Source organism: Oryzias latipes, chromosome 10 (genome assembly GCF_002234675.1).
Source record: "Oryzias latipes chromosome 10, ASM223467v1".
Classification (NCBI taxonomy): Eukaryota; Metazoa; Chordata; class Actinopteri; order Beloniformes; family Adrianichthyidae; genus Oryzias; species Oryzias latipes.
The window spans coordinates 20,293,320-20,407,610 of NC_019868.2; the positions used below are offsets into that span (position 1 = coordinate 20,293,320).

The 114,291-nt window shown below is 38.3% G+C and overlaps 7 protein-coding genes and 1 long non-coding RNA gene across 15 annotated transcripts; 5 read left to right on the forward strand and 3 right to left on the reverse strand.

The window, feature by feature from the left end:
• Nucleotides 1–3,995: 3,995 nt before the first annotated feature.
• Nucleotides 3,996–15,867, forward strand: LOC110015769. Of its 2 annotated transcripts, XR_002291027.2 has the most exons (4): nucleotides 3,996–8,563; nucleotides 9,446–9,537; nucleotides 12,179–12,337; nucleotides 15,137–15,867. It is a non-coding gene; the product is annotated as an uncharacterized LOC110015769 (long non-coding RNA). The 2 variants fall into 2 exon arrangements; XR_002291026.2 differs by having other exon boundaries at nucleotides 3,996–9,537.
• A 9,059-nt stretch (nucleotides 15,868–24,926) lies between these two features.
• LOC101158777 (beta-synuclein) lies at nucleotides 24,927–37,432 on the forward strand. Of its 2 annotated transcripts, none has more exons than XM_004073396.3 (6): nucleotides 24,927–25,086; nucleotides 25,969–26,102; nucleotides 29,628–29,657; nucleotides 29,751–29,836; nucleotides 33,980–34,066; nucleotides 36,598–37,432. In XM_004073396.3, exons 2-6 carry the CDS (start codon nucleotides 25,982–25,984, stop codon nucleotides 36,625–36,627), a joined length of 354 nt encoding a protein of 117 aa, XP_004073444.1. In that variant the 5' UTR covers nucleotides 24,927–25,086; nucleotides 25,969–25,981; the 3' UTR covers nucleotides 36,628–37,432. The 2 variants fall into 2 exon arrangements, with proteins under 2 accessions (XP_004073444.1, XP_011478656.1); XM_011480354.2 differs by having other exon boundaries at nucleotides 24,940–25,086; nucleotides 25,972–26,102; nucleotides 36,598–36,770.
• A 116-nt stretch (nucleotides 37,433–37,548) lies between these two features.
• On the forward strand, nucleotides 37,549–43,859 carry gprin1 (G protein regulated inducer of neurite outgrowth 1). Of its 2 annotated transcripts, none has more exons than XM_020706700.2 (4): nucleotides 37,549–37,851; nucleotides 38,024–38,086; nucleotides 38,628–40,256; nucleotides 40,627–43,859. In XM_020706700.2, exon 4 carries the CDS (start codon nucleotides 40,658–40,660, stop codon nucleotides 42,686–42,688), a length of 2,031 nt encoding a protein of 676 aa, XP_020562359.1. In that variant the 5' UTR covers nucleotides 37,549–37,851; nucleotides 38,024–38,086; nucleotides 38,628–40,256; nucleotides 40,627–40,657; the 3' UTR covers nucleotides 42,689–43,859. The 2 variants fall into 2 exon arrangements, with proteins under 2 accessions (XP_020562359.1, XP_020562360.1); XM_020706701.2 differs by having other exon boundaries at nucleotides 37,550–37,851; nucleotides 40,630–43,859.
• cdhr2 (cadherin related family member 2) lies at nucleotides 43,406–54,945 on the reverse strand. The gene is made up of 31 exons (XM_004073521.3): nucleotides 54,615–54,945; nucleotides 53,559–53,615; nucleotides 53,417–53,476; nucleotides 53,183–53,322; nucleotides 53,055–53,105; nucleotides 52,882–52,971; nucleotides 52,711–52,800; nucleotides 52,516–52,638; nucleotides 51,604–51,750; nucleotides 51,430–51,505; nucleotides 51,229–51,338; nucleotides 50,854–51,060; nucleotides 50,598–50,747; nucleotides 50,329–50,490; nucleotides 50,193–50,254; nucleotides 49,857–50,100; nucleotides 48,405–48,644; nucleotides 48,249–48,318; nucleotides 47,587–48,171; nucleotides 47,386–47,457; nucleotides 46,639–46,688; nucleotides 46,396–46,547; nucleotides 46,199–46,295; nucleotides 46,025–46,113; nucleotides 45,854–45,925; nucleotides 45,237–45,372; nucleotides 45,004–45,125; nucleotides 44,811–44,918; nucleotides 44,636–44,719; nucleotides 44,425–44,467; nucleotides 43,406–44,331 (listed from the first exon to the last, which is right to left on the reverse strand). The coding sequence occupies exons 1-31, from the start codon at nucleotides 54,622–54,624 to the stop codon at nucleotides 44,185–44,187; spliced, it is 3,846 nt and encodes a 1,281-aa protein (XP_004073569.1). The 5' UTR covers nucleotides 54,625–54,945; the 3' UTR covers nucleotides 43,406–44,184.
• Nucleotides 54,946–57,776: 2,831 nt separating this feature from the next.
• rnf44 (ring finger protein 44) lies at nucleotides 57,777–69,610 on the forward strand. Of its 5 annotated transcripts, none has more exons than XM_011480356.3 (11): nucleotides 57,777–58,094; nucleotides 60,810–60,999; nucleotides 61,164–61,386; nucleotides 61,515–61,682; nucleotides 62,037–62,210; nucleotides 62,284–62,445; nucleotides 63,748–63,863; nucleotides 64,805–64,892; nucleotides 65,260–65,381; nucleotides 65,459–65,558; nucleotides 65,638–69,610. In XM_011480356.3, the coding sequence occupies exons 2-11, from the start codon at nucleotides 60,893–60,895 to the stop codon at nucleotides 65,698–65,700; spliced, it is 1,323 nt and encodes a 440-aa protein (XP_011478658.1). In that variant the 5' UTR covers nucleotides 57,777–58,094; nucleotides 60,810–60,892; the 3' UTR covers nucleotides 65,701–69,610. The 5 variants fall into 5 exon arrangements, with proteins under 5 accessions (XP_011478658.1, XP_011478661.1, XP_011478660.1 ...); XM_011480359.3 differs by having other exon boundaries at nucleotides 57,778–58,094; nucleotides 61,515–61,634; XM_011480358.3 differs by lacking the exon at nucleotides 57,777–58,094 and adding an exon at nucleotides 59,308–59,388.
• Nucleotides 69,611–69,688: 78 nt separating this feature from the next.
• Nucleotides 69,689–76,854, reverse strand: faf2 (Fas associated factor family member 2). Its single transcript, XM_004073400.4, has 11 exons — nucleotides 76,729–76,854; nucleotides 75,618–75,686; nucleotides 75,122–75,256; nucleotides 74,840–74,916; nucleotides 74,611–74,749; nucleotides 74,418–74,503; nucleotides 72,999–73,090; nucleotides 72,378–72,555; nucleotides 71,249–71,420; nucleotides 71,022–71,165; nucleotides 69,689–70,787 (listed from the first exon to the last, which is right to left on the reverse strand). Exons 1-11 carry the CDS (start codon nucleotides 76,789–76,791, stop codon nucleotides 70,605–70,607), a joined length of 1,338 nt encoding a protein of 445 aa, XP_004073448.1. The 5' UTR covers nucleotides 76,792–76,854; the 3' UTR covers nucleotides 69,689–70,604.
• A 700-nt stretch (nucleotides 76,855–77,554) lies between these two features.
• pin4 (peptidylprolyl cis/trans isomerase, NIMA-interacting 4) lies at nucleotides 77,555–83,468 on the reverse strand. Its single transcript, XM_004073401.4, has 4 exons — nucleotides 83,324–83,468; nucleotides 83,047–83,114; nucleotides 79,000–79,119; nucleotides 77,555–77,917 (listed from the first exon to the last, which is right to left on the reverse strand). The coding sequence occupies exons 1-4, from the start codon at nucleotides 83,358–83,360 to the stop codon at nucleotides 77,759–77,761; spliced, it is 384 nt and encodes a 127-aa protein (XP_004073449.1). The 5' UTR covers nucleotides 83,361–83,468; the 3' UTR covers nucleotides 77,555–77,758.
• A 19,510-nt stretch (nucleotides 83,469–102,978) lies between these two features.
• Nucleotides 102,979–107,943, forward strand: LOC101169046 (D(1) dopamine receptor). The gene is made up of 2 exons (XM_011480361.3): nucleotides 102,979–103,473; nucleotides 103,857–107,943. The coding sequence occupies exon 2, from the start codon at nucleotides 103,942–103,944 to the stop codon at nucleotides 105,058–105,060; it is 1,119 nt and encodes a 372-aa protein (XP_011478663.1). The 5' UTR covers nucleotides 102,979–103,473; nucleotides 103,857–103,941; the 3' UTR covers nucleotides 105,061–107,943.
• The last annotated feature ends 6,348 nt before the right edge of the window (nucleotides 107,944–114,291 follow it).

Consider the following 114,291-nt stretch of genomic DNA (forward strand, 5'->3'; position numbering starts at 1 on the left):
CACACACATCAACATTTGCTGCTTTCAAAAGCTCCAGCTCTAAGCCCGTTGAGGAAAAGAATCTTCTTGATCTGCTTCCATGCAGCTGAACTTTGTCTTTGGGGAAAAAGTCTGTACACATATTTGGCATCAGCTGTCACACATCCTAGAATTATGAGCCAACCAGCAGCAGCATGGTGTCTGTGTGATTGGTGCATGAGAGTGTTGTTAAGTGTTTTAATCTGGAATTTGGATTTTTGAAGAGGTAGATTCATCCTTTAAAATAAAGTATTTTGGAAATTTGAGTTCAACATGCAGCGACATAAAAAAAAATCTGTTTATTTCTGTTTAATCTTACTTAAAGCCAAAGAAAAATGGAAAAACTACAACATCCATGGCAACCCTGTTCACTGTTAGACAGTTGGCAGGCAGGGTGCATCATGGGAGTTTATGTTGATTGTTTTAACCATTTTATTTTAGTCATTTCGTGGTGAGTTTTCTTGTGTTTTGTTTTGATGTGCTGTTGTCATTGGCTGCGCTGTGCTGTATTGGTCAGCACTCTCGCCTCACTTTGAGAAGATCCTGGTTTGAAACCCGGCTGGGACCTTTCTGTGTGGAGTTTGCATGTTCTCCTTGTGCATTCGTGCATTTCCTCCCACAGTCCAAAGACCTTTTTTTTGTAGATTTATTGATGATTCCGAATTGTCCCAATGTGTGAATTTAAATGCGTGTAATTGTTTGGTTCCGCAACTGGCACCCTGTCCCCATATTTTCAACAGTAGCTTTGACAGGCTCCAGCATCCCATATCCGGGATTACCTCGGGTCTTAGAAGGATGATGATGCACAAATTTGGCTGCAACCACACCGCATGGATTTATGAGCTTACCACGAGACTTGATGAAGCACCCCATCCCCACTTTATTTAAAATGCCCTGCAAATACTGTAAAATGTTCAATCATTGACATTATGTCAATGATTGACTCCTCCCCCTTTGCATTCCAAACAGGAATTACCCACTGGTCCCAAAAAGCCAAATTCTCATAGATTTCTATAGAGAAATAAACAGCTATTACTCAGTCATTCTATTTGTCAGAATAACCACTCCTGCTCTGATACCTTTTTTAACATGTTCTTGCTAAACTTTTTTTTCTATTCTACAAGCCATTCAAGTTATGAATTGGCCAATCAGAGGGCTCAATAAAAGTTGGAGGTTTCATGTTGAATGTTAGAAATATTTGATTCACAGATTCTTGCAAGCTTACTTTTAAGTGTTTAGGGATTTGGCCTTCCAAAAAGCTCACTCCTGGTTGGGGACAGTGGTTGCCATAGAAAGGTTTACTCAGGCTGACTCAAACCAATCACCTGACTTATGATTTCTTGTTGCAACATGGTGACGTTATTATTGCAAAGAAATGGCGACTGAATGGATTTCATGTCACTGAAGCTGTAAGGAGGCCACTTTCTATTGGAGACGTCAAACTCACTCGGTCCAAATGATAACAGTGCTGTTCATGTGCCTGAGCTCAAATCCAAATGATTGCACTGGCCAAACAAAATGGACTGTGGAGGTCAAACATGTGGAATGCATTTATCCAGTGAGGGAAGAACCAACATTTCATTAGGTTGCTCCATGAGCATCCTCCAGTTCTCTACCAGACGTCATTAATACAAGCTGGATAACAAATAACCAGCAAAATATTAGACCAAATGTTACTTAGTAAATTTCTCAAATGAAAATATAGAAGACGACTTCTTTAAGGCCCAAAAATGTTTCAGAAATGTGTCTTAGAGCTCCTAATGAATGTGTCCTGGTTGTTTCTGGCATTCCCTGCAATGCATCCACACATTATAAATTTTGCAAGAGCCCATTTGAAATTGGACGTTCTTGCTCTCTCCAAAGGTCTTCAAAGGATTTGGAGTAAGAGCTCATTGCTAGTCATCCTAAAGCAACTGATACCGTACTCAGACTTCATCATTTCTTCATTACAAGCTTTTATTACAAGACGCTTCGAAGCAGACCAACAGAATGGCAGGATTTTTACCTGCGTTGACATTTTACTCTGATTCCAGATTTTCTTTTTTGCTTCTGCAACTTCATTTATTGAGATTTTTTCTTTAATTACTTTTAGTGTGGTTTCTTCATTCCATCATCCCAAATTGTGTCCTAGTAATTTAATCTTTCAAAAGCACACACCATATCTTGTGTCACTGCACAGCACAGAAAACCAACAAGCCCACAATTCTCCAGATGACCTGGGACCTTTATTTGTACTTAAATGTTTTTACCCCAAACACGATCAGTTCTGTGTTTTTTTTGTTTTTGTTTTTTAATTGAAAACAGATTTTTTTGATTGTGTAAATGGATACTTTGACTCAAAAGCGCTTCTTTTCAATCTCAGCCACTTAGTGTTATTTAACAAATCCTGGAGACAATCAGCCAAATTACAGGCAGTAAAATCATTATTTACGGATTAATTCAGATGAAGTGAAAATGGAAAGTTAACTACCCTTGAGCCTAAACTGCTTTTGTCTGAAGAGCAAATTAAATTTCTTAATATCTTTGTCCAGAATATTTTATCATCACATTTTTCATTTCATTATTTGAAAGCGTTTTTGTGGGTTCTTTTGTTCTTGCAAACCATTTTTTTTTTAGAAATCTTTCCAGGTAAACTGAAAGATCCATCTGCAGTGGAAAGGCTCCTAATAGGGATCTGAGGACAGCAGCACAGTTGAGCTACGGTGCTAATGCGATTCAAATTGTTAAATCGTCTCATTCCTCAGTGCTTCACTCTCTGTCATGAGTATCGTTTGTAAAGAGCTCCTCTGATATATAAAGTGAAGTAGGAAATGATTGAAGGCTGCTGAGCTCTGGTCTTGGATTGACAAGAGCAAGCCTGTTTCTTATTCAGATTCATTCTGTCTCTTTTCCCCTGGGTAACAGCTTACCATTCTGGCAATGTGAATCTAAAATGTATTTTAATAATATTACAATTTACCCCTCTCAGATGGTACAAATTTAGTTTTTACTTCATTGTTTCTTGTAAAAATTATCCAAAAGACAGAGTACTTTCCAGTAGTTTTTCTATTTTCCTACAAAAACGTTGTCATTTAGGCTTAAAAAAAGTAAAACATAATAAATGAAAAAACGTTTTTGTGTGTGTGAGTACATGCATATTTTATGAAATGTAATGACATCCAAATAGTGTCCCCCTATAATTAAACATACTTAAGCTCCTGCCAAGTTTGCGGCTGAGGAGGTGATTAAAGTAGATTTTAGAAGGCTGATACAACTAAAGTGAAATGTAATTATAAATTGTCAGCAGTTTGAAAGAAATGACATAAAAAAGCATTGTTATCTGTTACTCATTTATTTTTGCACAATGCCGTCGTCCTCCTTGAATAAGCTCTTGTTTTATTGCTAATAACTGCCAATAAAAAAAAAAAAGTACAAATCACTGCACTGAAGCAGAGAAGTATTGGAAGCTTTATTAGACTTATACATAAAATAATATTTCAGAGCTTGGTTACTTCAAAGAAACTTCTCAATTTTATTCTCTACTCTCTTAATATTTCAGATCTCTAAATGTGTTAGAAATGCTTGGTCTCGTTCTCACAGTAATTCACATCCTGCCAGTCGTTACAAAGTAAGCAATCTTCAGCTTGAGGAAGTAAGTCTCCAGAGATGAAGGACAATAACAGGGTTTAGAAGAGGGCTGGATTTTAGATCATATCGATTTGATATGTATTGACCGAACCCAGGAAGATGAGGCTGCACTGTCATACCTGTTAAAGAAAACTTTGACAAATTAGCTTAGGTTGTTGTTGCAAAGGTTTTACACAAAGCCTTAGGACAGAAATATGAAAGTTAACATAAAAGTCTAAATATTTCATTGTCAGATACTAAATATTCCTTCCCTCAGTTATACTCAAAAATTATTAAAAATTGTATTGGTCGATTACATTCATTTAAATGTATTTATGAGTACGCCATATTCATTAACATTTGTGTCCCACAAATGTTTAGCTTCTGATGAGTCTGAGATTAAAGAACCATTTATAGCGTTCTTCAGTCACAGTTCTTTGTCCATCCAAAACTTTCAAATGTACTATTTCTTTCATTTTTTTATTTTGCACTTGATCCTGTCCTTGAGAATAAGGAGAATTTAAAATCAGGTTTTCTTTAAGCTTTGCAGTATGTGTCAAAAAGACTGTGGGTCATCGTTTCATTTAGTTGCCTTCTTTGGTTTGAATCACTCAAAGGTCAATGTAAAGGAGTTAGAAAAGCACACAAAAAAAGAAGAGATATGCTTCTGAAATTGTCATGTAACAGGAGTAGAATAAAGAAAAAACAGGAAAAACTGGAGAGAGGTTGCTCTCAGACCACTTTGAAAGATTACAAGAAGGCCTGACTCATTGTGAGCAAAATGTTGTCTGAATTGCAGGTGCTTTAGTTTCTTGCACACTATTGAATATATGGTTTACAAATGGAAGTAAAATGTTATATTAATCACAATACAGACAAAAAAATATCTAGAGGTGAAAACAGGACACACTCAAATTCAAGTTAGTCCTAAACAAATATGGGTATGGAATTACATACTTTTTAAGCACAGAACAAATGATCTCATTAGCATACTTTTGAAAGAATAATTCTCATTAAATGGCAACTTTGTACACACTTTATGAATGTTAGTGGGATAGTCTGCTTGGTTTAGGTGATGTTCAGCAGCTGGACCGAGTCTCAGATAAACTGAAGGGTCTAGTACTGCTTGAACCTTGATAAAACTGTGCTGACAGTATGTAGTTCCTTTTGTGCTTGTTCCTTTATGTGTTGGTTTAAGAGATAAACTTGTGAAGGGTTATAACTATGAAAATTCACGTTTATCAGATAATGCATTGTCTTGTCAAAATAATTTTTTAAATCAATATTACAAAACATGTTTTGTTCTGGGCCAGTTTCAAATTTAGGATACCGGGATCTGTATTAAATTTTTTGTTAAATTACCCAGCCCTGCTTAATCAGCTTGATTTCCAGAATTCTTCTTAAATTGAAAATAGAGGATATCAAGTAAATGATTATGTGGATAAACAAAAAAATTAAATATGCTGATGGTTTTGATTTGTTTTGCTATGGTAAAAACTGTGCTTGTTGCTTTGGATGTTATGATGCCTTTTAGATAAAAGAAAGAGTCACAACCAGGAAATGCTGGTTCATAAATTTTCCCAAGTTTCCTAAAGTAATACTGATAATCCCAAAACATTCCATGTAGAGTTGCATTAATTTTTTACTCCAAAAAACCATACTCTATCCCAATCGTTACCTACCACTCTGGCTTCTCCCTTTTGCTTCAGTTGTTGGGGCATTTGAAGCTAGGGTAGGTAACAAATTTGGACTTGGCCTAAGTGCTGCCCTAACAAAACAAGAATTTCTAAAAATCATATAACAGGTATTTTAAGAATAAATAGCAGGGTTAAACAGCATTATAATGAGTTACAAAGTTTTTCTGTGGCAGTCAGACAGAAAATGAGAACACTGACATGGCAAAAATGTCAAGAATGATAAAAGGAAAGTTGAAGGTGTAAAAAGAACAGAATTCCTATAAAACACCATAAATGCCAAAGAAATACATGACGAAAGAACACTTTGTCAAAAAAGACCATACATTTTGTAAAACCTTTCAGTCTTTAAGGGGTTCATGGTCAAAAACATATAATTCCAGGACATTCAAGTTCTTGCGTCACCAAGAAATACTTCCAGGTACATCCATACAAAACTCCATTACTGCTAAGAGTAAATTGCTACAACTTGAGTCAACTAATTGTCATTATAAAAGATTATATGAATGACTTTATTTTATCTGTGCCTGTAAGGTAACTGGAAATACAGAACGGACACAAAAATTATGAATCTTACACATAACCTATTAGAGTTATTGAAAATTTGAGGTTTCCTTATTTTTTTTATAAAGGTTATATAATCAAACGCAGTTTGCAGTTTTGTTTAAGGAATGTTGTGTCTCTTTTTTTCTCCACAGGTCAAACCTAAATAAAAAATTCCCCTGCAAAATCTATTCGAACTGGGTTATCATCCTAACTGAGTGTAGATTATGGCTTTCATTTTTCATTTATTGTTTTTAAAGAGCAAAAGAAAAAAAACACACAATGGATGTCCAAATACTTTCCAAAGAAAGTCTGCTGTCCAAATCTCAGGCTACAATTAGAAAAGCCAAATGGCCACTTATGTCTGTGTAACCACATCATTCAATGTCAGCAATCAAGTCTGCATTATGCAAAAAGGGGGTAAACAACAGACTGAGGGACACAAATTGGCTCAACACCAGCTGTCTAATTAGCTTTGTGTTGCTTTTGAAAAGCAAACAGAGAAAGCGGGATGGTCTGAAAGTTGGCCAAGCGGCGGTTCTGAGAGTTCTATTTCCTCCAAATCAGAGCGAGTGTCCAAATCTACTTGTGCTAAAAAAAAGTTTTGGAAATGCCGCTAAGATTTGATCTCAAGTCACATCTCCACTTGCGGATAAAAATGCATTTACATTTTTCCATGAGCCCTTTGGTTGAGATTCTGTGATGTTTGTCACAGCTGTCTATTTTACAGGGAGTGCACACAGCTTAATAAAACACATCCTCATATGGGTCTGAAGATCCAGCACGCCCCATTAATTTAACATACCCCTGCTGACAGGTTACAGCAGAAACAACATTGCAGAAAAAAACTATTTCACCTCAATATAAATTCATCACATCAATCTACCTGCCTGTTTGTGTGCTAATAATTCTTTTTTAAATTAAAAGGTTTAAAAAAAACATAACGAGTGCATAATTAGACGGGTTGAGGTGCTCTGCTTCACTTTTTATTGGTAACATTGACAGGAAAATTAGTGACCAGCGGAGGGGATGCGACGAAACTAGTGAGTCTTACTGATGAATTTCGGGCGGTGAAAAGCAACATGTATCATGTCAGAATTGTCACTTCACTGTCATTTAGCAGGAGCCCGTGTGGGAGTGTGGACAAATCAAGATCCTGCGTCGTTAGCAGTCACTCTGCCATCGGAGGCATTGAGTAATGATAGTCCACGAGTAGTGGTGGCTGCTGTTCGCCACTTCCCGCTGTTGATGACAATTTTGGTGACTAACATCAAGAGGTTTACATCGGCTGTTTTACACTGGGAGAAACACAACCCGCTCGTGCCCAGAACTGGGCCAAAAATATCCGACTCTTGGCAGTGCAAATTCTGCTTTAAAATTGATCAGGTCCTAACTTGTAAATGGCAGGGGCTTCTGGCACATCCAACATTGCAGACACCTTATCTGCAGCACCCGTCTTATCTTCCAGCCCGGGTGGAAACTATTGCCAGGTAGCAGCTTGTCATATGACGCACAGCTCGGTGACAAGTCACAGCTCAGCACAGTTTCCCACACCACTGGCAGGCTTTGTGTGATAATGCACAACACGCAAACAGCACTGTGGGCTTTTAGATAGTGCAGAGTGGGGGAAATGGAAGCCCTGTGATGATGTATATCTACTTCATTAAAGAGCTGACCTTGACCATGGGGAAAACTGTATTAGTCAGGATTTCAGCAAAAACACCAGATGATGTTTATGTGTCGAAAAGGAGCTCCGCCTCCTGTTGATGCTCTCACACTCGTGTTGGGTCTACATGCATGCTGCGCTCATTGTGCTGTTCAACAAAAGGAGGCGCTGATGCAGTGATCTGTGGCCAGGTGCCTCTACCAGGCAACATAAACACGGCAGACAATGACTCTACACTTCCCTTGCTTAAGGAACCAGCACAGATAGTTGGACGGGATACCTGCACATCGGAGCACATCCATATTTGCCCTCAGAAAGAAAAACTTCTTTGAGACTCCTTTCATTCACACGATTGAATCTGGCCAAATGCTGTAAATGTGTTGGTTATTTGTTGGAATTTATTTTTTACTCACAAAGAAGCACCATTTCCTGTGACCTTGTTGCAGGTAACCTGCTTTCAGTTATTTCGAACACCTATAATTGAAAGTGAGCAGTTCTTAAATAGATCACTCATCCGACTGGGGAGGGTTGAAATGGCCTTTCATCCTGGGTTTACCTCTTCCCATTCACTGTTCCCACACAAAACTTGACTGCTCTTTTTTTCCCTTCAGCCTTTCCATCTCCTTCTTTCCTTTCCTCCCTAATTTTCTCATCTGCTGTCTTGCATGCTCCTTTTGCCTCACCGTTAGACGTTATCTCAAAGACCAGATCACCATGGCAACAATTAGTCACATCGTCATCGCCCACACTTGCATTTGATGGCTGTTTTTATTTTTGAGGGTTTCTCGACATGCCCCTACCTCACTGGCAGATTGCCGAGTAACCTCTTCTGCAGTTGAAGGAACAATGTTGCCATCTGTTGGATCCGTGCATTTGCACACAAGCAAGCCACGCTTGGAGAAAACTGCCAGCACCCCTGCAATGACTCATGGCAGACAATCACATGCCAATTAAGACCTTCGACTCTGACCAGTGTCTGCTGGGCTCAATCTCAAATCACAAGTCAGAGAGCCACATCCCCTCCCTCCATGGAAAGGTCAGTGTGCACTGCTGGATATCTTTTCATTAAAAATAATGTTAAAGAAAAACAAAGATTTTCCTATAGACTCCCTCTTGGCGGTTTGTGCTGGTGTCTGATACAAACCAAACAGACTCAAACACATACGCACAAAATGTTGGGGTGATACAAGTCTGGTTTGGATGAAAGAAGAGTAGACTGGTGACAGCTTGGTTAATTAAACATGGAGAGTACTTAGGCTAGGGACCAGAACTCATATTTATTCATCATTCCTGGCATATTGTATATCTTTAAATAAAAAAGAGCAGTGCTCCTCCAGCAGTGTAATAACCAATATGAATGACAATATAAAAGCTAAGATCTTGTTTGAGAGTTACTCTTCAAGTCCTGGACCTACTTTTTTCTCTCTGGAGGCGCTAATTAACCAATTCTTGTTAAGTCTTACAGTTTAATGATGTAACTCCACAGAGTTGAGAATAATTTCTCATCTGGGATGTGTAATTGCTCTAGGTATTTATTTTTTTCACTTCAAAAACGCCCCCAAAAAGGTGTTAAAATGCTCACCTTGATTACTTTTTATTTTTATTTTTTACTGGGGGGAAAAAAAAGTGAACAGACGTGGTTATGTGATAAAATGCAAGGGCCAAGCTAGTTCAAGTTAAGATGATGCAATATGAAAGAAAACAAATTCTGCTGCTGGCACTTTAGCTCTGGCACTTGAGGTGAAGACTCCTGCTGAGACACAAGCTCAAGGCTACATAATAATTCTTGGCAGACCTGTTTAGCAGGAGATATGATTTACCAGCTGCATAGTCAGATTTACAATGGGGCTTGTCCACTAGAGATAAATATCCATGTTATGCTGGACAGTCACTGCTTTACAGCTGTGTTTGCTTGCAGGTCGTCATCAAAAGAAGGCAGCAAGGCTGTACTGCAGCTTTGAAGAACGTGGAACAAAAGGTGGAACGTGTTCTGCATATGCATGGTCACAGGTAAAAAAAAACATGGTTGCCGTAGCTAAATAAACAACTTTGCTATTGTGAGATGCAAAAAAAACTATGCAAACTGTATACATCTTTTTTTACAGTTTTCATCTTGCATTAAAAAAACAACAACATATATTTTCACTTAGCTTAGAACCGAATTCATTGCCACATCTTTAAAGGAGAAACGTCTTGCCAGATGCTTTCTACCTAATTTGCTGTCAAGTGCACCACTTTCTTCCTTTTTTTTTCTTTCTTTTTTTCCTGCTATTTTAGGTTGTGCATTGTAACATCCTGCCGTGAGAAAAAGCTCCCCTCCCCAACCTTGTCTTAAAACTGTGAAATTTCCTGCATTTTGCGCTTTGCAAATTAATGCAGGCACTTCATCTCCTCTCATTATTTATTCATTTGAAGCAAATGTTTTTTCTATGTATTAATGCAGATGCTTCTTTCCTCTTCAAAGTACAGAGCGACAGTGACCCAGGTGCTGTTTATCTTGCTTAAAAAGGGCTGAAGAAACACCTTACTGTCTTTCCATCCAAAACTAACACATTTGATTTATATTAATTTTTGAACATAGATGCAGTCTTTCAATTATCACAGGCTTTGTTGTTGTTGTTGTTGTTCTCTGAAGCAACCTCTATTCTTTTCAAAAGTCTTAGCTTTAAACTCTGGAGCAATAATTGCACAAATACTTTCCAAGCCCTGCCAGCTCCAACTTTTCAGGTACATGCCTTGGATATTTTCAGATTTTCACAAAATTAGTGCAGCATTGTGCAACAAGCTTGGAGGATTTTTTTTCTGCTTTCCCTTGGTTACACTCTCTATATTGCTCCTTTCTTTAAATATACATGCTCAAGTGTCAAGACTTTCAAGAATACATTTTTACTAATGGGTGCAAAAAAAAAATGCTCAGCCCTTTTGATTGCATTTGCATTCTAAAGTACAACTACTTATAGCCTGTTACATTTTGCAGTAAATGACACCAGCTACTAGATTCTGAGGCAGGTAGAGCCTCATCCAAACAGTTTGACTTTTTTTTTTTGTGCTGCATGTCTGTGCGACTGCATTGATCCTCTCCGATGCATTAAAGTATCAGTGCAGGGTACTTTGCATGATGATAAAGCACACGCAAAGCATCCACAATCCTCATTTAGAGGTCAGAGAGAGGCAGCCAAAGTAAAGCACAACATGGAGCGGAGTCTCAACATTAATATTAATGAGATGAATCCACGCAGTGCTGTACCTTTCCTGGAAAAATAAAGGTATACCTTGATTAAATGTAGGCAGTAGGATCATGGATGCTGTAAAAAACCAGCAGCACATCTGGACTATATGAGGTTATTTTTTATATTTTTTTCCTGGGGTATTGATAAGGACGCTTGGTTCTAAGAAAGGCAAGTAGACAAGAAAATAGCCATCTGCTGAGATGCAGCATAATTAAAGTGCAGGGGGGGCTTTGTGGTACCGATGGGCTCCTTGCCACATTTCCCATTGACTTTTAACTGGACAAGGAAGGTCAGAAACAAGGTGTTTAGAGCAATCTCTTCAAATTGTTGGACTGAGTCTTGATAATCTCCCAGGCCTGAATGGATCTCAGATCTGTTTACCAAGTGAGTGCACCTTACAAAGTCATTTGGCAATTGTTTTACCCTCTAACACAATAATAGAACTGGAATTGGCTTTTTGATCAATGACATCAGTGGTTAAGTTGATATATTCAATAAGCACAACAACCTTGAGCCTCGCAGAATTACTGTGTGCGCGCATGAATTACAGAGTGAGGTTATACTGTACTTTGTTCTATTTGGATTAAACCTTTTTTAACCAACAATACCATAGTCACAACACTTTTTTCACAGACAGAAAATTCCCCCAAAAGTCTTTTGAAACCTAACTTGCTCTAACTCTTTAAAAACTCAAACTGATTTTGTTGTAAAGCATCTTTAAGTCATTTAACTTTTAAAAGCGATTGACTTTAAAAACTACCAAGTCCCTCGTCAGAGCCAAAATAGAACATAATCGATGAAGGATTTTATTTTCTGTAATTTCATTTAAAAAAAAAGAACAATCAGCCCAACAAAGTAATTTTAGCCCTAAATCTAAATATCCTTGAAAGTAAAATACATCAGATGTGTAATGTGTAGTTAGAACAAGGACATGTCAAGTTCTACTCCCACAGACTGGTGAGAAATTTCTGAAAATGAAAATAAACAGTTTTAATGAGATATATGGTTCTCTGCCCCTGCAGACAAGTTTTAATGGATTGCATGTCATGAGAGTGAGTTAAAAGTGTTATTTTCTTTCTACCATGGAAATCATACTCAACTTTCCATATTGTTTTTTAAGTTGTAACCAAACACAAGAAATAAGTGTATTATAGGCTGATTTGTTTATAGCATCATCTAGTTATTTCTGTGTTAAAATACACTTACCGGCCACTTTATTAGGTACTCCTTGCTGGTACCGGGTTGGACCCCCTTTTGCCTTCAGAACTGCCTTAAACCTTTTTGGCACAGATTCAACAAGGTTCTAGAAACATTCGTCAGAGACTTTGGTCCATAATGACATGACAGCATCATGGAATTGCTGCAGATTTGTCCGCTACATATCTATGATGCCAATCCTTCCGTTCTACCACATCCCACAGGTGATCTGTTGGGTGGAGATCTGGTGACCGTGGAGACCATTTGAATTCATTGTTCAAGAAACCAGTCTGAGGTGATTCCAGCTTTATGACATGGCGCGTTATCCTGCTGGAAGTAGCCATCATACGAGGGTACACTGTGGTCATAAACGGATGGAAAAGGTCAGTAGCAATACTCAGGTTGGCTGTAGCGTTGTAACCATGCTCAGTTGGTACTGAGGGGCCGAAAGTGTGTCAAGAAAACACCATCACCACCACCAGCCTGAATTGTTGATACAAGGCAGGATACTGTAGATCCCTGTTTTTATGTTTTGATGGCAAATTCTGATCCTACCAATTCTGTTGCTCTGTTTGAACTGCAGGGAACCATGTGTACATGCCTAAAAGCATTGAGTTGCTGCCATGTGACTGGCTGATTAGACATTTGTGTTAACAAGCAGTTGGACAGCTGCCTGATAAAGTGGACAGTGTGTGTATACAAGATTCTTACTTAAAACACACTTTGTGTGTGTTTTATCGGCACCAATACATCCCCTTCATACAAACAATAAATGCCGAAGCAGTCATGGCAGGTCAGCTTCTGTTGCTCTTTCTCCGTCTTCAGCTTGTACTCCCATTAGATGTGCTGTTGACACTGCAGTTTTTTTCTATCCCACCTTTCACTCCGCCTGAGCAGTAAAGTTAGCCTCAGGTGACTAAAAGTGGTGCATTCAATTGCACTTAATTAAATGGCCTCCGATTTCTTTTATGCTCTGATGAAGGCCACCAGGCTGAAACATTAGCATGTTTGTTGACACGGCTGAAATAAATTGGTGAATTTGAGATCGGTCGGCCTTGTTCTGAAGTTTTATGGGCATGCGCTTCCTGTCTGCATTAAAATATTCAATGTCGAGGTTGTACCGCACTCCAAGGAGACATTTGTCTTTTTCCTCTCTCCCTCTATAAATGCCTTTAAAATCCCTTTAAGGTTATCTCTCTTCAGCAGAAAATTCTGAGTTTGCCGTATTGCGCCATGGTAAATCTGTGTCTTTAACATGCAAATATTAATAATAATACTATTATTATTAAATATTATTTCATGAGAAGGAACAATAATCAAAAAGTGTAGAATTTTAAATGGTGACAATTGTCTTTGCATGTGTGCAAACGGATGAAATTTTTTATCAAAGCCAGGCGATAGCAGCAGTGAGCTGTCACTGAAAAAAGGGACCCAACAGAGCCTATCTGGCTGAAAGATAATCTGAGGACTGTAATGTTTCCTCCGGTCTCCTTCCAGCTACTAATGCTTGAATGGATCGGACTGGATCTGCCCAAAGACTCCACAAGCCTCTAGTTTTGCTCCAAGCAATTCTCAACAGTCTGTATCTTAAGCCTAAATAAGCACTGTGGTCACTGCCCTGCTGAGAGTTTGAACAATTCCCAAGTGGAAAACCCCTTTCTCATTAGTAACTCACTTATCAGATTGTTGGGATGTGGTTTGCAAATACTGGCACAGAGGCAGAGAGTCACTGTTAAGCTATACAATCCCCCTCATTTAACTCCATCTCTGCAGGGAGTCTCATGTCTAATATAAATGTTTTGCTCCTAGGATTGCACGACTTCAGACTCTCACAGAGAGTGAATGAAAGAGTAATGAGCAATATAGTCATAGAAGTCTTTAAAGAAAGATAGTTATGACTTGCTATGCTGCATTGCAGCTCAGATGCAGCTGCAAAACATCCCGCCTTTGGAGCCATTTAAGGCAGGGTTCATTTGTGCTTTCTCTTTCTTCGCCTGCTTGATTTCATTGCAGCAATATCCACAATTCACAGCAATTTTCCCAGCATCACTGTCTTTCCCATGTGAAAGTACGCATGAATCCCTCCCCCTCGTCTGAGTTTAGTGGGAAAAAAGTGCCACATACTCAAGTGAACAATGAGAACACTATTATAAGACTTGGCAGAGAAAAGCCTCAAAGGCCCCAACACAAAAGCCTGTACAAATTGAGGAGATAGAAGTGCTAACTCATTAGCTTACCAGGTCTCCGATCACAGCATATTTTTTAAGATGCTGAATGTCTGCGCAGCTCTCATCTGATGAAAGATGTTTTTGCACGATTTCAAAGCTTATTGCTTGCTTCAGAACTTTAGCCTGTTTTTCTTATTTTCTTTTCAAGATGTTTTTCAGCAAATACGTACGTGCTTTACCTTGCACGAGTTAACAAACTCATCCCGATAGTCACATTGACTGATTGTCACATTCTTTTCGCCATAGGAAACACTTGTCACAAGAATTTTTGTGTGTTCTAAAAGTAAATAAATTGGTGTTACTTGATCTTTTTTTTTTAACATCTCTCAATTATCAAAATTGACAACACCCCCAAAAGCACACAGCTAGGTTTTGATTGTTTTGAAAAGCTGAGCTGGTTTTCAATGTTTCCCGTTTTATCCAACCTTGAGACCAAATAAACAAAGGTTGAACCTCAGAGAAAAATGCGTCTGCTTTTGGTTTAACGCCAGAGTCCTCATTAGATCACAAGCCTGTTTTACACAAAATAAAACAAACTTTAACGTCACAGAAATTCATAAGCACTTTAATAAAAAAGAATGACCCTTGTAGACTCTTTTAACTAATCTCATCTGAGTATATTTGATATTTGATCTTATCCATGTTTGCTCCCTGCTCTTGCGATATCAAATATTTAATCTGCACTTTACCTATCATTGCTTTCAGTCTGTAATACATTTTTTGAAAGTGACTGGAATTAAAAACTGCAGCAATAAGCACATCCATTCATTGCACCCAAGCCATCAATGTGCTCTCCTTTTAATCCTCCCCTCTGGGCAATTCATATAGAAAACGTTTAAAGATATACTGCCAGCAGTTTCTTCTTCTAAATGTGCTGCCTTGCACGTTAGCAAGATATTACCTTCTTAGCTCATTAGAAGATGTACTTCTCATTCTGCAGTATTTTATTTTCAGCCTGCTGGTCTGCTGCACCATTTTCCTCCTTTTCCGAGAGGAGCATCTCTGTGATTCTGCACTACCATCTTCTGGAAAACCCACAGGCAGAGTCTGCTGCAGCAAACTCTCAGCCGTCCCTCTTCCGCTCTGCTGCACTGTAACAGAGATTGATTTCTCTGTCTGTCACTGATGACATTGTACGACTGCCATATTTAAATTAGTAGCACCCTGATAAGAGGAAATCCATGAATCATGTCTCCCTGGACTTCAAATCTTACCATTCATTGAGGGGAGAAAAATCTGAAAGCACCGGAGCTTTTCATTGACACGGCTTAAAATTGACCCATTCTAGCTTCCATTTGAGATAAAACTATTTTCAAGTGCAGTACTAACGGAGAGAGCTTGACTGTGTGTACAGCGAAGAACAACCACAGCTGTTTGACTCTTAAGAGGTAGTGGAGCACATTATGTAATGCAATTATGCATCAAAATTTACAGCAAGCAATTGTGCAGGCAACCAGCCAGCTGTGATGGGTTTACATAACTGTCAGAAAATGACAATTAAGAAGAAAGGAATGACTTTTTCTCATCCAAGCACAACATTAACTCTCAAGCAAAACCCATAACACATTGTTTTATTTTCACATTGAAGAAGAAGTTGGTATTATCTGACATTTCCCTCTGTTCTGTTGATCTGTAAAGGTGCAGACGTTGAGGTTCAGAACGTTGAATTAAAAGGGGTCTAAAAATGATTCATTGAAGTAAGTGTGTATTTTTTTAAAGAAGATGGAGAAAAGCTTTGAGCATTTTGTATGTTTATATAATGTCTTTAATTTGAGTACACATGCAATTGGACCCTGAGGACAGTTCAATTGGAAGAGTGTGTTCAATGAATCAATCAGGTTGGAAAGAGATCATAAAAACAAATAAATCACAACGCACAAATTAAGACAGAGGGGGTACAAGAAAACATTCAGAAGAAAGAACACCTAGAACTTCAGAATACCCGTTTCCATCATTTGGGATTCATTGTGTGCCGTGAAAAAAAAAAGCTTATTCCTGCTGAACAATCACTTTTCTTCTCTTTCTGCTTTTCTTTTGAAAAGAGGTGAAAGCACATCTATAGACAATTTGAATGTCAAAGGTAACATTATCAGGCTGCCACACGCAAGAAGGCTGAAAGCAAAAGGAGCAGAAAACACCAACAAACTCCAGAGCAGAGTCGTGAAAAAGTAAATATTTCATTATGTGCCACATGAGGACACTTTAAACTCTGTCTATGCTCCCTGCTCAGTGCGCTGAATAGTAATCATGACCCATAAGAAGATTAGCAGTCTTTGCTGCCATCTAGAGGGGCTGAAACTGCTCTGATATACCGATGTCTCCCATAAAACATCAGGAGTGTATTGTGAAGCAAACACTCTTTTCATCTGTTAGGTGGTAAATAAACCTGGTCATTCATGGCTTCTTCAACTCCAGAAGGCAGATGGAAGTGCACACTGAAGGGGAAATGGCCTGCAATCTAAACAGCTGTAAATGTCTCCTGTGTGACTGCATGAGCCAACATCAAGATTTTATATCACAGATTGATTGGAATTATATAACGCTTGTTGTGACACACTGATTCCACTCAATGCATCTGTTAAAAAAGGAAAGGCGCCGTGCAGGAGCACGGGGTCGTAAAGAGGCTGTGATAGATAAAGGTGAGTTCACTGGGTGCTCAAAGTGCCTCTAACAGCTGAGTCGGAGGATCTGGCTGCGCTTGCATTTTAGGAAGTGCATGCAGTGAACTTTTTATAGCACAATTTCTTTCCAAGAATATAACTCAGTGAACTCTTGGCCTGAACCGTCCAGGCAGTCGGTTTGGGTTGCGCGCTGCCTCGCATTTCACATAAACAAGGGTGCATAAACCTTTGCAAACACAATGCTCACTGTGCACCAGTAAGCATGCCTTCTGCAACATTTGGAGGTTAAGGGGAGGATGTTATTCCATTTGGATGATTTTCAATTCAAAGGAACTCCTTTCAAGGATAAGAGTTATTTTCATCAGAGATGTGCAACTTACTGTAGTGGAACTGTAATTGTTAAATGGGTTGGAAAACAAAACCCTCAAATCCGGAACACCAGACCCTAACAAACAGCAAGCTTCTCTAATTTGAGCAAAAATAAAACTACTGAGAGTTGAATTTTTTTTAACCCTTTCATTAAAATGCTTTTACTTGAAATGTTGTCTGGAACTCTTCACAGAAGGGGACCAATCAGCAGCAAATCTCACTGTGATGTCTTCATTGAAAAGTTTCCAAAGTAGGTTGGAACACTGCCCAGGACCAAGCCTCCAAAGACTCCAAAGTCAGCAAGTTCTGGTTGTGACTTTGATTAATTACACATTTTTTAAGATCACTTTTTAATTGCTCTTTCTTAGCAGATTTTCAGTCTTCTATCTTGTTTACTGAAACGGCTTTCATAATGTGAGTTTGTGTTTATATTTGATCCTGAAGTTGAATCAGGACAAAGTAGAGGTTTTCTTTGCTGGCTCTGATGCTTAGAGACTGGATCATCACAAACCTGTTTAACCCTTGTGCTATCTTAGATGACCCCACCCTTACATTGACGTGTTATTCCTACCATGACAAAGGTGGATAAAGGTGGAAAGATTTCATGTAATCCATGGACACCAGTGAGGTTCACAAATCATTGAAGAAAAAAGGTTTACCGCACTGTCTAGTGGGTCTAGATGACCCAACTCCCAATGTTACAGTGCCTAGGATAGCACAAGGGTTAAAGACTTACTCAAAGCAAAACTATATTATAGGTGTTTTAAACTTGCACTTTTCTTATGATGGAAGACATATGTAAAGAAAATTAAGCTTAAAATTGTATTTCTGAGTATGTCTTTATTCAAATAGTAGGGAATAAGAAGCAGAAAATAAAATGCTGTTTCAAATGTTGAAGGCCACAAGCTCAAACACATAGATCCATGTGAGTCTTTGTCTTTTCATCTGAGCTGGCATCCGGCTCAAACTGTACAGCTGGATAGTTTTGATATTGTTCGACTTGTTGCACCGCCAATGTTAGATTGGGGTTGTGGGGGACTGTAAGATGTGATGATGTTCGTCAACTCGTAGTCGAGTATGACCAAAGCAATACTAATAGTACATTGTCTAAGGGGCGGAGGGATGTGTCCGCATATGGCTAATAAGGCCAATACGGGCAAGAAAACCCCTTCCACAGGTTGAACACCAGTGAGAGGGGGTCGTGTTGGTAGGTAGGTCAGCTGGAGCCTTACGTTTTTGGCGTTTTTCCTTGGCTGCGTTGGAACGTTTATTTTCTGAGTAGATGGCACCTTTATGAATCAAGTTACGCCAAGTCGGTCTGTCAGATGCTGCGGTTTCCCACGTGGAAACGTCGATATTGAAATCTTTCAGATGTGATTTGATGCAGTCTTTGTAGCGTTTGCGCTGGCCTCCAACTTTCCTGCTACCATGGCTGAGTTCACCATACAGCAGCTGTTTGGGTATCCTGGAGTCTGACATACGGCAGACGTGTCCTGCCCATCGTGTCTGGGCTTTGCGCATGGTGGTAATGACGCTAAGGAGGTCTGCTCTCTCCAGGACCTCAGTGTTTGTGATTCGATCATGCCAGCGAATATTAAGGATGTTTCGGAGACAGCGGAGATGGAACTGCTGGAGAAGTTTCTCATGTCTTCTGTAGGTGGTCCAGGTTTCGCAGCCGTAAAGAAGTGTTGTTAAGACGACTGCTCTGTACACTTTGATCTTGGTGTTTTGTAAGATGCCTCTACGTTCCCAGACTGACTTCCTCAGTCTCCCAAAGGCACTGCTTGCCTTCGCGATGCGGTTGTTGACTTCTGCATCGATGTTGGCGTTGCGGGAGAGAGTGCTGCCGAGGTAGGTAAAGTTTTCTACATCTTGAAGTCGCTGCCCCTTGACTGTGATGTTTGGTTCCTGATATGGTTTTCCTGGGGCGGGCTGATACATCACTTCAGTCTTCTTGATATTGATGGTGAGGCCAAAGTTGTCGCAGGCAGATGAGAAAGCGTCCATTTCCTGTTGCATGTCTTGCTCATTGATGGCATTGAGGGCACAGTCATCAGCAAAGAGCAGGTCACGAATCACAGTTTCTTTTACTCTAGTGACGGCCTTCAGACGTCGGAGGTTGAACAGCCTTCCATCACACCTATACCTGATGGGTATGCCTAAGGGTGTCTCCCTGAAAGCATCAGTCAGCATTGCAGAGAACATCAAACTAAACAGTGTAGGGGCAAGTACGCAACCTTGCTTAACTCCATTTGACACTTGGAAAGGGGCAGAGGTATTTCCATCATCAAGAACACGGGCCATCATCCCATCGTGAAATTGTTTAATAATCTTTACGAACCTGTTTGGGCAGCCAAATTTTGCCATGATTTTCCACAGTCCCTCTCTACTCACAGTGTCAAACGCTTTTGTTAGATCTACAAAGGTGGTATAGAGATCTTGATTGTGTTCCACACTTTTCTCCTGGATCTGACGAGCAGCAAAAATCATATCAACAGTCCCTCGACCTGCACGGAAACCGCATTGGCTCTCAGGGAGATGACCTTGCTCAAGGTGTTTAAGGAGGCGATTTAGGAGCAGCAAGATAGTAGGAGGGAGTGTAAACAAAGGGATGATGGGAAATGAGCGCAAGTGTACTCCACATAGAACTCAGACACACATTTCTAATGAGCTGCTTCTCTGCAGAAACTATGTCCTAGAAAATGATACTGTTTTTTTTGTCTAGAAAATGGCAGAATCATAATTTAATAAAAACACTGGGAACGCTTTGAAACAGATCAAAGATGATCAGAGTTGGACTTTAATAAAAGCATATATGTGACAAAGTCAGGAGCCTCTTGGTGACACTGATGCAGATCTTTAGCTTTGAAGCCCACTCAAACAGCATAACAAAAACTGCATTTTTACAGTTTAAAAAATATATCCCTGAGTCAGAGCCTTTCTCTCCACTACCAGTGCAGAGATATTACTAACTCGTGCATTTATTACATCCAGCATTGATTATTGCAATGCCTTTCTTTATGGTTTTAACAAAAGACAGGAAACAAACTACAGCAAGTGAAGACTGCAGAAACACACTTTTTGATCAGGATCAGAAAGAAGGAGCGCATGACACCAGTTTTGAAGTCTTTGCATGGCTCCCAGTCAGCTCATTCTACTTTTTTTGTCATGGTTTTCAGGCGAGACAGACCCAGATGCTGGAACTCAGAATGATCAGACGGGTAAGTAACTTGGTAAGTGAGTTTAATCACAGGAAAAGTTGAAGAGAATAAATCCTTTGACAGGAGGGAATCCGGACGTGGCTCGTGGCGAGGCTGGAGGGAACACCGCGGCTGGAGGACTCCGAGCTCGGTTCAGGACGGCAGATGAGTGACGGCAGACTTCCACACAGGTGACCTTCGTTTGGGTAAATCCTGAGACAGAGAGGCAGAACATGAGAGCAAGGCAGGACAGAGACATGGGACTTGAGCAGGCTGACCAGGCGTAGTCACCGTTAGGAGTTAACGAACTGGCGTCGATGAATGGGTTGGATCTCCTTAAGAGTAGGCAGGTTGATGAGATGAAGTGGTCACAGCTGGAGGAAGTCAGGAGCAGAGCTGAGGGGGCGGGGCTGACCGAGGCACCGTGACATTTTTTCCTTGTTTATAAATGCTTTGCGTTTTAATTTTTGTTGGGTTTTAGTCAGGCTCTTTGAAATGCAGAATTTGGCATAATACGTGTTATACAGATACATGCCTTGGAATAGACAAGCAAAAATATTTTTAAATCACTTTTGGCCTGGAAAGAGGTTAACTTAAATATGTTAACTATGGACAGTAATAGCCACTTTTAAGCATTAATGTAACATTTCTAATTAAAATGACTTCAAAAGCATCATAGTTAAACATCATAAGAGTAACATTTAAACACAATTATATCTAAATGTGATTTTGTACATTTGTGGGAGATTCTATAAAAAAAATCATACCTTTTCTCATCCATTGTAGGTAGTTACCATTTTGACTTTGGGGTTTCCAGTCTGCATTACATTTTCCTGTGCATTATTCCATCTATGCCCTCACTGCCAGAATCTTTTATCCTGCATATTTGTGAGGGATTGTTTCAGGGTCGTCTTTGAACAGCCTACACCACAGATCTTGTCTGGTGTGGTAGATCTGGGCTTCTGTGCTGTCTTGTAGGTCAACTACTGGTCTGGTGGTACACCCCAAGCCTTTGCTTGTCCTCTCATGAGGATCTCTGCTCTAGAAACACCTCCTTTGCCCTCTACTACCAGATGCCTTCATTGAGCACATTATTGGTTGTGCTTGATAGATTCATTAAAAAACAGTATTTTGGGGTTCAGCCCAACATTGAACACAGAACTGGAGTTGTTGATCAGGGGAATGATTGCATCCAGCATTTTCTTTATTAATGTTAATCCAAAGCAAAAGCTAATCAGTAAAACATTTCAATATGCTTTAATTCACTTTGTGTTTGTTTCAAAGCCAAAGTCTGCTTACTATGAATGCAGACTTTTATTTTGTTTTTTATCCCCCCTCTGCTGCTATGAGAACACCAGTTGTTGTGTGTTCTCAATAAGATCTGACTCTTTCTCTAATGGAGCACAACTGTCGGGATTCCTTGATGTGGACACAATGACAGTCAAACCCCCTGTTACCTAGTGATCATTTAAGCCACTTATGTAGTCCACGTAAAGAAGAATCAAGTCCTGATCTGCCTCCAATGATTCAGTCTATAAGCACTTTGCAGCCAACTTTCCTGCCAGCTCTCATCTTTCACCAGCAGCTTTGGGGACAGATATTTAAACCAGTGACAGTAAGAGGAACTTTTTCCTTTCAGTCCATCTTTAACATAGATCTTTTTTTAAAGCAGAATATATTTTTCCACAGTTGTGCTCTTGAGTCTCATAAACTTCCATCATGAAAGAGCTTAATCTGCTTTCAGTTTTTAATACATGAATTCAATTATTTTTTACTAGATTTATTTTAACAAGGTAATGGAGGCTAACTGTTATTAGAATGAGACACACCCTAAGGCTGCTGGATGAATAGAAATAAATAAATCCATCAGGAGTTATTTACATGTTCCAATGTGTAAATAAGATCAGTACTGAGGGGCAGATGACAAGGAGTGCAAATAAATCATGAAGGACAGTAAAGCACTGAGGATGCTCTAACTGTCTGCTGAAATGAAAGCTGTAAGACTGAACGGCACCACCAAGAGAAACTAAAATATCAGTTAGATGGATAGAGAAAGATTAAGGAGGACTGCTGATGTACCAAACAGAACCAAGTTAGTTTTTTCCAACCTCTTTAATGTACATTTTACCTCCTGTTTATTGTGCTTTTGTTCAGTTTACCTACTTTTTTTCTGATGTGACGTTAAACTCTGCAGATTCACTTGTTTTTGTTTGTTTGTTTGTTTTTTCCATCTGTGAATCATTAAAGTAATGAAAATTTATGAATGCTTAAATGTATGAAAATCGTGTCCCTACCTTCTTCTGACCAGAAAGGTCCTACTGGTCCCAAAAATGAAATGCAAGCTTGGGGGAGGCCGTTTGTTTGCTGTGTTGGCTCCAATGCTCAGGAATAAACTGCCACCAGCTATTAGAGAGCCTACCCTCTTGGAGGATTTTAAAGCTAATCTGTTACTCCACTACCGTGCCTAAATATATGCTTAGCTGACTTTAGTATGTATTTAATTCTTGTTTAACCCTTGTGCTATCTTAGATGACCCCACCCTTACATTGACGTGTTCTGCCTACCATGACAAAGGTGGATAAAGGTGAAGAGGATTTCATGAAATCCATGGACACCAGTGAAGATCACAAATCATTGAAGAAAAAAGGTTCAGCGCACTGTCCAGTGGGTCTAGATGACCCAACGTTAAAGTGCCTAGGATAGCACAAGGGTTAATTGTTTTTTATCTTTGCTTTTTATGTTTCATCATTGTATTATTGTTGATTTTACATAGTGTACAGCATGTTGGGAATCCTTGGATGGAACTGGAAGATGCTCTATGAATGAATGAATGAATGTTTTTCAGTCTTGTATTATAAAGGAAATTATGTTATGCCTAAAATGGGTTTCCATCGGTTTTTATTTTAAGTGACTTTATATGTGTTCTCCGATGGACTGGTGAACCATCCAGGGTGTGCCCCACCTTCGCCCTGCAGTGATCCAGCATCCCTGTGGCTCTGAAAGGGATTAGGTGTGTTTAGAAGATAGATGGATGGATGATCCATCAATCCATCTTTATTGTCATTATCATGCGTACAATGAAATTAAAAGTGCTTTCTGGTCAGTGCAGCATTCATCCATTTAAAAAATGTAAGCAACTTACTACTAAAATAATGAATAATACATAAAACTAAAAAAGTGCAGAGACATCTCCTATGTTGCAATATCATTTAAACAGAGACTTACTTTTTTGAAAGTAAAGGTCCAACATTAAAGACAGTGTTGGGCTTTACAGCCATTTTGTCATTTTTTAGCCACATTTCTAACAGAAAACAATGTCTCGTGTGATTGTGTGCACTAATGCATTTAATATTTAGATTTTACATTAAATTACTTAAATAATGTTGTGATTTGCATCCTCTATTCAGTAACTTAAAATTACTGACAGTTTGGCTGTCATCTTTAGAGGGTGGGAGGGCAATATCTCATTCCTTTCTTTTTGTTTGTTTGACTTGTCTTATCTGAGGTTCCAGCTTTTGTGTTTTAGTTTGGGTTCCTTATGTTTGATTGAACTTGGTAAATAAATATTTTCTTGATTTTTTTTCTGGGTGTTGTGCTCCCCACTCTGCAGCAACTATATGAGCTAATCATGACAGACATGGCGTACCCACATAAGGCCACCAGAGGGCAGCCATCACTTACAGTCAGTTAAATGACAAGCCCTGAGAGAAAACCAGGAGAAGAACGCATCCATTTCTGTTAACAGATGTAAGAGGCGACCACTGGATCAAGTGTTACACAAATGTTTTCTAGTTTTGTTAAAACGTGATGGTGAAAAGCATTTGTGTTCAACACATATCCAGGATCCCAGGTTTTAAAGCAGTGTGCCATTAAAAGCTCAAGACTACACAGAGGCGAATTTCAGTACCATGGACAGCGCTCGACAAACCGGAAAACGACACAAAACATACAGTTATTCATGGAACTGGTCATTATAATTACATGATTTTATTGCTTTTTTTATTTCCTATTTATGTGTTTATTGTTCCGTTTCGAAGGACATGATCTTCTAACATATTTCTAGAGGGGCTTGGATACAGCCTGCCCACAGTTTTCTGGGATTTCCTCTCTTTGGGGGGTGGGAGTTGGGGGCTGAGGCTAGATTTCGTAATTCCTGGCCCACAGCAAAGACGGTTGCGTCACTGCGTGTTCTACGTCAGACGAAGGGGGAAGAGGAAGATATTCAAACCCTGAATCCTTTAATTCTGCGACGTGATTTTACCGTCGTTTCACGAATTTATTTTAATAAATACTTATTATTGATGAATTAATAAAATATGTACATTTATTTTCAATATTAGATGTTTAAAAAGTCCATCCCTCATGCCTCCTGTGCCACTTATTTGTTTATATTTGGCCCTGGTGTTGTAACCGCTGCCCTGATTATTCCCATGTGCAGAACTCTAAACTGATTCTCCTTGCCTGAAAATATGGGCCGATCAATAGTTTCGATGGTGGAGGGACTGGAGGAGAGGAACAAGGAGGAATGGACGGTGGGTAAGGGAGGGGTACCGTGATGTTCTCCACCGCACTGAAAAGGGGCCGTCCCTGTTAGCAGATCACTGCCCGTGGAAGGCCCACCTACAGTGATCCTCTGAAGATATCTAACACGATAGTGGAACTCGAGCGCGCCACCTAATCATAAGGGAACAACTTAAAGACTATTTGTTAATAGGTAAGGATGATTTTTTTATGTCTTGCGCTTCTTAAATGGATTTTTACGCACGTAGAGGTCACCACTATAGGAACATGCCTCCGCGTCGTCGTATTGGGTGCACAATGCTTGCCACAACTTGCGGTTTGAACACGATTCTGTTTGTAGTTGTAATGTGTCGTGCAATACCCGTCGGTGTGACAAAGAAACTCAGATGGACACGTCTTGTGCATTTGCGATTCTGGATGTTGCAGACCTGACTGACACACAGCATCCCAGATGGGACGGGATGGATTGTGTATTTCAGCGACTGGAACATCCGTGATTCTGCAGCTTTGATCCGTTTCAGTGGAGCGCCACGCTTTGCACGTACAGTAATTCGATATTTAATGCGGGAAGGCTGCTGAAATCACACTGTAACCTACATCCCATGTCCCTTCCCCCAGCATCGTAGGGTGATCCCAGAAATAGATGCCACAAAATGATGTAAAATGCTGTCCAAATCCTTAAAATAGAATAAAATTCAACTAAAATAAGTCCTTTTGCATTTCATTGACACTGAGAGTTGCATTACTGACATAAAATTATTAATGAGCACCCCCACATTAGGCATTTCATTGAAGCCTTCATGCCTTTGAATATTTTATGCATTGAGGACGTAAATGCATGAGTGAGCAGACTTTTTTTTTTTTTTACTACAGCCTGATGGCTGAATTGCAGCAGTCACGATCTACCACAGGAGGCGGTGCTGACCTCCCCCACCTCAGCATTTGCTTTAAAACAAGAATTGTTATAACTTTTCTTTTAATTGGATAGCTACATATGTATTCCACAGATTGTAATTATTGTACTAATAAAAAAAAAACAGCAGTGATGGTCACTGACAGCTCCGTGTCTCCACAGTAGCTCGGCCAAGATGGATGTGTTTATGAAGGGTTTGTCCAAAGCAAAAGAAGGGATGGCTGTGGCTGCAGAAAAGACCAAGGAGGGAGTTGCAGTTGCTGCCGAAAAGACAAAAGAGGGAGTTATGTTTGTAGGTGAGTTTCACTCGAATCGTCACGCGGGGCCACTGAGACTGAAAATGTCCCTTGACAAATGCAGGAGCAGCAGCAAGCTAAGGGAGGGAATGTGATTCAAGTCATACAGCATACATTCTAACACAAATGTTTCAATCACTCACTTCTTCTGACTTAATCCAAGATGAAAAACTCAATGAACAGACAGTGATGCAGTTTAAAGAACTTCTACTTTAAATTCCATAGTTTTTATTTTATCACATTAGACCTCATTTTTTTAATTAGAAAAGCCGGGGATGATGAATCACAGATGATCTAAAATTCTAATTTTAATAAGAAGTGCAGTAAATTACATTTTTTTCCCTCAAATGAAGAACAGAGACCAGATCTCTTCTTTAAAAAATCAGCAGTAGTCAGGCTGATTTGAACTTACAAGATCAGGCAGAAGGAATCTGAACCCGTGAACTCATGGTTTAGTTGAATGTTTTAAATCGTGGTGCAGAGGAGCAGCGGGTCAGCGGGAGCAGCTAATGTCACATGTTTGAGCACATGCTGGAGACCATTACCTCTGTCCTTTTCAGGGGAATGGAAAACCTTCCAGCAAATTAATCTACGTTCACATGTAGCTGAAATCAAATCTGATCAAATTATCATAATCTAATTTATATAATGTTGTTAACACTTGCTTTGTGGAGGTGGAAAGATGTCTTAGTAAAAGCAACAGCAAGTGGCTGGCAGAAGATAAAGAAAATTACATTTAAATATTCGTGCTTTTTTACAGAATCCAGCTTTTCTGATATTTAAGTAACTAGGTATTAATCATGTAATTAGATATGGAAATTAAGAAAATATACATTAGGTTTAAGATAACCTGTTTATGTTCAAGGAATAATTGATGTGACCCATATCAATAAAGGTTTATTCTAAGAAGAATCTACAGCAGTTGATCTTTATAGGTATTGTTTGCTTGTTTTTTTAATAAGTTAAGTCACTCTATGGATCTAAAGTACCGTCTACAACACGTTTTAAAAATAAATGATCAATCAGCTCTTTAAGGCCATGTCACATAGCCACTATGTTCATTTTGCACACATTGCATGGATGAAAATTGATCATACGTGAATATACGTGGAAAAAGTGAGAAAAATTTACATGAAATTTTCCCAGATGTTTTCATGAATGAACAATGTTAAAACCACAGAAGAAGTACGAATAAACCAAAGAACACTTAAGTAGAACATGAACCATGCATGATTATTGTGCTGTTTATATGTAATTTATTAGTGATTCATGCGTCAATTACGTAGTTTAACCCAAGATGTGTGCTGTATATGCTATACAAAAGCTATACATTTGATTTGATTTGATTTATTGATTTATTTCAAGCATTGCAGTCAAAACAATAAAGAATGTTCATAGTTTTTTCAAAGCCATTACAAAAATGATGAAATGCATAGATTAAAAAAAAAAACAGAAAATAAAACAAAAAAGACATTTTAATCACATTTGTTTAATTAAAAATAGTGATCATTAACTAAAGTCAAGTAGACCTTGATTTATTGCTTGAAAATGAGTGGGAAGAACCAAGTTTATTTAACCCCACCCCTACTTAGTTGATTCATTTTATAGTTTTACAATGGTGGTACATGCATGAAAAGTCTGTCAGACATACATGGACAAACGTGGAACGGTCGTGGAAAGCCACAAACTTGCAAAAATCATGCACAACTGTGTAAGATTTACAAAATAATTGCATACAAATGATGTAAAATACATATAAACTAAGACCAGAAATTTTGAACAGCTCAAAACGGGAGTCATGTAAAGACCCGCCAAAACCCTCAACAGACATCTGCGCACATTGACGAATGACGAACGCAAGAAAAACACTTATGAATTAGGTATATCACGCATGTATCATGAAAGACAGTCATTTCATACATGGAAAATGCATAAAATGTACGAAGTGGCTGTGTTACACTGTGTGATATCCACTCTGATAAGCACCATGACAATTATTGATGTTGTTGATGAGAAACTGGTATAACAGTTTCATATGCTGTTCTTTGCTAGCTCCAGTCAAATATGAGCTTTTACAGTAGATAGAATCTCATAACCCAACAGTGTCCTCGTCTTTCATCAGGACTCACAAACATGTCATGCTGTTGTCAAAACAGGATGGTTTCTATCTTATCCACATTACATGAGAATGCAAAGAATGTTTCTCTCATCTCTTTCACTGACTGTTGAGCACAGTGGTGTCCTAGAAAGCTGCATATGTTACGCTTGAAGGCTCTTCTTGGAGGAGGGGAAACAGTGATTTGATAGGTTTGTGACCCACCTTTTGACAGCTGCTGTTTGGAGACCTCCCACCTAGCAGAGCAACACTTTCATTGAAGTTATTTTATGCATTCATGACACTCTAATCACATCAACCACTACTGTACAGCTTGTATACAACTAAAATTAACCAACGTTATAGATAAATAAAACGATAATCAGCGTTTGCATTGGAAATCTAACTAAACGTGTTTATTATCATTATTATAATCATTGGCATTATTATTGTTATTATTTTTGTGGTTATCTTGCTTGATGTCTCATGTCAAAAAAGAAAGGAATTATAAGATTTTCTTTTTGTGAAAGAAAATTTAAATTCAGTGTTATCAAATCTGTTATTTTAACTCATAACCCTAAAAGGAAAAGGACCATGTGGACCATGAAACCCATTTCTGATGTTTTTCGATTCTGATGTTTTGGGTTCTAACGGGTTGAAGCAAAAACCAAAAGATATGTTATATTTTACTTTTTGCATGGTGTTGTTTGGTAAATTCCATGACTCAAATGTCTGTAAAGGATTCTTTATTCAATTACAAAGGTGATATTTCACAGTTAAATTTCCCAAAATGATCCAAATAACAATACAGTTCTTCATCTATGCTTGGGTCGATGCCTGATCTGTTTTGAGGTGCGTCTTTTAAAGAAGCAGCTGTATACTCATTTGTTACTTTGCTTCTCCTTGGTTGACATTTAAAGACCCTAATGGGACAAATAGGACATGACTGTGCTGCTCACCAGAGAGGATGACCTGGCCTGCACGATTAGCAGCACCAGGATCACAGTAGATTCACCAAATGCTTAACGGAGAACAGGTCGTAATGGATGATATCTGCCAAAGGGTAAAGACTTGACCAACAGTTTTAGCTCATATGACGGCAGAGAGAAGGCCAGGGAGCTTAATTTATGATGCCTCAGGCAATTAGTGGATAATATATATAAATGATTCTACTTTACCTTTATTAAAACTAATTGGCTGGTAGTGACTCTTCAGACATGAAAAAATGTTAATTAAATTTCACAGCCATCAGATGAGTTATTGAAAGGAGAAGCATGTAAGTCTGAAGCAACATTCATTGTAGTTTTCTGAACTGAAGACAGATTCAGAGTGCTCAAACCTTGGTGCTGCTCACTCAAAAAAACTATTTTAAAAGAATGAAAAATACCCCAGATGTTCTCTTATTATATTTTTATTCCTTTTGAATTTAGGTAACAAGGCAAAAGACAGCGTGGGGACAGGTATGGAGATGTTTTGTTGTTTTTTTAAACAAAAACGCTCGGTTTGGGTTTTACAGCATTTTTGTTGATGTAAAGGTTTGTTTGTGTCTGCAGTGGCTGAGAAGACCACTGGAGCTGTCGGCAACATTGTCGCTGCCACTGGCCTGGGGAAGAAGGATGACTTTCCTACTGACATGAATGTAAGTAATGACCATGACTGCAGTGATGGTGGTGGATCAGAGGACAATCTCAGCATATAATCTCTTAAATTAGCTAAAACTGCCGCCTTGCCTCGAAGCTAAAGGCCGTAGCTGCATTGCATCCTGTGATGGATTACTCAGAGCTGTTATTGATAAGCTGTGTTATAACCTGTTTTTGGTTAGATCAATTAAAGCAACAAATCAAACATTTGTCTTGTCGCTAGTATGGACAGCAGATTACACGCTACGGTAGGACTGCAAAGAAAGCATTGAGGTAATTACAGTCACCAGCAAGCAAAACACGGCCTTTTTCTCTCTGCATCCTCTCCGATCACCAGAAACATAAAAGATATTTACACACCTGCTTTAGAATTATTCGTAGGAAAAATAAACTTGCAGCTTTAACAAAGTAGTTAAAACCTTTACAGTATTTTTGGGGGGGCCTTTTTTTGAGCTAGGGTTTTGAGAAAGTGTTGTAGATTAATTGCAACTAGTACTGGTTCATGGCTCAGACTTTTATTGTATATAACATGGCGACGAAACAAAATGTACACATGGAAAATGTAGACAAATATCTTTAAGGTTTGTAACATCTTGATGCAATCGGCAATAAAGCAATAGTGAACTGGTTGGAGATATACACAAGTAAAGGAAATATAAATGTCCATTTTGTCTCTATAGGCACAAACGGCCTGAACTTTGTATCTAAACTAAAAGAGAGTCGGTTCATGAAGATTCAAATAGCTGCTAGTCGACCTGCATTTATTCTATATTCAGCTTCAGACCAAGCTCTCCCCACGGCTCCTCTGTGACCTAAATGATCAGGTTGCATGATCAGGTTTCCACAACACAAAACTTTCCAATCAGTCCACCCATTCACTCCATACCCACTCCCATGACCTCAGTAACACCAAATCTGTCCCTGCTTTCACTACTCAATAGTTACGCATGCACAAGCAGATTATATATAAGTGTTTTTGTCTTTGTAAATTGAAGATGCTCTGTCGGTGGTCTGACTGTTTTGTTGCTCTCTGACTGGCTATGATCCTTATCTCCTAAACCAGGGGTCTGCCACCTTTAAGACAAAAAGAGCTATTTGGGTTACTCACCAAATCTCATAGAGAGCTGCTAAAACCCACTTTACAATTCTTTTAATTTTTCTTCTTTTTTTATGCATGCGGGTAAATGCAATTATATACTTTAGGGATCTTTATCTCTGAACAACAGCTAGACACTGTTGAGAATATATATAGAGAAACATATGTAGAGAATATATGTTTAATGTAACCATCTTTTTCCTCCCCAAATTGTTAGCATTTTACCTTATAGCCAAAAAGCAACAATGGTGGGATTAAAGAGTCGCATGTGGCTCGGGAGCCTAAGCTTGCAGACCCCTGTCCTAAACATTCACGAATTAGAGAGGGTGCTTTTTAATCATAGAAGCACACAAGAAATGCATTTTCTATGTTAAGTATCTTGACAGATGCATGGTGTTGTCATTGCATTTTAGGTGGATTATTTGCCTTATTAGCCTAAGGTCTTTAGCTTGTTTCATTCTCAATCGCCAAAAAACAACTATCAGCTAAAAACACCAACATTTTTGAAGAACCAGGAATAGTTCATGAAGAAAGGAAAGAGTGCTAAAATCATAAACAAATTCTGACAGGTTTGTTGTGGCATCTCCACCCTTCCACAGCTGGTTTAAACATTATGTTTTTGGCAAAAAAAAAAAAGTGCAAAGTTCTGCTGACACAGTAATGCTTTATCAAAGCAGATAAGAAGTGCTAGCTTAGTGGTCAACACTGGTTGACACAATTTTTGAAAACCTAATTTGGTTTTGTAAGATGTGATAATACAAGCCTGAACAGTGTAGCCGAGCCTGTTCAGTCATTTCAAAATGTTTACTGATTCCTGTTCACTTCAATGAGTAAACCTGTTAAAGTTACTGCTGAAAGCTGCCAGCCGGCCTTCTCAAAGCCTTTTCAAAGGGGGACATGTTTTTCCTTTCAGACTAACATGGTTTTGGTCAGAGAAATGTGGTGTCTTTTTGGTGAAATTAGCAAAATTTGGCAGAGCTACAGCTGTAGTGCTTTTGACCGACAGTTTTTGCAACTTCTCATCATGTCATGTTTCCAGAAAAATACAATAATCCCTTTTTTTCCGGGCCAAAATCAAATTTTTCAGGTTGGAATCCATCTTTTTTACAATGTAACAACCTATCCTGTTTTAACAAAACTGTTTGAAATTAGGTTTTGAAGCTAAATCCAGCAGATAGCTGTGGAACAGTGCAGAGGTCTGCACACATGATTACGACACGAATCAAGGGTCTAATTACTTTTCACGTGACAGAATATAAAATACTTAAAACTTGTTTTATGGCTTGTGATTTAAATTTAACTTGAGCCTTTTGCCCAACAGAATACCACGTGAATTGTTTTAATGGGCTGATGCATCCTGTGGAAATGTAAAGAAGTGTTTAGTTCTGTACACAAAGTGGTCATATTGACCGGCCTAATTACAGATAATAGCAAAATAAATCCTAATACAAAAAAATAGTAATAATAGATCAGTTACTGTCCCTTTAACCCGATTTCCATTTTTACAGTAAAATGAAAAACACACAATACGCCAAACAATATTGTGATTGGGATCATTTTTGTTATGAATCTCATTGTTTTATTTACGCTCGACATTTGTTGCTCACAAAAATAAAGTGTGTTTTCCAACTACTTTTAGCTTTTTCTCCCATTTATTTTCATGATATTTGGACAGAATTTGCCCCGTGGGAATTCCTACATTATTTGTACATAGAATAAATACAGTAATTTAATACATTTATATCTTAAATCATCATATTGTCTAACATGGTTCAGACGCACTCTTGGACAATAATCCATATAATTAGGTGGTGGTATCCCTTGAGACAGCCTCAAAGGCCGTGATAATCTTGTTGTTGGGGCAAACTGAACACAGAAGCACAAAAGATTAGTCTGTTCTACTGTGACCTAACTGACGTGATTAGTGTTGGCTTTAAGAATAAACAACTGATGACCCACTAGCTTATTTTTCAGTGTCTGTAGTAATAGGTGCAGCAAAGATAGAGAGTAGTTTACATCAGAAAGCTGACTGTTGTCTGACCCACTCCAATGAAAACTGTTTTTTTGGTGTTTTTAACATGTTCTTGTAGCATTTTTGCCATGATGGAGGACATATGTAAAGAAAATTAAGATTAAAACTGCATTTCTGAATATTTCTTTAATCAAATTATTGTGAATCAGGGGCAGATGAAAATATGCAGTTTGAAAAAGATTGTATTTGTTACGTGAAAGCTACCCATTTTAGACAACTAGATCCACGTATGTCTTAATTTTCCTTGTTCAAGTTGGCATCTGGTTCGTATATTTATACGTTTGAATAGCTCCAATATTTCTCGCCATTTTTATTGCACCAATAATGCTAGGTTAGGGTTGTGAGGGGCTGTAAGCAAGCAGGAAAATGTGTAAACAGATAGCTCAGTTATGGCTGATGGGAAAGGGGGTGGGCTTGCTCTGCGCCAACTCTCCCCCCTGTAACTCAGAGGCAAATTTCTGACAAAGCACTGCGGGTCTGGAGAAACTATGTCCTAGAAAACTAAACAGGTCTTTTTTTATTCGGGCCAAAAATTGCATAATCATAATGCTGGAAATGCTTGGAAAATAGACCAAAAGATTGTAGTGGGTCTTTAAGTTTATGTTAATATTTTTTTCCTTCTCGTGCCTTTTCCCTTTTTTAGGGATGAGCAAAAATATTTATTGATGTTGCCCAAATGTACATAAATCCAGATTTCCACCAATTACATTTTATTTCATAAAATATATAATATTTACCCAGTTTCATTTGTCACTTTGATTTCACTGTAGAAGATTTACAACTTTAGCTAATAACAGGATTTTTTTAGCAGTGAAAGTCTGCTGACAGCTGAATCACTCAATCAATGTATTGCACTTCAAACTGCAATATTCATTTATTAATGTGGATCAGCTTAAATGTTTGGACCCAAACCATTTCCTTGATCGTTTCTATTTTTTTTTCTGTTTGTATCTGTCTTTCCTGAAAATACGGATCTTTATTAATGCTCCTGTCTTCTTCTCACCTTCAATCCAGCCTGAAGAGTATGGGCAGGAAGCCATGGAGGGCCACGGAGAGGGGATGCTGGAGCCAGAAGGGGAGACATATGATGAGACCCAGCAGGTAATTAGCCAGCAGGACACAAGTCCATACGTGTCTTACTGCTCCCTGAAGGATCAAGTATCGCAGTGCTTTCACATAACAAGGATACCCCGGTGGATGTTTTTTTTACTTGTTTTGTAAAAACTCTATAGGAACGAACCTCAGACTAAGTTTTGACACATTAACTTCAATAGATAGAAACACAAAAATATTCAGAGCTTCTGCTTTGTTACTCGTTTTGGGTATATTGCATTATAATAGCACTCCACACTTGACCTTTACTTATATCCCACACAAACCCTTCAGTTGGTGGATGGAGTACAGTGGCAAAAGCAACACCCACCAACGCAAATTGTAGAGTATTCACAATTTTATGTGTATGAATGCAGGGTTTCAGTCAGCCACATAGGCTATGGGTATTTTTGGAATCTGTCAGCACTGAGACAAACTGCAGGACCAGCTGCATTCATATTTGAAAAGAATACTCGTGTATACAGATATTTAAGCCATCAACAATGAGGCATGGTTATGCACTATAGCTTTTATTTTTACAAAAATGAAAAATAAACAAATTAGTGCTTAAATGAAAGATCTAAAATGCTCTTTACATTTAGTTTTTTATGCATATTTTGTCTATTTTCTGTCCTTTTCTTGGCATGTAAATGAGATTTTGGTGTGGCACTGGCCTGTATCATTCTCTTATCAATCTCCTCCGTCTCTATCTCTTTCTCCATCCCCCTGTTCTGTTGCATCTCTTCCCCTCCCCCATCCTCCTCTTCACCACGATGTGCCTGCTCTGTCTGAATGGGTGTGGCGATGACGCTCTGTTCCACCGTGCATTGTGGGTAATGTCAGGGTCTCCCTGCATTGCTGTAAATATGGAGGCTCAGAAACTGCGGAGGAAAGCAAGCATTTGTGAATAATTAGTTTTATGTTCATTAGCTTGTGTGGTTGGTTAATGTATTAATTACAAAAAACACCATAAGTGGCTGTATATGTTCATTTGTTTATGTTTAAATTGTGCTCAAGGTTCAGATACTTTGAGTATCCATGCTTCTCCTCCTTGAATTTTTTGGACTTGCACTGCCCTCTGCTGGTTAAATAGAGGCCGACGCTGATTCAGCATAGGTCAGCGGGACATTCTTCAGCAAGGAGCTGTCACATGGAATGCGGTGTTATATGTTATTACAAACTGAAATTAAGTTGAGTTATTCCAGAATAGGAGGACATTTTACAAGACCACATCAATTTCACATCAAATGATCCACATACAAAATATAAAATCATGTAGTTTCTGACTAAATTTACTTGTCTTAAGACCAAATCTACAAACACTTAGAGAAAAGAGTAATTGAAAATAGTTTCCATTTTAAATCATATTAAATCCTTATAAAACAGTTTGAACTACATTTTTATACCCGCTATACCCCTTTTGGAGTCACAGGGTTGGCATTGTCTAACCTGGCTACTGTTGGGCCAAGGTGGGGTCCATCCTTGGCTGGTTGCCAGTCTGTCAAAGGGCCACAATCACTCCCACAAACCAATAAACCTATGAAGCATGCTTTTTGTATTGTGGGAGGAAGTCAGAGAAAAAACCCACACATTGATGGGTAAAACATCCAATTCTACACAGAAATGTCCCAACTGGGATTTTAACCAGGGCCTTCTCACTGTGAGCCCTAACCACTGTTCCACTGTTCCTCTGTGCAGTCCTAAAATAACATTTCAAATGTGTTTTTTTGGTATTATTTGTTATAGCTGTGTCTCTTGTAACTGGGAACATTTGTTTAAATTAACAAAATACTCCAACTAATAATATTTATCCATGGATAAATATAATTCAATAATAATTCAATATAATTCACCTGGATTGAATGTCTCACTCTAACCCATCCGACCCAGTTACCCATATAATCAGAATATGACAGTCATAATGTTTTTATGTATGTAACCCTTGTGCTATCCTAGGCACTCTAACGTTGGGAGTTGGGTCATCTAGACCCACTAGACAGTGCACTGAACCTTTTTTCTACAATGATCTGTGATCTTCACTGTTGTCCATGGATTACATGAAATCTTTCCACCTTTATCCACCTTTGTCATGGTAGGGAGAAAACGTCAATGTAAGGCTGGGGTCATCTAAGATAGCACAAAGGTTAAATAATTAGGCAAATCCTCTTGGTCATCTGTAACAGCTACCTAAACAACTAGCTTCTACTCCTGAGAGAATGTTACCATTAGTACGCATTTGCAACCCCGTTACCTGCAAAAAAAAGGTAACAGGGTTGCACTAAATTTGGTAATCATCAAATGATCTGTAACGTGAGCTAATCAAGCCTTATTTTATTACCATATATTGATGAATATTTAGCAGACAATCAGGAAAGTGAAGGTTTACTTCTTAACTAATATTGAAGCTCAAATGTCCTCCATTACTGGAATGACCCTTGTGATTGCATTAGAATTCAATTTTTTATGCTAAATCTGTTTTTGCACATTTTCCCCTGTCTGTCTAATAAATCACACATTTTTTTTCTCACTGTTTGTTTCAGGAAAGTCAGGATTATGAGCCAGAGGCATAAACTCATCAGTCTGAGTCATCCTCCAACCAGCAGCACAATAAGATTTCTAATAATAATATAGGACAAAGGCTGAAGCTATAACAATTATATATATCCCTGTTGCAAAAAAAAAAAACAACAACAAAAAGTCAAGCATTCCCACTGAAAAATGTTCTTCCTTCAAGACAAATCTTTTAATATTATTATTATATATTGTAAAATGTCATGTTATTCACGTAACGTGTTGGGTGTAGGTATTTATTGAGATGTAGGATCCGTCCTCTCGGTCTCATTTCTTTGATTCCCTCCCAATGAAATGAGACCAGAGCCAGGGCCTGTGACTTTGTACTTGTGTGTATCTGTATTAAGAAATGTGCAATAGATGTTTATCATCTTCCAATGTCAAGGTGGAAAGAAAAAAATTATAACTATGTGGCCGGTTGCAAGCAGATACAAATACAGTAATATCCTTTTAAGTGTCAACAATACCCGTGTGTTTTTTTTTCTTTCTTTTTTGCACTTTCTTCAGAGATTTGTTTTTAAAGTAAGAATTTTTTACATCGTATCTTTATAGTTGCTCGTGAAATCATTCCAGTATATTATCTGTTAGGGATTGACAGATTATACACGTTTGTGTGCGTGTGTGTGTGTGTGTGTGGGTGTGTGTTTGTGTGTACTGAAGATTTTAACAAGTTAAAGTTGATATATTGTGTCTTGGAATCATAATGGTTGTCATATCAATGTGTGCTTTAAACTGCAGGACTTGTCATTAAAAAGATTTAAGTGTTAAGCCAAACATGCAAATCTTCTGTAAATACAATAAATTTAAAAAGAAATTATTGTTTTTGATGGCCTTCTTTTATCTGCTTTTTTTTGGAGGGGTGTCTAAAGGGCTGCCTTTTATACCATCCTGAAATGTTTATGTACAATTCTGTCTGTGGGGGTTAACTGTGAAATTTGCTGAGCAAGCTGTGGCTCTTGGCGGGATGTTGCCATACTTAGAATTCCAGTCTGATCGGGTCTCTTTGGGCAGGCTTTGTTTGGGTTAATCCTGCTGGAACGTGCAGCCTAGGTGGTGTCGGACTCAAACGGCGGGTATTAAACAGCCGCTCCCCTCACAGTCAGGACGGGGATGCGTGGAAGCTGCAGGTGCAAAGACGGGAGCCATGGCATCGTTCAAGAAGTCCTTTGAGAGCCTGAAAGGGTCGAGTCACTCAGCGGCAAAAGGAATCACAGAAACCACAGGTACTATGCAGAACTATAGGATCTAAAAAAAAAGTTATTATATCGACACTAACATGTCAGTATAATGACATAAACACGTCTGCTTACTGTTATAGTTCTGTTGGCGAGTTGGTCTTAAAAAACAGCTTTTTTTCTGGATCCTTTCCTTTTCTGCTCTGTGGTGTGTATTTAGTGCAAGCAGCTCAAGATGCTGTGCAGCAGGTGGCAGAATCCTCAAAAGAAACAGTTAACACAGGTAAATCTAATTTATTTTTGTTCTGAATGTTGAAACACATGAACTTAAAAATCAAAGCTTTGTGTCCAATGAAAAGCTCTACAAGGCAAAAACAACCCCCACAGAAATAAGGTTAAAATTATTTAAAAAAATGTTCTGTTTCAGGAAAAGAAATCTAGTTACTAAGACATATTTTCTCAAAGTAAGATTATTTTGCTTTTGAAAAACTTTCATAATAAGGTTATTTTTCTTGCAAGACACAAAATAAGAAAAACTCACTAAAACTAGGATAATTTTTTTCAAAAGATTCAGATTATCAGAGATTGGTTTGAAACTGATGGTTTACAGTCCTGTACCAATTATTTTAACACTACTTTCTGAGTTAATTGAACTCAAATTGAACTTAATCTCAAATCTAAAACAAGATTATTATTTTTTAAACTGGAGTATCGCACCAGATGCTCAAGTTTCCAATATCTTAAATCTGAGTGCGTCTTTTAAACCACTTTGTCAATTGGTTTAACTTTTCCAATCTTTCTGTTGCTTCATTCCAACTCTAAAGCTGCGCAAGATGTCAGCAGGCAGAGCCAGGCTGCCATCGGTAAAGCTGCGGACAAAGCCAGCGACACCATCAGGGTCTTTGGACAACAAATGGAAAGCCGAAAGGAATGAGCAGCTCTGACTGAAATGTTTTGTCTCAGCATCCAAAAAAAAAGAATTGCGCTTTTGTTAAACAAACTGCAAAAAAGATATATAAATATATCAAACCTAAATGCTGTGAATGTACCCACACAGCAACCATTCCAGTAGAAAAGTTACATAAGTATATTCTCTTTGCTCTAAATCTGCATTTGTGTTACTTGCTTTTTGGCAGGTTTCTTCACATGTGGTTATTTTTGGGAAATAAATAAAAAAATACCTCCAATTTCTCTCTCAGGTTCATCAAATGTGTTACTCTGCCACATACAGCAGAGATAACACTGAGTAACTGTAGAAGCCCAGTATCTGTGACACATCCCATATTTGCAAAGTGAAGAGCACTCATCAACTTAACACGGTCGTTATTACAAACACATTGCTGAGGAGATGACCTTTGGCGGGCCGATGGTTCCTGCTAAAAGTGTGATGTGAGCCGTCTGCCCTGGTTCTCTACAGCCCACCTCCCTCACTGACAAGATGCGGTTGCTAGGCAACAGCTCTTATTGGTAGCTTAGGATTGGTCGAGGCCTTTGCATTGGATGGCGAATCTGTTTCTGGCAGTACACAGTGTTCTGGTCAGGTTAAGCACACCAGTAAAAACCAATACCAGTGAAGATTTTCCAAAACCAAAGAAGTATAAACATCTTGCATTTCCCACAGCGGTTTTTATCAAAAATCACAGAAGGGAACGTGTGTCAGAAAGCAAAGAGGATGGGTGGAGGAAGGAGCGTGAAACCTTTCGCTTCACAAGTGCCTGCTTGTGTGGGAGGCGCCGCTCTGCTTTCTCCAGGCTCCTTTAGGGTGAACTGCTCTGTTGTCTGTCAAGTACAGTGGCAGCAGAACATTCACCGTGTCTAAAATTTCTCTTATGCCCCCTCCCAAAGTCAGAAAGAGCCTTTCCTGGACTTAACCTGCAGTTGTGTGCTCTTATTTTCCTGCTTGTTAAATTTGTCAAACTGAGAAAACAAGCCAGCATTTTCTTTTTATTATTTTCAACCACCCCCTCATTGGCACATTTTCCCACCCTTCAAAAACTCTTGTAGTGATCACTTGTAATGACGTAAAAGCATTTATCACCTACTTTAGTTTTATTTGATAATTTCTATAGGAAAACCTTCTCAGTCGATGGCAGCTTTATCTGTCTGCTATTGTGCTGCTATATGACAACCTGAAGCTAATTACTATGATTTCCTTATGATTAGAGAGCTGTACAGAGATTTTGTCATTGCATTACCACTCACTGCCAGAACCCAGCCGTGGTTTCCAAGGAAACTGGAAATGTGGAGCTTTTCGCCAGACACAGGCAGAGTCTAAAGAGCGAGGATTGCCTAAGATAGATTCTTCTAGAGCCGAACCTGTAGCCAGTGCAATCAGAATCAATCAAACACGTGAGGACAGATGTCGATCTTGGTTGGTGCGGAGATCTGAAATGTTTGAGGTGAACCTGAAGAAGAGTTGTGGAGAGGCTTCAGTCTGACTTTGGCTGCTGAAGGTATGTCCCCGACTTTAAATTTCATCGCTTTCATGTCATGTTGTTATTTTTGATGCCACAGCATGACTACACGTGCATGTTTTTGGTGCAACGATGAACCAAAATCCCGCTTGCACAGCTTGACTTATAAACAAACAAAAAGGCTGTTAGTATTAGTGTTTACCGTCAGTATTTTTTACTTCTCAGCGCTCTGTGATGCTGAAATGAGAGTGCAACAATAATGTTGCTTGGTCACACATGATCCTTCTTAGTCTTTATTTCTATTTCATTTTGCAGAGTATTGCTTTTATCAGAAAAGCAAGCTGATGTTTTGTTCTTCACTCTTGCGTGGGTTTGCAAAAACAGAATTTCTGTGCTGTGCTTTGCCCAGCAGGTTATTCTTCCACATTAATGCAGACAAAATGGGAAGTCTAAAGAACGAGACGAAAGGTTTGATGGAGGAACATCAGCTTTGTGAGAAGACAGATGATGGAGAAAGGCAGGTAAACTCAAAGCAAAACTCTGCAGGAGATGGACGTTCGTGTCAAGAAGACAATCAGCCAGAACTTTTTCAGAATACCAACTCTGAAGAGGACACAGTGAAAAATGCAATTTCCAAAGAAGTGCTTTCTGAAGAAAAAGGTGATAAAGATGAAATGCCCTGGGCACAGCAGCCTGCAGCAGATGAAGCAACAGCAACAAAAAACAATATAACAATATCTAAAATCCGCCCCAGTGACGGAGAAGCGCAGGACACAGACGCAGTTTTTGAATGCGAAAGTGATGCAGCCACTGACAGCATCTCTCTTCCGGTGCCACTGACTCCAGACCCTTCTGACCCCCGCTCACCAGCCCCCTTCGGGCAAAACCACATTCGCACTCAAGTGAGCTTGGAGGTGGTGCAGTGCCGCTCAGCAGCCACCAGCCCCATGACTCCTCCCCAGGGTGAAAGCTCCTTTTTCTTTCCAAGTACTTTTGGGAAATCTGATGCTGGTGGTGACACCACGGACACTGGCCTGCAGGTGGGTCAGCAGGTGGAGTTTTGCTCTGTTGCCACCTCCCCTATGACCCCAAAAACACCATATGCCACAGCTTTCCCGGCACTGGTTGGAAAAGAAACTGTACAGATGAAGGAAAAGGAGAAAAACGGACAGGAACAGAGTAACAATAGCCAACAAGTGGTTTCGATTGTAACAAGTCAAGAGGAAGTGGAGTCACAGAAAACAAATGCTGTCAAGATGGTCGCTAAAGAATCCGACCCCGTTTCAAGTGGATCTCCAGGGAACGCCAGCACCTTTCTGACGGCTGGGTCACGTGATTCAAAAGGGACTGTGGAGAACAGCAATCAGCAGAACAAGCAACAGAGGATGGGAAGCATGGATCAAGATATTACAATTTTGGTGACACATCATGGTAATAATGAAGACGAGGATGAAGAACAGGCTGATTCATATGTAGTTGAATCAGAGACGATTAAGGTAGATGAATGTGAGGAAGGTCGAGCGAACAAAAATGACGAAAAAAGCACAGATGAAAAGACACATGACACATCAGACCCCGAGCAAAAGCAAAAACAGGCTAAAGAAGAAGGAAAACCATGTATGAGAGCTGAAAGTTTGGAGGTGACTGAAAGAAAAGATGCATGTGAAGAGACGGCAGATGCTTCTCCAATCAAATCTCCAATTCCTGAATCTCCAGCTCCATTCGGCTGCCACAACATCCGCACGCAAGTGAGCCTGGAGGTGGTGCAGTGTCAGTCTGCAGCGACCAGCCCCATGACCCCTCCAGAGGGAGACCAAGCCTTTTGCTTCCCAAGTACTTTTGGGAAATTTGCAGCTGTATGCACAGAAACTAAAGACGCTGAGCTGCAGGTGGGCCAAGAAGTGGAATTCCGCTCTGTTGCTACGGCACCCATGACCCCAAGAACCCCTATTGCTACAACTTTTCCTGATATCAAGAGAGGGGTCAGCATTGAGGAGAAAATAACTGAGGAGGAAGAGAAAAAGGAGCCAGTAACTGAGGATGAAAAAGAAGAACAAGTTAATAAAGATGAAAAGGCAGAGGACAAAGAGGAAACAATAAACTGTAATAATACAGACGACGAGAAGTGTGAGGAACCAGTGCAGGAGGTGAGCTGGGATGAAAAAGGGATGACGTGGGAGGTGTACGGAGCCGTGGTGGAGGTGGCCGTGCTGGGCTCTGCCATCCAGAAACACCTGGAGAAACAGGTGAAGAAGCAAAAGAGGCAGACCTCTTTGCCACCCCCACCTCCGCTCAACCCCTCAGCCACACCCCTCACTACAGAGTTAGTGCAGGGGGGTTCAGGAAAGGGCTGTGGCGGTAAAAGGAGGGAGGACAGGAAAGTGAACCGACGCCGAAGAAACCCTTTCCGCCAGCTGATGGAGAACATGCAGCAGCCGCACTGTTGCTCCAGAGCTCACACCACGGAGTGAGGAGAATCTTCATGAAACATCTGGCAGCAGAAAATGAACTGGAAACTCAAACTCGGCGTGGCATTGAGTCACTTCAGCCTGACGTGATGGGGGAGAGGTGAGAAACAAGTCCTCACAGAAGATAAATAAGCACAAAAGCTTGAAAAGCTTGTTCTTTGAAGCATTACCATAGAGAAACAGCCATACTATTGTGTTTTTTTCCCACTTTTCTCAAGAAATTACTTTTTAATCACTTCACATTGAGTGAATGGACTCCAGGCTGTGACCTGAACATGTTACATCAGCCTCAGCTTTAATGTATTTCTCCATTCAGCTGTCCACTGAGTCATTTGGCTGTTGGTGCTTTTTTATGCACCTAAGACTACATGAGACCATGGCAACCAGCCCTCCTGTTTTCTCACAAGCTCAATACAGACATGAGGAGCATTTCCACTTGAGACTGTGTGGTTTGTTGCTAAATGTTAATTTGATGTGTGTGTAAAAGTAGGCTCTGCCATTAGTGTTGGCTTTTTGTACATTTGATATGCTGCTTTGATTGGTTACATAGTGAAAAATGTGTAGTAATGTTGGGACAGCGCGCACAATTATCTTTTTTTTAAGTGTGTTATTAGTTTTGGCTCTTAACTGTATTTCTGGTGCTGCTAATGATGCTCAGTTGTTACTTGTGTGATGGAAATTGCTTATAATTTTAAGATGTTCACAGATTTATCGTCCACATTCGAAGAGAAACTGATTTTATTCACAGATTGCACTCGTGATACATTCACTCGGTTGTGAGTAAACAGTAAAGCCATCTTTTTCCATCTGCTGCTGGCAGAAAGACACTGAACAAAGTCTCGTTTCAGCAGCAGGAGCTCAGAACTGAGAGCAAACACTGGTAAATGAACTAAGATTTTCACAAACAATGATTCATCTTGCATACTCAAATCAAACAATCTTGTATTTTTTTTTTCATTTTTTGGTTATTTTATTAGTGTCTGCAAATGATTAATGGGATAACAAAGCCTATTTACAGATTATTTCAAAGAAAACCAAACAGCTTTACGCAATTGCTTAAATAAAGTGATTCTTTTGCTTGACGTAATTGCTTGTGTTCAAATGTTAGCAATAGAACTTTTTGAGAAAAATAAAATGTTAATCTTTATCTAAATCCCTGAGTTTGACAACAAATGTCATCATTTATCCTTGTGGGTTTATTTTTCAAACCTAGTCTTTGCTCTGTTGTCTTGTTTGTGAAGTTAAAAATTCTAAGCCCAGATAAAAGATGAAAATAACAAAATCGACCTTTATGTTCCATTTTAGTCTGCTTCCGCACAAGTTTCAATAATTTGTTGCTTATGAGCCAGGACTCATGCATTTTTCACTCAACAATACATCGGTAAAAGTAAAACAGAGTTCCAATTGAAATGGAGATCTTCATCCAACAAAAGATAACTAAGATCTTGGATTTGGTTTTCTTGATTCTGTCCATTTGTGGAATTATTCTTTTATTTCCATCACAGATCTGTTGTGTCAAATGCCGGGTTAATGAAACCAACTTGAGGGTTGTTGGCTGATTTATTCTTGCCCAGCCGGGCTAACGCATCAAAAGCTTCACCGTCCTCTGATGACTCATCATCACTTTTTTTCTCCTTCATCGTGACCTGTTTATTGTAGAACGGACACGTTTTTAGCATACAATTGCATCTCAGTGTTGCGAGCTGCAAGTGAAAATCAGTTTGTAAATAAGAACTCACCGAGCCACTGTCAATAAAGTCACTGTTGTCCAGAGAGTTCAGGCTGAGGTTAAAAGAGGAAAAAAATAAGTTATTTTATTAAGATGGAAGAATGCAATATAGAAAGATGTGATTTGTGTTTTGTTGGATTTCATTTACCACATAAGTTAGTTTTGAAAAAAAATCTAGAAATAGAGCAATCTGAAAAAAATAGGGGGGAAGTTATCTTTACCTGACTTTGTCCACATCTGAGGTCTGCTCATCTATGTCCAGGGATATCATGGTGTCGTAGTGGAGATTAAGCACTGGATTAGCTCTGTCAATGAGAATACAAAAGAAGAGTTATGCGTTCACGTCTAAGACTTCTTCAAAGTTAGTCATACGTCTTGCTGAAAGTGTTCCCTCACCCTTCCATCGTGTACTTGTTGGTTCCAGGAACCACCGGCCCTCCTTTCTGGTTGTCAGAATTCACAGTGGATTTCATGGCTTCAGCGGCCTTCAGCTTCCTCCTGTAGCTGTTGTGGGAAATGAGAACACTCATTGATTATTTGAAGTCAAAGCTAATTCAAAAAGTATTTTATACCAAATTGATTATCTTACTTCCTGCGAGTGCACAGAAGCGAAGTGGTGAGGACAATCATTACAATGATGAGGCCTCCCAGAATCCCAAGCAGAGCGTATTTCACAGGGTCTCCTGGATCTTCTTTTTCAGAAACCTCCGTCTAAGAAACAGGTGAGCAATCCTTCCTTAGTCCATTAATGTCTATTTGGGTCATGGATACACAAGAGGCCCTCATTTTCACAAAACTATCGACCAAACTCCCCACACTTACAATGCTGCTGAGACCGAGCGCTTTCAGTTCTTCAAAATGTTCAGGATCAGCAAGCCCCTTATCCACATCACTGGTGCTGAGAGGCACTCCATTGGAGTAAACAAAATAAGCCACTATAACCGTCTTCTCAATATTCCTGAGAGAAGAATGCAGAACAATCACTCATCCAAATTAACAAACACAGATCCATTGTGTTTGCAGCTTGAAGAGCAAAAATGATCTTTTTGCTTCAAATAAAAAAATTATTTTGGCCAAAGGATCACTCGCACCACCTAGTGAACAAAAAGAGGATGTGCAGGAAATAAAATAGAATAGAATGGAATGGATAGCTTTTATTGTCATTACCCATGAAATTCAAGAACAGTTCTTTTTAATGCGGGCAGTCAATACAGACAAATAAATAGGATAAAAATCAGATTTAAAAATGTGTAAGAATCAAACAAATGTGCAAGAATCAAAGGGAAATTCTGTAAGAATCAGGCGGCTTGTACTGTCAGAGCCCACCAAAAGGCAGTAGACTGAAACGGTCTGATTGGGACTTATTTTGTCCTTTACTTGTGATTTAGAACCTTTGTTTTATAAATAACTAAATGGGACATCAAGGCCAAGAAACTTGCCTGGATTGTGAACCAATCTCCGATCTAATGGCGACAATTTTTACATGTGCATCTGTGGCTCTTTCAAGTGCCCTGGTAAAACAGGAGAAAAAAACAATTAGTCAAAGTAACACAAGTTAAAATGCGCTTATACTTCTGGGATTTGTGCTTTGCAGAAAGCCAGAAATGCACCTTGTGATTTGAAAGAGCTTGCTCTGAACCTCCACTTCTGAAATTCCAAACTCCAGTTCAACTTTAAAGGTTTCATCAATGTTGAAAATCTGCAAAAAGGACAAACACTTTCCATACTTGTGCACTGTTGAAATTGCAAAGAAGTGATTCCCAAAGCAACTTTCAATCGCTCACTTTCAGGACAGTGTCTGTGTGGAGCCCGCCTTTATCCGTCGCTCTCACTGTTACCAAATATCTCCCTCGGACAGTCATGTCAAGGCTTTCTGTAGTTCTGTGGAAAGAACAGAGTTGTGTTTACTCACAATACCCCACTTAAAAACAGAAGACCATGTACAGTAAGATTTAGGTTTTTTAAATGGCTTTGTACTCACTGAATAATACCAATAAAAGTGTCCTGTTGCTGCGTAGTGACAGCCTCAAACAGTAGCTTCCTGTCAGCAGTCTCATTTTTGTCGTTCTCAAACTGGACTACTGTGACTTCAAAGTCAATCTGTCTGTTTAATCCAGAATCTTTGTCTGAAGCCTGGTAGCACCAGAAGGCATGTGAGCAAATGTGGAAGCTGTGTTTGAAGTCATGAAATGTCATCATTGGACAACATTTACTTTATACTTACTGTGACTCGTGCAACAGATGTCCCTGTACTTGCCGTTTCGGCCACCACAACTAATGTAAAAGGCAGACAAATGACCTTAACCTTACAACCACCACTTGTACAGTTGAATCACTTAAAATATGGATTTCATAAGAAAGTATGTGAGGATGGTTCCTCTGTGTTTCAAAAAGAGTTATCTGGATCTATCTATCTATCTATCTATCTATCTATCTATCTATCTATCTATCTATCTATCTATCTATCTATCTATCTATCTATCTATCTATCTATCTATCTATCTATCTATCTATCTATCTATCTATCTATCTATCATCTATCTATCTATCTATCTATCTATCTATCTATCTATCTATCTATCTATCTATCTATCTATCTATCTATCTATCTATCTATCTATCTATCTATCTATCTATCTATCTATCTATCTATCTATCTATCTATCTATCTATCTATCTATCTATCTATCTATCTATCTATCTATCTATCTATCCATCCATCTATCCATCCATCCATCTATCTATATTTATCTGTTGTTTGTCTTGTTTAGTTTTAATTTTGCTTTGTTTGCTTGAAATAAACCATTTCCAAACCCAAATCTAAACTTGTTTGTCAAAATAATTTTGGCTTCTTATTTTAAATTCCTGTGTGCATTTTCCTGATTCTTATTTCAAGTAATTGTTTTTAGTTAATTTTAAAATTAGTCAGTCTATCAACGTTTGTGTATGTTGACTTTTAATTCATACTCACCATAAACACTATCTGAGTAAATGAATTCTGGAGCGTTGTCATTGATGTCTTCAATGTTGATTTCCATTTTTCCTGAAAGGATGCCAGAGATAAATGATGGTAAACCGAATTTAGTCCAAGTTGTTGCACTTTCATTTTATGGTTTTCTTATTTTCTATTCATACTTATGCATTTATATTGCATTTAAAAAAGACAGAATACCTGGAATAGCACTGTTGTTTTCCCCTTTCTCAGTGTATTTGTCCACCACCTGAGCCTCCACCAGCGCTAGGTCACACACTTCATAATCCAAAACATAGTCTAGATCGAGTAGAACCTCCCCTGCTGGGTTTAGGGTAAAAAAGCTGCAGGGTTCCCAGATGCCACTGCACCTGCAGTTGACTGACTCTAGCTCATAAACCAAGGAGTGGTTTCCATCTTTGTCCTGTGCTGTAAATTTCCCTACAGGGTCAGTGATGGTGGTGTTCTCCTTCACATTCAAGGGTGCTACTTGGTCGAACTCGGGCCTCTCATCATTCACATCCACCACATTCACCTCCACCAGGACGTCGTCTTTCTCATTTCCAAGATCCAATGCCTCCACCTTCAGTGTGAAACTTTTGCGGGAGCTCTCGTAGTCCAGCTCGATGTCTGGGTCCACAGAGATGTCTCCTTTGTAGCCCTCGGTATGGAGAGAGCTCTGAACAATGAAGCTGCCGAAGCCCCCATCAATGATGCGGAAAGAAATTCGGTTAAAGTTGGAACTTTGATCCAAATCCTCGGCGTAAACGGACCCCACAAGTGCACCTGATGGAAGCCACAAAACAATATAATTTCCAATCCTGGTAGTGAAAATTTAAAACTCTTCTAATGAAAATCTTTACCTTTCTGTCCTTCTTTTACAGAGAAAGTATAAGAAGGGGATTTAAACGCTGGCACATTGTCGTTGACATCCTGAGATGCATTTAAAAAAAAAACACCTGTTAAAATCCTCACCTGAGGTTGTTGCATCAGTTCTAATCAGCTGCTCATAGTTTTACCTCTACGCTGATGGTAACTGGAACACTGCTGAACAGTTTTGGATCTCCCTGGTCTGTGGCAACAACAGTGAGTTGGATTCTCCCGTTCAGTTCTGGATCCAGTGCCTCCCGATCCAGACCTTTACTGTTGATTAAAATGCCTGTGTCTGGGTTGATGGTGAAAGAGGGACTATAAGTGCTGGGCTTGATGCTGAACTTAATTTGGCTGTTGACTGTATCTGGTTCATCTGCATCTGTAGCCTGTCCACAGCAGAGACACATAAGCAAACAGTTAAACTTTATTAATTCATCTGCGATCCTTTCCCAATGGCAGTATAAGCACAGTCAAGTTAAAATCATAAATTTGCCATGTTTCTGGAGCATAAACGTTTTTTGAATTTATTTTCAGCTATAATTAATTCTTCGGTTTTGCATTCGTAGATGATAAATTAAGGTAATTTTGGAGCATATTTGCATCAACAGGCATCAATGGGGCTAAAAATTGATGACAGTTGGATGAGTCCTGGCTAACAGTCAGATTCAAATTTGTGTACAGTAAAAAAAAAAAAGCAAGGTAAAATGGTCATGGACTTGTTTCCTTTTATTGATGCACACCCTTCTTCCTTCGTCAAATCCACTAGTTAAACATTTATAAAAAAAAGTGTTAAAGACATTGACATTTAGTGAATAAATAAAAATTGTGAAAAGTAGAAATGTCATATTTATTTGGCTCCATTTATGATGATTACAATATTTTTAATCATCTTTTCAAACCCTGACAAGTTAATTCTGGAACAAGTTATTATGACCATGTGTTTTCACTATTATTGTAATATCATATCACCAGAAGTCTACGCTTTATCTAAAATTCAACTTAGGTGAAAACATTTTTAAAAGGCTTAAAAACATATATGCTAAATAATTAATTTTCTTTTGTTTTATTTTGAAAAAAGTGAAATGTTTTGTTGTAAAGCGTGTAACCCTTGTGCTATCCTTGGCACTTTAACGTTTGGAGTTGGGTCATCTAGACCCACCAGACAGTGATCTGAACCTTTTTTACCTTTAAACAGTCATTCATTTATTTGTATATGTTTGCTATTTTTCCAGTGCTTTTGCATTTGTAAACACCAACTGTGTGCTATTCTGTTGTTTTGATTAGCTATAAGTGATACATCGACAATTCGTGACAACAAAGTGTTTATTTTAACTGTAACTTTTTAAGATTTGAGACTTGGATTAGCAAAACGGGATTTGCAAGTATCTCTCGTGTGATAAACCTTCATAAAAAACTTTGAATGAAGGAATTAATTAATTGAACTTAAATTGGTCCCACAACGGGGAAAAGAAATTAAAGTTTATATAAAGTTTTTATTCTATTCGGTTGTATTCTATTCTATTCTACTTGATTCTAAATTGATTTGTTACCATAACTCCAAGAAACAACAGATCTTGTCCTCCTGTCGTAACACTTACTTCTATCTTGACTTGAACATTATTTCCCTCTTCAACAAACTCCAGGTAAGACTCTCGGTTCATCACCGGAGTCTTGTCATTAATATCAGTCAAAGTGATCTCCAGCACTGTGGTCCCAGGCTTCGTTTCTGAGTCCAAGGCCTGCAGAGTGGCTGTGTACAGAGATCTTAGCTCCCGATCCAGCAGATCTGAGTTCTTAACGTAGACTTCCCCTGTAGTGGGCTTCACATCAAAATATTGTCGGCTAAAACACAGATGCAGAATATTTAGTTTTGTTACGTCGTGTTAAAATATGCAGATACATGTAAAGTATGTAAGGGTGAAGCGTAAACATACATGTTTTCTGGAAGAAGTTTGTAAGTAATTTTCCCTTGATCCATTGTGTCAGGATCAGTTGCCTATTGAAAGAAAAAAAGAATGAAACTATGATAACCTTTACTATATAGGGACTGGATTGTTGTCGGGAACTTACAGTTATGGTTTCTAGAACCGTATCAACAGCAGAGTGTTCAGCAATGCTCAGTTTGTACGTATCCTCAGGGAATACAGGGCTGTTGTCATTGGTGTCCTTTATGTTTATCGTAACTGTAGCAGTGGACCGGAAAGTAGTCTCCTCGTCATCGAAGGCAACCACCTAGAACATGACACGTGCATGGAAAAGCATCCTAAAAGCCTCCCTAAGCCTCAACAACCACACTTGAGGTGACAAAGAATTGTAGGCAATCCTGTTTTAACATTTACCTGAAGAACTATTTGTTGAACTTTTTCAAAATCCAGTTTTTCTGTTTGCTTGACGAGAAGCTGGACGACTGTGTCAACGGTGGTGAAGGAGGGCTCCACAGAAAACACATCTTTGTCCGGTCCCTCCAGAATTAGCTGAGTTCGAGAGTTCTGTGAAATCAAAGAGGATGTGAACAGGCTTGGATTGAAAAAAACACCTTCTGAGCTCATTCGTTTTTTTCTTGTAAAATAACGAGGTTTGACATTGATTTCCTACCCTGTCAGGATCTCTGACTGTCATGTCAAAGGAGATGGATCCCAGAGAATGTTCCAACACCTCCCCTGTGAATTGGGAGGTGACAACGCAAGTCTCTGCACACTTATAGAAGTCTGGTTTGTTGTCGTTGATGTCCTGAATGCTGATATCAAAAGTTGTTGTTGTGCTGGCTTTGACCCCGTGGATGTTGTCGTTAGTTTCAGTGGCCTGCAACATAACATATCACTTACCTAAATGTATTTATTACTTAAAATTAATATTTTAATAATAAAAGCAGCTTAAAATGAGTTCAAACATTGTGGATATTTTTGTAAATGTATTTTTGTCCTGCACAAGGCTCTACTTTTGCAGGACTCGGACTATTTTTATCTTTACCTTCACAGTCAGGGTCACTGTATCACCAACAACTTCTCTGTCAATATCTCCTTTGACCAAAATGACGCCAGTATTGCCAGAGATTTCAAACAGGCCTGGTGGTGTGGATTCTGTGAAATTCAGCGATGGGAAAATGTGATTTTGCCCTTGAAGAAAAAATAAATAAAGAAGTTTTCTCTATCTTAAGTCGTTTCAGCTCACCTTCAATGGTATAAATCATGGGGTCATCCACTCCTGTGTCCGGGTCAAAGGCATTCACTTCTAACACTGAATGACCCTGTCAAAAGACAAAAAAAAGAAAAAAAATTATAGAATTAGATGTATTAGTGGAATATTTATTTTTTCAATGATAAAAAAAAATCCTGTGGCACTTACCACACCTGTGTGTTCTAAGACTGCCCCTGAATATGGCGTCCCAACAAACTGCGGGTCGAGGTCTGGCATGTCCACAACCGTGACGATGGAGAAAATATTGCTTGAGAGGATAATCACGTCCTCAGTATTACATTTGCCTCCACCATCCTGTCACAAGGGAAAAAGAGTCACTCAGGTGTTGATACAGTATACAGTGATGCCTGTCAAGTGATCTAAAATTATTTACATTAATGAAATTGGAGTGCCTATGAGCGTTGAAGATGGATAATTGATCCAATGCCATCCATATACCATCTTCCAGACCCCCTTATCAATTTCAATATCACGGAGTTGGTGGAGCCTATCCAAGCTAGTGTTGGGTAAAGGAAGGCCAACTCTGGAGGGGTTGCCAATACCACTGTAATAAATTCAGGTTGGGTCACCTCTTATCACTAAAGTCAGATGACCTACTTCTGTTTTTCAGTTACATTTGTTTATTTAATATTGGTTTGGTTGCCAGTTGCAATTGCTCTCAGGAAGTACACTAATAGATGGTTATGCAACTATAATCAACTGTTACCTGATTACTTGAAATAATAATGATATTTGTTTATTTCATTTTTATTCTTTGTTTCGTAATAATTGCCATGTCTCGAAGTGAAGGATTATGTCATTAGGTTTATTGATAAAATACTTTTATAATTTACTTTAAAAAAAAGGAAATAATAATAACAAAAAGTATTGTCAATATTGTTCAAATCTTATAACAAAGGCTCAAAATGTAATGGAACTATAAACAAATCCAGAAATATATTCTTACTATAAGGATTGGTATTTGGTCTTAAAAGTTTTTTGCCAAAAATATTTTTAGCTCAGACCTTATAAAATCTTGTAGTTGAGACAAATGATGTTTAAGCTCATGTTTAAACTCACAGTTGCAGTAATCTGGAGCCGATAGAAGGTACCCAGGGTGTTGTAGTTGAGTTTTCCCTTTAATTTTACTTCACCAGTCGTGCTAACAATATCAAAAAGACCCACGCCATTGCTTGGAGTGACCTGGAAAAAAAATCTTAGTTGGCATGACATTATAAAATTACAAGACTTTTTTTCCACTCCTTTTTCTGTTACCATTGTGATGCTGTAACTAACAACACCAGCAGCTCCAGTGTCTGCATCATTGGCTGAAACCTTGAACAGAGATGAACCTACAGCAGTGGTCTAAAAAAAAAGAACAAAGATTTTAAAAAAACTATAACAAATATCTGCCTCTAATTAGGTTAAAATATTAACATCACTCACTTCAGGAATAGAAATGTCATAAGACGGCTGATCAAATATGGGTCTGTTGTCATTGGCATCCAATAAGATTAGGGTTAGGTCTCCTGGAGTCTAAAATACATGTAGTTTAGGGTAATAAAGTAAAGAAATTCACAAAAAGTCAATAAATAGAAGTAAACAAAGCAATATTTTACCTGATTGGGACCGTCAGAGACGATGACTTGAAGTGCCATTACATTTGTACTCTAAAACAAAAAGATAATGCATTGTCAAGTGAAAGTCTCCAAATGAAGAAAAGTTGTTCAGACCTATGGTAATGTACCTCTCTATCAAGTGGGATTTTTACTGCTACATGTCCCGTGGCTGCATTAACTTCAAAGTATGCCGCGTTGGATCCAGACAGTGTGTATGTCAGCGGGTCATTGTCTTCATCTGTTGCTTCGATTTGAAATGCAATGGCACCTGTTCATTGACACCAGTGCAATTACATTAAAAACATGGGCCAGGTTTAAAAAAAAGGGGAAACAAAGCTGTCATTTTCAAAATTCCCACGTACCTATCGCAAAATCTTCACACACGTTGTAAACAAACGTAGTTATTGTAGGGCTGCTGTTAGCTGCAAAAAAAAAAATGAAAAAAATAGGTAAATATGCAAACAAAAAAGTATAAAAAGAAAATAAAACCAGCTAAATACTCACCTTTTATTAAGCTGACAAGGGACAACAGTAGGATCACTCCTGTGATGCCCCTCATGTCTGAAAATAACAACACGTAGAGGAGAAAAAAGGTCAAAATAAAGCTACTAGTGACCAAATTAGTAACTACGACTTCCCAAGTTGGTAAACACAAGTGCAAAAATATCAGTTTTAAAAAGTTTCATTCTAACAACTTAATGTTTTGCTAAAGACAAAACAGTCAACTTTGAAATGAATGTGTCAGCGTCCCTATGAACAAAGCAATGAGCCCGACTTATATAAGTTAAAATTTAAACGCTTATTCCATGTTTGACCACACCTATGAACTACAGCAATCACGGCACAGCAGGTCATCTAAGTACAGTTTCGTTTGTAAAAAAGTACAACAACCTCCAGGTCTTGTCAAACCTAAAGTTCACCGTAAAAAAGAAATGTATATCGATTGATTGTGACTGAAGACCGTTTTTTCTGTGCCAACAAATCAATTTTTTTCAATAGCTTTGTATTTCCATAAGAGCATTCAAAATCCTACTAGGGTTAAGATCAATATTTAATCAATTTTAGACCCCCCAACAAGTGGTATTTTTCTCTTAATGAAAATCAGATCATTTTAAATTTGTTCATATTATTACGTTTTATATATGCCTCCTACCCATAAAATACTTTAATTATCAGTGTTTTTCAAATTCACTTGAATACATTTTATAGAAAGTTTGGAGATGTACCTCATTTACAGACAAACACCTATGATCTCACATATTTGTTATTAAAAATATACAAATATCAAATATATCCATTTTTTCGGGGGATTGGTGGTTTTAAAAAATCCTTTTTCTTTTTTTTTTTTTTGATGGACAAGCAAAGGTTGAATTAGATGGTTAAATCATCCAGAGGATGTTTTTTTATAAACTTGAAAAGAACATTTTTTAATCCAAACTTAAATCTTTACAAAACCACACCTAATACAAGTTTTCATTTTAAAAATATTTGTGTTATTTTATCCCAAACAACCATAAATTATAGACTAAAAAGGCTTTCAGATGAAGCATTGAGGCTTACCGGACAGCATTCGCAGAGGGTTTCGATGTTCTGATGTTCAGGTGAGACCTTTGGCTCTTGTTCCTCCTGGAGATAGTCGTGTCAGAGTTGTAAACATAAATGATTAACGCAAATTGAGATGTACAAGCAACAGCCTCCACCTCACTCCCTCCCTTCCTGCACTCAATAGAGTTCAATAAAAAAAACAATAAAAGATGCTCGATGGAATCAAAAAGATAAGATGTGTTAACTCTTACAAGCCGCAAATCACAAGAAGGTTCTAGCTGAGCAGTAAATAAAATGTTCATCTCAGTTATCATTTCCCGATCCACCCTCTTAGAAGCACTGTGCCGTACTGGTACTGAACACCAAAACCACAGTCAGAATCTGATCAACCCTTGTCTCTGAATGGATGCTTCTGTTGTGACGACACCAGATTTTTGGTTCTGCTGAGTACACTCAATGTGAACTGGGGCCTTGTCTCATCAGAACCAATCAGTGGGTCCACGTGTTGTCCAGAAGCCTATTCTTTTACTGGGCCCTCCCCCCTGTTTAGTAGGTCCCCTACTAATTAAGGGGCACAAGACAAAGCAGTATATTCTGTTGCACCCATCGCTTTCACTCAGAAGCCGACATTTGCCTCAAAACAAAAGCGGCTCAGCTCACTGCTGAGACAAATTGTTCCACTAAAACAGTCTTCAAAGTGGAAGAAAAACTCTAAACATGCGAACCCCTGTATTTTGATTTCTATTTTTAATTTTCAAAATGTATACTTTAAAGAACAAGTTGACCACAGAACATGAGATAAAATTATAGTGTTCTTTAAGAGTTCTACACATCTGGAGTTATTCCTTTTGCATGGAAATCATCCTAATCAAAGTATCATTTATCTGGTAAGTCAAATGCCAAAAAAGAGACGATTCTCTCCTTATTATCACCTACATTTTGTGAAACTCAAGAATTAGGCAATTTTGAATTTTAAAAAATTGCTATTCTGTTGCCAAAATGAAACAGTTTTTATTTATAAAATACATCAATACAGAAAGAAGAATCTCTGCAGATACAGTAAGTGAGCGTTTGATTTTTTTCTTATAACTTTTTACTACTTTTAAAGTTCTAACTTTGGCAGCAAGTAAACTTTTAGATTTCACTAATCTAAAAATGGTCTCTGTGGATTAACTTTTGTCAGTGTGTTTTACCTCCTCCAAAGCTACCTTACATCTCAGGGTAAGTGTGGTCAGTTTGTCCTAAATCTACCAATTTGTCACAACACTTCCTAAATGTTTTGAACATTTACCCCTTGTGCTATCCTAGGCACTTTAACGTTGGGAGTTGGGTCATCTAGACCCACTAGACAGTGCTGTGAACCTTTTTTCTTCAATGATTTGTGATCTTCACTGGTGTCCATGGATTACATGAAATCTTTCCACCTTTATCCACCTTTGTCATGGTAGGAATAACACGTCAATGTCAGGGTGGGGTCATCTAAGATAGCACAAGGGTTAAAAACAAGAAAAATCATTTTATAAAAAAGCATAGCAGTTCTCTTAAAATTGTTTTGTTGGAATTACTTCAAAATATAACACTTATGAAGAGGGTTTGATTATATATTTTTATCTAAGTAGACTTTGGTTTATGACTTACAGGACTGGTCACAAAAGTGTTTCTCCTGAGCAGTAACCAAACATATCTATGGGCGGGGAAATAAACAACTTGTTTTTATTGGACTAAATGATGTCACATTTTTCCAAGTCCACCCTGACAAAATCAAATCAAGTCATTCAAGATGATTAGACCATGCCTAACATGAATAGTGACACATGGATTTTGCAGAAAAATTCTAACATTCTGCGGAAGTGTTGAGACTGGATTCATAAAAATTGATTAACCTTTGCCTTTTTCCACCTTTATATATCATGGTATTCATTTTCTGGAGTACAGGAAAGACTCATTTTAACATTGTGTGACCTTTGAACTTTCTCTTGTTCTTCCTCTTCCTTCCCGACAACAGGTCCCTGAAACTAACAAACAACACATGAAAGTGTGTTACTTCTGGTGTCTTTTAGAAACTAAATGCATGTCAGAAGCAAATCTAACATTCAGATAAAAAAAAATAGAAAAAAAAATAATTTTACAAAACATGTAGAAGTTTAGGGAGGCTGCCAGAAATTTTGACTGAAAAGTAAAATTGATGATGACTGTTTCTAAATTCACAAAACATTATCAATACCATTATGTTGGAAAAATAGGAGACTAAACACATATATTTTGAGACTGTTTATTAAGAATTATTGGATCAAAGTAAGAAGGAAATACTGCTATATCTGCTTGGTGTGATACCTAATGATATCTCCATGAAGGAGCAATGATAGGAAAAATTATTACAGTGAACTGAAAAAAATCACAGCACCAACTGTGAAATAAAAAATAAGATATAAACAAGTTTATAATGGAAACATTCATTTCCCTTCACATGGACGTAGATGCTTTTGAGTGGAGTAAACCTTTTTTAGGTTGTTTAATAAAGAGATTTACAAATAACTTAATAGAAATATGTATGTATATGACTGTGGACATATACCCAAATATGGCAATCGATAAGTAAAAAACTGAATAGAAGATGGAGACTCGGTTAAGATCTTATTCCTTTTGTTCTCCTTTTTTCTGCTTTTGCCTCCTGACTTTGTCCTTTTTTACTGTTCACTCTTAAATTAAAATTCACGTCAGGTTTGTTTATGCAATGTTATAACATCATCATGTTTGTTTAGTGGTTTTTAGGTTTAGTTTTGTTTTAGATTCTTGTTTTTTTGTCTGCAATTAAACTAAAAAGTTTTTTTTTAAGTAAACGATTTTTTTTTTTTTAAATGTTGACACACAACTTCTGTTTTATTTATTTATTTGTTTGTTAAGACATATATATTAATGAGAAGTTAGACTAATTGTTTATGACAAATAATTGTGATATGAGTGGACTCATTTTATATAGTACTTATCAATTTGAGTAAGAAAATTCGTTTTTATTATGCATTCCATATGTTTGACACGAATTCTGATTTTATTTTTTAAAGAAATAAAGCTCTGTGGACAAACTCTTACAAATATGAGGAAACACGCTGCGACTTGTTGCGTGTAATACGGTAAAAATGGCTCCGCGGCGTGTGCTCTCTGCCCTTGCAACACGCAGAAATGGGGGTGTAACTGGGAGCAGCAGAAACCCAAAACATCCGCAAGGCCGGACCGCCACTTCCTGAACACAAATGTGGCTTTACCGAGCATAAGCTTTCGATTTAAAATACCATAAATTGTCAAATTATAAAGACAGGATGTGTTCATGATGTAATATTCCAACGATTAGCACCTTTTTTTTTCAAAGGAAATGGTGAAATCCACGGAATGTTCCACAGGGGAACAGCCGACTAGTGGATGCCGCACTTAGCATAGCGAGATGTGAACATTACAAGGGGGAAAACACTGATCTGGTGGTTGCATATTAACAATCAGGTAACAGATTTGTCTTGTTTTGCTGTATTTGTCTCTTGTTTTGATTTTTGAAAAAGAGTTAGGGAGCGTTTTTCGAGATGATGTTGTGCGCGCTAATAGGGCTTCCATCCTCCTGCCGCTCCTTGTTTTTGCTGCTACTACCGAGAGCGATGTTGTAATGTTTACTTTTACTTTTACGCTGAAAAAGTCAGCTATCTTCTGCAAAAAGTGCACAATATGGATAGCTTGTAGCTGCTACAGCATGCACAAATGTTGTTCTATAATAAACAGCCAAAAACGCGATACTATGGATTAACTCTTCCTTTGACATGATTTGGGCCTGATGAGGCCTAATTAAGCTTACTCGATATCAGCTGCAACATCACCAAACTTATCTTATATAGCAGTTTAACATATCAATTCAGGGACGCAGTTTATTTGATATATTTTTAAGAATGCGAAAGAGTTTCTACCTTGGATATGCAATTACAACATTACATAACCAGCTGGGTCTAGTCAGCAGTAGTTTGGCTTTCACTCAGAGAAGAGATCACATCCTGAGAAAGCACTAAATATTTATTTTTTTTCCTCAGTAACATTGAGATTTTGTGCAGTTTTATTTATTAAAAGAATGCAATCACAGGAAACTACCAAAAATATAGATGCAATAGTTGCAAAAATGCAAGTTGTTTTTTTTCTTTTTCTTATTTTTTAAATGATCAAGTAAACCAGATTGCTTACTTTGGGCACAGTGATTTGTCAGTAGAGAAATGGATGTAAATAATATCTATCTATCTATCTATCTATCTATCTATCTATCTATCTATCTATCTATCTATCTATCTATCTATCTATCTATCTATCTATCTATCTATCTATCTATCTATCTATCTATACTAAATTATTTGTTTTACAACAAAAATGTGTTTGAGTAAGTTAAACAAGTCAGGCAAATTTATAAGAAGGAGATATGCAAGTATATAAATTGTATTGAAATTAATTTCCCTTCAAATAAAAAATTATAATAATCAGACGTGTGCTTAGTTGGAGTAGCGTTACCACGTTAATGATCTGAGCTGTCGTGTTAAATTGCAGCGACTCTGTGTGTCTTTTATTTATGAGCTACTACAAAACAGGAATTGCTTGTTTTGATACTTTGCTGCCATGGCTGTCTGGATGTCTGCTGTCTATGTTTGCAAGCCGCCGATTGGTGGAATTCCAAAGGGGGCGTGGTTTTGTCAAAACAATACATTTCAAGGAACATAGACGCGCCAAGGAATAATTTTTTCATCGTTGAGCAGTAACCTCCGTCTATGTATGGTGTTAAACACTGTTTGATACTTACAAAGAAGCTAACGTGCAAGGGCACACTTTTTGTGTGCATTTTCTTATTTAAAGCAAGTCGCTATGCTGCTTGGGAGAGCGTGTGTTAGCTGGCTAACGTTAGCGAGCTAATGCTAACTCTATCGGGGACTTATCTTTTTTTGTTTTGATTTTTGTTTGCTAGAATTAGACAGGAGGAGGATTTGGTTGATAGTATTTTATTGGATTTTATATTTGCAATATGCCTGTTGGTTACATGAAGTTACAAGTTACAATTATTATTGATGGAAGCCGAGACGTCTTGGATGCTAAAACACCAACAATCTTTTTTCGCCCATCAAGCAAACTAGCTTAAAAAGTAAGGTATGGGCTGTACTCTCCTTTAACCTATGCGTATTATTCTCAAAATTATCCTTTGAAATGTAGCATGTTGTATAGGGAAGTGCTTTGTGTACATTTCACTTGAAGCATCCCGCAGCAACGAAGTCTTGTTTTGTACAAAGCGTTAGCCTAGCTTGTTGGCTAAAAATGAGCTATTCTCCTTCAGCAGGGGGCATTCCACATTCACCAGCTGTGGGGGCCCAGAACTGTCTAAAACTATATACTGCTTTTGCAGTGATTCGCTACTCAGTTTTCATGCTAATTTTAAAAGGCTCAAACTGTATGTGAGAGAACCTCGCCTGCATGCTTATCACATCTTTTGTTGTTGCTTTGTCTCCTGAGCACATGGCTTTCCATGTTTTTGTTCAGGCAGGCTACAGCGACCCCTATTTATCATGTGCTGTTAATTTTGTTTTCTAATAAGTGATATTCCATGACGACCCGTTATACGTCAACAAGATGGCAAAACAAATGAAAATATTTGTTCAAATATTTATAAGAAGAATACACTTCCTAAATAGATACAAAACAAACATTAATTCCTTGACTGTCCTATTCAAATTGAGTGGTACAAAAATAATTTCAGCAACAAGGAACAGCTCTTGTAAAAAACAATAGGTAGATGTTTTGTGTTCTTCAGAGATTGCAGGAAGAAATATATTATTATAGCTATATGTACATGAATACATCTATTAAAACACCAGAATAATATAAATGTTAACAGTGTTTTTTTCTTTTTGCACACTTAATTGATTTATGAGATAAGATTAGATCTACAAAATAAAAAGCCTTTTTTTTTTTTGGCAACTGGATGATGAATTCTTCTTTTCACAATGTAAAAATATTTTATTTTCGTGTTTACGCTGGGCCAAAGTAGCTTATAGTGTAAAACTACCACTCACCATGGCCTCATTCAATACATTTTAGGATGTGTATGAATGTGTACAACAGTTACTCTAAATAAATAAAAAAGATTACAAACACATTGCTTTATAGATGTTGATTGTCAGGTTTTATGTTGTGTTTTTGCAGGGTTAAGACAATCAGGGGCAACATACAGCTGCCTCCACCACAGTTTCCTATCTTGAGTGTGACTCGTCTGCACGACGTCACCAATGCGACCATGGGAAATAGCAGTAAATAGGCTGCCACCAACAGCCCCCTTGAACCCGAGGAGATTCCTTGGAGAACCTTGCAACGCCCCCGTGCACCTCAGGAGAAGGTAAACAGGCAATTTTTTTTATCATTCTTTGTACATTTCCTCCCAAAAAATGGAACAAAACATAAAAAATAAAACTATTATTAATTTATTATCTGAAATGGGTCAAAATGTGTCTGCACTAGCAATAACAGCAATTCATTTTGTTTCCTGCATGACCTTTTAAGCCCACCAGTGAGACGCCAGTGGGGGAGAAGAGACAGGCCTGTACTGCACGTGTCCCCGGTCCAGGATGAGAACTTCCATCATCTGCTTTTCTCACAGCATCACCAACAGGTTCATTTAGATGAGTCCAGACAGTACAGCCACACCAGCACAGCACCACGCATGCTTCACCCTGCTGCTCACCTGCCCCAGCAGAGCCCCATCATGGTTGATTTACATGACCAGGTAAGGATAACCTAGCGGTTTATATATATATTTAAATATATTTAAATATAATTTCTCTGTATTGTTTTCTTTTGTCTGATTAATGCATCTCATAGTAACATATTTTCCTCCCATGTTCTTCCTAAAAGATGCACCAGGGATCAGTTCCAATATCATACACTGTTACAACGGTGACAACCCATGGGTTTCCCATCCACACCGGGCAGCCCCTTCCAGGGTGCAACACTCAGCAGCTCCCAGCATGCTCGGTAATGTTCAGCGGACAGCTCTCTCTGCTCTGCTGCCTTCCTCCTCCTGTGAGTTTGAAAAGGAAGAGCTTAAATGTCAGTGGCATCCATGTAGCTCACCATACTAGCCATGCACTTTGACACAGTTCATGACAAACAAGCTGCTTGGTTTAGAGCATTTTCCAATTATTCCTTTGTTTCCTGTAGCAGTGGTAGATAGTAGGCGAATCATGTTTGTTACTAGGACTGGTGGTGTGGCAGTATTGTCAGTGGTGTTGTTTTGTGTAGCGCATTGCTTCTGTTCACAACATGCTATCATCATGTGATTATAATAGGAAACTCTTTTTATTGAGCAGATGCCTCTTTGAAGAGTGGAATTTGATTGATTGATTTGTTCTTTTGTTGTTGTTTTTCTCTCCTCAGCTTATACAGGCATGTACCATGCAGCATATACCTGTGTCTTATCAAGCCTTTCCGCCCCTGCTCTCCAGCGAGCATTTTGTATTACACCCAACCCCATCTGCACCACCTCACCAGCCACCGCACCTTACTCCTTTGAGCCAGTTTGTCCCTTTACAGCCACAGCATCCGCGCATGGTAAGTCCTTCACTCTGTACTGTTTTGACTCGCAGCGTTTATTGGGTCTGACTGCAAATTCTCGCCATGCCAGCCTCTGCAGAGGGTTGAAAATGAAGTTGACCTAAGAGGGGACCAGCACTCAGTCGGCACGTTCTCATATCCTCCCTCTCACCATCCACCAGCGCTGCCTCCTTCACTGCCCCTACAGTATCTTCCTCAAGAGCCTCTACATCAGGAGCTTCCCTTTGGAGTGGTAAAATTGCCTCCCAGCCACTTTGTGACCTCTATTTCCAAGTAGAAACTGACAGCACGCTAGAACTTATTTTTTTGTAAGCGTGACCTATTTCACACCCATTCAGTGACACACATTCACAGCTGGAGGATGTCCATTACATCCACATTTTCATTATGCTGCTGCTGAACTGGAGCAGTGTGAAGCCCTGATAATTTGTTTAAAAGCACCTTGGCAGCTGTTCTGGGGAAACGACTCCTTCCCCATTAGGCATCATCGTGTGAGCACTGGGGAACTCGAATGAAAGCTAAATGGATATTTTTCTTTTGCAGACACTTTTAGCAGTTTATTAATTGCATTAATTCCAGTTGAAGTTACAGGTCATTTCAATTAGCCTTTTCCTCATCTTTAGTATTAAGAAATTCAAAACTTTAAAATTTGATTGTCGCTTGGCTGATTGTCACAGCAGCCAAAAAATGCACAATGAGGAAGAAAAAATCATACCCAAGTCACATTTTTGGAAGCAATTTGTTCAATAGAATACGGGACTTTTCATCTTAAAGACAAATCATAATAATGGAATAGATAACAATAATAGGCTGAATATATACATGCTTCACTTCCATAACACACTGATGCTTATTTAGCTTCATGAAACACAGTAGGAATCTAGTATATTAGCACAACATATGAACAATTTTTCAGATAAATATTGTATAAAGACTGAACAAGTCGACTGAACTGTTTTACTTTAAATGACTAAATCTTTTCAATTCTTCATCCTCTGTGATTGAAGAACAAGCCCACCAAGCATAAGACTGAGCAATGCTTCTTCTTCTGCATGGCTGTCAGTAGCAAATACTGATACACACACCTACAGTGCCCTCTAGTGGTTGTTGCTATTTATGTTTTTAAAAACCACAAGTCTCACCCCTGCCAAACTATGCAAAATAAACTGCAACTCATACTACTCATAAAAATATGACTTTTAGATTCTTCAACAAAAAATAAAAACAAATCACAAAGACTCTTTCATTACTAAGTAAATTTGAGGTTCAAACTATGTCAGAGGTATTTGATTACTTGTTTTTAATGGAAAAAGAGATTCAACTAACCTTATAAGTGTAATCTTCCTATATATGGTTACTGATTTAAAACTAGTTACGCTTACTCCATACTGCTTACATAGGCAAACATTATGTAAATATAAAAAGATCCAAATATTACTGTTACATTGCATATAAAAGGTGATTGGTAATCATAAGGAGTTTTGCTTTACATAAGTCCATTAACCATGTTTGTATCTATTTCTGGTCTTTTTAGCCATATCCTCATGTGCTGCCACGGCGAGTCAATGGACAGAGATATCGACTGCAGCAACCTCTCCCTGCTCCTCCTCCCCCTCCGTCTTACTACCCAGGCTTCCTCCCTTACTTCCTGTAAGCATTTGTAAACGAAGCGTCCAGTTGGTGTGCAGTCGGGCTCTGAAAACAATTATGAAGACACAACTTTACAGATTGTTTTTCTTTGTGGTTAATTATATTCCATCATCAAAAGACAGGGACAGCAATGATCTGCAATTATATAACAAATAAGAGTTACAGATTTATTTGAGTTTATGTTGCCTCTTAAAAAAGTTTATCCAGATTTCTTTATAAATCAGAATGTAAAAATGTTACCGTTCATCACGTCAGTGTTTTTTTGATTGGTTTGGCTACAAAAAATATTCACATTTGCACAATTATTAGGCATTAGTCTACTCAAACAGTGTCTAAAATGCCCCAAAAACTGCTTACCACATAAGTATATGGTAAATGAGTTGCAACTGCATTAAGCTCCAGAAGTTAAAAAAAACAACCCGAAAGTGACTTGCTTTGTATTTTCCTGATGCAGTGTTGTGTTCGGGTGAAAAAAAACAGAGATGCTGAACATTTTGAAGGAATTTATCTTAGTGAATCATGTATTTCATCAGGTAAACCAGATGAAACGTTTCTTTGTCAGAACAAACATTTAGTTTGGGTGGAGGGGAAAAAAAGCAAAACAGTGATGCAGATACCTGATAAGAAATTAAACTTAAAGGTCCCTAAATTTCCCACAGTGAATGTAATTTATAACATCAAGTTACATTTGGTACTTAATACTTTCCAGTGCTTCAGTCATGTGGATAAAGTTGCTTCTAAATCTCTAATAAGTGATCAACAGTTCGGCTTCCTTCTTGTTTTTGTGCAAATAAATAACTTTGGACCCCCTTTTTTTTACTCTGTTGATTTAAAAAAAAAAACACCTAACGAGTTTGGCTAATACCTTTTTAGCTCATTGGTGTCAAAAGCAAAGCTGCAGGGGTTTGTCCTCATTGGTCAGTGTGCCTCTGTCTCCTCAGGTCAATGCTTCCCATGCCGCCAACGGCTGTGGGCCCAGCCATCAGCCTCGACCTGGATGTGGATGACGTGGAGATGGAGAACTATGAAGTGAGTCCTGACTAGAAAAAAACAGAGCTGAGTAAACATTGTTTATCTATGTGCTGAAAGAAAGAGCCTCAATGGGATCTGCTCCTCTTTTTCCCCCCCAATGAAATATGGAGATCAGATTGGTTTCAGCAGAATCATTACACGTTTAGACAAAAACAAGTTAATTCAGTTGTTGTTTGCATAAACCTTTCTGTGAATGTAACTAAGGATTTTATTCCTCTTAAGTGGCACATTTAGCGTGATTTAGAAACATTTAGAGACTGTTGCCTTTTTCTGTAAGAACTCCAGACATCTATCATCTGTGACTGCACTTGATTATTGGTTCTTATCTGACCCCTAACCCCATTTCCATCTTCCTTCCACAAAGGCGTTGTTGAATTTGGCTGAAAGGTTGGGTGAAGCAAAACCTCGAGGTCTCACAAAAGCAGATATAGAGCAACTTCCGTCCTACAGGTTCAACTCAGAAAATCACCTTTCTGAACAAACGCTGTAAGCATCTCACTCCTATGAAAGCTGGTCTGTTAGAGTAAAACTGACATGTCAGTAATGTATTTATCCCCCCACAGGTGTGTTGTGTGCTTTAGTGACTTTGAGTGTAGGCAGCTACTTCGGGTATTACCTTGTAACCACGAATTCCACGCCAAGTGTGTGGATAAATGGTTAAAGGTAAGTTTCCTCCAAGTTATGAGGACGAATTGTGGGACATCTGGTTTTTTTTTAACTGTTGGCGTGTTTTGACTTCCAGACCAATCGCACTTGTCCTATCTGCCGAGCCGATGCTTCGGACGTACACCGGGAGGTGGAGTGAGAACGGTCTTGAGTTTTGAACTGGATTGCCAGACACATTAAGGCCTGTCTCCACGTGGGGAACACCTGCCACCTAACCCGTGTTCTCCAGTAAATATCGCTTAACAACCCACTGTCCCTAAACAGCAAGCAATCCAGGACCGTCACTGGAGTGTGTTGTACCTCTGCTGTGCTTCATTGTCCAAGTCTCATGAAACCCACTGCCTACTGCAGCCTTTGGCTAGAGTTCTGGGATTATACCAGCCAGTTCGTTCTCTGCCCCCTTGTTGCAGATTCCAAAGATTTTCCTTACAATGCATCGTTTGCTGCTTTTGTTTACAGGGTTTCATTTGTATTCAGTGGATTTGCTTGTGGCATTTATATAAAAGTGGGAGTCCTGCTTTGGAGGGGAGCAGCCGGAAGCCCGCAGGATGATGGGCTGGACACTTTTGTGCAATTAGCAGAAAAAATAATAGGAGTATTTCGCTGTGGGTATCTGTGTTTGGAGGCGCCGCCTAACCATCATAGATGCATGTTTGTGTAGGTGTTGGGCAAAGTAATTTGTTAATAATATATGTTCTGCAATAATGTTTTGAACCGTTTTACCCCTTACTTGTTTAAACTTTGCCTTTTGCTATTGTGAAAGTGTGACTCGCTGTGGTTCCATGCAGATTCTGCTGAGCCTGAGGTCATGGACATGCAGCTGCAGGGAATCTTCTGACCCTGATTATCCAAATGAGGGGGGGGAAACCGATCTGTACAAAAGCAGTCGTGTGTTAATGGACTACATCTTTCGGAGGTTACCCGGCATAACCGCACAAGCGCTACGTCCGCCATCTACGTTAGCGCTCTGCTGGCAAATCTGTGCGCGTATGTGCATATTTTGTGTGTGTGTGCGCGTGTGAGTGTTTGTCCTGTTCACAGAGCCAATGCATTGTGTAACCACTGGATACAGGACAGCATGCTAGGATTTGCATGAACTGTTGATTCAGACTAGCAATATTTTAATCAAGCATTGCCACCAAAATTATCCAATCTTTAAAAAAAAAAAAAAAAAAGAGAAAAAAAAGAATCAAAGACCCACACTCACACAGAAAGCGCCATGTAGGATAACAGTATGTGTGCACGCTGTTAAAAGAATAGCTCACCTTTATCTAAAGTGTCTGGTGACGCCATAGGCCTGTGCAGAAAGCAATATGTGCTGTGAGTTGTGAGTTTAACCGATCGTTTTGTTCTTTTTCCTTATTTTAGGGCTGTTCTTGTGTTTCGTTCATTTGTGAGCCAAATCCAATATCCGCATATAGCCTACTGTTGACATTTCTGATATGCCTTTTTATGACCTTGACAAGCACAAACCTGTTACTCTGAGAAATCTGTGTCATTTCCACTTGCTGGAAAACGTATTTGTTTTGTTTTTAAGAAAAAAACTAAACAAAATGAATTTATTTATTAATCTTTGTTATCCTTAAGTTTGGAGACATTTTGCGTTTGGATATTAAAATCTGGCATCTTGGTCTGGTCATGTTCTAAGGCCATTAGCAGTGGTGTTGTATAAGCAAGTGTATGTATAGCTTCAGTGTGAGTGCTTTTAGGTAAACATTGGAAGACAGAAGAATGTTGAAAACCCTTGTAAAGTCACTGGTGATGCTCCGTGCAGCACCCATTGGATCAGAATGAGCTGGAGGATCGCGCTCAGACTCACGTCAGGCCCCTTCTAGTGTTGACGCCAGAAAACGTAGGGATCTGTTGGGAGGAAGGTGGCACAGTGACGAGCAAATTTCTGTTTTTGAATTCACTTGTTTCTTAACTGCCCCACTAAGCACTAACAGGCAGTTTTAACCTTTGCTTTGACGCAGAAAGGCATTTTTTTTGCCTTGTTTTTTTGGTTTATATTTTATTTCGTTAAGTGAATGTGAGTCTTTAACGTGTCCCACGTTCAAGAGAAAAAAAAGAAGCCATTTAATGACTTAAACCCACAGCTTTGAAAAATAACCTATGTGTACATATCTGTTCACTGGCATATATTGTACGTTTTAAAAAAAAATCACTCAGGGCCTCTTGGTATATAAAAAAAAAAAAATTAAGTAGAGCAGTCCATTTCAAAAGGAAAGGATGCCATGAAAAGGGTATATCTGAATTTAGTTTGGTCCTTTTTCCTTGGATCATAAATGATTTACTGTAGTTGATTATGATATTCTGTTTTGTCTGAGATAGTAGAATATTACACCACTTAAAGACAGGCATGCAGGAAAAAAAATAAGAAAAAAGAAATCAGCAAATATTCCAAAAAAAAAAAAGCAATGTAAACAGCAGCTCATTTACAAGTGTATTATTCAAGCCTGTTTGACTTTTGTTCATGTACTCATATGGTCAGACATGGCGGTTGTGATCTCATCTCTAAACGCGCCACGGTGCACACTATCCTACCTAATTTACTCCTAAATCGACTTCAGAGGTATTTGCATGTCTTAAAAGAGGGGGAAAAAAATAACAAATAGAGAAAAAAAAAGTGTGATATAGTTGAGGAAAAATCTCCAAATCTGGTGGGAAACATATTTAACGGTGCACAATATGCATGCTTGTCGACCAGATCCCAACTGATTTTTAGCTTTAGTTTGCTTTGGGTTCTGGGGGTTTGGATCTTACCGCTCAGCTGAATAACTGCCATGCATTGTACTGCACACATTTGTAATAGAACTGAATGACTACAAGATTTTATTGTGCTGACTTCATTTTATAAAGAGGGGGAAATAAAAGAAAAAAAAATATTCTTGAATCCAGAAATTCTTACATACGTTGTGTTACTGTTCTTGCCCTGACGACTGAAAATGACATGCTCTGAAAAACTACTGTAGTTGATCCAAAAGCCATAGTGAAAAGGTGCTAGATGTTCTGCTTTTAGGTATGGAAATCTCACTTGCGTGAATGCAATAGTTTGCCATGGATCTCATGTATTCTTGAAGCATGTTATATCAATACCCCTAAACAATGTCAGTGAAAATCAATATAGTTTAAGGGATTTAAGAGAAAAAAAATGAAGAAAAAAAAACAGGAAAAAAAGTGTTGTTATACTTATTTCAGTGTAGTACTGTACCTGCCTATCAGGCTCTTGCTCTGAGTGTATCAATATCTTAAAATGTATTGTTCACATATAGATACCTTAATTCATGTTAATGTTAGCACTATTCTTTTGGAATAAATATTTGACAATGTCCAGCTACCCTGTTAAATATAAAGAACTTTCCATTAAGGCCTAGTTAATGAGCTAATTTTTGCGTGGAAAATGAAAATAGAGTCTTGTAGTCTTTCTGTTAAGACTTAATAAAATCACCGTTTGTGTGGTGCAAAACTTTTCCAATAAGCAGCTAAAGGTTTATTTAGGATTGGTGATTGACTGCGCTGTAGATGCCATTTCTTGTTTACCAATGAGTTCCTTTCACTGTGGTGGGACGGTGGTTTTATCGTGGACTCTCCTCGGCCTTCAGGGGTCCTCGCCTGAACACCAGACTAACCCCCCGCCCACCCACCCAGCAGAGCCAGGGGCATGTGTTCTGTGTTAGACTGATTTTTTTTTTTTTTTTTTTTTTTGCTTTGGTACTTGCACATTTAAAGTTACCTCATATGTTTTTTTTCTTTTCTCAATGTATTGGGGGTGGGGTGGGGGGGAGAAAACAACTAATATATATTATATATAGGAAATGGTTCTTTGTTATCATTTTTTCATTCCATCGGAATCATTGTTTGTAGCATTTAACATAACTGGTTAGTGTATTATATATACATCTGTATACTGTTTGAAATTTTTAAGATTTGTACTTTTTTTAAATTAAAGTTGCTAGTTATGCTTTACCAAGTAGTGCAATCATATTTTTTTTAATTATTGTGGCTGATTTGAGAGGGTTGTTCACTAATAAATGTATGATGTATACCAATACCGCTCGTGTCATTTGACTTTGCCCTCATCTAAACGACATATTACACACACACAAAAATCTGAATCATAACCAAGCTTTTTTTTTGTTTAAATGTTTAATTTATATTTGGAAAAGTACAACTTTACAAGAGCCCATTCAGATGTTACAGGCAAAACAGGCATCTATGAGAAACCACAGGCACACTATGGGCAGACTTGAACTATACTAGATAAAGCCACATGGAAAAACTGTGGCTTTTGTGTTAAATATTTTACGTTAGAACTTCTTGAGCTTGAGGCAGTCTGCTTTATAGTGACAAACCTGCGTTTTGGTCATTTTATGACACAGAAGTCAAAAATAAAATAAGGTCAATTTGGAAACTTTAAATACATAACTTATGTACAGGTAATGGCTCATTGAAACAGGGTTCCCAAATCTTTAAATCGTGTCCACCGTCCTCCTGGAAGAGTTTCTTTCATCATAAAAATCGTTTACTTAAATGTTTCTTAATCAACAATAATAAATGGAAACTTTGGACAAAAAGGTGTCAATGTGGATGAACAGAAACAACTTTCATTTAACCATTGAAATGTATGCGATGCAGCAGCCTGTTAATGAGGAATAACACATGGTGGCTCATGGGAGTTGGCTCTGCTGCTACTTCAGCAGCTGATTAGTTCAATGCTGCAACACTGAATGAGAAGGAAGAACAAGAGTTAACCGGTATCTAGTACGGATGATAAAGAAGCTTTCTGCACAGAAACAAAGATGAGCTCGGGTAAGGACTTCCAAGAGATATATTTATTTGAAAAAATTCAAGACTTTCCAGGCTATTGGGAACCCTGTCAACCAAACAAGCACTGAATGCAGGGGTGGTTCAACTCTCCAGGTCAAGCTCAATGATCCCTTATGCATAATGGCCATTTAACACAATATGAAAAAGAGGAGGGGAGGAAGATGAGTGGCTGTCAGAGGAGAAATCGGTTTCCACAGAGGGAGGTGGTACCATCTATCAATCGTCCGTAAGGTCTTGAACAAAAAGTACCTCCGAGCGGCTGAGCCCAGCCTCTTTTAGTGAGGGGGGGTTGGGTTGTTCTTCAGTGGGGAGGCAGGGCAAGACTCGACGAGGGAAGTTTGTGACTATCTGAAACTTCTCTGGCGTTTCTTTCAAAGAGAACAGGAAGTCGTGTATTACCTGTGGAAGATAAATCAGTCAATCATAGATGCATCAGCGTACGTGTAAGGTGCTTCTGGAAAAACATTATTTATTGGGGAAAAACTCAATGCTTTTTAGAGTTTTACTTAAGCTATCTCTAACATAACTTTGTTTAAAACCTTTTTAAAAATCAAAGTTAGTTAAACCAAAGAAGAAAATCTTAATGCATTTTAGAATTCACCAAACAGAAATCTGATTTCAACCGTTACTGACCGTCAGAGATTGGCCAAACAGGAATCGCCGTTCCACCCGTGTGTCATTGGGCAGCTTGAACACTATTTTGACACTTTCTGGATCATCTGCAGGAGGCTCCAATGGAAGACATTCAGACTTCCTCTCCTTCTCCTCCTCCAGGTTCTGAAATCCAAAAGCGTGCCATTTAATTGAGAACGTTTTACATGGCGAGAACATTGTTCTTATCTAAAGAAAGCAATAGTCACCCTCCGTCTCCGCTCCTCAGCAAGAGCACTCTGCCGGACCTTCTCTTCCTCTTGCCTTCGCTGCTCCAGCTCCTCCCTTTTCTTTCTCTCCTTTTCCTGGTCGGCACGGAGGGAGACGAGATAAGCCTCGTCTTGCTGCTGCCTCAAAACTTGGGTCTGGTTTCTCTCCTCACTATAAACCAAAATATTTATTTAAGTTAATTAATAAAATTAATTAAAAATTAATTAAATTAATTAAATTAATTAATTAAAAATTAATATGTGTTGTTTATTATCCCAGTAAATGCTTATTAAACACGGAGTATATAGGTATTTAAAGCAACGATAAGACCATTATAAAACGACTTTGATGATGATTTGAACGTGATGTCTAACTCACAAGAGGAGAGACCTGGCTTCAGACACGATGCCACCTGACACCATCAGCCAGGAGCAGAAATTATACAACTTACTCTAACCCAAAAGTGTTCAGAAATGTGTTAAAAAAGAGAAAAAGAACTTATATAAAACCATAAAAAACAAAAACCATAACTGTTGCAGTCCCCCTATATCGAGCGATATGCGGGGACTTATGGGTCTAGTTAAGGACCACCTGACCCTCTTTGTTAACTTTTTGCACAGAAACTGAATGAAAAATCTCACATTTTCTCTAATTCTCAAATTTTCTTTTTCATATCGTGTTAAATGAAAATGAATTTCACAGTACACGTCTATTTTGGTAGCATTAACCGATACCATGTGGTGGTTTTAACCCAGAAGATCTACACCACAACTTTCTATAATAAAAGCAACCATTTCTTTTAGAACATTGAGCTTCAACAGAAACGTCATCCAACTCTCTATAAATGTCCATGTTGCAACTAAAACGTCATCTCAACTCCAACTGTTGTTTAGTGGCTGTGCATTAGTGTGCAGTGCCTGTCTGCACCGCTTTGACTCACATGAGCATCACACATTTTACAATGAGTTTAATGTGCTTAATGCACATTAAATAAAATAAGAAAAAGGCTTTAACCCACATATTTGTTTCAGATCGTTGATACACTAGTGATCAATTTAATTTTTAAGATCAAATATAAACAAAATCGATTTCCTGTTAAGATATTAAAAAAGATCCCGTTTCACACACCGTTCAAGGCGCTCTGACATCAGATATGTTTGGTTGGCATCCATGATGAAGGTGAGCTGATTGATGAAGTCTTCTGGCTGAATGAGACCCTCCAGTCTGCCCACCACAGTCATCCTGCGGTCCTTGAGCATGATCATGGCCAGGAATGGATAGGTGTTCTCCCGCAAAGCTTGGGACACTTCAACCACAACATTCAAACCAGACACTCAAGTACTTTTGTTGGAGCAGAAGCGGGATGCTACTAATTCATAATAAAACATTTTCCTTTTGGATATATTTGTGCCACTCCAAGGTCTGAGTTAAATGGCTATGCAGATTTAATAAGCTATATTTTTTTATAAATTAAAAATATTTAAGATAAAAAGCAGCATCTTTGAAATTATTATATAAAACAGTACCTTTAGAAACATTATTTTACAACACCAGAGTAAAAATTACTTTGTACTAAAATATGAATGTCAATGATGCAGATTTCCTTATTAAAAATAACCCTGTCTTGGTAATTAAATATGGATAAATTGCATTAGAAAGAACCTTATTTTATCAAACATGAACTTGATGTTCAGAACAACGAGTGACATTTTACAAAAGTATTTGACTGACGGCATAAAAAGGACAAACCTCTGTAGCCTTCAGGCTTGCTGGTTGAACATGCCCAAAACAGCATTTGTGTGTTGAGGAAGGTTATGACTTCTTCTGTACATAACGTCGAACTAAAAAGGGAAACAGTAGATAACAAAACAAATACTTCTTTAGTCTGGATATATTATCCCAAAGCAGCTAGCTATACATTTTTTTATACAGATGTTAAATTCAATAAATGGATAGAGCTGTAGATTGTTACTTAAGCCATCTGAAATCAAACCCAAATTCTCACTATTTTCCATAAACATTCAGTGAGTATTGTGGACTTTCTTTAACTGAAGGCTACCAACAATTTTGCCCACCACTGAATATCTTTGCAATGGATGAATTAGAAGTGAAATAGTATGTATTTAATCATCATCATCTATACCTTTATCTTAAAGAGGAGACCAGGCTAAATGAAAAATAAAATATAAAAACACTAAGAAAGAAATGATCACTTTAAACAGTGTCACCCTCAAAAGTTCTTCGGTGAACTTCCTGGTTGACTTCTGCAGTAAACAAAACAAATGTCACAGCTGTTTGTGCCATTTTACAACAAACTACTGAAAATGTCCTCCACAGATTTTCAAACCTCAAATTTTAGCTGACTATAATTACAGTAAATAAATTACGAAAAGACACAGCAATACCTAAATAAAAGCAACTCTGTAGCAACAAGAAAACAGTCCTTTGATCTAAACTGACAAAGTGTCTCCAGACAGAAGAACACAAGCCCCGCATAACAAAACTGCGTTTACTCTGTCTCGCCATTGTCTGTTGTTCTGCATTTGGGTTTCCGGCTGTAATTACTGGATTCTTTTGCTGGTTCGCTGTGTTAAGCCTTGTTCTGTAATGTTCAATCGAGAAAACAAAAAAAAACTTAAAAGGAAATTGATACAATTTTCATAATATTCTAAAATTCCTATTCATCTTTATTTTTATTAATATATTTCAAACAAATTTATTTTTTTCAGAACACATATTAGTAAACTGAACTTCAGTCTTTTTTTTTTATCTAAGTCATTAGAAAATAAGAACCTTCACCGACACTTTACTCTGAAATTTCATTTACTTCCCTAACAGTTGCACATTCAGTTTGTTTAGTATATAAACTGAAAATTTGTAATTTAATAGCATCTTTGAGCAGTAATTACATGGTCTGAAGTGTATTTTCACTACATTTCATAGTAAAAATACACTTCAGACAACATAATTAGATTTTTGGTATTTGGAAGATCATAATTCGGAAATCTCTGACATCACATTGTAGTTGCATTTTCGGGAACAGATTGTAAATATTCGAGTATTCAGATACTCGTAACAGCTCTATTGGGCTAATATATCAACAGTCTTTGAATGAGTGCTACATATTCAGGAGTCCAGATGGCCACAACACAAAGATGATTACTATACCGGCAAAACTCGTCTGTGTCTTGATGGTCGTCTCCATGAAGATACACTAACAGGTAGCGGAGTTCCCGTTTGGCATCATTCAGTGCCTGCAAAGCAAACACAAACAGACAACACAAACGTGCTCAGTTTCTATGCCATTCCATCTATCCGCTTCTGTTAAATGTGTTTCTATTCTCTCCAACTATCTTTTCACCTGGCTGTAGGTCCCCTGGTAAAACACAGGATGTGACCGGCCATACTTCTCTTCAAAACTTTGAATAAAAGACACCACATCTCCAACAGGGTCTGTCACGCGACCGCGAGGATCTGGCCTAATGAACCGTAGGGCAAACCTTGAAAATAAAGGGGAGGACACATGTGAAACTCTATTGCTTTAATGCATAAATGAGCAAAAGTACCTTAAGCAGATGTGATTCAATTACCTGAATATGTCCAGGAGTGTGTAATATGTAAATCTGAAGGGGAGCATTATCAAGTAGTAACTCCATCCTAGTAATCCCTGCAAAATAGCATTTAATAGCAATTAATAATAAATAAATAAAAACTGAACAGCAACACACAATGACAAATCAAAAGAAAAACAGAGACGACTTCTAGAAAAACAACAGTGCCATAGTTTCAAAGACCATACATATCAAGCTAGAATAAACAATTTTTTTCTACTAATCTTATCTGGGGTTGAGATAATACGAATAAAGACATACCCGGGGTTGAGGCCGTGAAACGATGTAACTATAAACTCTATGGTCTGCTGTGTTAACCTGAAGCGGTCTGGATGGAGGAGGATTGAACACACTAGGAACTCCTTCCTGCTCATTGAGTCTGTCTTGCACTGCAGCCTGAAAACCAAACACAGCATTTCTAGACAGTCACACTTTACAATAGCTGAAGCTCCAATTGTTTGGACAGTGATCAGAGAATTTTCAGTTTGTACATTCAAGCAAGCAAAATGAAAATCCAATGACAAATTAAAATACCCGTTTGAATCATTATTTTTGTTTTAATGTAATTTAATTGTAATGATACAGTTTCTTTCAGTGGTTAAAAGTCAAAACAATTGCTTCTCCAATGTCTCCTATTCACAGTAGCAGTTAATCAATAACTGCTGATTCGACATTAAAAACTGTTCACTGATTTTTCAAAGAGACCCTCATAGGGTCCACAATGTGAGCATATATTTGGAGAAAAAAGAAAACATACCTCTATGTTCCAATTATGTTGCTCTAATGTTCGGCGACATTGGTCCATTGATTCCAAACCTGTTAAATCCTGTTAAACGTGAAGTGAAAGTCAAGCTGATGATGACAGCGGAAAGAATGTAAAACTAGTCAGATTTTTTTTGCCAAGGTCCCCCTCCTTAAGCCTCAAATTTAATGTTAAAAAAATAAAAAAAAATAAAAAAGCTTTTAAACAGACACAAATAGATCTATCAACATTCCTCTCACAGTATTAGATCATTAGTTCACCACAGGTTGGCAGCCTCGAAGAACTTAAGAGTAACAGATTTTTATGAGGAAAAACAAACAAACAATGATTTTATAAATATTTAGGGCTCTGAAATGGCTGAAAAAAAAAATAGAAACAGCATGATGATGTAGCTGACAGACTAATGATCTCACTAATGTAGCCTTTATGTGGCAGTAAATTGACTTTTGTTTTCAAATGTAAGCTCTGGCCTGCTCGTTTGTAACAGAAACTTGGGATTTGAAAGATTACGCGAAAAAAATGAATCCACAAACAATTACGTTAAATGTGACTGAGAGGCGATCCTCCTACAGTCTGAAGAATTCTGATCTCGGGTATAACGACAAACACGAGCAGACAAGTCTCTGTGTTGCAACGTAAGATCTATTGACACAACTGGAACGGTTTTTCTTTTCTCCCTAAAACTCCAGAAAGAATCAGGTTAGAATGACAGATGTGCTAATGCTCATAGGGAACGTCAGTGAAAACCTAAAATGGTATTTAAATTAAAAAAAAAAGAAAATAGTACGAAGGTAGGTAGAATATTTAAGATAAGGACTGGTTGTGTTTTTTTTTACAACACAAAATAAAAGTAGCGTTTTTAAAGCCACTCTGTGTCCCTGAAAGTCGGCTAACTAGTTAACTAGCTTAGCTATTTTAGCTAGCCTCGCTAACGCCAGCTCTGACTCAAGTTGACGTTGGGGGGAATTATCGAAGTTGACCGTGCAAAAAGGGTTCCCACATACAAATCTTAACAAGTTAACGGTGACTCACTATCGGCAAAAACATACCGACACACAAGCTATCACACATGTGTGTGGAAATGAAAAAAACTTAGTCTGTCTACCTGAAATTGAAGGAGTTTTTCGGTCTGCGCCTGGGATAATTCTGGCTCCTCTGGCGCCGCCATCTTACCTCGCCAATCATCTAGCAAGGCTTAACAACGTCAACCGTCTTTTCCTGGTGCGGTTCCGTCACGCGGTGTGCAGCGTGCTGCCCCCTACTGTTCTGGCTGTCACCCAGAAGACCAACAAATAAAAATACAAAAATATAAAGAAAGAAAAAAAGAAACTAACAATATAGTGTTTAATTAAAAGCTAAAAATAACACCAGTCTTCGTTATTTAAATTAATTTGTCTTTATGTAAATAGATATATCTATATATATAAATATATACTGTATATCAATATATACACACACACACATATATCTATCTATCTATCTCTCTCTATATATATATGTGTGTGTGTGTGTGTATATATATATATATATATATATATATATATATATATATATATATACATACACACACACACACACACACACACATATATATAGAGAGAGATAGATAGATAGATAGATATACATAGATAGATATTATTAATTTTGTCATTACAGTATAATTATTGTAATTATTTAGTATCTTTCTAAAATTGCTTAGATTTACCTATCATTTTTTTATTAAATATGATTGGGGTAAGTTAAAAGTAAAAGTATACAGTAAAAGTATTTAAAATGTAAAACAAATGTCCATAAAGCACATTTTATATGTAATATAGTCATGTTCACATTTATAAAAGTGAATCTTACTTTTCAGAATACCAGAACATGATTTTATCTTTGTTTTTTTCTGAAAGTATCACACAATTGACACCAAATGATTAAAAAAGGCATTTATTTGGAACGTCTTTATTTTATTATTGGAATTCAACGAAACACCTTAAACTGCAAAGAAAAATCCAGAAAATTCCAAAAGCCAATCTTGTTGAAGTAGTTCACAAAATTGCTGCGCAAGTTTCAATCATATGTTTGTCTGGTCCTTTTGGCTTTTGCACATATCACTGTTTTGTCCAATCTCATAGAGAGAGAGGCTAATTTTACTTTTTCCCCTCAACCATAATGATGTGATACCCAAACTTTGTCTTGACAGGAGGGTCTGTATAAACCGGTTTGTCCATTGAACTGATGGGTAACGCAAACGCCGCCTCCTGGAAAGGTCCGACCATTGATCCTCGAGTCATCCAGCCCAGGTCACCCTGTTGACAACACAATGATGAGGGAACCACAAAAAAATTGTAATAATAATTTAATTTACTTAATATTATATTAATTTGATAGACTCTTTGTTTCCCTTGGTATAGAATGCTCATTTTTAACTATGACCTTTTGTAAAATCTACTGTAACACAGTTTACACTCTGTGTGTCTTTCTTCTAATTGTTCTTTTTTAATATGGTTTGTGGATTTTCTTCATGGCTTTTTGACTGACCAAGAAGTCTAAATGAAAACTAGCCTTTTAGCTTAATTCTAGCATAACTGTATAGTTATGTTGTATGTTTTGAACATTCACTGTCATCTATTGAAATATAAAAGAGAATCGCTCTTAATAGTAGAAAACAAATAAAACAGCTTAGCCACAACATAGCTATGTTTAACCCATTTTTTTATGTCAATTTATATATATATTTCCACTAAACTCTACCATTTTTCTTCCTAAGTATGTATAAAGCATAGTGTTTTTTTTAAGAAACAGAGATGGATTAAGTAAAAATTTCAGGCCATATAATAATGATCTATTATGTTTTCAATCCATAAAAAAGACAACATTTTAGACTTGACGTTTTTCTGAATGGATTGGCATTTTCTTTAGCAGAAGCCCCATTAACTTTTGCTGTTGAGACATTAGAATGTATTGCTCTTTATTTATTTTTTGTGATATTTTTTAGTATGTTACTCTGAATGATGAGTTTTTTTGTCTTTTAAACTTTTCATCCTATTTTAGTTACATTGTTTACATCATATGTTAGACATCTGATAAACCTATATGAGTCTCACTCATTCTTTTATGTTGTACCTATGATTTGTTTAAATATACAAAGAAACTAAAATTAACTAAATTCATGACAGGCTGCATAAATTGGATTAATCAAGAGTTCAAAAAATTCGGACACCACATATTAATTACAAATCTAAAGTATTTATTATTTGTTTTTACTTTAGATAAATACAATTACGGCAGACATTTTTACCTTTTTATGGTAGAAACGAACTCCTTAGAGTTTAAACAAAGTAAAAGGACATTTTTTTATGACCAATGAATCATTAAAAGGCAGACTTACTCCTTGTCTGGCTTTGTCTTCACTGTACTGTGATGCTACTTCACTGAAGCGGACACCGGCCTTCAGTTTCTCCATGGCCTCCATGCATTTTCCATGTTTTTCACAGAGGATATGTCGAACCTAAAGAACAATCCAAAAGAAACTTTGGTTTCAAGACACGCACTAGCAGTCAACAGATTAAGAACACTGCAACTGTCTGTTATTTTTTATCCAGGAAATAAAAGTCCAATGAAAAGCTTGAAATGGTGCAAAAAGGTAATTAGTGAACCTTTCAACCAAAAACTGGAAAGGAATTTTTTTTATTTTTTAAATCAAAATTGGATCATTTTAGAAAAAAAAAGATGACTGCGGTCACACAGGATTAACATTAAGGTGTAGTGTACAGTTCCACTTGATTTTATGTGTACTTTTAGTGTGGTTATTTGTGTATACTAATTGTTTGTTGCTTTGAGTTGTCATGTGGAGCTGTACCTGCCTGAGGTGGCCTAAAGATGGTGCCGAACTGAGAAGCTCTCCAACAGCCACTATCTGTAATCCATGGGGAAGGGAATAGTTTCTCTGTTCTCCCGTTGTTGATGTTTTTGCTTCAACCCCCCCATGGTATCAGTAGTGGTTTAACCCACTCATTTAAAAGTCCTCGGCTGTGTGGTAATGACAGGTCAGTCATTTGATTCTTTCCTTACGTTAGTAAGGAATTATTTGGAGTTAACGTTGACCTCTTTTAAACCAGTTGGACCTTGACAACATTGTTCGACATTAAAAAGGATTTATTTTTGGATTAAGTTCCAGTCCTCTCAGCCGTGATTGCCTGGTCCATCACAGATTAATGTGTTTTTTTGTGCGTTTCTGTGTTTAAGTGGAGATTTGGCCGCAGAGTTTGAGGGATTTCTCTTGTTGTCAGAGGATAATACTTCAGGTGAGGTAACAGATTTATGGCAATGATGCCTTTGAGCCCAGAACTCGCAGAAAACGACTTTTTGCTGAAAGTTCTTTTTGAGAAACCTAAACAGCCACTAGATCCCATGAATCAAATCATCTGTCCTGTAAAACGAACAAAGTAGCTTGATGCTAGTACTTTCACTAACTAGCAAATGAATTCCCCCATGTCACCTGATGGAACAACACACGCTGCGAAACTGACAGGGAGGGGCCAGCACTGAACGCCATTGAGTTGGTTTGGGATGAACCACCGGTAATCAGAAAAGTTATAGCAAAGCAACCAATAGGTGGCAAATATTTATGCAGAAAGAACTTTCTGAAACATATTTCATTTCTATTGTAGATAGAAAGCTGCATTTGTGTTCAGCTGTACGTTAGTAAGTGCTCCAGGTTTTCATTTTGTAAATCCGGTAATGCATTAGTACTATTCTTTCATTTCAAAATATGACAAGATATTCCACTGAATACTTTTCACTAAAAAGCTGGAAACACATAGATTTTTGACTCATAGTGTATTTATCAAAATCGCAAGTAAACTGTAATAGAATCTACAGCCATTCCGTAACACTGCAGAAATGTGTTGTTTTTAAATTGATCATAATGTTCCTACAAATTTGAGACTAACAGTAAAATAAGAAAAGAGGAGTCACCTGTAGGTGTTGACATTACTAAAGCAACATGAGATGTAATCGTTACTAATGTGAGATTTTCCAACTGTGTCATTTTGTTGGGTGGAACTTACGTATTGCTCCGAGCTAAAACTGGCAAAACATTTATTCTTAATACTAATTTATGGTAACAAAACACTACTTTGTGTGCAAAAAAACAATACGGTAATTTGTAGCCACAAAATATCAATTTGTGCACAGAAAATTCCAATTTGTGTCCACGAAATACTAATTTGTGCACACGAATATTATTAATTTGAGGAACAAATTGAGTTTTTTGTTTTGTTTTTTGAATTTCATGTTCCAGGCTCCATAGTTTAGCATTTTAACTAAGAAGTCCCGCTTTGCACAGGAATACATACATATGCAACATTTTATAGGCTTTTTTTTGTCAATAAAACATTTAAATGTGGATCCAAAGTCAACATAAAAGTTAACCAAATACTTAAAAGAAGAACATTTCATCTATGTAAACTATGACTTCTGCAAAAACAGAGCTCACATGAAAATATTAGACAAAACAGCAAATATAGTCTGACCCACATTTAATAACAACAACAACAACATAGAACAATTTGCTGGATCTTTTATTAAGGCGTGGCAAAAGACCCGGGGCCTGTTTCAGAAAGGAGGTTAAGTGTAAACTCTGAGTGCGTTAACCCTGAAATCAGGGAAACCCTGGGTTTTCCGTTTCAGAATGGGAGGTTTGTTAAACCAGAGAAAGCAGAGTAAGTCAAACCCGTTTCTGAAAGAGAGGTAACTTCTACTCGGAGTCAGTGTCCATGGTTACTTACGCTGTGAACCTAACCTGGTCGGGAGCAGGTTTTATTCTCCAAACTCGAAGTTTCTGCCGGTCCCCTCCCCTTTTTAAAGACGAAGCGGTATGTTTCGCTTTAACCTTCATTGCCCAAATTTCCGTCACACAGAGACGGTCTACGTGACAAGAATGGCTTGTTCTTTTTTGGAGGACCCAATAGACGAGGAGGCTGCATCAATTCGTAGAGAATTATATTTACCTTGTACGAGGATTTTGAGATGACTCGATTTTTTGTCATTTCCCCATACGTTTTTGTTTGAGCGTTACCGTTTTTCATTGCAGTCAATTCCACATATACAATGAAAACAACATTAGGTATTGCTATGTAGATGTTTCATATGTCAAATATTGTCAACAAAGCCTACATCAATGACATGCTCAAATTTGACCTGATTGATTTATGTTTTTATACCTCATTTTTAGCTGCTGCCATGTTCTTTTAATTCCTGCAGGATTGCATCTACATGAAAATGAAATCAGGGACATTGAATTAGATTAATGTAACAATTACTTTTTGGAAACACAATTTGCTAGCACTGCTTACTTTCTTAATCCCGTATAAACCTATACCACTTGATCAATACAAGGGTAGTGTTGCAGTGTGTGTGTGCTGAGCGGGGTGCGATCCACGATAGACAGGGGGAGGGGCGATTGCAGGTGCAGATGGGGGGGGGGGGGGGGGGGCACGGAGCGGAGGTGTGTGCGTGGGATATATTGTGTGTTCGGAGGACGGAGCACTTAGTTAAATAAAGAGAAGGTGTCATTCCCAGAATAACTGTTTTGGAGTCATTCTTAATCCGCTCTGGAGGTTGAGGGTTTCCAACGGGAAGTGAACCCCGAAGGAGAATTCCCTTCGCACGGTCGGTCGGAAAGACGAGAGAAAAGAAAGGAGAAGTCTTCGCGCAGCGAAAGGTTCAACAGTAGACAAAAGTTCACTTTTAAAAACACAATTGCATGTATTAATATTAAACTGACCAACGTTTGCAAGAGGGTGAGGTTAACAAGAAAGTCCTCTAAACATTACCGACATTAAATGCATTTTTCCCCCAGATTGGTTCTGTACACTATGCAGCATTTCATGCAATTACACCAGGAATAACACTTCAAAAGTACACCTAAATATCCCCATTTTTTATTTCACACCGTACGCTATTTAAAAAATTATTACAGTCAATATTTTATGACAATGATTTAAATGCAAACTTAGGCATTAACTTGAGCAGCTATGTTTTCCCACGCTAACTGTCTCTGTTTTGCAGATGCAGCGGTGTTGCTTTTCTTCTGGAATAATATGTGCTCATATTCACTGTAACTCTGCAGCAGCACGTCAAGTTCAGCTGGCGAAAAATACGCAGACCTCTTTTTTTCACGGTTGCCATGGTGACTCGTGATATCTGCGCTCCATTGATAATGGCTTCTTATAGACGCGGTGCGCACGCTTAACTCCGAATCAGTCCACTCAGAGTTGATTGATCTAACTCGGATCAGCTTCTCTGAAACAGAAAACTCAGAGTTGTTAATCTCCCGATTGACCAACTCGGAGTTCAAGTTCAACCTCAGAGTTGGTTGAACCTCCTTTCTGAAACAGGCCCCTGATTTGACTGAGTCTGAGGTTCTGCTTACCTTCACAGAAGTACCACCCTTGGGAGCCTTATCTTTCTTTTCGGCATCTGCACTTCCTGCAGCAGCTCCTACACAGAATACATCACCAGAACATGAAAACAGCGAGTTGACACTATCACTATCACTCATGAATCACTTTCAGAAGAAGCAACCGGAAAGCCTTATTGTTAATAATAAATACAAGACGAAAGAAAGATTGGGTTACAAATTAATGCTGTATAAAACATGCGGGCTTTCAAACATCAAAATAATTTGGGATTTATTACGAACGACTAACCTTTACCACCCTTACCACCTTTCCCTTTTGGCGGCATTTTACATAAAACAGAACAGAATTACCCAGTAAAGAACCTGAATAACTGATAGCAGCGTACACTCATGCTATGTTATGATAGCATGATTTCCTTCTTCTTTTGGTATATTAGTTGAAAATCGCAACGATCAAGTTTTAGCCCTGCCCCCTGGTGGCCAAATTCAGAATTGCAGCAGCTTAGTGGTTGAAGCAGGGAACAAAATCCTCTTGATCAGGAAAATCCATTTACTGTCAGGAAAACAGGGAATATTTTACCACTAGTGTTTAAATATACTACTGTGTGTCAACAAATCCCCCCCCAAAAAAAAAAAAAAACAAATCCCCCCAAAGTCTTCTGTAGTTCAGTGCTTTTTTAACTCTTTTTTTTTTTCAGCCAAGGTCCACTGTTTCCCTGATAAAAAATCACAAAGCACACCACCAACTGAAAATGGATAGTAAAATAAACTCTTTAGTCTGTATTAACGGGATACAAATCTTCTGATAAAATAATCTTGAATAAGAATCAAATAAACATGAAGAAAATAAGTATCTTGTAATCTTTCATTATTCTTTTAAACTCTGAACCTGTTTGGATAAAGACAAAGATAATTTTCTGACACTGGTAAATCTTTTTTAGACCAATTATGTGAAACTGAATCCTTTCCCGTGGCACACCTGACAGTCTCTCACTGCACACAGTGATTAAAAACAGTGGTTCCCCATCTTTAAAAAAAACGTTGATGTCAGAGTTCCTTTCCTTTATTAATATCAATATTCTACTGTTTTGGTTCACAGAATTGTCAAGCCCGCACATACACACTCAAGCGTTAGTGACAGTGCCGTAAAAACCACACTGTCTAGCACACACTCACAGACCACCAAGTGTTTCACACATGTAGTCTCATTGATTGGGGCATTGCTCGATGACACATTGATGCCCTCCTCTGTCTTCCTGCAGTCATTCACTATCCGAAGGAAGCAATGATGATGAAAAACTATTATTAAAAAAAACAAGCAGATGATAGGAAACAATGAAAAGAAACAATGCAGTGAGTAACCTAAACCATATTTTACTGGAACAAATTTTTTTTTCTTGCAGTCACTTTTGCCCAATTGCATAATTCCTACCAGGGGAAATATTTTAGATTTTTTTTGTCTTGAAATAAACATGTTTCATAAAAACCAGGACCAAAGAATAATTGACAAATAAAAATGAAAATACCTGTGCTTCACAATCATTGCCTTTTTATCACACTAGTTCTTCATGATTAAATATATGACGTGCAGCAGGGCAGCAAAGAAAGATTTTCTAAAATACGTTGATGATCTATGATAAACATTGACTGAGAACTAGACTGAATGAACAACCCCCCAACAGGAAGTACCTGCTGGCTCCAAGAAGCCAAAATCTCATAGCCTTCTATTGAGAAATAAATAGCTGTTACTCAGTCATTCTATTGGTCAGAATGACCATTCTTGTTCTGATACATTTTTTAAACATGTTTTTGCCCATCCTATTTTCTTTCGTTATATATTTTTTTAATTGCAAGTTATTCAAGTTATACACTGACCAATCAGATGCAACTTTTGATTTACAGATTTTCCCGAGCCCACTTTTGAGTGTTAGGGGAAACTCCTGTTTGGCGAGAGTGGTTGCCATAGAAGTGCTGACTCAGACCGGCTCGAACAATCAATACTTACTGATGACGTCTGAAATCCGTATCCTGAAAAAATGGTGACTGAATTGGCTACATTTTGTTGGTACTGGAACCAAGATTTTCTATGGGTGACATCACACTCACTGAGTCTGGTGCTCTAATTCAATTCAATTCAATTCATTTCAATTTTATTTATATAGCCCAATATCACAACACAGTTATCTCAACAGGATAATTGTGCAAAAACTTAGAATCAATCATAAAATATGAACAATAGCTAATTGCTAAACAGACTACACATCCCTGCCCTTAGACACCTCCTTCTCTGTGAGGACAAACTCCTAAAAAAACCTGATTACGGAAAAATAAGAAGAAACCTCAGGAAAGTCCACATGAAGGAGGGATCATCTCCTAGGATGGACAGGGGATGTCCCAGGACTAAAGAAGAATTAGCTTATCTAACTCTACAACTTTGTTTGAATACTGTAGCAGATGAGCTCCATTCAGATGGAGCTGGGGGATGGCTGGGGGCGGGTGCGAGATGAGCTAGAGGCGAGGTCCACGGCCAAGTACAGGAGCACAGACGGGCCAACTGGAATCTGGAATCACGCCCGCTCCCCTGGAGGGGGTGAGAAAGAGGAACAACACATGAATCGCACTGCACCAAACAGAAGCATGTAGAACTAAATGAAGAATAAATGATCAAGAATAGCGGAGAGGAAGAGAGAAGAGATGAAGATAGAGAACAGAACCCCAGGGCACCATACTTACCCCAGCTTCTAGCTTCTAGCAGCCTACAAACCACTAATGAATTCAATTTCTTTGTTTCTAGCTAATACGCCTGCCCAAAGAGGAGTGTTTCAAGCCTAACTTTGAATGTAGAAACTAAGTCGGCCTCTCTTACATGAACTGGGAGCTTATTCCATTAGACAAAGCTTGGTGGCTAAAGGCTCTACCTCCAACTGTACTTTTAGAAAGTCTGGGAACAACAAGCGGTCCTGCATTTTGTGAGCGAAATGTTCTGTTTGGTTGGTAAGGCACTATGTGATCTTTAATATAGGATGGGGTCGTACCATGTAAGGCCTTATACAGTCGATGACGATGAAGCATGTAAAAAAAAAAGAACTAGCTAGAGGCAGAGCAGCCAAGTAACCACAAGGTGGCTTGCTGCAGGAGAAATGCAACTGCCATTTGGTTAATTAAAAAAAGAAACTTTACAGTAAAGACAATCTGGTTCTAAAAAGTGTTTACCTCTGGGGTTATTTTAATAATTGAGACAATAGGGGGCCTCATCCTTTTATTGCTTTTATTGGTCAAGCCAAAATGGTGACAACCAAAGACGTGAAAGTTGGTTTAATGTTGGCCATGATACAACCATAAAACATGCCTCATTCATCTTTTTATGGTCAAGTTTGCACATTTTCTCTTACATTTCATCACATCATTTCACTTTTTTAAGGGAATTATAGGTCGGTGGCCCAAAAGGTAGAGTGTCTGCTCTGAAAAAGGGACCGAGTGCATATTGTAATGTTCAGTATTAGATTATAAAATAAGTCACAAAGTATTTCTCAGCTATGACAGCTACTCACCACTTCCCCATGGGACCTGTCAAATTCTGTGACTCAACTTCACACATGTAGCTGTGTGACAAACCAATAGGGCTTTAGCCGAGGACTTTCCTTCTTTTGATTAAACAGCGTACATCAGTGTAAATCCCTTGCACCAAAAAGCATGATTTTGATCTAAATGTGAAGTTTCAAGCAACAGCGTACAATTGGAACAAGAATTGCTGTAGCGCACTGTCACTAGCAAAAGCCTATGTGCAACATGCAGGTAAGGTGTGAAACAGTCATTTTGCACATTTTACAGTAGAATATGAGAACAAATGGTGTCTTCAAAAAAACTGTGCTGAAGGCTAAGCAACGTCTAAACGGAAATGCAAGCATTATCAACACACCATCTGGCGTGAGCAAACCAAAAACGTTAAAGTGCTCAGTCAGCAGTATTGAAATTCACCCACATTGCAGTTACTAAAACTCCAAGTGAGGCATGTCAACTTTTCCATCAGCATAAAACCTTAACGTCACCACAAGCTTGGTGCTGCTCTCCCATCAGCGCCTCCGCAACTGATGGGAGAAAAGGTAAAATATGTCATCATGGGGCGGCCGTGGTGCAGAGGAAGAGCGGTCGACCTCTGATTGTAACACCGCAGGCTTGGTTCCTGCTCTGCGCGCCCAGGTGTCAAAGTGTCCTGAACCCCACATTGCCCCTGGTGGTCATAACTTGGCGCCACTTTCCTCGGCTGCGCAGCCGCTATCGGTGTGTGAATGGGACTGTGACTGTACAGTGCTTTGGGCCTTCAAGAAGGTGGTTATAAAAATACACACCAATTACTATTTACTATCCTTAGTGAGAGTCAGTGAGAAGATGGACATGAGCAAGATTTTCTTTTTCCTTGGATCACACAAAAAGACTTCGGCACCCGCATGTACAGCTTCCCTGTCAGATTGCTCAAGCACTGAGAGATTAAAATATCTAAATCAAATGTATAGGGAACATGTTGGGAAGCATTCATGATTTTTTTTTCTGTTTAGGGCAGGGCTCTGCAAACTTTAAGACTAAATGAGCCATTTAGTCCAATTTCTTATTGACCAAAACCCAGCCCGAACCACAAAGTCCCAAGATGAGGTGTTTAGTGTCTTTGCTGGACATAGATTGGTAGCACAGTATGTTATTCATATATTTATTTGTTCATAATTGTGGTCTTGAACTGTGTAATTGTGTTTTTAAATTTTCTGTTTCTGCTTATTTGAAAAATTTCTAAATAAATCATACATTAAAAACATTATATCTGTTTTGTGACCATTCTTTAATAAAGTGTAGCTTTTAAATGTTTACAACAATTGAATTATAACAGCGCTATATTTTTCCTTACTTCTTTTAACAACAGCACATAAAAGTCCCTTTCAAAATAAAATGCACACTGTCACATAAGATCCTCCTGCTACAGTGGATGTACTTAAATAAAAAAAACGTTAAAACAAATTTCAAAATAGAAATAACATTTTCTGTTATTTACTTCGGCGTGTCTTCTTTTTTTGTCCTTTTACTACTGAATGTAAACATGACAAGACTGGTGTAGAATCCAAGTTACAAAAAAAATCTGTACATGTCAATGCAGTAATGAACTTAAAGGCTAAATTTGCCTCTGAACAGGACATTGTTGTAATGCTGGAGATACGATTATGTGCCTTAAGGTTGTTCTAATAATAATCCACAGTGACAAACAAATCTTTCACCATCATTTTTCTCATTTATCTGTCTTGTTAAACATCTCAGCAAACAGTAAATGACAGAACTTGATTAACTAAAACAAATTAACCAAAACTGCAAACTCATTTTTTATTCACATCGTTTGCATTTTTACTTCAAAGCCAAAGATCCACAATGGTTTAGGGGAATGATAAAGGTCTGCTAGGTTTTTATCTCTGCACAGAAAAGGAATAAAAACTAAACTTTTACTAAAATTAACCTAAAAATATTTCTTGTGAATGCACATTTACATGTGTATTGCTTAAAATGCAACAACATAAACAGATAAATCAACAAGCTGCAACCCAGGAGTAGCAATTCATTTTTGGTGCATTTGCCATTTCTCAGTCACAAATTTCTCTTTTATAAAAATGCTTCTACCTCACCACATTGTCTTGACATTGCTTACTCATCTAGGTCCTAAGTCGCTGATCGTGTAAAGATAAGAGAAACCCATTCCATGGAAAGAGATGCTTAACCATGCAATAATTTTCTCCACATCACTCTAAATGAATCATGTCAAGCTCTGACCTGAAATGAAAAGTTCGAAGAAATGCCTGCAGTTAATACTTGCATTTGGAGATTGGTAACTGCATCTCACATTTATTGCATTGCAACAAGGAAAAGGTTTGCTCCAGTGTTTACGTCCCTGTCAAATGTTTTCATATTAAGGAGGCATTAAACTTCGTTTTTAACTTTTCACAGCTCTTTCTAACACAGTTTGAACACAAAAAGCTGCACTTTTTTCTTAAAAGTTATTAGGATTCTCAAAATTAAACAAAAATACTCGTCTAAGTTTTGTACTGAACTGGTCTTTAACTGTTAACTGTTAACTGTTCTTATTTAAATAGACTTCAACCTTCTGCACCCTGACAAGGATACAATTTTACAGCCAAAACTCACTTTTTATCGATCTCCTTTGAACAAAACTAAATTCTTGCTGAAGCAGCATCAAAGTAGATGAAAGAAGGAAACACCTTTTCATGACTTAACATTTCACCTCCAGAAAAAAAAACAGTCTAGTGCTCATGAAACAGTTGATCAGAAACGGTTTCTGTGTACTGCAAGTATAATGCTTGAAGGAATTTTAGTGTGAAAGTTGAAACCCAGGTTTACCGTACATGTAAGGTTCAAGCGAATGATATGTTCTTATGAGAAATTCCCATTGGGGACGATAAGGGTAATTCATCTGCAGCAATTTTTTGTTTTTAGAAAAGTATCTTTTCAGAACAGTTGGGAACAACTAAGATCCCACATCAGTAAATCCTTGCTTGTGGGGTCAGCATCTATTTTTGTCTGTGAGTGGAAAGCTTTCCATTCACAGAACTGTTTTTATTTCAAAGTTGCTCCTTATATCTCTTGTTAAGTCGAAGGTACTTGATGTCCAAGGACAAATTATAAAACTTTGTTGCTGTGAAAGCAATTTAATTCAATTCAATTCAATTTTATTTATATAGCCCAATATTACAACAATAGTCGTCTCAATGGGCTTTCTAATAAACGTGAAATCCTAAAGAACACAAAGTCATACAATTCAATAGGTAATGGCTAAACTAAACTAAACAGACTAAAGTAAACTCGGCATCCCTGCCCTTAGACCCTCCTATTTAGAAAGAATTTTAGGAAACATTAATTCAAACAACAGCTATGAAATAATTGATTATCATGAAATAACAAGACCTGTTTAGTCGAGATTATAGAAAAAAAACAATGGTTTATTGCAGACTTTAAAACACAAGTGCAAACTTAAAACACAACTTGAAACTCAACCTCAAAGACTTGAGACTTGACTCAAAACTAAATTTTTGGAACTTGTGGACAATGTTAATTTGTATAGTCTTTTTTTATGTATTTTTTTTTTTGCATTGGTACATCCCTTTCAGAAAGCCTGTGCAATGAGAATTTAAAAACACAGACCGCCTGCATTTGTGTGCCCAAAATCAGTTTAAAGGTATGGTTTAAGGACTGCTTGGTACAATGCAATATTCATTTTTATTTTATTTTTATGACTTGGGGATTTGACTTGGATTTATCACTGCACGGTGGCGCAGTGGTTAGCGCTCTTGCCTCACAGCAAGAAGGCCCCCGGTTCAAGTCCCGGCTGGGGGACGTGAAAAACAGAACATCAGTGGGGGACCTTTCTGTGTGGAGTTTGCATGTTCTCCCCGTGCATGCGTGGGTTCTCTCCGGGGTCTCCGGCTTCCTCCCACCATCCAAAAACATGCTTCATAGGTTAATTGGCAACTCTAAATTGACCATAGGTGTGAGTGCGGGAGTGAATGGGTGCGTGAGTGAGGACATTCTACCCTGCAACAAACTGGCGACTTGTTCAGGGTGTCCCCCCTGCCTTCGCCTACAAGTGGCCGGGATAGGCTCCGGCAGCCCCGTGACCCCGAAAGGGATAAAACGGTTAAGAAAATGAATGAATGAATGAACTTGAGACTTGACTTAAAATAAAAGGTAAAGACGTGGACTTGACTTGACTCTGGGAGATGTAACCCAAAATGGCAAACACAGGATCATCCCAAACTGATAATCTCTGGTGGTCAGTAAAAACGTTCACGCCAGTCATTTTTCTCTTGAGAAGAAGATTACCAAACTTCAATTAAAACCAATGAAAATCAATTTTATTTTCAGTTTTCCCAAGATAACAAGCTGTAACTTTATTCAGTTTTTCGAGAATACAGTTATCGTCTGATTCTAAGTTATTGAGTCGGTATCAAGAAAGCAACTTGAAAAAATGCAATAGCAGACATGGGCATTGTAGCCTTCCACCTTGGAGAGAACTTTGCTACTGAATAAACAGATGATCTATGGTGCAAGTGCTGATAGTGGTGATGGTGAAATCTTCAAAAGATTTTGAAGATGTGTTTGATAATCAGAGTTCTGGCAGTTGGGATTGGAGGATTGAAAATGTTTCTGTCAGTCTCGAAGCAGCAAGAGATGTGCTGTTGGATCTTTGTGGGGAGACACACCGGGCAGGTAGACTGCGAGAGACAGTAGCAGCTGGACCAAAAACCCGTAGCCCAGTTGCCCATCAGGGCAGAGTGCTTGTGGTCATTGAACTGGTGCAGGGAATCGATCACAACTTGCATGAATCAAACGGAGACTGGTATCAAAATGCCCAGCGTATGAACCAAAAAATGCATCATAGACATTCAAGGACACAGCTGACAGATTTAAATACTCCTCTAGTACAGAGAGTGAAATGTTGTTTGTGTGTGTAGGCTGAGATATGCAGCCATCAGCTTTTCTTGCCTCTGGTATACGTCTATGCCCTGGAGCTGGCAGCGCCCTTGAGCCAGCAGTTGCTTGAGTTGGTGTTCAGCGCCCCTTATTCCCTATACCCAACCCAACATCACATGTAGGTTTTCTTTGTTTTAGGCAGTAAAAAGTTTGTTTTTACTTTACCAGTTCCAGACATGTAGTGTATGTTGTTTTTGCCACCAATTTATTCTCTCCTTCCTCACATAATCCTCCCTTAACTGGTGCTGACAAGGTTGGCTGCCATTGAAGAATTTCCCTTCAGGTATCTAAAAAAAGTATCTCCCCATCAATCTTAAACAAAAAAATTTAAAATCAGATGTCAATAAAATTCCTTTAATAGTGTGTTTGTCAGTTTTGTCCATAAGACTCTCCTGTATGCAGTGTTCCCTCGCTATACCACGGTTAACCTTTTGTGGTCTCTGTGTTTCGGGGATTTTTTTTTGTGTATATCTACATGCCTTTCTCTCTCTCTCTCTCTAGAGTGCACTGTGTTCTGTGCCCTGATTGGCTGTTGATCTTGTTAATCAATCTCTTCCATGCTGCATCACCTCTACACAGCAATGCCATGTTGCCACAGTTAAACAAATCTTTGATCACAAGCAGATAGAAATGTGTTTTCATTCTGCAATACTGGGATTATTTTTCTACAAATTGTTGAACTTTGAGAGTTTAAACAGGGCAGAAAAATGTGACAATATGCACATCTGTCTGAGATAAGTGTATAAAGTGTGTAGTGAGGGCTTTTACAGCCTTAAAGTCCAACTCCTAACATCTTTTGATCTATTTTTAAAGCAATCCTAGTGGTCTTTTAATTATGATTATGACATTTTTAGGCAAAATTAATAAAAATGTCTTTTATTAGGACATAGTTTCTGCAGAGCGACAGGAGTTCATTAGAAATTTGCCTCTGAGTGAGACTGTTGGCATGGAGTAAACCTGCGCTCGTTTCCCATCATCCCTTTGTTTACACTCTCTCCCACTGGCTTACAGTCCTTCCCAAACCCAAGTTAACATTTATGGTGCAACAAAAATGGTGAGCAATATTGGAGCTATCAGACGTTCAGTTTTGAGCCAGATGTCAGCTCAGACACCAAAAGACATACACAGATCTATTTGTCTGCAAGTGGATGCATCAGAATGGAGCGGAGCGGGAAGCTTGTGGCCTGCTGATTGTAGTTTGTAAGTAACAACAACAAGCTTTTTCAAACGGCTTTTTTTTCATCCAGTCCTGATTCACAATTTGAATAAAGAAATACTCAGAAGCACAGTTTTAATCTTAATCATCTTTATTTATGTCTTCCATCATGAGAAAAATGCTTTGAGAAGATGTTAAAAAAAACAATGATACCATTTTCATCAAAGTGGGTCTTTAAAACATCTGTAATCTTACTTCCCAGATTTCACTTATTGTGGGTTATACTGTATATGAAACATATCCCTCACGACAAACAAACTGTAACACACTCCACATGCTTTTCTGCTCCAAGTTAGTCAGTTGGCATTATGTTTAGCTGTGCAGAATCCCAATTGTAATTGATCAATCCCAAACATCTAGAGTGCTTTAGCACATGTCACAGTATCATCAAGCTCATTCACCTGCTTATCAGAGAACTTTTTTTCCATTTCCATTTGCTCCTTATGCTGTTGTTTTCTCTCCAAGCTCACACTGCCCTCAACATTTCATCTCTTTGTTTTATTTTTGTCCTGTGGTCCATCAGATACGGCATCTCATACAGTCACTGAAAAGATTCAGAGACTCTTATATACCAGTAGACTGGAGTTTACGTGTTTACTATTTCCATAAAAAGCATTTTATCTCAGAAAACGTATTGTTGGGCTACAAGAATTATGAGCTGGTCCAACTCCATATCTGCTGCTCACCTAAAAGTTTCATCCATCCAACTGCTTAGAATAGAATAGAATGGCTTTATTGTCATTGTGCATAGTACAATGAGATTTATTTATTTCCTCTCTCTAATAAAGGCAAACATTTCAGATGATAATTTATCTGAAAGATTATGCAAATAATTGTCCAATATGTTTGTTTAGTATTTTGTTTTCAGTGAAAGAACGTAGACTTTCTTGAAAACTCATTGCTCTCGCTTCATCAGAAGACAACGAGTCACCTGCAGTGAAACTTTTACAAGTGAAACTAAAATACTGATGACTAATGTGACATCCCTATAGGTTTAAAAATACATTTAAAACATTTTATCATCAGTATAGTGATGAAAAGATGAACCAGGACTGTGCCCAGAATAAGGGACCTTCATGTATTTGTTTAGTCTATAAACCAATTATTCTAGTTTTCAGACTTTTAAAACCTAAAAAAAAAAAAAAAACTTTGTTCAACCCTTCAGGAAATCTAGATTACGATAGTGTTGATCCTTCATGATTGTCCTTGAATAGCGTTAGATGAACCTTAAAGTCATTTGTAAAATATATATATTTTTAATACATGAGATCAATTGTATTGGCTTGCTGTCACCATGCCTGAAACTAAGAAGGCAATAACTGAGGAACTGGTAATGCAAAAAAAAAAAAAACTAACACAGACACAAGCACACAACTGTATTTTTCCGTTGACAGGGACTACCACTGGTACTGTGTGTGATCTTTAAAAGCATCAATGATGCCACCACTCCCCACCGCCTGAGATCAAGATTTCCCCTGACCCCTTGTCACCTCTTGAGCAAGCCTTCCAAAATTACCACAGGTAGTTTTCATCAGTCATTTGTGGTTTTGTAACCTTTTAAGATATGTTCATCTACAAAATGAATTTGGGACAGAAACTTGGCCACAGAAACTGAAGACTAAGGCGAGAAAAAAGGCGGCGTGGTTGTGTGTCAGAGGTCATTCAACTCTTCAAGAATAACTTCCTTTTGTCGAAAGCTTCTTTTTCCTTTTATTTCAAACAGTTTGCTTTCACTAAGTGCACGAAAAACTTAAGTTTGAGTTTTAAAATCTAAAAATCTTTATCAATGAAAAATAAACAATTATATATATTTGTTTTAAATAATGCGCTTAGTGATGATTTGACACTAAAACACAATCAGAGAAAAAAAACTCATTTTAAAAACACTTGCTGATTTGAAATAGTCTTAAAGCATTTAAATGAAAATGTATTACATTTATTGAGAGAAATCAAAGACACAGTCATGTTAGGTCAATTATTACACATGGGAGTTTGTTGCCTTTTTCCAGTCTGGGTATTTTGTTTCCTCGTTTTTTTTTTAATCAATGACATAATGCCAATTAAACCATCTCTAACCCATATTATGCCGCGTGAAAAAATCTTAAGGGTTTCCATCTAGTGACGCAAAGCTTCCTTGTTCTCACTTCTGTATATAAAGAGTAAGAAAAGATAGCGATCACAGCAGTAACGATAACTAAAGGAAGTTGTAGAGGAAGACAGTAGACCCTGCAGAGAGATGAAGCGCACATTGGTCTTGGTCCTGTTTCACGTCTGTTACAGCGTCACAGTGGATCTTAACCTGAACAAAGAGATCATGAATAATATAGAGAAATTCAATAACAGTGACAGGTTTGCAGATGTAAGTATAAATTATTATCATTTTATAACTCTGATCTTACAATAAATATGCTCATATTTTTTATAACATTGTTTGTTCTGATGTATCTAATCGTTTTTTCCCCCCAAATTTGTCTTAGAATTTCACATTCCTAATTCCCAAAACTGTTACCAATGTGAGTATTTTCATTTTTTCACATTTTCTTTTACATAAAATGACTGGAATTTATCTTTTTTGAGCTTGTTTTGTGATTAAACATACTTTGACAAGTCCTTCATCTAGGCTCTGTTACTTTACCTGTATAGGTCCAGTGTGCTGGCAACTACATCAGGGAGCTGCAGAATCTTCTCAAACACCTAATAACACCGGGAAAACAGACAGAACTACAAAATCTCAGGAGAAATGTAGATTTATTGGTGAATACAACCCAACAGGTGAGGAATAACTTATTGATGAAGTACAGAATGGAAAACGTTTGCAGCTGTTGCATCAATCCAACCTCAACTCTTCTGTTTTGCTCTTCCAGACTCACCAAGGGTGTACACTGAAGAGACCCAGTGACCGAAAAGTCACGTTTGTCTTTGGTATATACAAAAGGTTCCTCAGACATCTGAACAGAAAGAACAAAAATTAGCCAGTTACTGAAAGTTCAAGATTATGTGACAAACGTGACTGTACTCGAAATGTTAACGTGACTGAGCTGAAAGTTCTGTTGCATCTTGAAGTCCAGAATCGGACATGAATGTTCTTTATTTATTCTAAACTATTTATTGTTTTTTTTAATTGACTTATTATTGTTAATTTTCATTTATTTATTGGCAAATGACAATGTTAACTGAAGTGTGATACCGAGTTGAATGATTTATTTTTTGTTAATGAACATCATGCTGCTGCACTATTTAATAAATTATCAACTAAATTATTTGCTATTGTTGATCGTTTTTTCTAATCTCTTTTTAAAATCCTTTTAAGGTGCTACATTATTGGTCAATTGATGTATTTTGTTGGTCAAAGTAATGTTGCAAATAACAATAAATAAATATACCGGTATGTTCATATTTGTTGTCATTGTAACTTTCTTCTACGGCTTATCACAAGGACAGATTGACCTCAATTTTTATATTGTTTAACGCAACATGTAGGGCTGCACGGTGGCACAGTGGTTAGTGCTCTTGCCTCACAGCAAAAAGGCCTGAAACAGAACATTAACGGGGGACCTTTCTGTGTGGAGTTTGCATGTTCTCCCCGTGTATGCATGGGTTCTCTCCAGGGTCTCCGGCTTTCTCCCACTGTCCAAAAACATGCTTCGTAGGTCAATTGGCAACTCTGTCCCTATAGGTGTGATTGTGAATGGGTGTGTGATTGCAGCTAGAGGGCTGCATTGGGATTGGGTCCCGCCGGGTCCCGCGGGACCCAACGCAAATCTCGCGGGATTGGGCGGTTTGAATTGTACTCCGGGCGGGAGCGGAAAAAAAAAACTCTGCGGGATCAGTTTTGCCATGAATATCTCATGAATATATAATAGTGGACTACGTTAGGCTGTGCGGCTGTTGGAGTCTTATGTACTGAAGCTCCGTGAAGGCACCAGGTAGAGACGCCCAATGGCCACTGTCATCTAACCTGTTGTTGGGGGTGTGCAGCGCCCCGCCCCGCCTCTCAGAAATTGTGTTCTTTAAAGCCTGATACCGCGGTCGCGTATGGGCGGAGCTATCAGCTAAAGTTCTGGTCTGATCGCTGCATGGAGCGATGTGTGCATCAATGCATGGTAGACACGAAGAATGTGGAGAGATCAGGTTTATTATTTTAAAGAGTTCTGCTTGATAATCATGTTTCCATGTTTGAGTTCATAGAATCATCCCAGAGAAAGTCTCTGCTTCAACTCCCGCAGTGAAAGCTGCGTCTCAATCTGACCCCGTGTTTCCATCTCTCTGACAGAGTTTGAAGCCAAAGCCCCTCCCCCGCCTCTTTACCTGCTTTTCCTCTCTACCTGTTCACCTGTTCACATCCTCTGCAGCTTAGAGTTATTTTCCCCGCGCTCCCAGTGTGTTCTACACAGAGAGTGCAAAATACGGTCATAGCAGGTTAACACGTTAGTCGGAACGCTCTAGCGCAACAGAAGGATGAAAGAGCTGTCAATCTATCTGGCAACACTGCGCGGGATAAGGAAGAAGCAGAGGTTTCCTGACAGGGACATGATGTCAATGGATGAAGCAGAAAAGAACCTCAAACGAGGTTCATCGTGTTCAGATCTGCGTGCCAATGCCCCACTGAGGCGCAAAACAGCAAAAACGGGAAAAGGCTGAAGCTAAAAAAAAAAAAAAGTATTTTTCCGTCAGGAAAAAATTAATTCATAGATTTTCAGGAGCCAGTTTAGCTCGTGCTGGTTTGCGGCGCCTTCCGTCCGTGAAACCCGGGTTCGACTCCGGGCTGCTCCCTGTTCCCTTCTCTACCTCTGCCGGTTCCAAGCCCGGTTTGAGAAGGTTGTGTCAGGAAGGGCATCCGGCGTAAAACATTGCCAAATTTACCATGCGACTCGTTCGCTGTGGCGACCCCTGATGGGAGAAGCCGAAAGTGGAAGAAGATTTTCAGCTCTGTTGAACCATTACAATGTTTTTCTTCCTGCAAATGACTTTGACCTGCATCTATCCCAGCTGGTTCAGCGCGCTTCAGGCCGTCTGTCGTGGACAAACAATGTCGCGGACACACGCACACTTTTTTTTACCGAACAGGATTTGTGAAAATATATTTAATGATTATGTTGCACATTACACAAAAGAGGAATGCATGAAAAGATGAGACTGGAGGAGGGACATGAATCTCTTTAATAATATCAATAAAAATACGTGTTTTTTTCTGCGGGACGGGAAACGATACAAAATCAATGCATCTCTATTACTGTGCGGGACTAAATTCTATGAGTTTTGCGGGTGCGGGCGGGAGTGGACATACATATTGCGGGTGCGGGCGGGAGTGTAACGCATACGTTGCGGGAGCGGGCGGGATTGGTCAGAAATTTGGCGGGTGCGGGCGGGAGCGGGATGAAGAAAATAGTCCCGCGCAGGGCTCTAATTGCAGCCCTGCGACAGACTGGCGAACTGTCCAGGGTGTACCCTGCCTTTGCCTACAAGTGGCCGGGATAGGCTCCGGTGGCCCGTGACCGTGCAACATGTACATTTTGTACAGTTGTTGAAGTGCATTTTTAGATGCATTCATCTGTTAGACACTAGCATCAGGACCACTCAAAGAGGCAAAAAAGCTTTTTGACAAATGTGCAATTAAAAAAGGAATTTTTTAACAGTGTTTAATATCTGATAGACGATCATCACCACAAGTGTCTGCAGTCAGAGGCAACTTCATGTCTTCTGAAAAACAAAAAACTAAAAAACTGTGAAAGAGTGTACCACCTCTGGCCTTAAAGATCCAATCTGATAAATGTTCTTGATAAATGTTCATGTTGCATTTTTACCCTGATGGAGGATATATAAAAAAATTTAAGATAAAACTGCATTTCTGAGTATTTCTTCCTTCAAATCAGGATGAACCGGGAACATTTGAAAAAAAATCCTTTGAAAAAGCTCTCTGTTGTGACGCAGGCAGTGAAATGGGCTGGCTAAAGTCTCCCTGCTCTGCTCCATTCCGATGCATCCACTTGCAGACAAATAGATGCATTAACGTCTTAATTTTCTTCATCCGAGCTGGTATCTGTACAGCTAGGTAGATCTGATATTGCTCGCCATTTCTGTTTTGTAATGTTAGGTTGGGGTTGTAACTGGCTGTATGCTAGCGGGAGAGAATGCAAACAAAGGGATGATGGGAGATCAGCGGAGGCTTATTTCGTACCAACAGTCACAATTCAGAGGCATATTTCTAATGAAGCACTGCTGCTCTGCAGAGACTACGTCCCACAGGTTATTTGATTTGGGATAAAAAACTACATCATACTAATTAAAAAACTACAGAGAATGCTTTTACAATAGATGACCCTATTAGGTCTTTAAAGAAACCTTGACTAACCTGGTCTAAACCTTTGAGGATCTGATCATGTTATTTGAACATCATGTCTGTGGAGTTCTCAATTGGGTGAGTTCCAGCTCCTGACAGGCTATTTTTTCCAATCTGTTGGTCATGTTTTGGTAAGTCTAATCTTTACTGATAGCATCTTTATCTGCCATGATGCTGACAACCACAGCTCATGGAAACCAGTGGGTCACGTGACCACACACGCTGTCCCACTATATACAGTTATTGGAATTACATTGAGGTGGTAAACTCACAGAAACTGGACATAGGGGTAGACAAATTATATACCAGTACATCCATATGAGGAGCCTTTTTTTATTAAGATTTCCATTGTTGCTTTACCCTGACATTCATAACTTAACCTGATGATGGTCCATTGCAACAACCGGAGGTCAATTTAGTGTGAGTATGTAAGAAGCAAATGTAGTTAATATATCAGTGATCAAATCAAATCAAACTGTTTTTGTAAAGCACTTTTCATATAAAAGCATAACACAAAGTGCTTTACAATAAAATAAAACAAAATAAATAATACAAAAACATGCACGAAAATTAAAATATACAAGTGCAAAAATTAAAAAAATAGGGCCCCCCTCCCCATACCTACACACAACCCTCCACTCCTTTAACACCTCCCACCCCCTAACTGATGGGTTAAGACAATGAGAAATAGGCTTTGTGACATGATGGTTTGTGACATGTCACTTTAAAGTTGTAGATGCTTTTCAGCATAATTTGGAAGTAAAAAAAAGAAAAAAAAGTGTAAATTGGATATTTGAACTTAAATGTGACTATCTTAAAACCATTGCCAACTTTGAGTCTCAAAATACATTTTAAGGGTCATTTGTCATGTAATATCAACTTTAAGGTGTATTATAATGTTAACGCTCCATAAAAACAACAACCCCAAAGTGGTATATTGCTCGTTTCACACATCTCTGAGTGTTCCTCTAAAATAGAACTAGCCCCTCCCTCCCAATCCACAAAAACGAGCGGGCTCTCACATTGTGACGTATAAGTGTAAGTGAGGAACAGCCCCTTGCAGGAAGAGTCTGTGCTGCCAGCACCGCCCCCTGGCTCACACACACCCACTTTCTCCGCAGAGCTAGCAGTGACCGGCAAAAACACTTTCCTTTTATATGCACAATATTTACATCCAACTTTGCAAAAGTTTGGATGTTGTATGTTTTTGTGAGTGAGGCGCAAACACGCTGCTGAGGCCGGCTCTAGGTTGATGTCATGAACTGGGCGGCACCCACTCGGAGCCTCAGAGATCGAGTCGAGGAAACTGAACTGCGAAAAATATCTAATATTTCAGAAATAATTGTTCCAATTGTGCCAGAGGTTGTTATCATATGAATGAATACTCTGAAAGGCACATTATATAGGCTTTTTAAATGTTGAAATAGTCCAAGAAAGTATCAGCTCAGCAACAAAAAATAGTATTCTAATAGTGCCATTAAAACATTGGGGAAAAACAAATTAAAAAATTTAACTGTTACAATTTTAGAGCCATTGCCGCTTTGGGTACATTTATTCTTTATTGGTAAATGGCATAAACCTAAGCTTTTTTCATTTCCTTGAAGGCCCAAAGAGCTTTACAGTCAGAGTCCCATTCACCCACCAACCAATAACCACCAGGAGCAAGGTGGGGTTTATTGCTTTGCCCAAAGATACTTCGACACACAACAGAAACCAAACATGTAATCTTCCGATCAGAGGTGGGCCGCTCTACCTCTGCACCACGGCCACCCCTTATGTTGATTTCTTTTAAAGTTGCTGTGCATGTTCCTCATTTGACTATTAAAAATGTGCTGCGCGGATGTGCTTCTCAACGTGGAATAAGGTGACACCAGACAGCCTTTTATTATGAGATCATTTTAAAAATTGCCCTTAAACCAGGAGAAAATTTTTACGAGCCGTTTACATGTGTGAAGACTAAATTTCATTAATTGTCCTTACATGTATAAAAGCCCCCACAACATGGTTATTCTGGGTTGATTCCACAAGTACACAAAGACACACACATGCACACAATAAAAAAGTTAATGAATGGGGCCTATATAAATCTGCACGCATAGCTGATGAATGCGGAAGCGCTGGTCCACATTCACAAACATGCAACAGTGTGTAGAGAGCTGAGATTTTTCATTTAAAATGCTGTTTGGCTTTGAGCCATCTTACTCACAGCATTTGTGCATTTTCTGGGTGACTGGGTACCTGTCATCCTGCATCAGACCAAAAAGACTCACGTTTTGTCCCGACATTAACTACTACACCGCAAATTTGTCACATCACAATGTCTGCAGAACAAATTATACAGTCACTGATTATGTTGTTAAAGGGATAAGAAGGACTCAGAGGGTTTGACAATCATTGTGTGCAAAAGAGCATGAAAGTTCAGACGACAACATGAAATCCCGGGCAGCAGAAAACAGAAAAAGCAGCGTTAGGGAGGGAGGTGGGTGGGGAGACAGATGTTCTGAATTTAGACCGAACATGAACGTCAACTCTGTGAACTTTCAACTTCCAACCTCGTCTGGCTATGGCTACTTTCATGTCCCAGAAGCAAGGCAGCAGACAGAGGAGGATAAGGAAATGATGATGTCCCAAATGTGACGCAATCACCTAAATTTAACTTGAACACTTGTGTAGGTTACATTTCCAACAGGAGTAATAATGAAATGACTTAGTAAATGAAAGCAAATGTCATGTTTTCTCTGATCAAATGCCTTCATCACATTATGTACTGTAGTGAGGATGAGGATGTTGCTTTGTTGTGTCAAACTTTTTTATGTCAAAATAAGATGACATCTGGCATTTCCCAATTTTTTTTTTTTGCATTTCTCTGCATATTTAATGGTCTATGAGTCCTGCATGAGAATTACAGGTGGAGGTGTGCTGAGCCACTATTTTTTCCTTCTAGTTTTACAAGAAGTCTAATCAATAAGAGAGCGACAAAAATAATACCTTTTAATTTTTTTAAGTATGCAAATGACAAAAGAGTTACTTGTCTTTTTATTGGTATTGGGTACGACTTAGAAATTTAGAAATAAGACAAACATTGCCAGTGTCTGGGATATTCTGGGTTATTTTACTCAAAAGACTTTAATGTAAACCACAAGTACAGACCAAAAGTTTGGACACACCTTCTCATTCAAAGAGTTTTATTTTATTTTCATGACTATGAAAATTGTAGATTCACACTGAATGCATCAAAACTATGAAATCACAAGTGTGGAATTACATACATAACGTAAAAGTGTGAAACAACTAAAAAATATATCATATTGTAGATTCTTCGTACTAGCCACCTTTTGCCGATGTGACCTGTCAGGTTTAATAAGTGGGATTTCTTGCCTCATAAATGGGGTTGGGACCATCAGTTGTGTTGTGCAGAAGTCAGGAGGACACCATGCTGATAACCCTAACCCTAACCTGAACCCAATCGAGATGGTTTGAATGAGAAGGGGTATACAAACTTTTGGTCTGTACTATATATATATATATATATATATATATATATATATATATATATATATATATATATATATATATATATATATATATATATATATATATATATATATATATATTGATAACATTTGGAACCTTATCAATAAACATTCAGCTCACCTGTTAAACAAAGTTTAGTCGGTGTGCTCTGTTGCTGCGCGGCGTTCAACTGCCGCCCTGCATGCTCATATATATATAAATTCACGACTTAAAATCTCGTATTTTTACCTATTTTTTTGGTTGCCCTTAAACTGAAAAAATTGAAATAGAAAGAAAAAATTAAGCTTTTTAATGCTTTTTCCAGTAGGTGGCGCCAGAAACCTGCAGCCCGTAAATGTCCCTCAGAGTTCACCTCACGGCTCTTTATGGAATTAATCCCATCGAAGCGCAGTTCAAGTGCGCCTCTCGTTTGTTTCTACCCCCTTGATCTGCGCAGATGGGTCGATTTAAACACTGGGGAACCTGTTGTAATGTGAGGTTTCACATCAGGACTGAGCACCGAAAGATCCCACGCAGTTTTGGCTGAAATGCCACTTTGCGTGGAGTGGGACAGCGCAGCATCGTGTGAAACTTGAGGCGGCTGGATCTGTCCGTGGGCGCGCACCGTGCCTGCAAGAGGACGCGTGACATTCCCGCGGTGTGTGTATGTTTTTGGAGACGTAGAGCGGCGTGGCTCGAATAACCGGAGCCTTCTGTGATATTTTGTGGGATATGGAGACCGGATGTCTTCTGGACGGACCTTTGCTTGTGAAATTTACCGGCAGGCGGCTGGATATTTGCTATTTTGAATGTATTGTCAAGCCACGGATGATCCCCTTGTTTCAGTCAAGTAAGTGCGAGTAATTCCAACTTTCACGTTGATCACGTTTCTCATATAAGTCAAGTTTTAATCTTTTTTTTTTCTGGCAATGGGGTTAAAATATCTGAAATTCACAATTAGGAAAATTGATTTTATGGGGGGGGGGGGGGGGTTTCTTATAAATCCACAATTAAATAAATCTTAAAACTGCAAGTAAATCATCTCTTTATTCCCTATGCTTGAAATAAGTAAATAATAATAATGATAATGCTTTAATCCCTAAATCTGCATTACAAAATGAGAATGGAAATGTCTGATCCAGATATTACTTGCTTCAAATATTTGATTTCTTGTTTTTTGTCTTTTAATAAATGTAATATTTTTTATGATCTGTATTTTTGCTATTGCCGCAGGATCATTGTAGATTCCTCTTCAGCGGACAGCATGTAGCAGGACTCTCCAGTGTGCCGTAAATGCCTAACCAAGAGGTGCACAGGAATGGATCTCATGAACTTTACAACTGTAATTGATAATGGATTTTTGGATGAAACGCCATCGAGCCGTGTCCTGACTGGCTGTTTTCTCTCCCTGCTCATCCTCACCACCTTGTTGGGAAACACTCTCGTCTGCGCCGCCGTCACCAAGTTTAGGCACCTGCGCTCCAAGGTGACCAACTTTTTCGTGATCTCGCTGGCGGTGAGTGACCTTTTGGTCGCCATCCTGGTGATGCCGTGGAAGGCGGTGACAGAGATTGCAGGCTTCTGGCCATTTGGGTCTTTCTGTGACACCTGGGTGGCGTTTGACATTATGTGCTCCACAGCATCCATTTTGAACCTTTGCGTCATAAGCTTGGACCGGTACTGGGCCATCTCAAGTCCCTTTCGTTATGAAAGGAAGATGACACCCAGGGTTGCCTATGTGATGATTAGCGTGGCCTGGACCTTGTCTGTCCTCATTTCCTTCATACCCGTGCAACTGAACTGGCACAAGGCCCAGACTAAATCTTTCAAGCCTTTCACTGAGTCATTTGTGTCACTGGGCTCAAACGGTACATCGCACCGCAACCCAGAGAACTGTGACTCTAGCCTGAACAGGACCTATGCCATCTCCACCTCACTGATAAGCTTTTACATCCCTGTGGCCATCATGGTGGCCACATACACTCAGATCTACCGCATCGCTCACAGACAAATCCGGAGGATCTCTGCTCTAGAGCGCGCGGCTGAAAGCGCCAAGAACAGGCACAACAGCATGGGCAGAGGCTCCAGCATCACAGAGTCTGAGAGCTCTTTCAAAATGACTTTCAAGAGGGAGACTAAAGTGCTGAAGACGCTGTCTGTGATAATGGGAGTGTTTGTGTGCTGCTGGCTCCCATTCTTCATCCTAAACTGCATGGTGCCCTTCTGCGAGCAGTCGAGCGGAGGAGAGGCTTTCCCCTGCATCAGCCCCACCACCTTTGACGTGTTTGTGTGGTTCGGCTGGGCTAATTCCTCCCTCAACCCCATCATATATGCCTTCAATGCTGATTTCCGCAAGGCCTTCTCCATCCTGCTGGGCTGCCACAGACTGTATCCAGGAGGCCACAACATACAGACAGCCAGTCTAAACAAGAAATGACTCATGGCTCTGCCAGCACTGACTCATTCCTTGATTCTAAAAAGTCCGAGAGTTCTTGTTGCAGCTGGTCTGATTGACTTCAAATGAAGATGCAGCTGTCCGTGCTAACTCTTCGAATGACTGAAGGGCAATGTAACACTGTCTATGCCCACGCTTGCGTTGAGCGAGCGGCCGAGAGCTCGCTCTGCTCGGCGTGGCCGTTCCAGGCCACAGCAGGGAGAAACTCCTGGGACAGGAAAGGGGATTTGGGATGGAGATAAAGACTTTCTGGTGCGGTGCCAGGGATCTGAGGGGGCAGCGGTGCTGACATTCAGCTTGGATAAATAATCCCCAGAGTGGGCAGAACACATCTTGTCAGACACTGCTGTCCTCCTTACCATCAAATGCACTTACACAACAGAGCATGCCATCAACGCATACAAATGCTGCATAACCCCAGCTGACACACTTATACAAATGACATGCATTACATTGCATTACATTAAAATCCTGGACTCCGCAAGGACCTCAGAGGTAAAGCATTAAACCAAATCATCTGTGATGACTGCAGGTAAAAGATGTCGAAGTAGCATAACAGTGTAGAGAGAATTAAAAGGTTTAATTAAACACTCTCAGAAATTAAAGCAGATTTTTTTCGACAGCTAAGAAAACGAAAAAAGTGGTTTCATTCAACAAATAGTCCACTTCTCAACTGACTGTTCAAAAGAGTTTTAAGGTCTGGACAAACCTGACAAGACTTTCAGACATTAAACTTACAGTAAACTCTAAAGGTTATGATTGTGTTTGATCCAATTATTTATCTTATTTATGATTTGCCAATTCCAGTTTATTCTTGAGTCAGTAAGAGCTCATCAAAATCATCAAAAAGAGGGATAGATGATTGCACAAGCAGTGAATCTGCATTTGAAAGCATTTTATCCAAAGCTAAACCTAAAATCTAACTAAATTAGGAAATGTTAAAATAAATGAAAATGATGCTTGACATGGATAGAAAGCTTTAAGTTAAGGTGGAATATTTGGGAATCATCCTTTGTTTGCTCACCTGCATCTGACAAAAGCAACATCTGTTTCTGAATTTGCTTTACCGTATTTTGACCTCAAATCCAACTGTACAAACTAAACACAGCTGGCAGCCTAGACTCGCAAAAGAAATTGCAATCCTCACATGAATAGAGGTGTTACTGCGATGGTACGATGCTTTAACTTGCCTGTCGTTGTATGAGGCAGTAATCGTGTGAAGTGGTGCAAAACTATACCTATGTATTTATTAACATTCAAACCAAAGGAGTGGGCTTTCATGTATGTTTTTATGCAACTGTTCATCATTTTTATCATGTTCCTGCATTCTTTGTGCAGTTTTTGCATAAATTGATTGATTTTGGGGGTCAGATTCACACTGGATTCTTGTGGGGACATTTTGCTGCCTATTACCTCCCTGTCAGCATTTTGAGCAACTTATAGCTTTAGAAGTTCACCTTAAAGACACATTTTCTTTAGAGAAAACAAAGCAAATGCAATTTTTGTTTTGTTTTTCTTCAGTCTTTATTGTTAGAGTAGTTAATTTCAAGATGTGGAGCATAGGCTATCGCTCTCGCTAACTTTAGAGCCCAGCTGGACATGCTTTGAACTGGTGACTGGAACTTTTATGAAGGAGCCAACTCCTTTCCTGTTGTGCTTATTCAACTGAGAGGCACAATGACACCTTTTGACCACTTTTAATCTCCTGAAGTGAAATTAAAGAAATATCTTTGCGATCTTTCTTTAGTTTAATATTTTTAGGGTTCTTTCTGCTGAGTCTTTTGCACCAGGAAGCAATTCATTGTTATGGCCTATATCTAATTTATTATTTCTAGTTTTTCCTTTAGGAAAGCACATTGATTGATTAAACTAGCTGTTATTACATTGGTAATAAAAGGGCAAATACCAACAAAACTTAAGAGGACCAAGCTGCAGACAACAACACGGCGCCCAGACATAATTAGCTGGAACTGGAAGTTCTTCGCCCTTCAAAGTGTACTATGCTCTGACCGTAACTCCTTAGGCTTTTCACCGATATCCAACACATTACTAATTTAAGTACTGCATACCAGTGCAAAACTGCTTTTCTCCATGACAGAACAAAAGTTACAGTTGTCGAAGGAATGTAAACACTGGAGCTTAACAGTTTTACAAATCTGAACACTTTTGTTTGGATTCTTTCTGTAAGGAATATAATGATTACCGTTATTTGCCCCATTTTAAGCTCGTCTTGTATACTAAACCGTTTATTCTCATTTAAAGGTTTTAATAAAAGCTGCTACAATTCTGAAATCTTTTAGAATTTCCGCTTCCGGCTAATGATGACTGAGCACTATCTTGTCTGTCAGGTCCTCCTCACAGTAAATATCATGAAATTTATTATATACCTCTACTGTTGCTCCAGAACTTTTAGAATTTCATTGATTCATCATATCTTCTTGCAAATTCACTATTCTTTTAGAATGTTTTTTTTTTTTTTTTTTTTTCAATTTTTCTGAGGACAGATTTCAATATGAACAAAAGGGTGTCAATGGACTGTACCAAGTAAGTTCTCAGAATAAAAAGGCCAACATTTCAACAACTTGTCTTCATTTGCAGACATTTTCTGTACAGATGTGTGATTGGCTGTGCAGCTTTGACCTCCACATGTCAGACTTCCCGGGGCTTTTTTCACACCACTGTCTAAAGAGTGAAAATGTAATGGGACCAGCTGTGTTTTTCTCATCCAACATCTCACTCTCACACAGTTTTGCTGTTCATGTGTCTGTTGAGCCTGGTGATGTATTGCTATCATTAGCAAAGTGAAGTGCCCCATCTGGACTTTTAAACAGCCTGGAATAATAAAGAACTGTAACCACTGTGGCACCTGTGTGTCCCCGCTGTTGTTTCTTCCATTAACTGCATTAAAGATTAGGTCTGTGCTCAGTCTTTGGGCCGTTCATCACAGGTGATTTTTGGCTCGTTCAGCCTTTGGTCTCCTTGTGGAATTTTGTTAGCGAGACAAGAAGGATAAAGTCCACCCTATTTCATTTCTACACTTTCATCCATCAGGGCTGAGAGAAAACATGAATCAGGCTGTGAACAAAATTGATCTCAAAGACGTTCATGTCAATATTTAATTAGGTACATTATGAAACTTGTACACCAAAGTTTCCCCCCCAAAAAACAACTTTTTTGTTTATAACCTTTTCTTGTAGATTACTCTCTAGAAACAACATTTTTTTTAAATGTGAACTTGTCAAGCTTAAGCAAGTTCACTGTCAAGCTTTTACAATAACATTTCACTTCATTATATGGCTTATTTTGAGATATTCAAAACCAACTGAACATAAAAAATTAAAAATTTAAATTTCTAATTAAACACTTTTTGAAAAACTTCACTTTCAATGGATTCATTCTGTCATATATTGTATGTATAAGCACAATTATGTCTATTTATGATTATGAGTAGTAAATGGTATAACCTCAGTGTTTAGTGTGGATGTATGAATATCGACATGTATGTTCTTTTAATTTTCTTTTCCAATCAGGTCACAGCTAATCAAAGTTTGATATATTTATGTAAAGATATATGTTTCTTCTGTTTTTTTCATTTTTATTATTTTTTTGTTCTGATTGCTTAAAATAAACCAATTTCAAAATTAAAGAAACATTTTCAAGGTCAATAAGACTACACATCGGTGCATTAATGCCACAAGAAAACACATATGATTGTTACTTCTCATGTGCTTTTTAGAAAAATATCTAAACTTTTACGATAACTATAAAAAACAACTCTAAAAGTAAAATGTATTCTGTTATCATTTTGTAAAAGCAAAGGATGCATCTCTTTAGAGAACTTTGAAAGAGGACTGAGGAGGAAGTGAGAGACATTAGCTCAAGTGTGTCAGTGTAAAACACTGATAAGCATACTATGTTTTTTGGGGTTTTACAGACTGAATTAGCTCCTGTGGTAATTTCCTGCAAGAGCTATTCAGCGAAAATATAAACACGCATGAAAAGGTTTTCAATCACTTGTTCATGATTCAATGTCTTTTTTAAAACCTGAAAATATAAAACTGATTCATTTTGAGAGTGAAATGATTGGGACTGAATCATAAATGAGTCATTAATACGTAGGAGTTTAATAGATCTTTTAATGAAGTTTATACTATTCAAAAACCTGGGAAGAATCTAAATATTATGAAAAATGTCTTTTTTCTCTCTTGCATAAGTGCACTCACAGAGTCATCCTTTAATGTCCGCTTCCTCTGGTCCCCCAAATGTCCTTGCCTCTGTGAAACCTCCTCAAGCGTTCCACTGTAAAGGAACAGCAATTAATTTGACTGACATCACCCAGAGTGATGGCCGCAGTGGCGACAAGACAGGGCATGTGCGCATGTGTGGGCAAATGTTTTCTGCACGTGTGTGTGTGTGGTGCAGCAGTATTTCCACCTGCTCCAGACCTCGGTTCGCAGACCTTGCAATGTTAACTGCACTTCGTAAACTCAAGATTAATGCCCCTTACTGTTAACTCCAGCGGGAAATTCTGACAGGGATTTTAAGATTGGCATGTCAGAAAAGACACACAGAATGTGCCAACTGCAGAAGATGCTAATGACTGACCCAGGAAAGGATTTACTGAGACAGGGAGGTTGGAAAAAAAAGGATCACAATGACTTTCTTATGTAAGAATCAGAATTTAAAAAAACGTAAAAAAAAAAAAAGAGAGACCTTTAAACGTCAAACAACCCTGCCAAAAGTATCATCACATTCTGACTGCTTCTGCATCAATAATGAATGAATGAATGCCCACATGTTGCTCGTTTATTAGCAGGCACACGCCGCATGGCTGCCAGGGAGAAGACCATTATGTAGTCAGAGATTCCTTTGTCATCTTCTCTCTTCCCTGGGAATTAAAATGCAATTAAAGAATGGGCAATGATCTGCATGCTCTTCATTGAATATGTATTATGCACAACTGCCAGAGCTATCATAATTGCACAAGAACCTAATGCAATTTTAATAACCCACCAACACTAAGATAAGCATAATTGAGAGTGAGCGTGATGGTGACTCCAGCCCAACTGTGTCAGCTAAGTTAAATGCTGACAGATCTAAATGCACTTTGGGTGATGAAATGCTTTAGCGCATTTTTCCCTTCTTATTTGTTGAAACAATCAAATAGTTTAAAGATATTTCTTATGTGTTTTTGGGGGGAAAAATGACTAAAATTGAGTCTAATAACCTAAAAACCACAGAGAAAATGAACAAAAAAGCACACACATAATCCTATGAGTTATTTTGTTCAGTGCTTTAAAAATAGCTTCATAAGGCTTAGTCGTAGATCGGCCTGCAAATATTTTGACCTTTCCTTTCCAAGCTCTACGGCAAGCCCTTTCACTTGTCTTCGTCATTCATTCTTGCTCTTTAATCTGTTTCTTCCCACAGCCCTTTCGCACTCATCCTCCACGCTCACTCTGCATGTTGTTGGTGCTGTGGGCCTGTGGCAGTGCTGTGTTGCCGTTCGTCACTCCAAGTGGCTCCAGTGGAGAGGACAGGGCCTCTGACCTCACCACTGGCGCTGTGGAAGGGAGACGGAACAATGGAAAGAGCGAGCCGTGAAGGACTCTTATGAGACACAGGACACAATTTTAAAGCTTCTTCAAACTTTAAAATTAGTGCTGAAGTTGACAACTTTATCTTTTTTGAGATGTTTTCTAATACCTACTCAGACATCTTGCAAGAAAGTACTGTTTGATTCTTTAAAAGCTCATCTGTGCCGGAGCTTCAAAGCCATGTTGTCACCTTACAGCAGGAAGGCTTTCAAATCTTTTGCTATCAGCCCCAAAAACCTTTTAGTTCATACATTTTTCTGCAGAAATGAATTAGAATGAGACAATTTTTAGGCCATTTTGTAATATTTTTTTAATATGTTTTTATGGTTGATTGCATGGGTCATTTGTGTATATTTTTTATTGCTCAATCTGATTTGTAGAGGTACCTCCCTGCAGGCAGAAGTTTGTGTTGCTTGCAGAACCAAAATCTGTCTATGCATCATTTGACTTTAGTCATAAAAACTTTGTAGTATTTTTACGTATTCAATGCATTTGAATAGTTTTAATGGTAAAATTGGCGGCTGTATTAAAAGTTATTTTGCTTTATTTTGAAATAAATGAGTAGAGGCAATAGTAAAAATAAAACAACTTATTCTGATTAAATTTAAATAATATATTACAGTTATGATCTTTGTCAGGATCAGATAGTTTGTTTTTGTTGATTTGTTTTGTTTATTTCACGTTTAACCTCTTGGGTCCTTTTGGGTTATTTTAGCTGCAGTAGTTAATTCTGCTTATACCATGGTCCGGGTGAATACTCGATTATGATTGGCTGCTAGGTGTGCATCAAAACCTGATAACCGCACGGTGAAAAAAGAAGATCCGGTCACGTAGGTTAAATGTTTTGTATAACTACGCCGGCTTCTTTAAAACAACCTTTTGCTTCCTCATTTGGACAAAAACAAGCGGTAAGAGATGAACTTTTTCTCTGAACTGATGCTTTATTCAATCCATCGGGACGATCAGCATATATATATCGCCGAATCTTGACTGCAGAGTTGGGGCTGCGCTACGCGTGAGAAAAGCGATCCAAATCAGGAAAAAACAAGAATTAAGGACTAAAAACTGGTTAATATGTATTGATTTTGTAAGTGACCATGGTATAAGCGGGTTAATGGCCTTCGAAGTGTGCGTTATTACTTTTTAACGCTTCGCGTCGGACGGTTCAGGCTTCCACGGCGTGCGTTAAAACACAGAAAATTATCTTCACTCATCTGTGGAATAAAAAAAAAAGGGAGGGAGCAAGAACATGGTCCGGGTGAATTGTCGATTATGATTGGCTGCTAGGTGTGGATTAAAAAGTGATAACCCACAGTGATAATGCACACCTAAAAAAAGAAGTTCTGGTCACAAAGCTGAAATGTTCTAAATCACTGCGCTGGGTTCTTTAAAACAAACAGTAGCATCATCATCTGGACAAAAACAAGAAGTAAAAGGTGAACTTTGCCTCTGAACTGATGCTTTATTTAACCCATAGTGATAATCAGCATATATATCGCTTTCCTTTCCCGCTGCAGTTGAGGTCAGTGCCGGCTCAGTGCATTGTCATGGTACCACACCACTTAACAACAGTAGTCCGCTTTTTTCACAAAAAAGCGATCTAAACAAAAAATAATAACAAGAATAAAGTAATAAAAAACGGTTGAATATTTATTTAGTGACCATGGTATAAGGGGGATAATGACCTTCCAAGATTATGAGAAATTAACACACTTTGCAGAAGCAACTGCGCTCCGCTTCGTGGCCGGTGGTTCAGACTTCCACGGCGTGCGTTAATTTCTGATAATAACTTTGTCTGCCGTTTTCCCTTACTTAACTGGAGTCCTGTGGCTACATGCAGGGCCGGCCCTGGTCTTCTGGGGGCCCTAAGCGAAATTTAATTTGTGGGCCCTCTAACTGATCAGCAGCACCAACAAAACGCAACTGTTGTTGTAATATAAATGAGATATATCTAGTGCAGAATGTTGGAAAGAAGTGCCTTCACTGTTGTGCGTGTGTGCACAAATGTATGACTGTCCTTTTAAGTAATAATGAAACAATAAGTTTGATTTGGGTTCCATATTGGGTAGATTTGAACTTACCAGCAGCAACATCAACGTTTTCCCTTTCAACAGAAGATGTGGTGACAGGAGTTTCTTCTGCAGCTAAAAAACAAGAATTATTATACAATAATTAATGATGAAGTTAATAAAATAACTATAGCAGAATACTACTAATAGTTTAGTGGTTCAGTTAAAATCTGTGTGCAGGTTTTTCACAATGTCATGATCTTTTTATATATTTATGAGAAATAGATTGTTTGATTATATATTTGCACAAGATCATATTTATTTATTTAATTATGAACAGTTTGGGGCTCCATACTCTTCAGCCGCTGTTTATGGAAAAAAAGGGGTTATGCAGACACTGTTTTTTAAATTACTATACATGCCACATGAAGGGATGTGGATGCTGCACCTCCTCCAATACTTTTTGATACTTTTTGAGAGCAGAAGAAAATCTTGGCTGACACGGAACTGTGCAAAACATCCTCATTATGTAAAACCAAAACTGCAAAATACAAATAAGAAAGAAATGTACCTATTTATAAATAATAAATGTGAATAATAATTTGAGTATAAATGGAAATATAAGCATTTATACACTTCTTATTCTATTATTTTGTATGTTCATAATTTTAAAATGAGTACATTTATTTTATTTGTCATTAATAAATTAGAACCTTTATTTCCTATGTATTTGGCAGTTTTGATTCTCCATATTTCATGCCAATGCAAGATTTTAAGACACATTGTTGAAAAAGTCAGACTACCAGACTGTCTATAACAGATAAACAGCAGTTTCTATACTGACATAAACCGGAAAATGCAGAACGCACTAAATATGTGTTAGCAAAACAATTAAACAATACGATAGCGTCAGTTAAAACATTTATCAGCCATCACCGTTGTCATTATTTACTCCTCTCTTCGCCGTTTTGGAAGGTCCTGTCTGACCTCATCCAGGAAACTTGGGTATCAGAATTATTTTAGAGTTTTCCATTGGAAATTACGACAAACGGGGTCGTTTATGTGCAAACTTCACCTGTCTTTCTAACTTTACCGAACTTCGGATCAATTAGTAAATCGCGAATGCACAGAAATACTGGATAATGTAAAAAATATGGCCCCATCATCCTCCAAACTTACCTGGTGATTGATGCTGAAGTTGTTCATCTTTTTTCAGCTCCTGATGGTTAAAGTCTATGTGGCATGAAGTGCTCTTGTTGTCGCTTTGATCAGCGTGACAAAATGCGCTCGTTTTTTTTCTTTTCTCAACTTTATTGAAACAAAATGCGCTCGTAAATGCACACTGTGCCAGGATCAGATGCAGTGATGTTGACCAATCGTTGCTGAGAGTGGCGTAACGTCATTATTTGGGTTGCCAGATTGGTTCAGGTGTGTTGACGGGGGGATCACAAAAGTGCAGGCAACATTCTTTTGCACAACATTCACAGCTATGAAAAAGGTTGCCAGATTTGGGTCTTTTTTTAATTTTATTTTTTCGCCACTTCGGGGCCCTGGTGGTGACGGGGGCCCTAAGCGGCTGCGTAATTCGCGTATAGGGAGGGCCGGCC

Excerpts from the sequence above, each read along its gene's own strand:
- LOC101158777 (XM_004073396.3), top strand. The coding sequence starts at position 25,982 with ATGGATGTGTTTATGAAGGGTTTGTCCAAAGCAAAAGAAGGGATGGCT. Across the intron at positions 29,837-33,979 it reads ACTTTCCTACTGACATGAAT|CCTGAAGAGTATGGGCAGGA; the intron begins GTAAGTAATGAC and ends CCTTCAATCCAG. Across the intron at positions 34,067-36,597 it reads CATATGATGAGACCCAGCAG|GAAAGTCAGGATTATGAGCC; the intron begins GTAATTAGCCAG and ends TGTTTGTTTCAG.
- gprin1 (XM_020706700.2), top strand. The coding sequence starts at position 40,658 with ATGGGAAGTCTAAAGAACGAGACGAAAGGTTTGATGGAGGAACATCAG.
- cdhr2 (XM_004073521.3), bottom strand. Across the intron at positions 51,506-51,603 it reads TCTTAGAACACACAGGTGTG|GGTCATTCAGTGTTAGAAGT; the intron begins GTAAGTGCCACA and ends GTCTTTTGACAG. Across the intron at positions 44,468-44,635 it reads TCAGATGTGGACAAAGTCAG|CCTGAACTCTCTGGACAACA; the intron begins GTAAAGATAACT and ends TTTTAACCTCAG.
- rnf44 (XM_011480356.3), top strand. The coding sequence starts at position 60,893 with ATGCGACCATGGGAAATAGCAGTAAATAGGCTGCCACCAACAGCCCCC. Across the intron at positions 62,211-62,283 it reads AGCCACAGCATCCGCGCATG|CCTCTGCAGAGGGTTGAAAA; the intron begins GTAAGTCCTTCA and ends TCGCCATGCCAG. Across the intron at positions 65,382-65,458 it reads CACCTTTCTGAACAAACGCT|GTGTGTTGTGTGCTTTAGTG; the intron begins GTAAGCATCTCA and ends ATCCCCCCACAG.
- faf2 (XM_004073400.4), bottom strand. The coding sequence starts at position 76,791 with ATGGCGGCGCCAGAGGAGCCAGAATTATCCCAGGCGCAGACCGAAAAA. Across the intron at positions 75,687-76,728 it reads AAAAACTCCTTCAATTTCAG|GATTTAACAGGTTTGGAATC; the intron begins GTAGACAGACTA and ends CACGTTTAACAG. Across the intron at positions 70,788-71,021 it reads TGTTTGGCCAATCTCTGACG|GTAATACACGACTTCCTGTT; the intron begins GTCAGTAACGGT and ends TATCTTCCACAG.
- pin4 (XM_004073401.4), bottom strand. The coding sequence starts at position 83,360 with ATGCCGCCAAAAGGGAAAGGTGGTAAGGGTGGTAAAG. Across the intron at positions 83,115-83,323 it reads AGGTGGTAAGGGTGGTAAAG|GAGCTGCTGCAGGAAGTGCA; the intron begins GTTAGTCGTTCG and ends TATTCTGTGTAG. Across the intron at positions 77,918-78,999 it reads AAGACAAAGCCAGACAAGGA|GGTGACCTGGGCTGGATGAC; the intron begins GTAAGTCTGCCT and ends TGTTGTCAACAG.
- LOC101169046 (XM_011480361.3), top strand. The coding sequence starts at position 103,942 with ATGGATCTCATGAACTTTACAACTGTAATTGATAATGGATTTTTGGAT.